This window comes from Dromiciops gliroides, chromosome 1 (assembly GCF_019393635.1).
Source record: "Dromiciops gliroides isolate mDroGli1 chromosome 1, mDroGli1.pri, whole genome shotgun sequence".
NCBI lineage: Eukaryota > Metazoa > Chordata > Mammalia > Microbiotheria > Microbiotheriidae > Dromiciops > Dromiciops gliroides.
This window is the reverse complement of record NC_057861.1, coordinates 256,818,349-256,962,527: the sequence shown is the minus strand read 5'-3', so window position 1 is coordinate 256,962,527 and position 144,179 is coordinate 256,818,349.

Here is a 144,179-nt window from a genome sequence, read left to right as displayed (position 1 = left end):
TTGTAAAAGCTTTTTATAGTCATGTGATCAAGTTTATATTTTATAAGACTCTTATTAATATTAAATTCATATTCATTTAGATTTCCCTAGTTTGAATTTCATTGTCTTTTATTATTCCACGTGTATTTTTTTCTATTTATTTATCTATCTAATTTTGAAACATGGTTTTGATTTCATAATACAATGTTAATTCTAGGAGTATTGTGCTCCCATATTCTGAGTTATTTGTTTTTCTTATTTTTTCTCAACTGATTATTTGATCAAACTCTTTAAAGCATTTCCCTAGCAAATTGTTTGCCATGGCAAGTGTAAATTGATTCTAGAAGTATTATTTTTGATAAGCATATTTCAAAAAAAAAAAAAAGAGGGGAACATTTGTAAACGTTGTCTTTGAGATTGTGTATGCTTTAACTTGTATTTAAATATGTTCAGATTTTTCAAAAAAGTAATTGTATACTAAGTTAAAAAAGGGGTATTATTTGAAATTGTTGCATAAATATATATTGTGTCAAGTCAAGATGTATTCACATTTTTTGCAATCATTTATTATCCTCAATTTTTAAATCCATATGAGACTTGGATTATGGGAACTTATCATTTAAGACATTAATTGCCTTTATTCTGAGTTATCAGATGCCAGTTGGCCAAGGTGCCATCCAATCACAAGAGGAATACATGCAAGAGCAGACACTGAACTGTCACATGAGGGGAGACATGCATGAAGTCAAGGTATGGCCGAGGGAACGGCTTTTGACAAATGTTGAGGTTGGATTCTCTTGGTTTAATATTTTATTTTATTTTTCCCCACAATATTGTACAGATGGCTGGAAGTATTGATCCCACCCATCTCACTTCTACACCTGGCTTCTATGCTCCCTCCTATATGCCTGATGCCATGGACATCTCAATCCCATGCATCTGATTAAGTCTGACTCAGTTTCCTCCAATATGTTCGGTGGCATGGACATGTATTCCATCCACCTATTTTAAGCCTGGCATACTGTATGGGCAGTACATATTGCTCAAGTGTGGGAATGCTCATATCCCATCATTTCTCTGTTCTTTTATGGTAACCCCCATAATTATCTCAGGTGTCATGATAAATAACAGTGTTGAATTTGGCCTTGACATCTGTTACTAATTATATTAGATTTTAAAATTTCTCATAATGGCATGAGGATAATTAGGCAGATGATGCAAAAAGTGATGAAACAAAGATAAAAATTATTTTTAATAATTAATATTGCAGCAATTGTCTTCTCAATTACCCTCCATAAGGGGAACTATAGTAATATTATAATTTTAAAGAATGGTTCAATTTTTGTTTTATTATATGTTTCATGTGTAACAACTAAGATTCTGAATTCCCTTAGACATGTTTTTGAGAACTTTCATTGTTTGATTTGATTATTGACAAAGCTATTTTAAAGTTGTGTTAAGCTCAATTTTGTAGGAAATTTTCCTGGCTGATTACCACCATCCACACATCAACCCCTGAAAAGACTTCCATTCCATGACTACACCTAGAGGACATCTGAGAAAAGACTTTCAGAGACTTTAAATGAACAGTTTTGATTTGTTGTTTTTGTTGTTTTTTTTCTCTTTCTGTTATAATATACACCATCTGTAACATGTATTCTCTGCAGAGGCCCTCCCTTTGCAAGACTAATGTCAAAGCGTCGGTTCATAAGGACAAAAAAAAAAATCGCCCCTCTGGACAAAACTTTCCTCTCTTCCATTTCTATATTGTTGTTCACATATTATTAGTTAGCAATAGTTATTATATTCTTTTTACTGTTCCGTCAAGGAAACATTTTGTTTCTTGAGGAACAACAGGGGGGACTGTAATGATTGGAATAACGCCACCTGCTGGATACTTACTGTAGAAGAGTTCTGCCCATGAAGGGAAGGTCTTTGAGGGCAAGACCAGGAGTCAGGAAGTGACGCGAGCTAGTGGGAGGAGGAAGGAAGAGACTGGCGCTCAGTCTCGGGCTCTTTCCTTTGGACTCTGGCTGAGAAGGGAGCTAGAAATGTGCTCTCCCTTTAATAGATAGGAATCTAGGCCTTTCTCTCTCTCTTTACCAAATTCTTATTCTCCTTAATAAATGCTTAAAAATCTAACTCTTGCTAAAGCTTATAATTTATTGGCGACCACTCATTAGATATTTTGGACAGTTTAGCTAGAATTTTAACCCTTAACATTGGGGAGAGCTCAGGCAAGTTACTACCTTTCCTCAGCCATGTTGGCTCGATCACCACCTTTCTTCATCATTAAAATGAATGGTTGAACCTGAAAGCATCTGAGATCACTTTCACCACTGGGGACACATAAAAAGCAGAAAACAGATCAAGCTCTTAATTAGATCACAGTCTGATGGGGGAGACAATATGAGAATGACTATGTACATATGTAATAGATACAGTTGTGATAATTGATTGAGAGCAGGCATTAGGATGAAGGGAGATCAGGAAAGACTTCCAGGGGAAGGTGAGATTTTACCTAGTACTTGAAGTAAGACAGGGAATTTAAGAAGTAGATATGAGGAGGGAGAACATTCCAAAATGTGATAATTCCAGTGAAAATACCTGAAACCTGGAGATTAAATTTCCTATGGAAGAAACAGTATGGAGGCTGGTGTATTTGGATAGCAGAGTGTTAGGAAGCTACCTGGGAACTGGGGAAGTAAGAAGGGAGGAAACTGGGAAGATAGGAGGGAATCACTTTGTAAAATGAATTGAATGCTAAATAGGTTTTCTATTTGATCTTGAGGTCATGAAAAGAAACTGGAGTTAATTGAATAGGGGATGGAGGAGAGGTTCATGGTCAGACCTGCCATTTAGGGAGTTTATTTTGACCGCTAAATGGAGGACAGCTAACTTTTGCTTAGAGAGACTTGAAACACAGAGACTGATGAAATGGCTATTTAATAGAATAGTCACAATGGGATAAGGGCTTACACTAGAGTTATAGCAATTTCAGAGGTGAAAGGGAGTATACAAGAGATGTTAGAAAGGTCAAATCAATAGCACTTGACAACAGATTGCATATAAGGAGTCAGCAAGACACATGGGTTGTTAGCCTAAACGGCTGACAAAACTGTAAAGTGTTGTAAAGTAATATGGAAGTTTGGAAGGTGAAAGGGTTTAAGGTTTAATTTTAGTCTTTTTTATTTCATCTCTTCTTTTTAAAATTAATCACTTTGCTTCTTTGGAGATTATTAATTTTCTGATTTTCTATTTTGATTGTGTGGATGTGTGTGCATGATAATGTTTTTGCTCAATTTAGTATCAATGTTACTTTAATTTATTCATTTTCCATTATTAATCCATGTTTGCATTTTTAAGTAAATAAGAATATTGTTTCTCTATTCTAAGTTTTTATAAATTATCAAATTCTAGAATCTTCAAATTGGATACAGAAAATAATTATATTCATATAAATATTTAAAAATTATCAAAATCTATAATATCAAAGTTTTCCAAGGCCTGCCCAGTGTAACGATTGGAATGATGACACCTGCTGGAGACTTACTGTAGAAGAGTTCCACCCATGAAGCAAAGGTCTTTGAGGGCAAGACCAGGAATCTTTTCTTTGGCATCAGGAAGTGATGTTGGCTAGTGGGAGGAAGAAGGAAGGGACTAGTGCTCTGTCTCACCCTCTTTCCTTTGGACTCTGGTGGAGAGCAGAGCTAGAAATGTGCTCTCCCTTTAATAGATAGATGAATGTAGGCCTTTCTCTCTCTCTTTACCAGATTCTTATTCTCCGTCATAAATGCTTAAAAGCCTAACTCTTGCTAAAGCTTATAATTTATTGGCGACCACTCATTAGATATTTTAGACAGTTTAGCTAGAATTTTAGCCCTAAATAGATGGCTGACCATGAAGAGGAAAGCTGAATCTCACTCTTCTGATCTTCAGGTTGGGTAAGAAATTTCCCCTACCCTGTCCCTTTAAATCTAAAGTACTGCTGAATTGCCCAGTGTTTTCCCTTTAAATTTTTTCTAATGGACCTTTTAAACTCCCTAATTACCCTATTTTTGAGTTTAGTCTGTTTAACCAGAGAAATGGGAGATAACATCATGTTAATGCTTTGTTTTTGTGGATTTTCTATTTTTATTTTTGTTGGAGGAGCCAACAAGGTGTTCATTCCCCCCTCTCCCAGCCATGCTTTTTCAGAGAAGCCTCTGGTTTCTGCAGCTTTTCCAAATTCTAATACTAATTGTTGCTCTAATTTTGCATGCCTGGAGGTTTCTCTAGAAGTTTTTAATTCCCTAGAAGCTGGGGAAGGGGAAAGCAGGCCTGAGTTTGATTTCTGGCTGTACACCATATGGGAGAGATGGTCCCCTCCCCTTCTTTAAGGACACCACCTCCTCCCCCTCCTCTCCTTGATTCTCCTGCCTGGGAAGTCCAGAGATCTGATGCACATGCGCAGCTTTCTTTACCTGCATTTTCGGCCCTACCTCAGCTGAACTGTGCTTCTGAGACAACCTTAGAAAACCCTTTAAATTCCAGATATGCTCGTTTTGTTCAGAATTTTGCTAATCTGTTTTGTCTTTAACTGGTAACCTTATAAAGCATTTGTATTATGAAAGGACTGACAGACAATATAGAGGGTTTAAAGAAGAAAAACTTAAGCTGAATAAGAATGACAATCATCAACATAGTTCAAGACTCTGCTTCTTTTGCCATGGAAGGGTATATATTTTACAGAAATGTAGAAGTAAGCAGCAAGGTATTGACATGAGTATTGGGGATTTTAGATATCAGAATCAAAAGTGTTCTAAATTCACTCAGATTATTAACATCAGTTCAGAGGTTACATAGGATTTCTATGCTATTACATATACATTTTTGAATTAATAGTATGGGTTTATTTTCATAGAGATTTTCATGCTTTTGAGATTGTGTTTTATACTTAGTTTTTTTTTAAAACAAGGAGAATATTTGTAAAAGCTTTTTATAGTCATGTGATCATGTTTATATTTTATAATACTCTTATTAATATTAAGTTCATATTCATTTAGATTTCTCTAGTTTGAATTTCATTGTCTTTTTTTTTTTTTTTTTTTAGTGAGGCAATTGGGGTTAAGTGACTTGCCCAGGATCACACAGCTAGTAAGTGTCAAGTGTCTGAGGCCAGATTTGAACTCAGGTACTCCTGAATCCAGGGCCGGTGCTTTATCCACTGCGCCACCTAGCTGCCCCCGAATTTCATTGTCTTTTATTGTTCCATGTGTATTTTCTTCTATTCATTTGTCTTTCGAATTTTGAAACATTGCAAGATGGTTTTGATTTCATAACACAATGTTAATTCTAGGAGTATTGTGCTCCCGTATTCTGAGTTGTTTGTTTTTGCTATTGTTTTTTCTTTCAAATGATTATTTGATCAAACTCTTTAAAGCATTTCCCTGGCAAATTGGTTGCCATGGCAAATGTAAATTGATTCTAGAAGTATTATTTTTGATAAGCAGCATATTCCAAAAAAAAAGGAGGTGAACATTTGTAAAAGATTTCTTTTTTGAAAAAAAAGTTTTCTTTGAGATTCTATTGTGCTTTAACTTGTATTTAAATATGTTTTGATTTTTCACAAAAGTAATTGTATACTAAGAAAAAAAGGGGTATTATTTGTAATTGTTGCATAATTATATATTATATTCTTAGTCAAACTACATTCACATTTTTCGCAATCATTTATTAACCTCAATTTTTAAATCCATATGAGACTTGGATTATGGGAATTTATCATTTAAGACATTAATTGCCTTGATTCTGAGTTATCAGATGCTAGTTGGCCAAGATGCCATCCAATCACGAGAGGAATACATGCAAGAGCAGACATTGAACTGTTATATGAGGGGAGCCATGCATGAAATCAAGGTATGTCCGAGGGAACGGCTTTTGACAAATGTTGAGGTTGGATTCTCTTGGTTTAATATTTTATTTTATTTTTCCCCACAATACTGTACAGATGGCTGGAAGTTTTGATCCCACCCATGTTATTCTTCACCTGGCTTCTATGCCCCCTCCTATATGCCTCTGTCTTGCCCTCTTTCCTTTGGACTCTGGTGGAGAGCAGAGCTAGAAATGTGCTCTCCCTTCAATAGATAGATGAATGTATGCCTTTCTCTCTCTCTTTACCAAATTCTTATTCTCCATAATAAATGCTTAAAAGTCAAACTCTTGCTAAAGCTTATAATTTATTGGCGACCACTCATTAGATATTTTAGACAGTTTAGCTAGAATTTTAGCCCTTAACACCAGGTCTATTGTATCCCCTTTGTAAAAATTTCTACTATATTTGTCAGCTTCTGAAGAAGAATATTGTGAGCCACTTTAAAATATTTGTCTTAAAATTGAGTTTCTTTTTAAATTAATTTTTTTCTTTAAAACTTTGACACTATAGTCTTTGGTGTGGGAATGGAATATTTGTTTGTAGACAGCCAGAAAGCCAGCCAGATAGATAGATAGGTTGATGATAGTGTGGTGTTCTATAAGCAAGATGCATTTCCCCTCTCTTTTTTTTTTCTTGGCATTATCTATTTTATTGTCAATACTGCTTTTTTTGGGCTTTGGATAAATCATGATATATGTATTCAAAACTCTCGTTTAAATTCTATATAGATGTTTGTTTTAAATAAATTTTTGAAGAATTTTATTGGATTATATTTTAATTAATCCAGCAGTTCTCTTTTATACTAAGATGGAATTCAGAAAATTAATTTTCAGGCACATACACACATATGTGTATTTGAGATTTACAAAGATTTAAAGAAAAAATTTGTTAATTTTTTGAGTTCTAAATCCTCTACTTCCCTCCAGCTTCTCTGCTATTTATTGAGAAGGCAAGCAATATGTTATTAGGCATGTGAAGTCATGTAAAACATTTCCACATTAACTATGTTTGCCTCCCCCCCCCCAAAAAAAAAAAAAGAAACAGGAAACATTTTAAAAAGTGAAAATAGAATGCTTCAGTCTACACTTGGAGTTCATCTGCTTTCTCTCTGGAGATGGATAAAATTTTCTCTCATGATTCTTTTTGATTTGACCTGGATCATTGTTCTGATTGGAGAAATTAAGTCTGTCATAGTTGATCATCATTACAACTTCTCTGGTATTGTGTACACTGTTCTCATTCTGCTCACTTCACTATATATGAATTCATATAAATCTTCATAGATTGTTTTTTCTCTGAAACCACTTAACTCATTATTTCTTACAGTACAATAATATTCTATCATAGTCACATTCAACTTGTTCAGCTGTTTTCCAGTTAATGGGTATCCACTCAATTTACAATTTTTTGCCACCACAAAAAGAGCTACAATAATATTGTGTATGTAATTTTTCTTTCAGAATTATTAATTTTGTCTAATAATCCACACTAAGTAATCGCAATTTGTTTTGAATGAAAAAATATGAATAAATCTTTTTTCCCATAGGCATAATTTTCTCTAAGCCCCAATAGCTGAATATTATTTTCCTATGATTTAAAATTATTGATTTTGTGGAATTTCTCATTTATTAAATTTAATGTTTCCCTCTGAGTGCCCCATGCCTATATTAATTTGCACTTTTTATTCTAGCTACTTTACTTCCAAGAAATCCTTTTGTGCATTTTTTTTCTAAGATTTTGCTAAAGTATTCAGACTTGTTTTAGTTTCATAATATTTTGAGAAAACATTTTCAAGGTGAATTTATTTCTTTTCCAAAAACTAAAAGTTATGCAAATTTTAATTACAATTTTCCTCAGGTTTTTGTTTGTTTGTTTCTCTGTGTTTTAGGTTCTATTTTCTTCTTTTTCAGACTGTCTGCTGACTTGATATCTCCAACCTTCCCTTAGGTTGGAGATTCTCTTTTGATCACTTCTATAACAGTTTAAATTTAATTGCTTATATTTCTCATTCATTCATTCATTTATTAGTTTGTTTGTTTGTTTATTTATTTACTTATTTGTTTATTTGCAGGGCAATGAGTGTTAAGTGACTTGCCCAGGGTCACACAGTTAGCAAGTGTCAAGTTTTTGAGGCCAAATTTGAACTCAGGTCCTCCTGAATCCAGGACCAGTGCTATATCCACTGTGCCACCCAGCTGCCCCCCAAATTTCAATTAAGTCTCTACTTACTGTTAACTGTGAAGGGTAAATGACCTGATTTTTGTTAACTATTTTGCTAATGTTAACTCATTATATGATTTTCAGTTATAATTAATGTTGTTTTAATTAACTCCTTCTGTTTCTTCATCATATTAGGGAGTCTATTTTATTTACTCAATTTAATTTATTTTACTGTTGCTTTCAGATATTCTTTGTAAAAATGTCTTTATTTCTTTACTTTTTTATTTAGTTCTTTTAGTTTATTTGGTATAGTTATTCATTATTTTAATATATCAAGAAAGAATTTTTTAAAAAATCTCTCCATCAGACATGGAATAAATAGTTCTTATTCAACTACATATTAATGATGATCAAACTAATGTTATTATTAAGGAGAGAAAGTTTGGACATGCTTCCTTCTCCTAGGGATAATGCTCAGAACTCAAACTTGATTTTTTCATAGTATTAATAACTGAAAATTTTTAATGTTCTCAAATAAATTTCACACTTTACTTTTTGTAATGTTTGTTTGAGGAAGAGAAAAAATATTTTTTCCTAATAACAACAGGAACCAAAATGAATTTTATTTATACAAATTTTAATTGATACATGGTCAAGTAGAAAATATCAGATAATTGAAATGGATCAAATTTTGTCAATAATAAATATGATGTTGCTTTGTGTCACCACACCTTGAAATTAACTTTGTCTTATTTTTCTAGTTTGTTTAAGAGTATAGGCCATTTAGTCCTCAATCTACAAAGGCATGAACAGACTTCCAGGAAGACTAAATGATTCACCAAGGTCACAAAACTTCTGAGGAGTTATTTGAGCCTGTCTTCAAATTCCAGAAGTAGATCCTTCTTCCTTTATAGTGTATTTGAAAAAATGTCAGCTAACTAAACATTTTATTTTTTGTACTTTTTGGACCTTAATGAAAAGAAATGCTTTAGAAATAACTGTCATAAAAATATGAAAAGAAAAAAAGTCAGAAAGCATGCTTTTATTCAAAATTATCTTTCCATTTCATATGGATCTTCCAACCTATTAATTTATCATAAACACAAAGTAAATTTTGTAGATTCTTATGATGATCTGTAGATTGGTAAATTAGCTTCTTCCTTTAAATTCAAAATGACATTTTAGAAATAATTTATTCATAAGACTCTCAAAAGATATTTGCTATTTTATCTTTTATATATGCATATATAAATGTGAATCAATATATGTTGTGAAAGAAGGAAGTGTGTATGGTTAAGACATACAAGGACAAAAGTGTCAGACAAGACTTTTTTAAAAGAATGAAAAAAATCAAATTGAGCCTGCAAATGATTCTTGACTTTTGTATGTGAAATGCCAATGGAGAATTATGGGCAAAAGTTATGTTACATTAAGTCATTGAGAAAGTTGATGGCAAATAAGGAAACAGTGAAGACATTTTTAAAATTCCACCTTGAATGGGAGAAGAGTAATGGGTTATTTTCAGGAAACCAACTTTTTTTTTCCCTTACAAAATATTTTCAGTACAAAATATTATTTTAAAACTTTTGAGTGAGACCTCTCATTCCTGTCTGTTATTTTAATATTTATCATTGAAACATTCACTATAAATTCACATTTTATAATATAAAAAGTACAAAAATCACCATAGTAAATAGGAAGACAAACAAAAAATGATTATAATAAGTCTCAGAGAAAGTATATAAGAGGATTCAAAATATTTTTCATTCATAACATTATAGTTAGGGCAGCTAAGTAAAACAGAGGATAGAAATCATGAAGATAAGAGTTCTAATCTGACCTCAAAGAATTGCTTTTTGGTAGTTTTATTGGCATGTAACTAAATAATAGATTAATTTAGATATACTTTTAATAATCTATATTGACTTGGCCTATCCATTAGCATGTAATATATTTCCAATTGTTTTGTTCTGACTTTATGTGTGTTAAGTATTTTTTATTGTCTACAGTTATTTTAAATGGAACTTCCCTTTTTATCCCTTTTTGCTTAACTCTATAATATGTGGAAATGTTAATGATTTCTGTGGGCTTATTTTGTGTCTTGCAACTTTGCTAAAGTAAATTATTTCAAATAGTTTTTTAGATGATTTCCTAAGTAAAAAATCATATCTTCTGCAAAGTTTGATAGTTTTGTTTCCTCATTGTCTATTCTAATTCCTTCAATTTCTTCTTCTCATTGCAATAGCTAGCACTTTTAGTATGATACTGAAAAAGAGTGGTGATAATGGGCAACCTTGTTTCACACATTATCTTTTCAGGAAAACTTCAAGTTTATCTCCATTACGAATAATTTTTGCACTTGGTTTTGGATAGATCCTACTTATTACTTTCAGAAATACTCTATTTATTCCTTTGCCTTCTAGTGTTTTTAATACAAATGAAAGTTGTATTTTACTAAAGGCATTTTCTGCATCTTTTGATATAATTATATGTTTTTGTTGTATATATAGCTAATTTTTCTGATTGCCTAATTTTGAACCAGCCCTGAATTCCTATATATCCCTTCTCATCATAGTGCATGATCTTTGTGGTATATTGATATAATCTCATTGATAATAATTTATTTAAATTTTTGCTTCAATAACATTTATGGGAATTGGTCTACAGTTTTATTTCTCTACTTTTTGTTTTCCTGGTTTAGTTATCAGCACCATATTTGCATCATAAAAAGAATGTGGAAGGACTCTTTTGTGTATTTTCCACATAGCTTATTGTGTTATTTAAAATTGTAAATGTGAGTTCTAATCTGTCCCCCCAGTTTTGGGGGGGAAACTGACTAAAATCACTGATAAACAAGTTTAGGTTTTTTTAAGGGTTTGTTGAAAGATAGTAAAAGAAAGAGAAAGATTGATAGCAGATTTCCCATAACCTGGCAATCCTTGCCTTCCTAAACCTCCCACTTCTGTAGTTCTCTGCCATCACAGAGATGTCTCGCACCAAAAGAGGAAGAAGACTCTCCCCAGCATCTGCTTCCTGCTTCATGTTCCCCTACCAAAAATGGGAGGTTCTTCAAGCTGATTGGCTAGTGTCATTCAAATTCATTGGTTCACTGGACTGGAAAGTGGTCTTGATGTAAAGTTCAAAGTTTTTAGCTTCTGAGAACAATTACTTTCTTAAGTACACTTAAGTACTAGTTAGATGTGCTTACAATCTAGTAAGCAATCAACAGTTAGGTGCTTTATCCAATTCAATCAGTTTAAATCAGTATCCAGGTTGGCCCCTGAGTAACTGCTAAATCTCATCTGTCATATTCCATTCCATATACATACACACACACACACTGATACATATTAATGTGTATACACAAATATATAAGGGACCTCATTCATACAGAAGTTTCCTCTAATAATACAGATATCAATGTGTGTATGTACATGTAGAGATCCCATAAAGTCAGGCTTCCTAACCATTTTTGGAGTCACTTTGGTGGTTTGCTGATGTCTTTTCAGAATATTTTTAAACATGAAATATACAAGATTAAATTTTTATCAATTATATCAAACACAGTTATCAAAATATTATTTAAATAAGTTTACTGATTCCAGGCTGAGGCCAAGAGAATAAAGCATATAAGTGGAATTTGAATGTCACTGAGATTCAACAGAGATGTTCATTAGATTACCTAGTGTTTCCACTGTGGCCCAAATTCCCATGAAATCACATTGTAAGCTCAATTTTCATGGCTGTTTTTCAGGTGGTTTTTCCATGTGTCTTAGTGGGCAGGGTCAGACAATTGACCAAGACCATAGCAGTCTTCAATACCACCTGCCTATTAGGTAGGGCCCTACTCTTATGTGATAGAGAAAGTAATCCATATCTGAAATCCCCATGTGACTTGACCCTTGCACTATATTTTCTCTATGTGCCTCTGATGTGGCTTCTCAGCCATGGTGTCCCTAGCAAAGTTTTTCCTGGAGTCTTATCTTTGCATGGCTAAATCAAGTATTTTAGCTTCTCTCTCTCTCTCTCTGTCTCTCTCTCTGTCTCTCTCTCTCTTTCTCTCTTTTGTCTCTGTCTCTGTCCTCTCTTTCTCTATCTCTATCTCTCTGTCTATATCCCTCTGTCTTTCTCTGTCTCTGTCTTTCTCATTCTCTCTCTTTATTTCTCTCTCTTTCTCTATCTCTTCCTCTTCCTCCTCCTCCTCCTTCTCTTCCTCCTCCTCCCTCAGGTCCTCAATAATGTCAGGCTGGAGCCTCAGCTTCATAGTGATCCAAAGGAATCAGGGAGGAATTTCTAAACAAAATAACATTGGAATTGGACTCAAGTTTGTAAGGATGAATAGAATTTGAAATGGTGAAAAAGAGTAGGCAGAACATTCCAAGTGTAGGGTATCTCCAAAATTGTGGGGTAGACAAAGGGTGGACTATGTTTAGGAAATAGAAATCCAGTTTGGTTGAAGAATGAAGTAGGTGGATTAGAACAACATACAATAAGCCAAAAAATGTATGGATGTTAAGGTAGTGTGAGTTCTTGAATGTCTCAAAAGGCTTAATTTTAAATTACTAGGATATATTTTTTATTATGTGTAACATGAACAGATCCATGGGAAAAAGGATTATTTTGTTCAAGAGTACAAAAATGGATTGAAAAAGGAAAAGAATAAAGAAATTAAGATTCACAGGGAAGCTTTTCCCCCTAAGTAGTCCATCTGGGTGGTATTATTGGGGTGTAGAAGAGTGCTTGCATTGGCACAACAGAGAAGTGAATATACATGAGATGTTGCTTAAAAAATCAATAGAACTTCAAAATTGAATTGACTGGAAAGGCAAAATGGAAGTAAAAGTTTAAGACAACACTGAGTTTGCAAATATAAGAAAAAGAGACTGAAATGACAGAAATAATGAAGTCAAAATTACAAGTTTAGTTGGGGGGGAAATGTAGATCAGGGCTTTCCAATTCTAATACCTATGTATATTTGGGTGCTGCCGATAGAAAAGCTTTTGTATGTATCCTATATCAAGGTGTCGATCATAAAAACAAGATCATAGATCATTTCCTTAAAGTTGGAAGAAGCTTTAAGAATTGCCTAATGCAATCTTCTCATACTATTTATTAGGAAATAAGGACATGAATTATTGACTTAATCAGGTTTAAACAACAGGTAAGTATTTAAGTCCAGTAAGTATTTTGACTCAGTTACTCCTTGAATAGAAAAATCTCTGTCCACTATTTCATAATGAGGGTCTGAAGCTCAGAAGAGAGCACACAGCTAGATATATCACTTTGGGAACATTGGAAAATGACACAGGATTTGATGATAGGTGAAGAATGGTGAATTCAAAAGGTTAAATAAAGAGATAATGGGTAATAAGCAAGTGGAAGCATCTTACACAGTACCAAATTTTAGAATACATTTTTAATTCAAAAAAGGGGAGAGATGGTGTGATAGAAAGATGGCTTAAATTTCATAGGGGAATCATTTTGTTTTTGTAGAGGGATTCAGGCATCCTTTTTAATTTGGGGATGACAAAAAATACAATATGTGATGAATATCTTTGGGTTTTTTGTTTTTTGTTTTGGTGAGGCAATTGGGGTTAAGTGACTTGCCCAGGGTCACACAGCTAGTAAGTGTTAAGTGTCTGAGGCCGGATTTGAACTCAGGTCCTCCTGAATCCAGGGCCGGTACTCTATCCACTGCACCACTTAGCTGTCCCCTGATGCATATCTTAGAGGAGAAAGGATGGAATGGTATAAAGGGCATGGGCAGAGAGTTTAGTCTTAATGAGGAGTAAAGTTCTCATATCCTTTGTGACTAGACAGACCAAGGAGAGAAGGAATGAAGATGTTGATAGAATGTAGGACTAGAAAGAAAATGAAGTAGTCAAGTTTAGGCAGCCTAATATTCTCTTTGATGTAGGAGTCTTGGCCATTTGGTATATTTGTGGGAACCAGAGATGGTGAAAGTAGGGAAGAAAAATTCTAAATAATCACTGTGGGGAATGATATAAGGAGTCCAGGGTAAAATAGGGGTGGGGGGGAATGTCAAGGCAAAAAGCTCGATTGAAATTACACAACTTGTACAAGATAAAAGTGAAATTTTGTATCTTTCTCCAGAAAAGTTTAGCAATCTATGGACTCAGTGGAGCAACGTTTAGGTGGGTGGGAGTAGAGATGGCAGAGAGAAAATTAATAAATACTCATTAAATGCCTTCTATGTGCCAGGCGTTCTCTTAAGCACTTTACAAATATTTCATTTGAATTCCATAATAATCTTGTGAAGTAGCTGCTTTTATTATTCCCATTTACAGTGGGGGAAAAAAAACTGAGGGAGACAGAATAAATTACTTGTCCAGAATCGCATAGCTAGTGAATATCTGAAGCCAAATTTAATTCAGGACTTTCTGACTTCAACTGCAGCCCTCTAAGCACTGTGCAACTGGGATGTCTGTGATCAGAATTATAAAGGGAATAGTGGTGAAAATTCATCAGAGCAAAAGAAGTAATTACTCTATTGTTAAATTGGCAGATGGAGGCTAGCTATGGAGATGATGGGATCAGAGGCAAAAAAAAAAATGCTGAAAATAATAGCATGGAGTGTGATGTATGGGAAGACCATGATCCCAGTATTAACTTCATTGATTAAGTTGGAAGATATATCTACAGGTCATTGTACCATTAATTTATAGCCAAAAGATGCCTCTGAAATAATCTAATTCAACACCCAGATTTTATAGATGAGGAAACAGAGGCCCCAAATGGTCAGCAGATTATGGAAATATGGCTGTGAAGGAAGTACAAGTAGATTACATAGGCTTCAAAAAGGGAAAATTATTAATGAATAGTGACAGAGAAATAGATATAAAATTTGTGTTGTCACTGCAATTTTCAATCTGTGTTTTAGCTCTTATTTCTGCTACATCACAAACCTTACTTCTTTCCAAATATTTTCCAGAAAGCATCTCTTAAATTATTACTTGTGTATATGTTATCATTGCTAATAGACTTTGGGATAATTATGTTCATCATATTTTCCTCCATTGCCTTCTGGTCACCCAAAATGTTAATTCTTCATAGCTGATGAGTTTTATTTCATAGCCATATAGCATCAGTAAAAGAAAGAGGCTAGACTAGTATTTCATTATTATAGGGAAAGAACAATAAGGGAAATTCCTTTACCACTATAGAGTAATACCTATTCTACAACTTAGAGTCTTCAAGAATTGCCTTAGAGAGTTTTCATAGGGACACATATTATTACTAAAATTAGCATTAACCTACATGTGTCACAGGTAGGATTTGAAAGCAGGTTTTTCTTAGGTGAGATCAGTTATCTATGTACTCCATAACTATGCCACAATCAACTATCATCATTAGTATATTACTATTAATAGAACATGGAACCAGATAATAAAATTGTTTGGAAATGTTAAAATTAATTCAAATTTCCTAAATTTAATATGTTACTTCTATTCAAGTCTGGGTCCATCTGTTTCTCTGAAATTATTTACATACATATTTACATGAACATATATATATATATAAATATATACATTTATCTATATGTACATGTATTTATGAGTATATGGATAAATTCAATGAAGTGCCCTTGAATTACTTATCATAGTTTACACAAGTGGCTCTGTTTATCCATAAAATTTTCTTATGTTCATTGTTAGCCTCTCTGAACCTGAAATTGAGGAAGCAATCAATATAGGAGAAAATAAGGTCTTTAATCAGGGTAGAGGAACTCGAGCTCATGGTATTGCAAAACAAGATGCTAGGAATACCCAAAGATGGGAACTGAGGACAGAGTTTTTATGAGGTAACACAATAAAGGGAACTTTGAGACTGCCATTGAGTTAAGTATAGAAGCTACTTTACTCTAAATAGAAATTACTTCATGTAAATGGACATTTTTACATGATAACCTAAAGTCCAGGGAGTAAAGTAGGGAATCTTTGGGAGTGGATAGTTTGTTTGGAAGAATTCCATAAGTCAATCAAGTGTCTGGAATTGACAAAGATTGGCAATCCAGTTGCCTGGGGATCAGTCATTTCTCAGTAAATTATGACCTCACATCTTTTGAGTAATTATATATCTATTTGAAGAGGTCTTATTGGGATTCCAGAAATTCATACAGGCCTAAACATTAAAAAAAAGACTTCCTACTTTCATTCCCAAATAAAGAATTAATAAAAAACTAAAAATCTATCTATCACCATAGAAATTGGATAAATATGAAGGCAACTATGGAAGGCATACAGAAATAAAGATCTGAGTGGTTGGAAAATATTGTTTTGCATAGGACAAGCTAATATAATAAACATGATATTGCTACCAAAATTAATGTATTCAATGTAATATAATTTAAACTACTAAGGCTTTTCTTTTTGTAAATCTAAGGAAAATAAAAACAAAATACATATTGAGGGGAAAATATGTCAAGAAACTCATGGAAAAAATTAACAAAAATTAAGAACAAATATGACCAGCAATAATAGATATCAAGCTATACTACAGAGAAGTAATGTTTAAAAAATTAGTACTAGTTAGAAGAAAGATTGATCTGTAGGACAGAGGAGGTATACAACCTATAGAAACAAAGCAAATAGTTCAGTTTTTGATAAGCCCAAAAACCTACATTAGCAGACTAAGAAATTTTGTGGCTATTGTTATTGTTGCTACTTTTCAGTTGTTCAATTGTGTTTGACTATTCATACATACTAGGACTTTTTGTCATTGTCTCTCAAAATCTGTCCAAGCTCATGTTCATTGCTTCCATGACACTATTTGTAAAATTTATTTTCTGCCCTCCCCTTCTCCTTTTGCCTTCAATCTTTCCCAACATTAGAGTCTTTTTGAATGAGTCCTGTATTCTCATTATGTGAAGTACTTATGCAACAGATTCAGTATTTGTCCTTCCAATGAATAATCTGAATTGATTTATTTAAATGTTGCCTTCTTTTATTTCCTTGCTATCCAAAGTATTCCTAAAAGTCTTCTCCAACACCATAATTGGAAATCATCAATTTTTTTAGCACTCAGCTTTTCTTAGGGTCCAACTCTCATGGACATATATTGCTAGTGGAAAAACAAAAACCTATCTTTGACTATTTGGACTTTTGTCAGCAAGGTGACATCACACTTTTTAATATGCTGTCCAGAATTTCCAAACCTTTCTTTTTTAAATCCAAGTGTCTTTTAATTTTTTGGTTATAGTTTCCATCTGCAGTGATCTTTGAGACCAAGAACAAAAAATATAACACTGCTTCCATTTTTTCATTCTTCATTTTCCAGGAAGTGATGAGACAAATTGCTACAACCTTAGTTTTTGTTCCTTTGTTTTCTTTATGTTATACTTCAATCCAGCTTTTATACCCTCCTCTTTCACTATCATGAAGATTTTTAATTTTACACTTTCTCCTATCAGAATGATATCATCTGCATATCTAGGACTGCTGATATTTCTCTTGGCAACCATAATTAAAGCATTTAATTTGTCCCCCCTACCATTTTGCATGATTTACTTTGCATAAATTATTATAAATAAAGGTGACAATATAAAGCATTGTCTTGCTCCTTTTTCAATCTTAAACCAAGTTCTGTTCCACCTCTTGCTTCTTAACTGCATACAAGTCCTTCTTCAGGAGACAATTACTCAAGGGAGAGATATTCCCATCACCTTGAGGATTTGTCACATATTGTGATCAAAGCAGTCCAAAGTTTTATTATAGTCAGTGAAGAAGTAGGTAGTTTTTTTTTTCCTGGAACTGCCTTGCTTTCAGTATAATCCAGCAATTATTGGCAACTGGGTTTTTCATTCCTATGCCTCTTCAAAAATTAGCCTGCTCTTATGCTAATTTTTGATTCATATTATTATTCATCTTCATAGATTTACATACAGAAATCTAACTTGAAGAATCTTAAACATAACCTTGCTCTCATGTGAAATTAGGGCAGTTGTTTCATAATTTGGACATTCTTTGGCATTGCCCTTCTTTAACTTTGGGACATAAACTTGTCTTTTCTAATCTAGTACCCACTGTTGCATTTTCAAAATTTGCTGGCATGTTTGAGTACAGTACTTTTACAACAACATCTTTTTTAAGATTTCAAATATCTCAGCTGGACTTCCATCACCTCCACTAGCCTAATTATAAGCAATTCTTCCTGAGGTCCTCTTGATTTCATTCTCCAGGATATACAATTCTTTTTTTTTTTTTTTTTTTTTTGCGGGGCAATGAGGGTTAAGTGACATGCCCAGGGTCACACAGCTAGTAAATATCAAGGATTTGAGACCAGATTTTAACTCAGGTCCTTCTGAATCTAGGACTGGTGTTTTAACCACTGTGCAACCTAGCTGCTGCCCTTCCAGGATATATAATTGTAGAAGATTAACCAAATGAGGATTATTGGTGAGGTTAATATCATTCTTGTATAATTCTATATATTCTTACCACCTCTTCATAACTGATTCTGCTGTTTTTATGACCCTAGTATTGTTGTCTTTTATCATGCCCACGTTTGCATGAAATGTTCCCTTGACATAACTAATTTTCTTGAAAAGATCTCTCTTGTCTTTCTCATTCTATTGTTTTCTTCTATTTTGTAACTGCTCATTTAATAAAATCCTATCTCTCCTTGCTCTTCTCTGGAATTCTGCATTCACGTGGGTATAGCTTTCAAATCTTTTTTTTTCCCTCTTTCCCTTTACTTTTTTTTCCTTAGCTGTTTGTATAACCTTTTCAGACAGGAGAACTTTGCTATTTGTGAAAACTTTCTAATAAATTTGGAAAAGCTGAAATGAATTGTATTTAGATCAAGCCCTCACACCAAATACTAAGGTAAGATTCAAATGTCTCTATGAATGAAATATAAAAAAGTCATATGATTACCTTTTTGGTAGAATCATTAGCTAAATAGAAATGTAAAGAAGAAAACTACCCTTCATATTAGTGTAGAGGTAAATAATTCATTACTAAACATGATCCAGAGAAGATTAAAGAAGATTGAATGGGGGTAGCTAGGTGGCACAGTAGATAGAGCACTGGCCCTGGAGTCAGGAGGACCTGAGTTCAAATCTGGCCTCAGACACTTGACATTTACTAGCTGTGGGACCCTGGGCAAGTCAATTAACCCCAATTGCCTCAATAAGAAAAAGAAGAAGAAGATTGAATGGACAATTTAAATTACATGATTTTTAATGCTTTTTAGAAAAAGCAAGCCATTACAGTTATGACTTTAAGATAGTTACCTATTAAAAAATCTTTATAGTAAGAATGTATATGAATGGATACAAAGAGAGATAAGAAGAACAATTTGTTTAATAATATCAAATAGCATATGGACATGTTTGAAAGATTTAAGCACTTTGATCAACTCAATGATCTGCCAGATTTTAGAGGACTGGTGATGAAAATTCTATACAACTCATGACACAGAGGTAGTTGAATACCAAACAGAATAAGATACACTTTTTTGAAAATACCAGTTTGGGGATTTGTTATGCTTAACTCTGCTCATTTTGTACAATACTTTTTAAAAATTTCATGGGGGAGGGGCAGCTGGGTGGCGCAGTGGATAGAGCACTGGCCTTTGAGTCAGGAGTACCTGAGTTCAATTCCGGCCTCAGACACTTAACACTTACTAGCTGTGTGACCCTGGGTAAGTCACTTAACCCCAATTAGCTCACTAAAAAAATAATTCATGGGGGGCGGGGGGTCAGCTAGCTGGTGCAGTGGATAAAGCACTGGCCATGGATTCAAGAGGACAGAAGTTCAAATCTGACCTGAGACACTTGACAGTTACCAGCTGTGTGACCCTGGGCAATTCACTTAACCCTCATTGTCCTGCAAAAAAAATTCAAAGAGTGTGATGGGAGGGTAAAAAATGATTGGTATTGGAATATATGTATGCATATCTAATAGCATATATACACATTCTATTAAAAAATAAAGAACAATGATTTACAAAGAAACTTGATAGAAATACAGAAATAATGACTAATGAAATATGATATTTTATACATTAAAATTAATTTATTTAGATAATATCAGTTATAAAGCATGTTTGATCAGTTGTACTTCTAGGTAATATTACATTTGTAGAAAATCACTCTAAAAGAATAAAAGTAATATATATTTTTTAAAAATATGAATTGTCTAAAATCATAGATATAAAAAGATATCAAAAGTTGGCTCTTATTCCCAGAAACTATCTTTATACTTACTGCCTGGGCAAGAGATTTTGACAGCGTATGATGTCATGGAACTTACTAGACCAATCTAAAAATAATATTAGTGAGTAAAAATCATGCATTTTCAAAAGGGTTTAGAAGATGGCAAGATTAGCTTTGATGAAATTTTGAGTATAGATTAAAGAGTAAGCAACAGAAAAAATCTTAGAATCTATCTAGTCTTAGTTTACCAATAGTAACATACCTAATTGTGAGTCAGAAATTAATGTTAGGTCTTATGACTCCAAATCAGTGCTCTTTCCATTTCATTTTTCTGTATTTTAGACTCAATTTTACACATTTCCATTGACTCAATATACTATTTTTGAATATGTTAGTCGTAGAAAAATTACCATGAAGAAAATGAGTAAAAGTAGATATATTCACACATATATGTACATGCATGTGTGCATACAATATATGCACATATAGATAAATATACATAAACATATATTATATATGCACATATACACACACATATATGTATAATTTGAGACATAAAATCTATGTTTATATGACCTACATCAGATAATTTGTAGAAATATGAAAAATTTGGGCAGCTAACATTCCTAAGGGAAAGATAGTTCTGAAACTATATTCATTATTTTACATCATAGGTTACCATTAAGTGAATTTAAGCAATAATATACTATATGTAACCCAAAATACCATAAAAATGCTAGTTCTTACCAAAGTGAACCAGAGATGAAGTAATAACATTTCTGCAGGATTGTAAAATCTTATCCTGGCCTTAAGCAGCTGTGCCAACAATAAAATCAGTAGCAATAACCATAATGGCAATAATAACAAACTTACATAAAGTTTATTGAGATTTCTAAAAGTTTTTCATTTTAATCATTCAGAAAAGATGGCTTAGAAGGTCAGCAGGAGGAGAGTGCTGTCCTCGGGCAGTAGTTAGAGCTCAATCCCATGGTCATGCTGACACAGATCCAGTCCCAGGCAGGCCTCGCCAGAGGAAAAGACCACTGGAGCCTCTGAATCAGCTGCAGTAGCAGTGTTGGCTGGAACTAAGCTCATGGTGTGGTGAAAAAGCTAAGTGGTTGGCCAAGGGGAGTTTACAGATGTCTCTGCTGGTACTGAGGCAGAACTTGGGTATTTTGCCCCTTCTGGGAACCAGGAAGTAGGCTTATGGGGTGGTGTCCTAGGTTGGGGAGGGGAGCAGGCTCATCAGAACTAAAAACCATAGCACACAAAGTTTTGCTGCCTGGTTAATTAGCAAGTTGGCCTGGGGTTATCTACAGACCAGAGAACAGGCCAGGTGAGTGAAGAACATGTCCCTCCTAAAATACCCCTTTAGACCTCCTGAAACTTGGGACAGTACATCCTGGAAATAGTGCTCCACATTAAGGAGTTAAAAATGAAGTAAAAGAGGGGCAAGATGAGCAGGCAGAGAAAGATGTGGACCATAGAAAGTTTCTTTAATGACAAGGAAAATCGAGGTACACCCTCAGAAGAGGACAGCAACATCAGGGATCCTACATCCAAAGCTTCCAAGAAAAATATGAATTGGTCTCAGGCCATAGAAATGCTCAGAAAGGACTTTGAAGATAAAGTACAAGAGGTAGAGGGAAAAGTAAGAGAGGTAGAGGAAAAAATGGAAAGAGAAATGAAAGTGATGAAAGAGGGTCATGAAAAAAAAAGTCAACAACTTGAAAATCCAAATTGGCCAAAAGGAAAAGAAGGTACAAAAGCTCTATGAAGAAAATCATTGCTTAAAAATTAGGAAGGTAGGGGGCAGCTAGGTGGCACAGTGGACAGAGCACTGGCCCTGGAGTCAGGAGTACCTGAGTTCAAATCCAGCCTCAGACACTTAACACTTACTAGCTGTGTGACCCTGAGCAAGTCACTTAACCCCAATTGCCTCACTAAAAAAAAAAAAAAAAAGATTAGGGAGGCAGCTAGGAGGTGCAGTGGATAAAGCTTTGGCTCTGAATTCAGGAAGACCTGCGTTCAAATCTAACCTCAGATACTTGACACTAGCTGTGTGACCTTGGGCAAGTCACTTAACCCTCATTGCCCCACAAACAAAAAAAAAACCCAAAATTAGGATTTAGCAAATAGAAGCAAATGACTATGAGAAATTAAGACAAAATACAACAAATATAAATAAATAAATAAAATAGAGGGAAATGTGAAATTGTATTCATTTAGTAATTTTAAACTCATATCAACCGTATGAGGGGGATGCTGCAGATATTATTATCCTCTTTTTTCAAGATAAGGAAATTGAGGCTCATAGTTGTTAATTGACTTGTAATATTCCCAAATCACTGAAATTAGTAATATTGTTTCATGAAATGCATGATACTAATCTGAATAGATTGAAGTTGACTGCTAAATGATAAAGAGTCAAATATTGTTAAAAGCAACAAAATGTGTGGTAAAATCACATGACAAAAAGAGGAACATATATAGGAATACATTTAAGAAAACATTTTTGCAGTAATTTCTTGGTTAAATCTAAAGTACATTTAATGTTCATCATCAAGATATATTGCTAACACAATAAATATAATGAATCACAATATTCATCCTTGAAATGAAGAAATCATGTAATATTAATTACATGAACTCTAATAGAAAGCCCCAGATTTTGATTCACTTGTGTTCAAGTTTATCTTCTTGCACACATTTGCTACACTAGCATGAGAAATTTATTTGAGTTCTCATTGCCTCAGGTAACTCAAATTACCTAAGTAATTAACTTGCCAATGTAAATTAATATTTAAGTTCTACGTTATAGAAATGTTTCTGACTCCATAGAGTTTCCTCACTGAAAAATTGCCCATATCAATGAAATCACAGACCAAGGCTTGTAGTTGTTGTGGTTGTTGTTGGTGGTGTTGCTTTTGTTTTTAATGATTTTGCTACTAATTGTTTCCCTTCATTTAGAATAAAGGGAAGTACACTTTTCTTTTTCTTTTCTTTTTTTTGGTGGGGCAATGGGGGTTAAGTGACTTGCACAGGGTCACACAGCTGGTAAGTGTCAAGTGCCTGAGGCTGGATGTTAACTCAGGTCCTCTTAAATCCAGGGTCTGTGCTTTATCCACTGTACCACCTAGCTGCCCCTGATTTTGCTACTAATTGAAGAAAGAAAGTAATATGTTTTGGCAAAAAAAAAATCCATTAGAAGGTTGAAATAGGAAAGCTTATTTTTAGTATTAAAAATCAAATAGAATGATTAATTTTCCTAATTATATAATATAACTAGCTCCATATTATCGAAAATTATTTACATCTTATTATGATGTTTTTCTGTGATGTCCAAACTGACCTGGCTTCCCCAAAGATAATGTCAGTAGAATATAAACGATGGAAGGTTTTGTCAAGCTGGAAAGGCAATGTGTAAAATAGAGGATTATATCTATCCCTCAAACACTAGCCTATTTAAGTTGGAAGAGATGTATCATCATTAAGTTGAGTGATCAGAACATAACAAACAATGAAGCAAAGGAAATAAAATGGCCTTCAACACTGTGAACAACTCTTTTATTCCTGATGGAAAGGTTGTCCAAGTGGCAGAAAAGGGAAGACTTTTAAGATGCCATAAAAGGTGGCATTTAAGAAACACTACATTGTAGACTTTCCAGAAACATTAGCTTAACTTTTGAATTAGTATGAAGTCCTTGTACAGTTATCAATAAATTGAGACCACACTGGAGAGACCAAATATGATTATCAGAATTTTCATGATCAATGAACTCAGAAACAGAAAAACAGCAGTTGGTAGTTTTAATTTTGTTGTGTGTCTAAATGCAGTGAGAAATATAATTTCATGAGATGTCTGACCATCTTCCAGTATGTCCAGTATAAAAATCACAAAAAAATTACCATGAAAATATTTCAGTTTATTTCACAACATTTATTGAAAAGAGAGGGAAGGAGAAAGGAAGAAGTATTTAATAAGTGGTTGCTATGTGCCAGACACTGTACTAAATGCTTCATTAATTGTATTTTATTCTTGCTTAACAAAAAGCCTATGAAGTAGGTATTATTGTTTTTCATTTTACAGTTAATGTAACTGAATCAAAAAGAGCTTGAATGACTTGCCTGGAGTTACACAGGTAATAAGTCTCTGAGATTAATTTGAACTCAATTCTTCCTGCCTAAACCTAACATTGTATCTACTGTGTCACCTACCTGCCATCAGTTATGGAAATGAAGAATTTTTATGAAGAATGTAAAAAAGACCCTCCAAATTAAATAATTTTATATTCTTGTAATTCTTTTTTAGTAATTTAGTTGCGTCCAACAATTTGTCTCCTGACTCTTGGCCCATGACTTTATTCATTAAGCCACCTTGCTACCTCTATATTCTGATAATCCCTAACTAATTATGACATTGCCATAAGTGAGGATGGTATAAAATATGTGAAAAAATATATTTTATGGATAAACTTTTAAAACATTTTTCCCTGTTGTTGCATTTTTGTCAGTAATAGAATCCTATTGACTTTGAAGAATTGTAGGAGTAAACCATAGGGCAAGAAAGTGCACGGTATGAGCATGCTGGAGAACAAAGTAAGATTGACTTGTCATATGTAGTGAGAATGACACATAACTAATATATAGCTTCAAGCTCTGTCTGTATTCTCACATAAGCAGGAAAATGTGAAGATCCTTAGCATGTTACATAAACCACTTAACATGACATAATAGAAATATAGTAACAAGCCTTCTACAAGATGAGAAGATACATTTTGATAGCCATTATTTTTTTTGCATGTGTGGGGCAATGGGGGTTAAGTGACTTGCCCAGGATGACACAGCTAGTAAGTGTCAAGTATCTGAGGCTGGATTTGAACTCAGGTCCTCCTGAATCCAGGGCCACTACTTTATTCACTGTGCCACCTAGCCACCCCTTGATAGCCATTATTTAAAGTAATATATGCATTTTAATATAATAGTAAAATAATTAAGTTGCTCTTCCTCACAGTTTTAATAATTGTCCTAAATATTTTTTTATAAACTCAAGGTATTGTATGTGTATAATATTAGTATCAAACTAACAGTGACAAAAAATATAGATTATTTCATAGCACATGTAGAATGTTTTCTTAATGATAATTGCTCAAAGGAGAGCTAAATAGGAATTTTCATGGTTTTCAAGTTCAATATCAATTATTGTATGATATAAAAAGTGAAAGGGTTAATTCAATAATAAATTGCATAGAGAGCCATAGACTAAAGTAAGAAAATGGTAATATCCTTGTTCTACTCTGATTTGGTTAACACAAACCTGGGCTGGGTTTAACTCTGATTATAATATTTTAAAATTGGAGAATATCCAGGGAAGGTGGGGGGTAGGGGGAAGCATTTTGGTGAGGGTACTCAGGTTCAAGTTCCTTCAAGTTTTGGAGTTAAGGAGAAACCTGTCTTCAAGGTTTTATGACACTGAACTCTTTTAGATCTCAGGGACTTTAATTAAAATTGGAATATTTAGTAGAGCATACTTCATAACAAGGAATTCTGTTGGATTGAAAGGCTGTCAACTGGGAGTCAGATTAGACTTGTTCTGATTGGTAGAGGGTAGAAATATAATGATGTGTAGTTTCTAATAATGAATGCTATGTAAAAGAAAAACATCTTGCCTTTAGAGGAAAAAGGTTTTCAGGAATTAATTGAGCTCTTTAATTGAACGGAAATGGCCAGTTGTTGGGCATGAATTAGAAATAGTTTGGTGAATTAGAAGTGAATTTTGATGATAAAGATTATACCACATGAATAGGTAAAAATTGTGTTTCTTTCTAATAAATATACACAGTGCAGTTCCTTGAGCAATTGCTGGCTATTTAAATTGTTTGTTGATTTTAATTAAGTTTTTTCAGTTGAATTGAATAAAGCAAATCAAAAAAAGGATATAGGAAATATGGATCTCAGCTTAGCACCAGGTGAGGAGTCTGGCACCCATGATTCCAGTGTAACACCAGGCAAGAAGCAAGGGCCTGCAGCCCCCAGCAAAAGCAGCTTGGGATAATGTTTCTTCTATTCCAGGAGAAGAGCTCAAGTTTAAAGTAACAAAAATAGTCAAGAAAAAAAAAAGAGGCAAAAACAAGTGCCTGACCTTGGAAAGTTATTATGATGATACAGAAGTCAAGAAACAAACTCAGAAAAGTATAACAATGTAAAAATGCATACTTACAAATCCTCAAAGAAAAATTTGAATTGGTCTTAGGCCCAAAAAGAACTCCTGAAAAAAAGCTCAAAAAGTATTTTAAAAATCAAATGAGAGAAAAATGTGAAAATAAATAGGAATGATGCAAGAAAATTGTTAAAAAGGAGTCAGCAGTTTGATAAGAAACAGACACACACACACACACACACACACACACACACACACACAAACAAACAAAACCCTGGAAAAATATGCATAGCAATTTACTGGAGAAAGCAACTGCCTAAGAAGTAGAATTAGCTAAATGGAAAAGGACATTTAAAAAGTTAATTGGGGGAATTCCGGGGCTGAGCCAAGATGGCAGAGGAAAGGCAGTGGGCTCCTGAACTCATGACATGATTGCTCCAAAAAACATCCAAATAACACCATATGAAAATGCCTGGAGCAGCAAAACTCACAGAAAAATGTGCTGAAATCATCTTCTAACCAAGAACAGCTTAGAAGGTCAGAAGGAGGTTGTTACTGTGCTGATACAGGAGTTGAACCCAACCTCACAGTCACCCTGACACAGATCCAGTCCCAGGAAGGCCTCATCGGAAAAGTAGACCCCCAGAACCTCTGAATCAGCTGAAGCGCCAGTGTTGTCTGGAACTAAGCTCACAGTCTGCTGAGTGGGCTGAGACCTGGGCAGGGGAGAGACTACAGGGGTCTATGCTGCTTCTAAGGCAGAACTTGGAATTTACACCCCTGCTGAGAACCAGGAGGTAGGCTGGAGTAGAAGTGGCCCAGGTCAGGGAGGGGCACAGGCTCATAGGAGCTGACAACCACAACACACAAAGCTGATTGATTAGCAAGTTGGTCTGGGGTCATCTAGGACCAGGAAACAGGCCTGGGGAGGGAAGAACCTGATTCTCCTTAAATCATACCACCTGGGACTTCTTAAGCTTGGAATACTGAAGCCTGGAAACAGTGTCCCACTTTAAGGAGCTAAAAGTCTAGTAAAAGAAAGGCAAGATGAGCTGACAGAGAAAGGTGAGGACCATAGAAAGTTTCTTCAGTAAAAAGGAAGACCAAGGAGCACCCTCAGAGGAAGATGTCAACATCAGGGCCCCTATATCTATAGCTTCCAAGAAAAATACGAATTTGTCTCAGGCCATAGAGGTGTTCATAAAGAGCTTTGAAGATAAAGTTAGAGAGGTAGAGGAAAAATGGAAAGAGAAATGAGGGTGATGCAGGAAAGACATGAGAAAAAAGTCAACAGCTTGAAAAGTCAAATGGAAAAGGAGGTACAAAAACTCTCTGATGAAAATAATTGCCTAAGAATTAGGATTGAACAAATGGAAGCCAGTGACTTTATGAGAAACTAAGACATAATAAAGCAAATCCAAATGAATAAAAAAAATAGAGGGCAATGTGAAATACTTTCTGGGGAAAACTGCTGACCTGGAAAATAGGTCTAGGAGAGATAATTTGAAAATTATTGGTCTACCTGAAAACCATGATCAAGGAAAGAGCTTAGACACCATCTTCCAAGGTATTCACAGGGAAAAATGCCGTGATATTCTAGAAGAAGAAGCAAAAATAGAAATTGAAAGAATTCACCGATCACCTCCAGAAAGAGATCCCAAAAAGAAAACTCCTAGGAATATTATAGCCAAATTCCAGAGCTCTCAGGTCAAGGAGAAAATATTACAAGCTGCCAAAAAGAAAGAATTCAAGTACTGTGGTGCCCCAGTCAGGATAGCACAAACTCTAGCAGCTTCTACATTAAAGGACTGGAGGCCATGTAATATGATATTCCAAAGGGCAAAGGAAATGGGATTCCAACCAGGAATCACCTACCCAGCAAAACTCAGCATTATCTTTCAGTGGAAAAAATGGGACTTTAATGAAAAAGAAGACTTTCAGATATTTGTGATGAAAAGACCTGAACTGAATGGCAAATTTGACTTTCAAATACAAGACCCTAGACAACCACAAAAACATTGGAGCTGGGGGACATACCTGGGGTCATACAATGGACGACTGTCTTGTGTCTGAGGCCAGGTTTTGGTTGGGATCCTCCTGGGTCCAGGGGTGATGATTTGTCCACTGTGTCACTTAGCTAGATGATAACATCTTTATGGTTAAATTGAGGGGTGAAGGGAATTCACTGGGGGAGGGGGAAGGGCAGAAGTGAAATCCTACATGAAAGTAACAGGAAAAGGCTTATGGAGTGGGGGAAAAGGTAGGAGAGTAGAGCAGTAAATGAATTTTACACTCATCAGAAAAGGCTCAAAGATCTTAAACTCATCTGAGCTGCCTCAAGGAGGTACTAACAGACATATCCAACTGGGTGGAGTAATCTATTTAATCTGGGCAGTAAATGAGCCTAACACTCATCAAAATTGGCTCAAAGACCTCAATCTCATCAGAATTGGCTCAAGGAGGGACTAATTTACACACTCAGTTGGGTGGAGTAATCTCTCTAATCCTGCAGGAAAATAGGAGGGGAAGGGGATAAAGAGAGAAGGGCAAAAGAAGGAAGGACAGAGTGGGGGAGGGGACAGACAGAAGTAAATCCCTTTTGAAGAGTGATAGGATGAAAGATGGATAATAGAATAAATATTGTGGGGAAGGGAATAGGATGGAAGGGAAACAGTTAACAATAGTAATCATGAAAAAGAGAAAAGGGGGGAAATTATACAAAAATATTTATAGCAACTCTTGGTGGAGGCTAAGAATTGAGAATCAAGGGAATGTCCATCAATTGAGGAATGATGGAAAAAGCTGTATTATATGATTGTAGTGGAATGGATTTGTGCTACAGAAAATGACAAACAGGATGATCCCCGAAAAACCTTGAAAGACTAATGAACATTGATGTATAGTAAAGTGAGTAGAGCTGAGAGGACATTCTGGGTAGTGACAGCAGTATTGTTCAATGTGCAATTGTGAATGACTTAACTACTCTCAGCGGTGCAATGATCCAAGACAATCCCAAGGAACTAATGAGAAAGCTTAACATGCACCCCTATAGAAAGAACTGATAAAAAGAACACTTGTGGATTATACATATATAACCTGATTGCGAACTTGTGGAGGGGGAAGGAAAGGGAGGGAGGGAGGGAGAAAAATTTGGAAATCTAAATCTTATGAAAATGAATGTTGAAAACTACCCTTACATGTAAATGGAAAATAAATAAATGTTTGTTGCTAAAAAAATAAAAATAAATAAGTGACTTGCCCAGGGTCACAAAGCTAAAAAAAGTTAATTGAAGAAAATAATACCTTAAAATTAGAATTGGTCAAGTAAAAGTTAAAGATTTCATGAGATATCAAGAATCAATCAAACAAAATTAAAAGAATGAAAATACAGGAAAAAATATGAAATATCTCATTGGAAAAATAAGTGACCTGGAAAATTTATCCAGGCAAAATAATTAAGAAATTTTGGACTAACTGAAAGCCATAATAATAAAAAAGGACCTGAGCATTATATTTCAGTAAATTATCAAAGAAAAGTTCCCTGATATCCTGGTACAAGAGGGTTAAATTGACATTGCAAGAATCCACTGATCATCTCCTGAAAGAAATCCCAAATTGAAAACTCCCAGGAATATTATAACCAAATTCCAGAACTCCCAGATCAAGTAGTAAATATTGCAAGAAGCCAAAAAAGAAACTATTTAAATATTGGGGAGCCACAGTCAGGATTACAAAGGATTTAGCAGCTATTACATTAAAGAATCAGAGGGCATGGACTATGATATTCTGAAAGGCTAAGGAGCTAGAATTACAATTAAGAATCACCTACACTATTAAAGGCCATTTAGTGAAATATAAAGTTTTCAAGGTTTCCAAATTGGGAAAAACAATAACAACAAAATACATATATGAACAACAACAAAATGATTTACAATTGCAAGAGTGATGACAAACATAGAAAAGGAGATACAGGACTAATTTTGTCATTAGTATAAATTAGAAACTACTGGGCTGAAATAAGATATAGGTTAAAATTTCAAGAAATTGATCAGAAGTCTGGAACAAAGGTATGAAAACTCTCAAGTGAAATTTTATTCTGAATCTGATTCCTCCTTAAAGAAAGGCATTCATTGTGGAGATGGAAATAATAGAACATTTTGAAATAATAACCTCACTATATCAGAATTTATTATAGGGGAGAGAAAAACCTGGTATGTCAAAATTTTAGAATTTCAATCAATAAATTAAAAACTTAGTACATAATATGAGTGAGACAATGTGCTGGGTGAAAGAAAAAAAAAACTGAGCCAAAGAATTCATGCCGTTAAAAAGTTAATGTAAGCTATGAAAATAGCATGACAAGCTGGAGTCACTTAACAAATATTTGTTGAGTTTGCATAGTTCTCCCCATAAGCCTATGAGACAGATGGTAATATTATTGCCATTTTACAGATAGAACAATCAAAGATCAAAGAGGTAATGTGTCTTACCAATATTCCTGGCATTAGAAAGTATCTGAGTCAAATTTCACTTGGTTTGGGGTCCCACATTATTTCCATTATTTCAAATTATTTCTATAAGACTGAATGTTCTGCTATCAATTTATAATCCTTGCTAGTTTTACTAATAAAAAGCCAGTAAAAATCTAATATAAGAAAGCCAGCAACAAAATTTGCTCTCCTATTTCCTTCACTGAATTCTCATATCTTCACTTGAACTGTGCTTTTATTTTCCTTTAGTTTCAAAAATGCTGCAGCCAAGTGTGTTACTATGCTTCAGATAACAATAACTAAGAATAATACCTTAAGTACTTATTTTTTTTATTTTGTCAGAAAACCATTGTTCTGATTTCAGTTTTTGTTTAATAGATAAGATGGTGAGAGTTATGCCTAATGTATCTATGTATTTATGACACAAGATACACACACACATATATATCTTTTGTAAAATATATATTTTGAATAAAACATATATGTATATATATACACATATATATTTTATTTGCATTATTAATATTTTCCCTCACTTTTTAAATCTGGGAAATCCACAAAACCATAAGTCAAGCTTTGTTTGTAGGGTTTGAAAATTTCTAAGATGTAAAAACTGATGCTCAAAATTTAATAATCAACTCTCTTGAGCCATTTGAGCTGGCTCCAGTACAACCCTGGGTTCAGCTCTGAACTCACCAAATTCCTTCTCCAATTTATACTACATGTAGTTATACTGCACATTCGTAGCTCTTTCCTCTATGTATTGTTTCCCCCTATTTAGATGTAAACTCCTTGAGGGCAGGGACTCATTTTATTTTTGTTTACCTATTTACTCAGAGTCTGGGACAGTTATGTTGTATAACAGATAGGGTGCTGGAACTTCAATCAAGAAGATTCATCTTTGTGAGCTGAAATTTGGGTTTGGATACTTCTTAGCTGTATGACCCTGGACAAGTCACTTAACCATGTTTTACCTTAGTTTTCTCATATATAAAATGGCCTGGAGAAAGAAAACACTATATCATGTTTTCCAAGATAACCCCAAATGGGGTCACTAATAGTGGGATATGACTGAAATGACTCAACAACAACAACACCCAGATTTTAGTACAAGTGATTAACATATAATAAACACTTAATAATTTTTTCATCAAATCTGCTCTCTGATCACTTATATTCAAAAGAAGCATAAAGAATTATTTTCCCCAAGCCATTTTATGAGTTGGTATTGCTTAATTCATTGTATTTCTACACAAGTGTATGCCACCATGCCGGCACATTGTGAGTACTTTATAAATATTTCTGGATTGCTTGATTAAAAAACAACAGCTCTGTGTAAGAAAAAAGTATAAGTTTTGTCAGGCTGTCTGAAAAGTCTAAATAATGACGTTGATACTAATTAATGTTAACATAGTCCTTCATGATGCTCATGATTCTTACAGTACTCCAGTAAAATGGATAGCCAAGGTACTATTACTTTAAACATAAATAAGCTGAAACTACTAAATGGCAGGAACCAAATTCAACCCTATTTCTTACTCATCAAGAAAATGAGGCTCAAAATTGTGAGGTATCCCCTGGTTAGAAAGAAAAGAGAAAGTTTATTGGAACTATGAGGAATAGTCTATTCAAAAATAAGTTTGGAAGATGGAATTTTGAATGGAGGGCCAGGAATTTAGGGATTCCAGGCATGCTACCTTTAGTCTCAGAATCATTTAAATTATTTATATACATACATATACACATGAATACATACACACATATGTATATATACATATATACACACATGTTTATATGTCTGTATCTCACTGATAAGGGTATATTATATGATATATTATAAACATAATAAATATGTAACAAATATATAGATTTATAATCAACATTATGTTTTGTTTATAGTGTATAATATTTATAATTTTATATAATAAATATTATGAAGGAAATTCCCATTTTAAAAAAAGTCCTTCTTCTAATGCAATTCAGCCCTTTCTTTCCAATGTGTTAAAATTTTGTGTGAATGTATGAGAGGTTAATTAATTAATCCAGGTCCACATGACTAGTATCTGTGAGAGGAGGACCTTATATTCAGATTTTGGTTTTGTGGCCAGATGCTTCTCAATATGTTTGATAAGAGAAAACACAAACCATTTGACAGAGAAGCAACATGATGCAGTAAAAACATCCATAATGGCTTCAGAATCATAAAAGCTTAGAATATTAGACTTGGATTGAACCTCTAAAGATACCTAAATTATGAAACTACCCTACAATGTTCACACAAATCAACAATCCATCATGTGTTCATGGTCTTCAATGATAGATAACTCTTTACTTCTTTTATTTTTAACTCTTTACTTCTTGTTAGGCCATTCTATCTTTCAAGTAATCCTAAATGTTAAGAATTATTTTTTTAATATCCTGTCTAAATCTGACTTTCTACAACTTTAATTCTGGTGTTGCCTTCTATAAGCAAGGAAAATACCTTCAAGTCTCATTGGCATGTTAAATTGAAGAAGTCTAGGCTATTTTGGTTAGAGAAAGAAAAGTATTGGGGAATATGACAACTGTCACAGCATATTTGAAGCATTTTCATTATTCAATATTTGCCACAAGAAGGCAAAATTAGAACCAAAGAGTATAACTATATCTTTATCTATATCTATATGTATATCTATACCTATATCTGTATCTATATTTATACCTATATTTATATCTTTATCTATATCACTATCTCTCTATATCTATATCTATATCTATCTATCTTTTTTGTGGGGCAATGAGGGTTAAGTGACTTGGCTCGGGTTATACAGCTTGTAAGTGTCAAGTGTCTGAGGCTGGATTTGAACTCAGGTACTCCTGAATCCAGGGCCTGTGCTTTATTTGCTGTACCACCTGGCTGCCCCTGTATTAATATATTTCAATAAGAAGTCCAATCCATCTCTGATTTCTAAAATGAATGTACTCTTTCTAATGGTGAATACTACAATCACACTTGTGTCCTTAATCCATTCAATTCTTAATGAATCCTCCTGAATTATTAGGGTACCAAATGAGTATATGTGTTCCTGTCCATCTGTTTTCTTCACTCTATATAACCAACCTTCCTTCTATTTGGGGACTCACATCTCATCAATAAAATTCTTTTCTTCTTCTTTCTGTACCTGATTCTTTGTTAATAATATGCTACAGTCTTCTTCCATCTACCATATAGTATCATATATACCTACACAGATACATATGTAAATATGTGCATATACACATGCAAACATACATGTTTCAAAATTTTGTGTTAAAAAGTGTTTTGGGTTTTTTGAGAAGCTTCTGTACATTATACCCCACAGAATTCCTTAATTTGGACATCTTAACATAAGGTAGAAAAAGAAATAATCTTTAAATTAAAGGGGCTGGACCAGATGAAGATTAAGTTACTTTCTACATACAGTCCTTAAATTTACTGAAGGTCAGTCATGCAGAAGAGTGATATTTGCACAAAGCTAATTGTTGGGTAGGATAATTGAACCCTTGGTTATGAATTAGGCAAAATATAAAACAAAACAAAAAAAACTGTGATAAATAGTAAAAGACTAGCATAGGGGACATAGTACACACTATTTATTCCTTAGAAAAGGGATAAGAACACACTGCCTCCCTATTTAGGATATACAAATTTGGTGTATTGTGTGCTTATGCACAATAGGATCAAGTCAGGGTGGCCTAATTTTAAATCAATCAAAAAAATGTATTTTTAAGAATTGGATATATCAGACAAGAGATGGATTGCGGAAGAAGTGACAGTGAAAAAAGGATATTATATTTCCTTGTGCAATATTTAAATTCATTGCTTCTTTTTATTACACACACACAAACATATAGATAGATAGATAGATAGATAGATAGATAGATAGATAGATAGATAGATAGATAGATAGATAGATGATAGATAGATATAGATAGATGAACCTTTACACCATGGAAATCAGAAAATTATACAAACCGGGGCTGGATTTATTATTTTGTTGATTGTCTACACTTAAGGAAGTGAAGGAGAAAATAATAATAGTCCATATTGAATTTAAAAGGATATCATGTGCATATCCAATACCCCAAATTTATTGCTAAACATTTATTAGTACAGACCTTGCCTCATCTCTTTTCCACATAGTAGTCATTTATTTATTGATTAGAGTGGTCAGAGTCCCTCTATTTCTTCAATCCATGCTAAATTCCCCATTTCAATTAGCCTACATAAGCAATGTCCAGCATATCACTTGACCTCATTTGGACACTGTTTTATCAATGTCATTCTTAAAATGTGGTATTCAGAACAGAACACAATTGCCAGATATGTTATGACTGTAGTGGAATATGGAAGATCTATAATCTCCTTATTACTGGTTGTTTCTCATAATATAGATCAATATTATATTACATCTTTATACTTCCAAATAATTCTACTGATTAATTTTGAGCTCATATCGTACTAAAACTCTCAGACCATTTTTTTCTTTAAGAAAAACTGCTGGGTATTCATATTTTTCCTTTACCCTTCCATCCTATACCCATTTGAAATCCCTTGGTTCCTTTGGCTAGCCCTTTTTTTGTTCAGTACCCTTGAATCACTTACTCCCATGTTCTTTTTTCATACAGGTAATGTTCATTTCTTACCCAGACACACATGTGTCAACTTTACCATATCACTGTATTTCAAGCCACTAAGTACTAAATAAGAAGTCACAAAATGGTATTAAGTGTGTCTGTTGCATATCCATTTATCATATAATCTTCTCTCTGGTCACAAAACTTAAAATGCTTTTCCCTATTATTAAGCTCAGTTTCAAAAGTCATGCAACAGGCAAAAATGTGAATAAGAAACAGGAAAGAACTCTTGCCAGAGAAAACTACTACGGTGGCAGAGAAGACCAAAGCATAAACTCAGAAGAGGATAGCAATGTTAAAATACCTACATGTGAAGCTTCAAACAGTAAGATGAATTGGTCTCAAGACCAAAAAGCCCTCCTGGAAAGGATAAAAAAGGAGTTTATAAATCAAATAAGAGAGGGAAAAGAAAAGAGAGAAATGAGAATTATGCAAGAGATTTATGAAATGCAAAATGGATCACAAAACTAGCAATCTTTGCAGATGATATATCATGATATACTAAGAGAACCCTAGTAAGAATCAACTAAAACCTACTTGAAAAAATTAACAACTTTAGAGAAGTTGCAGGATATAAAGTAAACATCCACAAATCATCAGGATTTCCATATATGACCAACTAAATCCAGGAGCAACAGATAGAAAAAGAAATTCCATTTTAAAATGACTGTAGGTGGGAACAGCTAGGTGGCATAGTGGATAAAGAAGTGTCCCTGGATTCAGGAGGACCTGAGTTCAAATTTGGCTTCAGACACTTGACATATACTAGCTGTATGGGCAAGTCACTTACTCCTCATTGTCCTGCCCCCAAAAACTGTTTCTTTAAAATGACTATAGGCAATATAAAATATTTGGTAATCTACCTGCCAAGGAAAACCCAGAAACTATATGAACACAATCACAAAACTTTTTTTTTTTTGTGACGCAATTGGGGTTAAGTGACTTGTCCAGGGTCACACAGCTATTAAGTATTAAGTGTCTGAGGCTGGATTTGAACTCAGGTCTTCCTGAATCCAGGACCAGTACTCTATCCACTGTGCCACCTAGCTGCCCCAAAACATTTTTCACACAAATAAAATCAGACCTAAAGAAATGGAAATATACATTAATTTTTCATGGGTAGGCCAAGCTAATAAGAAATAAATGACAATTCTACCTAAATTAATTTGGTTATTCAGTGCCATACCAATCAAAGTACCAAAAATTATTTTATAGAGCTAGAAAAAATAATAGCAAAATTCATCTGGAAGAACGAAACGTCAAGAATATTAAGGAAACTAATGGAAAAAATGCATGGAAAATTGGGCTAGTCATAGTTTAGGCACAAGAGACATAATAGTAAATGATTCTAGTAATGTACTGACTGATTACAGCTTCTGGGATAGGAACTCAGTATTTGACAAAAATTGCTGGGAAAACTAGAAGATAGTATGTCAGAATCTCAGTATAGAGCAACATGTTACAATGTATACCAAAATAAAGTCACGTGTAAAAATTACCCTTGGCTGCCATGAATGCCTCTTCCCCCCCCCCCCCCCCCCCGCCCCTTGCAAACCTTGTGCGCCACACCTTGGGTTCCTCTGCACAGGTGAGGCCTGAGGGATGCCAGAGTTTACTCCTCCCAGCCCCAGCTCCAGGCGCACATGGCATGAAGGCTTAGAGCCATGGCTTGGGCCCAGCCCTGGTGGCACCAGTGAATTAGTTTGGTGTGCATCGGCTTAGCAGGCCCAAGCTTTGAGGGGAGATAAGGCTTATATAGCCTAGGGTGAGAGAGACACCAGGGAGACAGTATGGAGAGAAAGGGGGCTGAGAGTGAAAGAAGAGCAAGTAGAGAAGATGTAATGAGAGAAGAGAGGCTGAGAAAGGAGAGGAAGTCCTGAGGACAATGCTATGGAGGGGGGCAGACAGTGAAAGTGAAGGAGAGCTAGCAAGAAGGTAGAGATGCTGAGAAGTTGGTGGGAGAAGAAGTGCAGGGGAGCTGGAGTGAAGGAGTAAAGAGTGAAAGGGAGAGTACTGAGAAAGTTGGAGAGGACTGAAGGTGAACTGATCTGAGCAAAGTGCAGGCAGCAGCAGCAGTGGTCAGCATACCTTCAGGTGAGAGATTTCAGGCAGCAGGAGGGAAAGTGAAAAGAGAGAATGAGTTTGTTGGCCAAGGTTTCATGTCATATACTTTGCATTTTTTTAACCTTATCTCTTACATTTATTCTCATAAATAAACCCATTTGCTTTAATTGAATAGGAGGCTGTTTAATCTTGTTTCTTGTTAATTTGGGAGAAGCAGTTGTGGGAATTTTTAAACAGCCCATACTAAATTAAAAGCAGTCAGATAGCCAGCCAGGAATCCACAGATTAGGCCAGTAGTTAAAATAATTCTTACATTGAATGGTGACTGTGGCAGGACTTATGGCCTAGATATAATTTTTCTATAGCTATAGAAAGTTATAATTTTTCAATTATGAGAAGTTAATATTATTTCACAGTCAAAATGGTTACATGATTTAGACATAAAAGGTCATACCATGGGCAAATTAATAGAAGTAATGATAGTTTACCTGTCAGATCTATGGAGGGGGAAATAATTTATAACCAAGATGGGATAGTGAACAATATGACATGCAGAATGGATCATTTTGATTACATTCAATTTTTTTTAAAAAGGTGTTTGTTGGGGCAGCTAGGTAGCACAGTGGATAAAGCAATGGCCCTGGATTCAGGAGTACCTTAGTTCAAATCCAGCCTCAGACACTTGACACTAGCTGTGTGACCCTGGGCAAGTCACTTAACCCCCTTTGCCCTGCAAAAAATAAATAAATAAATAAACAAACAAACAAATAAACAAATAAATAAATAAATGAATGAATAAAAAGATGTTTGTTTGCACAAAGAAAACCAATGTAGCCAAAATTAAAAGGAAAGAAGTAATCTTGGAAATATTTTTTTAATGTCAGTGTTTCTATTAAAGGTCTTATGTCTCAAATATAAAGAGAATTGAATCGAATTTATTAGACTAGAAATCATTCCCTAATTGAGAAATCATCAAAGGTTATGAATAGGCAGTTTTTACATGAAGAAATTAATGCTATCTATAGTCATATGAAAAAGTTCTCTAAATCACTATTGATTAGAGAAATACAAATTAAAACTTCTCTTTATTACCACCTCACACCTAACAGATTGGCTAATATGACCAAAAAAGTAAAATGATAAATGTTGGAGAAGATTTGGGAAAATTGGAACACTAATGCATTGTTGGTGGAGTTGTGAACTGAAACATCCAGTCTGGAGAGTAATTTGGAATTATAGCCAAATGACCACAAAATTGTGCATACCCTTTGAGCCAGCAATACCACTACTAGGTTTATACCCCAAAGAGATCATAAAAGGAGGAAAAAGATATAAATGTAAAAAATATTTACAGCAGTTCTTTTTATGGTGTCAAACAATTGGAAATTAAGGGGATGCCTATCAATTGGGAAATCACCTTTTTCTGATTCTTCTTTCAGAAAATGACTAAAGTGGAAATACGTTTAATGTTATTGTGATATATAACATGTCATATTACTTGCTTGCTCTGGGAAGGGGGAGAGAAGGGAGGAAGGGAGAAATATTTTGAACTCAAAATATTACAAAAACAAATTTTGAAAACTATCTTTAAATGTTATTAAAAAGATTATTAAAAAGAATAATAGAAGAGCAAAGGTGCTCTTGGAAAATAGCAATACAAGAAGATATGAACTAAGTCCAATTGAGACTGAGGAAAGTTACATGGAAGACATGACCATTGAAGCTATTTCTCAAGGGAAATTAAGGAACAGGGGAAAACTTATGAAAATCCAGAAATGTGAAGGGTGGCATAAAAATAAGAGCAGGGAGAAATGCAATTTCCTTAGAATATAGATTATACAGGGGTAGGTATATAAAATTACACTGGAAAGGTAGATTTAATCTAGATTGTGTAAAGTACTATGTTAAGGAGTTTATATTTTATCACTGAATCATTTTGGGGTCAATATATTTAGGTTTCTCCTAGCCTGAAGAAAGGAGGGAAAAACATTCCTTTTTTTTTTTTGAGGCAATTGGCATTAAGTGACTTGCCATGGGTCACACAACTAGTAAGTGTCAAGTGTCTGAAGTCTGATTTGAACTCAGGTCCTCCTGACTCCAGGGCCAGTGCTCTATCCACTTTGCCACCTAGCTGCCCCCCAAAATTTCTTTTTTGAAAGTACTATCTCCTTAAATGGTAATTATATTAAATAATGATGGTTTGTTAGATTGAGCTGGTATAATAGGCAGCAAGGGCTAGATGTTAATTCCCATTGTGAATTCCAGGACTTTTACTTTTCTCTTTGATCAAAGCTACTAAGTCAGAGTCAATAAACATTTATTAATCACCAACTATGTGATATGTATTTGGGGGCATGAATGTAATTTAAAAGTGGGCTCTTAGGCTCAAGATCAAGATAGAACCCCCACACACACACACTCCCACAGGAGGGGAGCCAAAGAAGAGACAAATTTATTTTCACCTCACAATGGGTATTAATCTCCAGATCCCTGATTTATTTTATCACCTGTAGAAAGTTTGGCAGAGACAGTGTTAAACTTTTTCTTACTCCTTCCTTCCCTGAAATACCCCACTCAATGTTTTATTAATTAATTAATTAATTAATTAATTTTTTCCACTCAATGTTTTTTAACAATTTTCTCATCTTATTCTTATACTCTTCTTCTCTTTTTTTCTTCACTGGTTTATCTTTCTACTCCATCTCCCAAATATAGGTGTCCTTAAAGTTTTCTCTTCTTTGTTTTCTCCACATTTCCCTTTTTCTTGTCTTCTTGCCTCTCACACAAATTTACTGATAGTCCAAACTTCTTTATTTCTGCAGAGAGCACAACCATCCTCCTAGTTACATATATTTGAATCAGATTCTGAATCACCTGTTATTGTTCCCACCTCACACATTCAGGGAATTAAAAACATCTGAGACTCCACATCTCCAATATATTTCTATCATCTCTTCTTCATTAAGACTACTATATTCTTGGTTCAGTTCCTCATAACTGTTCATTTCTTCTACTTTAAAAGCCTCCAAATTGGTCTCATTTCCTTTCCTCTCTTCCTTCTCTACTCTGCAATTCAAATTTGCTGCCAAAATAATTTTCTAAATTTATGTTAGATTTTGTTACCTTTGTGTCTCTTGCTTACTTTAGCATCCAGTGCAAAGTCCTTACCCTGGGAAATAACACACTCAACATCTGATTACAATTTACTCTCCCAAGCTTATTTCATACTACATGTGGCATTTTCTATGTTACATTACTGATTGATTTGTTCTTCAATAGTTACCTGCTCCCTTTCTCCTCCTGACATTCCCAAAGGATACCGCCTTGCTTGGGAAAATGTTTCTTCTTCAATACTGCCTGTATAAATCTTTCTCTATTTGAAAGGATTAACTTAAGTAACCCTTCTTTCATTTCCAGATAAATGTGATATTTCCCTCTCTTCAAATGAATATCAAACACATTGTCTGGCTCTCTACTGGAATATCTTTCACATTCTACTAGGCACATATGACATTTTTTAATAAATTCTATATATCTACTATTATGTTTTCATATTTGATGACATAAAACGTTCTTCAAGTTATTATTCCTAGGTGTGGCATGTAATGCAGCAAGCAGTAGACACTGGATAAATATTGCTTGAATTTAGTTAGTTTTCATTCTTAGTCCTATGGCTTGGATTGCTTTATGTAATGGTTCATCAAAACTATAAATAAATTTCAAATCTTCATCTGAGTTCTCAGGGAGCATTTCTTTCCCCCTCTTTTTAAAAGTTGCAAAGGATTTTCCAGATAGCTGATCTAATAGATAGAGTTCTGGGTCTGGAGTGAGGAAGACACATCTTCTAGAGTTCATATCTGACCACAGAAACTTACTAGATATGTGAACCTGTTCAAGTCACACAACCCTGTTTGCTTCAGTTTCCTCATCTGTGAAATGACTTACAGAAGTAAATGGCAAGCTATTTCAGTATCTTTGCAAAGAATACCCCAAATGAGTTCAGAAAAAGTCAGACCCAACTGAAAAATGACTGTGCACACAATTGTCTTTACTATCTCATTTGATCATCATAAGAACCCTGTGAGGTAGATGCCATTAGTACCATCTTCCTTTTACATGTGAAGAAACTGAGGCTTAGAGAGATTGAAAGACTTGCACAAAGATATATTTATGAAGTGTTTGAATTAGGATTTGAACTCAAGTCTTCCTTACTCCTAATATAGTGTTCCCAATGTGGGATTTGTTTTTTGGCAAAGATATTGAACTGGTTTACCATTTTTTTCTCTACCTCATTTTACAGATCAGAAACTAAAGGCAATAGGGTTAAGCAACTTGTCTGTGGTCACACATGTAGTAAGGATCTGAGGCCAGATTTGAACTCAGGTCTTCCTGATTCCAAGCTGGCACTTTATCCACTGCACCATCTAACTGACTTAAAATAAAATCTATCTACACACTTTCTCTCTCTCTCTCTCATCATGTATCATCTATATTATCTATCTTTCTATCTTTCTTTCTTTGTTTCTTTCTTTGTTACTTTATTTCTTCCTACTTATCCATGTGTACATATATATGTATGTATGTGTATATATACACACACACACACACACACACACACACACACACACACACACACACACATTTATCAAATCTATAACATTATAGATTTAGAACTAGAAGGAATCTTAGTGGTCATCTAGTCTAATTTATTCATTTTCCACATGAAAATTCTAAAAGGTTAAGTGTTTTGCCAAATGTCATAGAGATACTAGTGAGGCTACATGGTACAGTGGATATCAAGTACTGTCACACGTAGAGTCAGAAACACCTGAGTTCAAATCCAGCCTTAGACATGTACTAGCTATGTGACTCTGGGCAAGTAACTTGACCCTGTTTGTTACAGTTCCTCATCTGTAAATTTAGCTGTAGAAGGAAATGACAAAACCTGTCCAGTATCTTCACCAAGATACCCCAAAATGGATCATGAAAAGTCAAACACCACTGAAATGACTGAACACACATGCAAGTAAGTGAGAGTCATGATATGAACCCAAGTTTATGATCTGCAAATCTAGTGTCATTTCCTCCATAGGAAATTAAATGCAATTTTGTACATTTGGTGATGATTTTATGGAAGAGGTATTATTTGAAGGAAAGCTATGAAATACACTTAAGTAGAAGTAAGAGACACAGTTTATTCAGGAAAAGCTATGACCTGGAACATAATTGAAATGAGAATTTTGAATTTGTATTCACTATGCCAACTTCTGTATCAAGTCTAAATGTCTCCTAGGAAATACAACATTCACAATTTTTTTGGACTTTCTGATCTCCACACTATCTCTCCTACTGTAAACTCTTATATTTGTTTATATTTGTATGTATGTGTTTGTGTGCATGTATACTTGATTTCAGTTCTGAATCAAATAGCATGAATATTCAGTAGAATTAAAATATTCCAGAGATGGATTTTTCATAAGTGTTTTTGGTGACAAATGCAATCTTTAGAAGAATGTTTTAATTTACATGCTAATAAGGTGGGGTTATAGGTTAATAAAGTCACAGATTACTGCAATTCATCTAATGTACTCAAATAATTACAATGAATTCAATGAAATCTTCCAAACTAGTTAGGTAAAAGCCAGACACTAAACTGGTAATAAATAACTCTAGCAACTCTTTAGCATACTTTTATGATAGATAAACTAGAGGGTGAAAAGACTTGAGTCAGGGAGAACAATTAGGAAGTCAATGGAATAGCACAAGTGAAAAGTAATGAAGAAGTGAATCTTGATACCTGTGATTAGCAAGATGGAGGAGAGAAATATTGAAGAGGTGTAAATAACAAAATTTAAAAGCTGATTTGATATAGGAGGGAATGGACAAAATGGAACTGAGGATTATAATTGAGGTTACGAACCTAGAGAATGGTAATGCCAGTGAAACAACTAATAGAATTCTATAATTAGGCTTTTTTTTGGGGGGGAATAACATTTGAGGAATGAACTACACATAACTCCCATTGATCTTAAGCATGTGCACTTTGCCCACATACTAGTTTCAAGCATTGCAAAAAAACCAATAATTGAATGAATAACACTATTGTTTTCAAGCTTTGACTGTGGTTGCTTCTACATGGTATCCCTATGAAAATGACAACCTAAATTTGGCCACAATCCATGACAGGTATAAAGTGCTGATTCTGATGACAAATAAAAACAACTTTGTGGTGAGAATTGTGTTTCCAAGGAAGAAACTCTTTGTATTTCTTGGGAAATGTACATCCATGCATATGTATGTAAATAGGTATATATATAATGAATATTTAAAATATATATTTAGATATTAATCTATCTATCAACCTATCATCACCTATAATTTCTTAATCCTCAATCCCCAGAAGAATTCGTCAAGAAAGGGAGGTAGGTAGTATTACCATTCTTGTGGGAGAATTGAAGGTTAATATTTAACACAAAGACATTATTTGTTTGAAGGAATTGACTGACATCAAGTCAAAAGAAATATTAGGAAACAGTGACAAATGGAGTTGAAGGTTAAGGTCAACATTTTCAGTAAATACAATAGGAGACCTAAGGAGGGACAGTATCATGGTCTAATCAGTCAGTCTTGCTTTTAACAATTGCCATGTCATAAGCATGTGCATATGGTTCTCTCTGCTGCTGAAGATGAATCATTCATGGATTTCAAAAGAATATTAATAAATATATGTGCATAATATACACTCATACACACTTAGACTTGTGTTCTGAGAAATGATAAATTTGAGAAGCAAAATAAGCCCTCTAATTTGTAATTACAACATATGGTTTCGATAATGCTATTAACCTTGGTAGATGATCTGAAAATTTATTTTAATACTACCTAATTACATTCATTAGTGTTTATGGTGTTTGAACATTTACTGTAAGCTACAATTTCTGGTAAATGCTATTAAATTTATGATTTCTTATTTCTTAAACTTTTTATTGATATTTATAATAATTTGTGAAGAGTATAAAGAATATTTGAAGTATTTTAAGAAAAATAAAGGAAATCAGTCAGCCCATTTGTAGGTATATTTAAAATAATTAATAAGTTATTGCTTTATAATAATAATAGACCATGTACTTATATGTTATAGAAAAATCTTTGAAACTTTTATTGGAATAATACCAAAGGGGGAACAGTATTTACTGCTTAATATTATGATCTACAATTGTCATTTAAAACACATTAAAAGCTATGAAATATATGGAATTTTTTATTTTAGGCATTCATGAAAATTCATGAGAATTTCAGATTCTTATTCACAAATATTAATTTTTTGTAAATTTGGAATTTCCAAGAGAGGGAAAAAGAGAACTAGGATCCTATCTACAGAGGAAGAAGTTGGTAGAAGTTGGTAGAAGTTACAGAAGGAATGGGCCAAGCTAGAACACCCTCCCTCATTCCAAATGTGAAAAGAATTTTAAAAATATGACATGATCTTCAATGACCAACATGAAATAATAAATGTATATATATTGTATTATATGTTTAATTATAGAGAAATTTTGAAGGGGCATGTGTGTTTGTGCTTATTTGTATGTGTATGCATACACACTGTAGAAACAAGTAGTGCAAAAAGTTAAGAAGTATGGCTGAGTAAATACAAGGGATAAAAGTAAAACTTTGAAGTAAAAAGGACAAAATAGAAAAGGTCCATTTACTCAAAGATAAAAATAAGTCAATGGGAAGATTGTTCTCTATAGACTTTAGTGGATAATGAGGATGTATTGTAGAAAAATATCTTAACAAAATAAATGAATAAATGTCAGTCTTTAAAGGAGAGGAAATGATAAAGAGAGCATGACAACTTATTTGTAGATACCTCAAAGATAATTGAAAACAGGTAGGAAATTCCATAATACTACAATAGAAATGCAATTTTATAAAGAGTAATTTAGATTTTACATTAGATGAGAAATCAGATCTTTAAAAATTAGAGCAAAACTGGGAGGCTACGTGGTGCAGTGGATAAAACACTGTCCCTGGATTTAGGAGTACCTGAGTTCAAATCTGGCCTCAGATACTTGACATTTACTAACTGTGTGACCCTGGGCAAGTCACTTAACCCCCATTGCCCTGCTAAAAAAACTAGAGCAAAAGGGATGGATGAGTTATTAAACATAATGAAAAATTTCATCAAAACTGTAGAAGTTGTCAATGAGCATACAGATTTAATACTCAAAAATCTAGAAGTATTTGTTTTTCTGGAGCAACAAAAAATAATTTTGAAAGAACACATAAATTCTGTATAACTAAAATAGACCTTGAAGAGAGAATGCATAGAAATTAATTAATGGCATAAACATTGTGCCTCAGGAAATGAAACAAAAAAGTCATCTAGAAGTCTTGAAAAGAGGTGATAAAATACTGATTGATAGAGCTCACAAGCTGATTAAACAAAGGGAGAAAATCACAGAATATTACATTTAACCTTCAAGATATAGTTGTTAAATTTCAGAATTTTAGAGCACATTAAAAAATTTATTTTATTACTCACTTCTCTGCAAAGGTCTTTAGCTCTTGAAGAAAAAAATTGAAACAGGCTAGAGCAATCCTCATATATGAGAAATCAAAGGAAACAATGGGATATGATTCAGCAAAAAACTAAAGAACTGGATCCATCATCCAAATAACACATCTTTTATACTTGAGTTTAATCATGCTTCAGAAAAACAACTACCACCACCACCAACAACAAAACAGTAACAGCAACAGCAATATGCACCTTAAAAAGAGCATGGGCAATTTTCTTTAAAGGAAAACTACATCCCATCTACAAATGAATTAATAATTTCTGTTTGTTTGTGGGATGGAGTATATTGAAGAATGGGGGGGGTGCTTAAAGATTTTAAAATGGTTTCAAACAACATCATCAGGCAGGTACTCTGCTAAGCCTTTTAGAAATCATTATTTCATTTTATCCCCAACTCAATTCTGCAAGGGAGATGCTGATATTATCCCCATTTTGTAGCTGAGGAAACTGAGGTAATAAAAGAGGTTAAGTGACTTGCTTAGGGTCACAAAGCTAAAAAGTATCTAAGGTCAGATTTGAAATCAATTTGTTCTGACTCCAGATCCAATGCCCTGTTCACAATGAAGAAATGATTAAATAAAACCTAAGTTTGCAAAACAAACAAATACAAAACAAGAATCAATGTTTAAAATAGCCTAGACTTATGAGGGCCACTTTTTAAAAGTATTTTTTTTTTACATTTGAGGTTTGACCGGTTTCCGAACCCCATATTAGAGAATGCCAACATTATATTATATGATATTATGCTATGTGACACAATGTGACATGATGTGACATGACATTACATGCATACTTCCATATATCATTTCTTTTTCTGGAGGTAGATAGTATTTTCCTGAATAAATCCTTTGTAGTTTTTGAATGATCATATTGCTCAGAATAGTTAAATCATTTGAAGGTATTCTTCAAACAATATTGCTCTGATATATAAAATATTATCTTCATTATCCTTAATTTACTCTGCACTGTTTTATGAAAGTTTTTCCAGTGTTTTTTTCTAAAACATGGTGGGTCATTTTTTTATAATAGAAAGTATTCATGTACAACTATCTATCTCTACACAAATGCACACACACCCTCACCCCAAAAAGTAGGCAGAAAAGATAATGTTTAAGAGATTTCTTTTTGGTGGGGCAATGAGGGTTAAGTGACTTCTCCAGGTTCATACAGCTAGTAAGTGTCAAGTGTCTGAGGCCACATTTGAACTCAGGTCCTCCTGAATCCAGGGCTAGTACTTTATCTACTGCACCGCCTAGCTGCACCCTAGTTGATTATTCCAAATAATAACAAATAAAAGCTAGGAGGTAAAGTGGCTTATTTTAAACTTGACTAGTAAATTGGTAAAGCAGAGAAATAGATAGTATAATGATAGATAGTATAATGAGCTCTAAAGTGATATGTAGTATAAAGGTAATAGGACAAATCATTAAGAGAGAATGAAATTACCTTTATAAACTACCAAAGGATCACTTCTTGACTAGAGGTTAAGGATGATCACAAAGAGATAATTACATTTTAATCAATAAATCCTACCCACTACTACCCTCACTACATCCTTCTCTTGTTTTGTTATTCTAATATACAATAATCTTACTGAAAAAAAAATATGTGGGCTCTAAATACACATGCCAAGATATCTAGTCTTGAGGCAGCTAGGTGGCACAGTGGCTAGAGCACCGTCCCTGGGGTCAGGAGGACCTGAGTTCAAAGCCGGCCTCAGACACTTAACACTTACCAGCTATGTGACCCTGGGCAAGTCATTTAACCACAGTTGCCTCACCCCCCCCCAAAAAAAAAGATATCTAGTCTTTTAGTGCTACATTATAATATCCCTTTATTATTAGAGTGCTTAAATGTATCATGGAATGAACATACATCTAGTTTATTTTGCTTTTCATATTGTCCTGTGACACGAATAAATGTATATTATTAGAATAAATTCAAAAATGTTCTTATCTGTGTGGTTCAATGTAGGTCTAAGGTATTATTTGTTAATCTTGCCATGATGTTTAATGATCACTACATTTATTGTGAAAATTACAGCATGACTTAAATATCACAGGCATGCAGATTTAAGGGGAATAAGCACTGGGACTAAAGTTAGAAAACCTGGAATGGAGTATTATAGTGACTCCAAGGCTTACTAACTGTATTGTTTTTAACTTTATAGAAACCCTTTAACCTCTCTGCCTCAACATCCTCAATTATAAAATAGGAAAGATAATATTAGTGCTACCTAATTCACAGGGACATTGTCCTGCTTGTAGAATATATAAAGTATTTTATAGCCACTAAGCACTATATAAATTCCCACTGTACTTTTAACACTGTTAAATATTGTGCATAGAACCAAAGGTAGGGTACTGTGACCTACCTTGGCTTACAAAAGGGTAATATACATTTGTACAATGTCATTAATATAGTAGTTGTTCAAAATATAGATATATAATTGGAAAAAAAGTGAAATATAACCCTTTATATAAATCAAGGGTCTTTTGTGAGTATTGAGCTTCCTTTCTTTAAACTAATTATTGATATTTCTACTTGAAAGCTTTTCTCCTTTAGTTTATATCTTATTAATTACATATCAACAGTCTATTATTCCAGTACTTTCTTTTATCTATTTCTAAAAAATAAAAATTGCAATAATGTGATAATTTTTGACTGCTACTAGCTTCTTCCTGAAGCTATTGTTTCAAATATAAAGTAAGTTCTATCTCAATGATTTTGTTTTCCAGGAGAAATTAAATTAACAAAGAAACAAACATTAGTAGTCCCCTGAAAGCTTAATACATATTGTTTAGGGCTAAAAAACTTGAAAAAAGATGCATAATTTCAAAGTTGGGTCTAATTTCTGGTTAGTTTACCTAAGAATATATTTTTTTATAAAATGTCTGAGCATTAAAATAACCCATGAAACCATTTTTCACAAATCAGTATTAAAATATTCATGATATGTATTCACCCATAAAAGGGAAGAGGAAAAGTAATGTAAAACTAATATACTTTTCTCATATTAAAAATCAATGGTGGGGCAGCTAGGTGGTGCAGTAGCAGAGCACCGGCCCTGGAGTCAGGAGTACCTGAGTTCAAATCTGGCCTCAGACACTTAACACTTACTAGCTGTGTGACCCTGTGCAAGTCACTTAACCCCAGTTGCCTCACACACAAAAAAACAAAAAAACAAACAAACAAAAAAATCAATGGTGAAAAATAATCACTAATTAATTGTTAACATTTTGTCCTAAGTGCCTTTTTCAATAAAATTAAATAATCATACTGATGAAAGTGGACCAACATAAACATGTTCTTACTTAGAGTCAAAGAATAAATTTTGTTTGGTAAATAAAAATTCATCTCAATATCATAACTGACTTTATAGTTTTGATGCCTTGAAGAGAGAAAGTAATCTGCAAATAATTGTTTTAGTAAGTATATATGTCATGATTACATACTACTTATATTGTTCTATGGAATAGATATAGTATTATGAAATTGGATTCAAAATAAGTGATGAAACTATTTTTTCTTTTGAAATTATGAAAAATATTCTCATTGAATAAAGGTATAATATCACTGTATAAGTATACAGTTAAATTATGAATAAATTCTCTATGAATATTAAAAACACTTCAGAATGGATTTCTTCATGGTAGACACCAAAGAAAAGAAAATGAAAGCCCTTCTGTGCCTAATTATGAATGTAAAACAAAAACTTATATAATGAATTTGTAATATGAAATATGTATATAATTAATTCCATTAATTTAATAAATGAAGTTTTTCTAGCAATGCTTAGAAACCTATAACAGAAAGGTCACATTGGAACATAGTGGAAGGGATCCTAGGGAACATCTAGTCCAACCCATTTTTATATAAGAAATTGTATAACACTAAAATGAAATATTTCTCTATAGTATTACCTCTCTGTTAATTACTTAGAAAATATTTTATAATATATTTTAAATAATAAAAATAAATAAAGTAATTCAGGATTTGGAGGCAGAGAAGTAGATTAGGAAGTTAGATTTATTACCAATATCTGTAAGGAGACCATGGATTTCTTTCATACTCAGATAACTTGCACCCAGTGTATTAAAATAGAGAAAACTTAACTTCTGATTTGCTTTCTAAGTTGGTGTATTACTGATTATGCTTCTTTCACAAAGCTATACATATGGGAAGAAACAGTATGAGGTCAAGTTGAGAAATTTACTCATGGCAAAGTAGTTTAACTGCAGAGAATCCATTTACTTTGGTTTTTCTTTTGTGTTTCCTTGTGTTCTCTTCTGTTAGATGTTTCTATGTGGAAAGGGTGTACTTCAGATAATGGTGAAAGCTACCCAGAATCTTAATCACTTAGAACACCAAAAGACTGTAAAACAGAATCTCTTCAATGATCAATGCTAGCTCTGTTCTTGACTGTATTTTAGTTTTTCTGCAATAAGATGTGTAAAAACAATTTTTTTGGTATTTGTATTTTAAATTCTGAGTTCCAAATTTTCTTCCCCCTACCTCTGCCCTCCTTGAAAAGGCAATCAATTTGATATAGGATATGCATGTGCAGTCACATAAAATATATTTCCCTATGAGTCAACTCATGAAAGAGAACACAGAACTCCCCCCCCAAAAAAAGAATGTAAAAATAAAAAGTATGTTTTAATCAGCTTTATGAGTTCTTCCTTTCTTTCTCTGGAGATGGATAGCATTTTTCATCAAAAGTCCTTTGGAATTCTCTTGGATGCTTTTATTACTGAGAATAGCCAATCATTCACAGTAGTTTATTATACAATGACTTAACTTCAGTTCATACAGTTCTTTCCGGGGTTTATGCTGAAAGCATCCTACTTGTCATTTCTTAGAGCACAATAGGATTCCATCAAAATCATATACCACATCTTTCTCAGCTATTCCCCAATTGATGGACATCCCCTTGATTTCCAATTCCTTGCCACAAGCAAAAAAACTGCTATAAATATTTATGTACACATAACCCCTTTTCCTTTTTAAAATCTCCTTGGGATACAGACCTGAGATATAGTAGTATATTTTAGGGTTAAAGAATATGCACAGTTTCATATTCCTTTGTGCATAGTTCCAAATTGCTTTGCTGAATGGTTAGATCAATTTACAACTCTATCAATAGTTCTTTAATGTCCCAATTTTCCCACATCTTCTCTAACACTTGTCATTTCCCTTTTCTATCATATTGGCCTGTATGATAGGCAAGAGGTAGTTTCTCAGAGTTGCTTTAATTTCTACTTGTCTAATCATTAGTTATTTAGAGCATTTTTTCTATATGACTATAGATAGCTTTGAATTCTTTTTTATCTTAAATTTTCATTTTATTTAGAACTTTCCTCAATTTACACATAAAAATATAAAAAACAAATTTTTTTTCACATTGATTTTTTTTTAGTGAGGCAATTGGGGTTAGGTGACTTGCCCAGGGTCACACAGCTAGTAAGTATTAAGGGGCTGAGGCTGTTTTTGAACTCAGGTACTCCTGACTCCAGGGCCGGTGCTCTATCCACTGTGCTACCTAGCTGCCCCCACATTGATTTTTAAAAACTTTGCCTTCTAAATTTTCTTCCTCCCTCCCTCCTCAACCCTTCTTATGAAATCACATAATTCAATATGTCAAACATGTGCAGTTTTGCAAAACATCTTCAAATCAGTCAGGTTGTGAAAGAAAATAGACAAAATAACTTTAGAAAGTAGAGCTAACAAATAAAATTATACTTCAGTCTGTATTCAGATAGCATCACTTGTTCTTCTGTTGATGGTTTGCATTTTCCATACGTCCTTCTGATATCATTCTGCTCATCATTTTTTTCACAGTTACTATTGCTAACTGTATTACCCTCCATCTTCACCCTATCCCTCCTCGAAAGTGTTTTGCTTTTTACTTCCCCCTCCCCACATCTGCCCTCCCTTCCTTCACCTCCCCCCCTTTATCTCCTTCCCCTCTCTCCCTCAGGTCAAAATATATTACTATATACACTTGAGTGTATATGTCATTCCCTCCTTGAGGTAATTCTGGTGAGAATAAGGTTCACTCACTCCCCTACTCCTTTCCCATCTTCCCTGCCACTCCATAAGATAGCTTTGACTTCTTTTTTTTTTTAATTAATAAAGTATTTTATTTTTTTCTGTTACATGTAAAGATAGTTCTCAACTTTTGTTTATACAAGCTTTACAATTTCAGATTTTTCTCCCTCCCTCCCCTCCCTCCCCCCTCCCCTAGACAGCAGGTAATCTAATATAGGTTATGTATATATACACATAATAACATTAATCCTATTTCTGCATTAGTCATGTTACAAGAGAAAAAATCAGAACAATGATGAAAAACCTCAAAATAGAAAAAAACAACAGTATCAAAAACAAAAGAAATAGTATGGTTCATTCAGCATCTATACTCCATAGTTGGTTTTTTTTTCTTGGATTTGGAGATCCTCTTCTATCACGAGTTCCCTGGAACTCTTCTGTACCATTGCATTGGTGAGAAGAATATAGTCCATCACAGTAGATCAACACTCAATGTTGATGATACTGTGTACAGTGTTCTTCTGGTTCTGTTCATCTCACTCATCATCAGCTCACGCAAGACCCTCCAGGTTTCTTTGAACTCCTCCTGCTCATCATTTCTTACAGCACAATAGTATTCCATTGTATGCATATACCACAACTTGTCCAGCCATTCCCCAATTGAGGGGCACCCCCTCAACTTCCAATTCCTTGCCACCACGTAAAGAGCAGGTATAAATATTTTTGTACATGTGGGTCCCTTTCCCCCTTCCATGATCTCTTTGGGAAAAAGACCCAAAAGTGGTATTGCTGGGCCAAAGGGTATGCATAGCTTTATTGCCCTTTGGGCATAATTCCAAATTGCTCTCCAGAATGGTTGGATCAGTTCACAGTTCCAAAAACAATGCATTAGTGTTCCAATTTTCCCACAGCTTCTCCAACATTTATTATATTCCTTTTTTGTCATTTTAGCCAATCTGATAGGTGTCAGGTGGTACCTCAGAGTTGTTTTAATTTGCATCTCTCTAATCATTAGAGATTTAGAGCATTTTTTCATATGGGAATAGATAGCTTTGGTTTCTTCATCAGAAAACTGCCTGTTCATATCCTTTGACCATTTCTCAATTGGGGAATGACTTGGTTTCTTATAAATTTGATTTAGTTCCCTATATATTTTAGAGATGAGGCCTTTATCAGAGGTACTGGCCACAAAAATTGTTTCCCAGATTTCTGCCTCCCTTCTAATATTGGATGCATTGCTTCTGTTTGTACAAAATTTTTTAATTTAATGTAATCAAAATCATCCATTTTGCATTTTATAATATACTCTATCTCTTGTTTGGTCATAAACTGTTTTCCTTTCCAAAGATCTGATAGGTAGACTATTCCTTTCTCTCCTAAATTACCTATGGTATCACCTCTTATGTCTAAATCATGTATCCATTTTGACCTTATTTTAGTATAAGGTGTCAGATGTTGGTCTATGCCTAATTTCTGCCCTACTATCTTCCAGTTGTCCCAGCAGTTTTTGTCAAATTCTTAGTTCCTATCCCAGAAGCTGGAGTCTTTGGGTTTATCAAACACTACATTACTAGTGTCATTTACTACTGCATTTCCTGTGCCTAGCCTATTCCATTGATGTACCACTCTATTTTTTAGCCAGTATCAGATAGATTTGATGACTGCCGCTTTATAGTAAAGCTCCAGGTTTGGTACCACTAACCCACCTTCCTGTGAATTTTTCTTCATTATTTCCCTGGATATTCTTGATTTTTTGTTTTTCCAGATGAATTTTGTTATAATTTTTTCTAGCTCTATAAAATAATTTTTAGGTAGTCTGATTGGTATGGCACTGAATAAATAAATTAATTTAGGCAGTATTGTCATTTTTAGTATATTAGCTCTGCCTATCCATGAGCAACTGATATCTTTTCAATTATTTAGATCTGATTTGATTTGTGTGAAGAGTGTTTGGTAGTTGTCGTCATAGAGTTCCTGGGTTTGTCTTGCCAAGAAGACTCCCAAGTATTTTATATTATCTACTGTTACTTTAAATGGAATTTCTCTTTCTATCTCTTGCTGCTGGACTTTGTTGGTCATGTATAGAAATGCTGATGATTTATGTGAATTTATTTTATATCCTGCTACTTTGCTAAAGTTGTTAATTGTTTCAAGTAATTTTTGAGTTGATTCTCTAGGATTCCTTAAGTATACCATCATATCATCTGCAAAGAGTGATAGTTTTGTTTCCTCCTTGCCTATTCTAATTCCTTTAATTCCTTTCTCTTCTCTGATTGCTAGAGCTAAAATTTCAAGTACAATATTAAATAATAGGGGTGATAATGGACATCCCTGTTTCACCCCTGATGTTATTGGGAAGGCCTCCAATTTATCTCCATTGCATATAATATTTGCTGATGGCTTTAGGTAGATACTGTTTATTGTTTGTTTGTTTGTTTGTTTGTTTTTTTAGTGAGGCAATTGGGGTTAAGTGACTTGCCCAGGGTCACACAGCTAGTAAGTGTTAAGTGTCTGAGGCAGGATTTGAACTCAGGTACTCCTGACTCCAGGGCCAGTGCTCTATCCACTGCGCCATCTAGCTGCCCCTACTGTTTATTATTTTAAGGAAATCTCCCCATATTCCTAAACTCTCCAGTGTTTTTACTAGGAATGGGTATTGTATTTTGTCAAAAGTTTTCTCTGCATCTATTGAGATAATCATATGATTTTAGCTGGTTTTCTTATTGATGTGGTTGATTATGTTAATAGTTTTCCTAATGTTGAACCAGCCCTGCATTCCTGGTATAAATCCCACCTGTTCATAGTGTATTATCCTGGTGATCACTTGCTGTAATCTCCTTGCTAATATCTTATTTAAGATTTTAGCATCAATATTCATTAGCGAAATTGGTCTATAATTTTCTTTCTCCGTTTTTGCTTTGCCTGGTTTTGGTATCACCACCATATTTGTGTCATAAAACGAATTTGGTAGAACTCCTTCTTCACCTATTTTTCCAAATAATTTGTATAATATTGGAAATAATTGTTCTTTAAATGTTTGGTAAAATTCACCCATGAACCTATCTGGCCCTGGGGATTTTTAATTAGGGAGTTTATTAATGGCTTGTTCAATTTCTTTTTCTAATATGGGTTTATTTAAGGATTTTATTTCTTCTTTAGTTAACCTGGGCAGTTTGTATTTTTGTAAATATTCATCCATTTCATTTAGATTGTCAAATTTATTGGCATACAATTGGGCAAAATAATTCCTAATTATTGCTTTAATTTCCACTTCATTGGTGGTAACATCCCCTTTTTCGTTTTTGATACCGGTAATTTGGTTTTCTTCTTTCTTATTTTTAATCAAATTAACCAATATTTTATCTATTTTATTGGTTTTTTCATAAAACCAGCTCTTAGTTTTATTGATTAATTCTATAGTTTTTTTGCTTTCAATCTTATTAATTTCTCCTTTGATTGTTAGGATCTCTAATTTAGTATCTAATTGGGGATTTCTGATTTGTTCTTTTTCTAGTTTTTTAAGTTGCATGCCCAATTCATTAATCTCCTCTTTCTCTTTTTTATTCATGTAAGCATTTAGACCTGTAAATTTTCCCCTAAGCACTGCTTTGGCTGCATCCTATAGATTTTGGTATGTTGTCGCATTATTGTCATTCTCTTGGATATAGTTATTGATTGTTTCTATGATTTCTTGTTTGGCCCATTCATTCTTTAGAATGAAATTATTTAGTTTCCAATTGATTTTCATTCTACTTTTCCCTGGCTCTTTCTTAGATTTAATTTTTATTGCATCATGATCTGATTTACTATTTCTGCCTTTCTACATTTAACTATGATGTTTTTGTGCCCTAATACATGCTCAATTTTTGAAAATGTGCCATGTACTGCTGAGAAAAAGGTATATTCCTTTCTATCCCCATTCAATTTTCTCCAGACATCTATCATGTCTAACTTTTCTAGTAATCTATTCACCTCAATCACTTCTTTCTTATTTATTTTTTGGCTAGATTTATCTAATTCTGAGAGGGGGAGATTCAGATTCCCCACTAGTATATTACTGTCTAATTCCTCTTGTAACTCATTTAACTTCTCCTCTAAGAACTTGGATTCTATACCACTTGACACATACATATTCAATATTGATATTACTTCATTATCTATAGTACCTTTAAGCAAGATGTAACTTCCTTCCTTATCTCTTTTATTGAGATCTATTTTTGCCTGCACTTTGTCTGAGATAAGGATTGCTACTCCTGATTTTTTTGCTTTAGCTGAAGCAAAATATATTCTGCTCCAGCCATTTACCTTTTCTCCGTGTGTATCTCTCTGCTTCAAATGTGTCTCTTGTAAACAGCATAGTGTAGGATTCTATTTTTTAATCCACTCTGCAATTTGCTTCCATTTTATAGCAGAGTTCATCCCATTCACATTCACAGTTATTATTACTGACTGTCTATTCCCCTCCATTATATTACCCCCTTTGTACTTTTCCCCCCTTCTTTCACCCTATTCCTGCTCACCGACGTTTTACTTCTTACCCCTGCCTCCCCCAATCTGCCCTCCCTTTTTGTCACCCCCTCTCTTTTCTTTACCCTTTTCTCCCTTGCATTTGTCATCCCTTCTATCAGTCCCCCTCTTTCCCTTCCCCTTTTGCTTCCCTAAAGAATGAGTTAAGTTTCTTTATCTGAATGAACGTATATGTTATTCCCTCTTTGAATCAAATCTAATGAGAATAGGGTTGAAACAATGTTCACCCCTCCTTTCTTTCCCTCTATTGTAATAGGTTTTTTTTTCACCTCTTCATATGATATAATTCATCCCCTTCCACCTCCCCTTTCCTCTCCTCCCCAAAGACTCCATTTTTAACCTCTTAATTTTTTTTGTATCATCACATTAAAGACAATTTATATTTATACCCTCTGTGTACACTCCTTCTCTCTGCCCAAATACATTTACAGTTCTTAAGACTTATGAGTGTTATCTTCCCATGTAGGGATATAAACAGTTTAACCTAATAGGGTATCCTTATTTTCCCCCCTCTGTTTACCTTTTTAAACTTCTCTTGAGTCTTGTATGTTTAGATTGAATTTTCTATTCAGTTCTGGTCTTTTCACCAGGAAAGATTGAAAGTCCTCAATGTCATTAAATGTCCATCTTTTCCCCTGAAAGAAAATGCACATTTTTGCTGGGTAATAGATTCTTTGCTGCAATCCAAGCTCCTTTGCCTTCTGGAATATCATATTCCAAGCCTTGATGTCCTTTAATGTTGAAGCTGCCTGGTCCTGAGCAATCCTGACTGTGGCTCCATGATATTTAAATTGCTTCTTTCTGGCTACTTGGAGTTTTTTCTCCTTCACCTGATAATTCTGGAATTTGGCTACAACATTCCTTGGAGTTTTCCTTTTGGGGTCTCTTTCAGGAGGTGATTGGTGGATTCTTTCAATGATGATTTTATCCTCTGATTCTATGATATCAGGGCAGTTCTCCTTAATAATTTCCTGGAATATGGTGTCTAGATTCTTTTTCTGGTCATGGTTTTCAGGCAGTCCAATGATTCTCAAATTGTCTCTCCTTGATCTGTTTTCCAGATCAGTTGTCTTTCCAATGAGTTATTTCACATTTTCTTCTATTTTTTCATTCTTTTGATTCTGCTTGACTGATTCCTGGTGTCTCATGGATTCCTTATCTTCCAAGTGTCCAATTTTAATTTTTAAGGAATTGTTTTCTTCAGTAAGATTATGTACCTTTTTTTTCATTTGGCCAAGTGAATTTTTTAAGGCATTGTTTTCTTCAATGAGATTATGCACCTTTTTTTCCATTTCGCCAAATGAATTTTTTAAGGCATAGTTTTCTTCAGTGAAATTATGCACTTTTTTTTCCATTTGGCCATATGAATTTTTTAAGGAATTGTTTTCTGCAGTCAATCTTTGTGCTTCCTTTTCCAAGCTGCTGATTCTTTTTTCATAGTTTTCTTGTTTTGCTTCCATTTCTCTCACCATTTTTTCTCCTATCTCTCTCAATTGATTTTTAAAATCCTTTTTGAGCTCTTCTGGGAAGGATTTTGTTCTTGAGACCAATTCACCTTCCCTTTTGAGGCTTCACGTGTAGGCAATTTGAGGGTATTGTCCTCATCTGAGTTTGCGTTGGCTTCTTCCCTATTGATACAGAAGCTCTCAATGGAGAGCTCTTTTTTGCTTCATACTCATTATTGCAGCTTATTTATTTATTTTTTAAGTTGAGTTGAGGTCTGCTCTGGGGGCACCAGGGTCCCTGTTTTGGGGTTCTTGTGCAGGGGTATAGGTGCTGTGTGACTGGGTTTTTACTCTGAGGCCTTTATATGGTGTGCAGTTCACCCCCCTGCACTTCCTGTCTGCGTGCGTTCAGTCAGGCTCCTGATCCCAGCGCTCCATCCTGCCTGAGCCGTTAGTGGCCCTCCTGACCAGTGCAGGTTGGTTTTTCCACTGTCCTTCTTGGCCAACAGATTTTTGAGCCAGGTTCCAGGGGCCTCAGTTGTTTGGCTGTGGCCCACAGCTCCTGCTGACTTGCCTCGATCCCCTGGGCGCTGGGCTGCTGTCCTGTGCTGGGCCTCCCTTTTGCCTGAGTCAGACCGACCTTTTCCTGAAGTCTTCTAAATTATCTTTGGTTGGAAGACTGTGTCTCACTGTCTCTTTGCAGGTTCTGTAGTTTCAGAATCCATCCAGAGGCTTGATTTATGTTCTTTTTGAGGGAACAGAAGGAGAGCTCAGGCAGCTTGCTGCTTCCTCTCCGCCATCTTGGCTCCGCCCTCTAGCTTTGACTTCTATATGAAAATTTCATATTCATTTCTCTTGTCCATTTATCAATTGAAGAATGATTTGCATTCTTATAAATTTGAATCCGTTCATATATATATATATATATACATATACATATACATATACATATACATACATACATACATATATATATATATATATATATAGTAAAGAAATTCACTAGGTTAATCAATTCCTGGTTGACTCGTGAAACACTGTGGGGACCAATTTTTAATTAGGGAGTGCTAGCTAAGCGGCTCACCGCAATACTGGGGCAAGAAAGGAGACTGGCAGCCTGCCTGAAAAGAGAACACATTTTATTTTAACAAGAATGAACGTAAAAAAAAAAAAAAAACACAAACAGGATCAGTAGGATCAAGGGAAAGGAAATAAAATGGGGAAAGGGAAATTATAATACCTGAAAAAATACCACTGCCCAGGAACCAGCTGAAAATATGCAGCAGAATGCCTGTTGCTTTCCACCTTCCACCTAGAATGCCCAATTCTTCTCCCCCAAACCTGGAAAAACCCCACACAGCCCCAGCCAATGGGATGGCCACTCTGACAGTCACATGACTGCCCTCAATAGGCTTCCAATCATTATAATTTTTCCAGGCCCATGTAGGTGTTGGTGAATGGTGATGACTTGAGGTGCCAGAGCCCTGGCAACGGCTACAACCAGTGAGTGAAGCAAGTACCTTGCAGTTTGCAGAGCCCCAGGCCAGTGTGCACCGCCGAGGCATAAAAACCTCAAATAGCTAATTCTTTACAATATATATGTATATATGTTTTTACTATATATATATATATATATATATGAGCCCTTTATCAGAGAAACTTCGTCAATTTTTCACAATTATGATTACAGTGTATTTCTGTTTCTTCTTATTCTTGTTCTTCTTGTTCTTGTTCTTGTTCTTCTTCTTCTTCTTCTTCTTCTCGTTCTTCTTCTTCTTGTTCTTCTTCATCATCATCATCATTTTCCTCTTTCACCTTGTCCCTTCTAAAAAGTATTTTATTTCTGACCATTACCTCCCCCAGTCTTACCTTTGTTCTATCACCCCTCTCCTTTATCTTACTCTTCCATTCCTTCTATTCTGTAGGGTAAGATTGATCCACATTGAGTGTGTATTTAAGACCTCTTTGAGTCAATTAAAATGAAAGTAAGTGTAGGCATTGTCCTTCATAACATTCCATATTTTCCTCTCCTTTATAAAAGCTCTTTTGCACCTATTTTATGTGATATAATGTGTCCCATTTTACCTCTCCCTTCCCTTGACAGGTTTTTTCTCCCTTACCTCTCTCCCATCTTTACCTTTCTCTTCTCACACAGGATCCCTCTTTCTGAATGTTTCTAAACATCATTTCCTCATAATTATCTGTCCTTCTCACCCCTTCATTTTATTTTAAATGACATTCCAACATTCCAACATTGTTATCTTACAGGTCTGCCCTCTTTGCATACCATTTCTAACTGCCTTAATTATGATAAAGTTATTAATATGACAAATGTCATTGTCTCATGTAGTGATGTAAAAAGTTTAACCTTACTGAATCCCTTTTGATTTCTGTTTCTTGGTTGGCTTTTTATGCTTCTCTCAAGGCTTGTATTTTAACATCAAATTTTCTATTCGGGGCAACTAGGTGGCACAATGGATAGAGTACTGGCCCTGGAGTCAGGAGCACCTTAGTTCAATTCTGACCTCAGACACTTAACACTAGCTGTGTGAACCTAGCCAAGTAACTTAACCCTAATTGCCTCACAAAAAAAAAAAATTCTATTTAGCTCTAGTCTTTTTGTAAGGAATGCATTAAAGTCCTCTATTTCATTAAATATCCACTTTCCTTTGAAAGGTTATATGCAGTTTTCCTAGGTAGGCTATTTTTGCTTCTTGACACTCCAGAATATCATATTCTGATCTCAACAGTCCTATAATATGGAACTTGTTAAATGTTTTGTGATCCTGACTGCGGGTGCATGACATTTTACTTGTTCCCTTCTGGCTGTTTTCAATATTTTTTTTACCTTGATCGAGGACCTCTGAAATTTGGCTATAATTTTCCTGAGGTTTTTCATTCTGGGATCTCTTTCAGGAGTTCATCAGTATATTCTTCTAATTTCTGCTTTCCCTTCTGAATCTAGGACATCAGAGCAATTTTCCTTGATAATTTCTTGAAATACGATATCAAAGTTCTTTTTTTGTGATTATGGCTTTTCAGGAGACCAATAATTCTTAAATTGTCTCTCTTTAATTTCAGGCCAGCTTTTTTCTGATGAGATATTTCACATTTTCTTCTATTTTAACAATAATTTATTTTTTCTTGATGTATTATGGAATATAACAAAAAGAAAAAAAGGAAAAAAAAGTCTTAATTTTTGGGGCAGCTAGGTGGTGCAATGGATAAAGCACTGGCGCTGGATTTAGGAGAACCTGAGTTTAAATCCAGCCTCAGACACTTGACACTTATTAGCTGTATGACCTTGGGCAAGTCACTTAACCCTCATTGCCCTGCCCCCCCCCAAATGTATTATGGAATATAAGAAGTCACTTGTCAAATTCTAATTTTAAGGAATTATTTAACTCAAAGAGCTTTTGTTTCTCCTTTTCCATTTGACAAATTTTACTTTTTTGTTCTTTTTTCTATTTAAGATTTTATATAGAATATTACATATAAATTTAATTTAAAGATCATTTAAAAATAAATTGAGATCCATATTCTCTTCCACTTTCCCTGCCCTTCCCCCACATCAAGAAAACAAGCAACTGGGTTAAGGTTACATATGTGAAGTCATGTAAAACGTATTTCTTCATGGTTTTTTGTTGTTTAAGAAAACATAGACCAGGAAAAAAAAAAGTAAAAAGTAAAAAACAAAATAAAACATTATGCTTTGATTGGATTTCATCTATTCTTTCTTTGGAAGTAGATAGCATTTTCATTATAGCTCCTTAAGAATTTTCTTGGATCTTTATATTTCTGAGAATAGCTAAATCATTTACAATTGACAATTGCACAATATTGCTGTACTGTATAAAATGTTTTCCTGCTTCTGCTCACTTCACTCAGTATCAGTTCATATGAGTCTTTCCAAGTTTTTTTTTTTTCTCAAAGCATTATAGTCATGATTTATTATAGCACAATAGTATTCCATAACATTTGTATACCACAACTTGTTTAGCCATTCCCAATTGATAATCATTCCCTCAATTCCCAGTTCTTTGCCATCACAAAAAGAACTGCTATAGATATTGTTTTAAACATAGACTCATTTCCTTTTTATGGATCTCTTTGGGATACAGACCTAGTATTAGTTTTGTTGGGTCAAAGAGTATGAAAATTTGTACAGGCTTTTTTGCATAGTTCAGAATCATTATTCATATTGTTCAGATTAGTTCACATTCCCACAAACAATACACCAGTTGTGATTTGTCTAGCATCACATAGCTAAATATGTTCCTGAATCAGATTTTGAACTCAGGTCTTCCTGACTCCAATTCTATCCACTATAACACCTATGTGCCTAGTTAAATATTTGTCAGTATTTTTATTTTGAAAAACAAAACCAAATAACTCATCAATTTATTTATATAGCTTTTAAAATTATTTATTTTTTAAATTTTTTTTACAAATTTCAGTCCCAAATTATCTTGCTCCCTCCCTCTCGGGTTCTTACTCACCCCACCCACTGAGGAGGCAAGAAATGTGATATCAATTACACATGTAAAAACTTGTAAAAATATTTCCATATTAGCCATGTTGCAAAAATAAGGACAAAGAAACTGAAGAAAACATGTTTCACTCTTCATTCAAACTCCATCAATTCTCTCTCTGTAGATGGGTAGCATTTTTTATTATGTCTTTAATAATTGTCTTGGATCATAGCATTGATCAGAATAGCTAAGTCATGCACATTGATCATTTTGCAATATTGATGTCTCTATATAAAATGTTCTCTTAGTTCAACTCACTTCACTTTGCATCAGTTTATATCTTACCAGCTTCTGAAATCAACCTGATCATCATTTATTGTAGCACAATATATTGCATCAAAATCATAGAGCATAACTTGTTCAGCCACTTCCCAATTGATATTTGTTCCTTCAATTTCCAATTCTTTGCCACCACAAAAAAGAGCTATTATATGTATTTATTTTTTACTTACAGTACTTTTTCCTTTTTCTTTGATCTCTTTGTGATACTGACCTGGTAGTTGTATGTATGGATCAAATCATACACACAGTTTGATAGCCCTTTGGACATAGCTGCAAATTCTTGTATAAAATGGTAAGACTAATTCTCCACTCCACCAAAAGTGCAATAGTGTTCCAATTTTTCCACATCCTCTCCAAAATTTATCATATTTCTTTTTTTGTTTGTTTGTTTTGGTGAGGCAATTGGGGTTATGTGACTTGCTCAGGGTCACACAGCTAGTAAGTGTTAAGCGTCTGAGGCCAGATTTGAATTCAGGTCCTCCTGAATCCAGGGCTGGTGCTCTATCCACTGTGCCACCTAGCTGCCCCTATCACATTCCTTTTATATCACCTTAGCCAAATTTCAATGGAGATAGAGATCACTTCATCACCATCTTCAATATGCCCCTCATCATTTTTGAAGAACCCTTTTTGTTTACTCTTGAGACATCTATTTACTATGGAAACATAGGAAACATCATGATACAATGGAAATATAATTGACTTTGGAGTTAGGGTATCAATGAAAACTCTATTTTTCACACTAAATGACCTTTTTTGTGTCTCAGTTTCTCCCTCTTTTAAAAGTGCTCAACTATGTTCCATTTAGCATTCTTTCCAGCTCTCCATCTGAGATTCTATTCCATCCATCACCAAATCCCATATATATATGTATATGTATGTGTGTATATGTATATATGTATGTATATATGTGTATATATATGTATGTATGTATATATTGTGATAAAAATTATTGGAGTTTAACTGACTCATGTGGGAGGGGTCACACCTGGCCTGAAGTTACATATGCTACTGAGGTCAGAAGGTGAAACCTCTCCATAGGCAGTTTTTGAAGGAGGAGTTTTTGGGGGAGGAAGATTGAACACTCACTGAGGGGAGGCTGAGTCATTTCTGGAATACAAGCTTCTCTTCTCTCTCCTCTGCCTTCCTGGTGGCATGAGCAACTAGGAGACTTCCCAGGTGTGGTGAGTGAACACAATAGTCCTGCATTCCTTTGAATTAGCTTAATTGTAAATGAGCTAGGGATTATATAGTTTTAGGTTAGAGCTAGGAGAATTTATCCGTATCTCTTTTTCCCTACTTCCTTATCTTTGATTTTTATTAATTTCACCTTTGTTGTTTAACTAATTCCCAAGTAATAAAATCTGATCCTTTTCTGGAAAAGAAGCTGTAAGGTTCCTTTCTTATTGGCCTGGGAAAAATATCTAAAAGGGCAGTTTGGAGGAAAGGGAGCTTTGAATCTAGAGGTCCCTCATTATTTCCTGGACCCCAATATTTCAGCAAGTCACCCAATTAACTCTCCATATATTAAATTTGACCCCTACATTATATATATGTGTGTGTGTGTGTATACATGTATGTATATATATACATATATATACATATATATATACATATATACATACATACATATATATATATATATATATATATATATATATATATATATATATATATATATATATATATATATATATATATATATATATATATATATACACATACACACACACATATATTGCCTCCCTCACTAGGAAAAAAAGATCTTTGAGAGTAGTGTTGTTACTGTTTTTTTTGTTTTTGGCATCTCTTTTGCTTACCACAGTACCTGGCACATAAGTGCTGAAGAAATTCTTGTTGACTGACAGACTAGGTAAATATCATTATACTTTTTTATAGTCCCAATGGTTTAACAATGAGAGATTTAAAAAGAAGTTTCCTTAAAACAGCTTTGTGAAATATGTAGTGGAAGTATCATTATCACCATTTTAGAGAAAATTAATACTTAAATCAAGTGACTAATCCATACAATAGTGCATACACAGTAGTAAGTGGAAATGTAATTTTAGTTCAAATTGTCTAAGTACAGCTCTACATACACACATAACTTTTAAATAAAACAAACATCTTTGTGTGTGTGTATATATATATTTGTATACATATGTGTGTATATACATATGTATATTCATATTTCTAATGAATATACTTACATTGGATAGATCTCATCATCACTTATGAGCCATATAACTAAACTGGATCACCAGAAACAAAATTTCAGAATAATTAATCTACCCTTTACAATATTGCATATATTTTAAAGCATATACTAGATTTCCAAGTAAATGTAGACCAGTTTCAAAAATACAGTTCATCACATATCATCAGTTACCTTTTAATTAAAATAGTGTTATAAGTTTAGATACATACACCTATATACATACATGAGTATATGTGTGTATGTATACTTATGTATATATTCATATCTAAATCTATATCTATATCTATTTCTATATCTACATCTACACCTACATCTTTCCAAAAGGTGCTTTAAATATTCACATTATTTTCCACATTATACACTTTTTAATAATAGAAATTTAGCAATTTAATGAAGGCCTTGATATTTTGGTGAATAGATCCATTTTATTTTCATTTGCTGGCATGCATTTAACTTGACAGTATTTGTTCTGCCATAGCAGAGCTCAGCAGGGGCTGTTTGTCAGTAGCCACTATGCCCTTGTCAACAGAACCACCCACTGTGGCAGTTAGGGGGAAAAATTCATAGCCATTGCCAGACTTTCCATCTGCATCAATTATCTATACCAAGAATTACACAACTTGCTAGTCTCTGTTCTTAATTTATAAAAATTACTAGCATGTTTGTCACTTTGGTGTTTTTTTTCAGACATCACTAGGAAAAGAATATTTCATTTTTGGCTCCTGCACCTTGGAGGAACAGAAATATGACTTGGTCTTTCTCTTTTTGAATGGTGCTAGCAGTAAATGAATATGTGAAAATTTGTGGTAAAAACTGTGTTGTCTTTCTCAGGTTTTTAGACACAAATGATTTTAGTTGGAAATATTTGGAAGCACCATCCATTCCCCCAAACTTGTTGGGGCCTGCCCTCTTTGATATTATTTCATTTACATATGAAATATTTTCTTGTCATTGTAGATATTCATCTCATAGTCTTTCTTTATTCTGCCTCTCACTTAGATTGTCAGTACGTTGAAGGCAGGAGTTGTTTTTTAAATTTTTTTTGTCCTTGTATTCTTGGCATGTAGAACAAAGTTTCAAATAAAATATGTACTTAAAGATTCATGTCAAATGATTAATAGAGTTGTGGCAGCTAGGTGGTACAGTGGATGAAGCACTGGCCCTTGATTCAGGAGGACCTGAGTTCAAATCCGACTTCAGACACTTACCACTTACTAGCTGTGTGACCCTGGGCAAGTCACTTAACTCCAATTGCCTCTCCAAAAACAAACAAACAAAATATGATTAATAGAGATATGGATAGGGAAATATAGGTTATTAGAGAAAATGAATAGAAAAATTGTAAATGGTATTTTCGATTGAAAATCCCATATGAAAATTATATTTTAAGGTGATATCTTCCAACTTCCCAATATAAAAAAGATAGGATTTTATTTGCTTTCTTAAAATAAGCAGTTAGGAAAGTTGGAAATGTATTCCTTTAATGATATAATGTTGCTGTGCCTCCATGTGTTATCATATGCCAAAATAAACAAACAGCAAAAAGAGTTCATATTCAGGCTTGTTTGGGGGAATTACTATAAATTTAAAAAAATTTTTAAATGAATAAATAAATAATGAATGAACCAACAAATAAATCAAAGGAAAATATATAGATGATAGATAGATAGATAGATAGATAGATAAGATAGATAAGTGTGCAAGCAAGTGAGAAGATAAACAGATGGGCAAAAAATAAATGCATGAATGAATGAATAAATGCATAAATAAATGAGCAGTCAAGTAAATAAATAATTAGGTGAATAGCTGGAGAAATCAATAAATAAATGGAGAGCAGATGAATGAATGAAGGAAGGAAGGAAGGAAGGAAGGAATGAATGGATTGAATGAATTAATGACTAAATAAATAAATGAGTGCATTAATTAATGAATAAATAAGTGAATAAACAAATAAATGAACAAATGAATGTATATTTATAGTCATTATATATCATATATATGTAATTTCTATAACAAACATTTAGTCAAGAAAAATACATTTTTTCATATTTTTCTAATTCTGCACTCAGCTTTTAACTTCTCTATCAAGAGGTGAGGAAGACTCTTTTATCATTGGTTCTATGGAATTGTGGAAACCTGGGAATAACTGGACTTACAAAAAAATTATCCTGATCATTATATTCATCAAAGTTCATAAGTCTTTCAAATATGTCTGTTTCTATATCATTCTTGTCAATGGATAATTTGTACTGTATTTTTTTAACTTAACTCTATTTTAAGTTACTTAGGCCTCCCCAAGGAGTAAAAAAAAATCCTCTGAAACAATCCCTTTTATTTTTTTTTCATGGCTTAATAATATCATATCACACTCATAAAATGTAACTTGTTCAGCCATTACCTAATTTATGGGCATCCTCTAATATCCCAAATCTATGCTACTTCAAAAATAATTATTTAAAAAATATTTATAGTTTGTTTTGCTTAGGAATAATCTTTTTACTTAAACTACTTTTTCCTTTCAATTTCTCCTTGCTTCCTTTCCTCTTATTTCCCTATTGATTGGAATGCATTTTTCCATCCAATTCTCTTTACTCTGAGCTTTCAAGAAAACTAAGTATTCTGGCTTTCAGGCTTCACAGGTTAGATAAGATTTTACCTGCACAAGAGAATTATTGAGGAAAAGCAGATATAATTTAGAAATAACAATTCAGACTTATGCTTTTTCCTACATTGTTTTTTGAATATCAATATAAAGCCGCAATTTTAGCTCCCTAACAATGGATTTATTACAACCATGTGAGTAGCTACAGATGTTTCCCTACTATTCTAAACTATGGAATTAGAAGGTTATAGAGAGGTTAGTTGCTTTAAAAGGTCAATAAATACATCCCACAAAGTGATTCTGGTAATTAATAGTATGAGTCCTTCAAAAGATGGCTTCCTTTTATGGTAGGAAAAGCAAACAAAAAAGGGAGCATATACAATAACATTCCTACTCACAGTTCATTCCAAAACTCTTCGCTGTAAAGGGAACAATTGGGAGAAGAAAGTTTTAGAAAAGAATGCAGCAATCTGTCCTATTATAAAAAAAAATCTTTGCATCTTTCCTATTATACAAATAATGTGAAATTAAGCAGATAATTAGTGAAGCTTGTAGGTAAATGGGAAAACTGAAGCAGAGTTAGGATCATTAGCTATAGTATAGGCCCAGAAATGGAATCAACCCAGATGCAAATAGGGGCCTGAAATCAAGTGAAAATTTAGAAGTGAAGGTTCACCAAAGAAGCAGAAATAAGAATCAGTTCAGAATGATTCAGAGAAGCTAGAGTCAGGGCATACACAAATTGCAAAGGTCAGAACAATCACTCAGTTAGACATTAGATGGTCAGACACACAGGAAAGAAGATGACACTAGTATTTGACTGAAAAGCAAGGCAGGTGACCAAAGACTAGGGAAGAAATAAAGAAAATCAAACAAAGCTGAACTACCAGGACAAAACAAACCAATGATCTGATTCAAGGCACCAGTGACAAAACAAACATTGGTAGAGAAAACAACTTCATGACTCATGCTCAGGGCTTGAATATTCTTCCAATTTGGGTAAAAAACAAAAACAAAAACAAAACACTAATTGCTTTCATCAGGTGTGAACAGCGAATGAAATTAAAAATTCATTTATTTATTCACAAACTATTAAGCAAATACTATATCCAACTAACTCTGCTAGGATACAATATATAACAAAGATAAAAAAAAACAAAACAGGATGCGACTGTGAAGAATGTGTGACTTATGGGTTGTTCCTATCATGAAGATACAAACAATGAACTTGTTTTTCTTATTGTTTTTCAATATAATTCCAAGTTTACATACCCACACATATACAAAATGAGCTCTTTCATATATGGAGTAAAATATATATAAAAATAATTGTATATGAACCTCTATGAATGTCCATTTTATATAATTTGCTTTCCCCCCTTTAAATTATATTTTGTGTCAGTGATATTGTTTTGATTATGACCCTTTACTTCCTGATATTTTACTTCCTTCTTAATACCATTTCTTTCCCTAGTCCCACCCAACTGCTTGTGATGATTGATGAATTTCTACACCAAAGTCTTTCTTTATATAAGTGCTATGTGTGTGAGTGAGTGTTTTTATGTGAAAATGATCATCCATCATTTATAACATTCATATAAAGGTGAAGGTCATTTGAAAGCCACTTCACACATTCCTCCTTTTTCATTTGTACACTCTCCAGATACTACAATTATAAGAAATAATAGATTCAATTCTCTTTTTTCTCTTTTCTATGATGGTGTTTTCCTTTTATCCCTCCTTTTCTTTGCAGTTTTAAAATCTTCAGAACAGAACTGATTCATCACCATAATCATTTGTTTATCTTAACTCCTTCAGCAACCTTTGAAGACATTTGCTCCTTTACACCATTGTTCTAAGACATCAAAAACCCTAATGAGGTAAAAATGTAATAAGGTAACATACCCACACTAAGCAACTCCTCCCTGACTATCCACCTTTATAGTATGATTGCATAAACTCATGCATAGTCTTTTTTTTGTTTTTTGTTTTTTGTTTTGTTTTGTTTTTTGTTTTAGTGAGGCAATTGGGGTTAAGTGACTTGCCCAGGGTCACACAGCTAGTAAGTGGTAAGTGTCTGAGGCTGGATTTGAACTCAGGTACTCCTGACTCCAGGGCCGGTACTCTATCCACTATGCCACCTAGCTGCCCCAACTCATGCATAGTCTTACAAACCCAACTCCATTCTAACAACCTGCCTCCCTTCTCCCAGTGGTGTTGTGAGAAATAGGGGGCCCTGCCACCTGCTGAGAAAGAATTCGACCTTGCTAAGGTCAAATTGGCATCCTGGAAGTTCATGGGCTGCCTTTAAGTCATGTCAATCAATGGACTTGAATGCTACCAGCCAATTGGCTTGGAACTGTGTGTGCGGACCTCCATGCTTCCTTTTCCAAAGAGAGCTTCTGATAAAACTGGGGCTCTTTCTCTTGGATAGCGTGATGACCCAGGTGAAGGGGGCTCTCTCTCTGTCTCTCTGTCTCTCACTTGTAGATGTGAGCTATGTTTCTTCTATTCTTTCAGAGACATGGGCACTCTATCTCTTTACTAACTTCTAATATACTTTAATAGATGATTAAAACCTAAGCTGTTGCTGAATTTATAAGTAAATCCTAGCTAGTTTCCCCCCACACTGGGGGTGGGAGTGGGGCGGAGGCAGGTAAGGACACAAACATTAGATGTTAAATGGCACATTATCTAGGGAAAAGATAACAAGCAACAACTAAAGAGTGCATGTTTTCTTCTGGTATACATACCAACGAAGAAAAAACATTATGATTTTGTTTTATTGTATTTTATTTACTTTATTAAATATTTCCCAATTATATTTTAATCTTTTTAGGCTGCATTTGGAAGTGCTGTGAGCCACATTTCTTGTGATCAAAACATGATCTTGTTTTTCATTTTTTTCTTTTATTTTCAAGGGTCTATTGTAGGCTGTTCCTTTATCTCTCTTGGAAGATTATAATCCACCAATGAATCCTACTTTAAGTAATTTTTTCTGAAGCCAGGATGGCATAGAAGCCAAAATGTTGCCTGTATTCTACCAAATTTCCCTTAGAAATATTCAATCAAGCCTCTAAATGGATTCTGAAGCTACAGAACTGACAAAAAGACCAAATGAAACAATCTACCAGCTTAAGATAAATTAGAAGAACTTCAAAAAATGTTTGTCTCATTTTGGTAAAAGGGGAACAAAGGATGTCTAGGAAAGCCAGTAAGAGACTCTTAGAGTAGAATTCATCAGGTGAGGTTCCTTGGTTCTGACTCAATAGGCTAGTGGCAAATTAGGTCAGTTGTCAGGTCCCTAGCCCCAATATATAAGGCAATCTTCCAGCTGGGGTATCCACTACACAATAGGCTTAACTAGGCCAGACCACCCCAGTGCAATGAGCAAGCCTCAAGCCCCTAAGACCTCATAGCAGAAGGCCAGTGATCACACCTCTGGCCCCCAATAAAAAAAAAGCTTGGAACAGTGCTCCCTGTGCCCCAGGAGCAGCATTCAACTTCAAAAGTCACAATCTAGGCTAAAACATGAGTAAGAAACAGAAAAGATCCCTCACCATAGGAAACAAGTATGGTGACAGGAAAAAGAAAATAGAAACTCAGAATAGGACAATATTGTCAAAATAACTATATATAAAATCTCAAAAGGGAAGATGAATTGGTCTAAAGACCAAAAAGCATTATTGGAAGAGCTCAAAAATATTTTGATAAATCAAATAAAAGAAGTAGAGGAAAATTTTTACTCTCTCATGCAAAAGAGAGTCAATAGCTTAGGAAAAGTAAAAGAAAAATTGACTGAGGAAAATAATTCCTTTTTTTTTTGGTGAGGAAAGGGAGGTTAAGTGACTTGCCTGGGGTCACACAGCTAGTAAGTGTCAATTGTCTGAAACTGGATTTGATCTCAGGTCCTCCTGAATCCAGGGCTGGTGCTTTATCCATTGCACCACCTAACTGTCCCCAGGAAAGTAATTCCTTAAAAAAAATTGGTGAAATGGAAAAGGAGGTGTAAAAACTGTTTGAATAAAACATTCCCTAAAATCAGAATTAGGCAGATGGAAGTTAAAGACTCTATGAGACATCAGGATTCAGTCAGACAGAATCAAAAGAATCTAAAAGTAGAAGAAAATATAAAATATCTCATGGGAAAAAGAACAGATTTGGAAAAGAGATCGAGGAGGGACAATTTAGGAATTATTGTACTACCTGAAAACTATGATAAAAAAGCCTGAACAGCATATTTCATGAAATTATGAAGAACTTCGCCAATATCCTAGAACCAGAGGGTAGAACAGTCTTTGAAAGAATCCACTGATCACCTCCTGAAAGAGATCTCAAAATGAAAACTCCCAGGAATATTGTAAACAAATTTCAGGATTATCAGAAGGAGAAATTACTGCAAGCAGACAGAAATAAATAATTAGAATATCAAGGAACCATTGCGAGGATTACATTGAACCTGGCAGCTTTAATAATAAAGGATCAGGAGGCTTGTGAAATGAAATTCTGGATGGCAAAGGAGCTTGATTTGAAACCAAGAATCAACTACTTGGCAAAATTTAGCATGATCGGCTGATTCTGGAGCTGAATAGCCTACACATTGAGTGAAAAAAATCTTCTGGCTTAACATAACCCAGTAGGTCTTCAGGAAAGGTCTGTCTCACCTGGGTAAAGAGGGAGCACAACTCAGCACAGAGGAGTTCTGGACAAGCCAGAAAAAGGCTCTTAGCCAGAGCACAGTTCAGCAAATGAGGACTTTTGGTCCTAGATCAGCAAGCTACTGGCACAGAAGTCAAGTTATGAGGCCCCCAGCCCCAATACAGAAGGAAATCTGCTAGCTGTGATATCTCCTTCCCAACAGGCCCAACTAGTCTCAGCCTATCTATAAACCATTCGAAAAAAATGTTCTCAATCCCTACTGATTACAGAAATGCAAATTAAAACTACTCTGAACTACCATTTCTCACTTATCCAATTGGGTAATATGACAAAAAAGGATTATGATAAATGTTGAAGAAGATGTGGGGAAATTAGAACACCAATGCATTATTAGTGGAGTTATGAACTGATCCAACCATTCTGGAGAGCAATTTAGAACTATGATCAAAGGGCTATTATAGTGTGCATACCCTTTTACCCAGCAATACCACTACTAGGTCTATATCCCAAAGAGATAATAAAAAAGGGAAAAGAACTCATTTGTACAAAATATTTGTAGCTGCTCTTTTTGTGGTGGCAACAAGTTGGAGGTTGTGGTATATGAATGTAATGGAATACTATTGTGCTGTAAAAATGATGCGCAGGAAGATTTCAGAAAAACCTGGAAAGAATTACCTGTACTCATGCTAAGTGAAGTGAGCAGAACCAGGAGAATATTGTTCACAGTAACAACAATATTATGTCATGATTAACTTTGATGTACTTAGCTCCTCAACTATAAAATGACCAAGACAATTACAAAAGACTCATGTTGTAAAATATTCTCTCCATCCAGAAAAAGAACAATGGTTTCTGTATGAAGACTGAAGCATACTATTTTCCCTTTTGTTGTTGTTGTTATTGTTGTTGTTTTGGTTCTTTTTTTTCCTTTTGTTCTAATTCTTCTCTCACAACATGACTAATGTGGAAATATGTCTAATGTGATAATAATATGAAAACTATATCAGATTGTTTTCTGGCTTCAGGAGGGCAAAGAGAAGAGTGGGAGAAAAATGTGGAACTCAAAGTCTTATAAAAATGAATTTTGAAATCTATCTACATATAAATGGGGAAAATTTAAATTAAAATCTATTAAAAAGAAGAAAAAATAAGTTATTTTATCTTTGCTATATTTCACCATAAACTAACTTCTAATATTCTGATGGAAACCAATCATCTTTGAGATACCTAGGCTCACAGTCTTAGAGGTATGCTGGAATCAACTTGCTCACTCAATTTGAATATTAAATCAGTTGTCAAATCTTATTGATTTTAAATGCACAATCTCAAACCCATCTAATTATCTCCTTTCACATGAGAAGCACTTTAGTTCAGGCTGTCATCACCTTGTGCCTTGACTAAAATGACAGAATTTTTATTGGCATTTTTTTCTTTTTCCATTTTCTCCTATTTCTCCACATAGTTGCTAAAATGATATTTTTAAGACCCAAATCTGATCATGTCACTTGTCTTCTCACAGCTCATCATTGGCTCCATATGAATTAACATTCTTTATCCACTTTAGATATGTACCTTTCAACCAAACTCTGCTAAATGTCTTTCCTTATATATGACATTCAATTTCTTGCTTTTTTGCCCTTGCTCAGATGATGCCCCAATGCCTAGAATTCATGCCTTCCTCATTTCTGCATTTTAGACTCCCTCAGTAATTTCCTTGAACCATTCTCTATATGAACAGATTTATTTTCTTCATTTTCTTTATTTATTTTTCTCTCTCAAATTTCCCTTTTATATACTGAGTATGTACTTTTCTGTATACATTTTGTATCACCTCATTTAAAAGCAAAATACTTGAGGGTAAACACTTTCATTATTCTATTTGCATTTTGATCATTTAACATAGAGCCTGGCAGAAAATATTAGCTTAATAAAGGTTTGCTGAATAAAATGAGTGGAATTGTTTCTTGCTTCTCACTCATTGGTAGAACAGAAATGATTAGCTCAAAGACCAATGCATGACCAATTCCTTTTACTTTTACTATGATCATTTAAGTGAATCATCACTTAGATTCCTCCATACTGTTTCTAAACTTCTTTACTACTTTACAATAGGGAAATGCCATAATACTATAAGAAGTACTAAGAGAATCCTTGCCTGCAGTAAAAAAGAAATATGTTTTCTTTCTAAGAGATCTTAAAATGACTTATGACCTTTAATACTGGGCAAATACTGACATTCTTTTTTTTTTTCTTTTCTTTTTTTTTGTGAGGCAATTGGAGTTAAGTGATTTGCCCAGGGTCACACAGCTAGTAAATGTTGAGTGTCTGAGGCTGGATTTGAACCCAGGTACTCCTGACTCCAGGGCCACTGCTGTATCCACTGCGCCACCTAGGTGCCCCAAAGGTTGACATTCTTAATCATCATTAATTAAAGAAATAACAAGTTTCATGTTTGCCTTTTGTATTATAAATCCCAATAAAAAATACAAAAACTACACCCACAGTGAATTAAAAGGTTAGAGCATCTGTATTATATTTAGAGAAATTAGTATATTTCTACCTACTTGTAGCTTTGAAAACAGCTAAAGAGAGATTTTTTTAAATGAGCAAACTTTGCCTTTTTATATTGTGTTTGAATGATATTTGACAGTTGTATAAACTGAGCATATTGGGTTGTTGGCTAACATATTTGTTCTTTCTTTATGGAGAGAAGGAGAAGACATAGGGGAAAAAAGTATGTAAATTCCACCTTTCTCTTAGCAAAAAATACATATGCACACAGAAAAATGCATATACATACATATATACACACATACATATATACACTGCCTGAGTTGTTTCAGGCATGTTGGACTTCTTATGGTATTATTTGGGGTTTTCTTATTAAAGCTTCTGGAAGGGTTTGCCATTTCCTTCTCCAGCTCCTTTTACAGATAAGGAAACTGAGGTAAGATTAAGTGACTTGCCCACAGTCACAAAGCTATACTGTGTCTGATGCCAGGTTTTGACACATGAAGAGGAGTCTTCCTGGATCCAGGAGCAGCAATCTATGGACTATGTCACCTGGCTGCCCCTGTATTCATGAATAGACTGATTTAGTAGAGCTTACTTAGAGAAGTTAGTTATAATAATCACCATATAAAGCAAATAAATGTTATTTTCATAGGCTTTCTGACCCTGTTTTCTCATCTAGGAAATTGGATTAAAATGTAGGGGGCAGCTAGGTGGCACAGTGGATAAAGCACCAGCCCTGGATTCAGGAGTACCTGAGTGCAAATCCGGCCTCAGACACTTGACACTTACTAGTTGTGTGACCCTGGGCAAGTCACTTAACCCCTATTGCCCCGCAAAAAAAAAAAAAAAAGGAAAAAGAAAAAGAAAAAAAAATAAAATGTATACACTATGTATGTCATAAAACTGTTTGGAGGAAAGTGTTTTTGAAATAGTATATAAATATGAAGTATTAATATAATTATGAATATTATTAATTTTAAGATTTCAAATTCTGAATATGACCAATAACAATTTTCTTTGAAACAATATAAGGGTGTATTATATACTCAAGCCTGGTTCAGCAAAGCTTCAATAACTTAAGGTGTGTAGGCTGCATGTACTTCCATTCCATTTCTACCTCTGAATCACTGATCAGCTGTTCTTTTAGCTAGAAGCAGCCCATTCCATGGCAAATTTTTAGTTTTAAAGATTCTTTTCCCCTTAAATTTGTATTCCCTAAATTAGCTTTCTGCATCTTTTACTGATTCCTATTAGTTATGGCCTCTGGGGCCCAAACAAAGGAAATAAAATTCTTTTTCCCTCTATTACTCTTATAAATATGTGAATGACCACTATTAAGTTCCTCTTATGTCTTCATAAATAAAACATCTTCATTTTTTGAACAAATACTGACAAAGCTTGATTTGAAATATCCACGAAATGTTGATACTTAATTACTTAAATGGCTTTATTATCTCACCAATGTTGATATGACTTCCACCAATGCAAATTGCACCTCCTCTACTCCTGTTTATTGTGTGACCCTTTGAGCATATTTCATATTAAATCTTCCTCAAGGGGTAATATGGTAGGGACAGTCTTCAAAATCACCTAAAATTTCATGGTTACCAACAGATCATATGCTGGTTCAATGGTTAGCAGTTGCTTTTACAACACAACTGATTCATCATCTTTTTCTGCTCAGATTATTTTAATTATTTCTTTTCCTTATGCTTTTCTAGCCACATTTTTTTACTGTTAACATGGTGCAGCATTCTAATTCTCACCATATACCTTCTGTTGGCCATTGATATATATAGACATGATCACAGATATTTTATAGAGACTGAAAAAAATGTGGCACAGAACCCAGTCCCTAGGTATTTTGTTGTATAGCATAATGGTTTTCAACCCCCTTTCAATCATTTTATATTATATTTCTTTTGTTTCAGGTATCTTGAGAGTTTATTTTCTTAGTGAAATTAGAATTAAGTAGCATTTGGCAGAGGCAAATAGATACATACTCAACTTGATCTAACTGATTTCTTTTTGTCTCATTTTGTTTTAATTACTGTCATTTCTACTTTATTTTGCAGGGCACATTGACATTGATGATAGGGTTCAAGTATGGTAGCTACACTGTCATGGCTCTTAAAACTATTTTTTAACATTAAAACTTGTTAATTATTCTTCATTATTATTTTCTTTTACAATTTTGAGTTCAAAATTATCTCCCTCCTTCCCAAATCTTCTCACGCTCACTGAAAAATCAAGAATTTGTAATCAATTATACATGTGAATTCATGAAAAAGGTTAGATGCATTTTCTTTTCTTTTTTTTTTAAATGAGGCAATTGGGATTAAGTGACTTGCCCAGGGTAACACAGCTAGTAAGTGTCAAGTGTCTGAGTCTGGATTTGAACTCAGGTCCTCCTGAATCCAGGGCCAGTGCTCTATCCACTGCACCACCTAGCTGCCTGGTTAGCTGTATTTTCAAAAAAAAAAATTGCGAGAAAATTATACTTTAATTTTTACCCAGTTCATGAGTTCTCTCTCTGGATGAGAATAGCATTTTTTTCCATCATGAGGACTTTACTATTATCTTAGATCTTTGTATTGATCAGAGTAACAAAGTCTTTCACAGTTAATAATCATTACAGTATTGCTGTATCTGTGCAAAATCATCTCCTGGTTTTTCTCACTTTGTTTTGCATTAATTCATATAGGTCTTACTACTTTTTCTTCCTGAAAACAACTGCCTTGTAATTTCTAATAGCACAATAATACTTCATCACAATTGTATGCTAAAACTTGGTCAGTTGTTTCTTTTCCCAGACATCCTAAATTATGCTAGCAGAGGGAACAGAAGTGAGAGCCATTTTATATTTATCTCTCTTTAGTGATGAACATTGATCAAAGAATTAATCAGCTAGTAGAGATTGTACTTACTAATATTTTATAAGTTCCTAAGCTGTTCTTTAGAAATTTTTGACATTATGCCCCAATTAATATAGCTAAATATAACATTTCAGGGGGTAGACAAACAGAAGTATGGTAAAAAGTTGTAACATACATACACAGATACAAACAGATATACACATACTTACACACCCAAACCCCATATATGAAAAGCAGGTAGCCATGCATGTATGAACTCATGCATGTAAGAACATATATTCATATATACATGCATGTGTATATGTTTTGCATATACTTATATGTCTATTCCTGTGCATATGCATGTATACACATGAGGTGCATAAGTATGTGCATATGCATGTACATATTTGTGAATAAAAAGCCTTGCACAACCTGAAAGGCACAACCAAAAATAGATCACATCATGTTAAAGGAAAATTTCCCAGATCTCTTCAAACAAGATTTTCCCATTTCTCTTCAACCAAATGTTAAAATAGAAATGATCTTTTTATTATATCTTTTGAAAAAAATGCAAAAAATGAAAATTCCAAAAGATATTAAAGCAAAAATTCAGAGTTTTAGCGCAAATAAAATCTATTATAATCTACCTGAAAGAATTCATGTACTGAAGAGCTGCAGTCTGTACCACACATGACTTTGGTGCCAAGACTAAAAAAGCTCAGAGAGGTTGAAATATCATTTTCCAGAAGGCAGAGGATATGGGGTTAGAGCCAAGAATAACTTAGGAAAACTAAGTATAATCCTGAAGAGGAAAAATAGAATATTAATGAAATAGACGATTTCATAGCTTTACTAATGAAAAGAACAGAACTACTTTGAAAATTTGAAATTCAAACCCAAGACTAAAAAAGGATAAAAAGGTCAAGAAAAGGAAGAATTATAAGAAACCAAATAGAAATGGATGTTGACATTTAATATGGGAAGATAATAGATTTGCCCCCTCCAAATTTGGATCATTGATTATAAAGGGATTCTAATTAGAGAGAATTCCTCAAGTATTCCTGTTATGTCATAATAATCATCTTAAAAGATAAATAAAAAGAGCAGGTTGAGTAAGGGAAGGGAAAGATAGATTAGGGAAAATTATTTCACTTTTGGGATGCCAAGTTGATATCTATACCACCAAAGGTGGTCTGGGAATGGCACTTCAATTTGGAAATAAGAGGAAGGAATAAATACACCTCCATCTCTCTCACTCATATACACCTGGTGGAAGAGAATATAGATTTCATTCAAATGAAGAATAGAAGCAAAATATGAGAAGAGAAAAAGGGGAATGAGAGGGATTAGTCCTAAAAAAAATCAAACTCTGAGCAAAGAGATGAAAAAATATTTCTAGCTCTTTTCAAGATGGAAAAGTATTAGTATTGGGGGGTGTATAAATCATTTAATAAATGTTTATTGATTGATTAATTAGACTGACTAAATTATATAAATATGATAAAGTACTATTGTACCACAAGAAATTGTAAAGAAATGGTTTCAGGGAAAAAAATGGAAATACTTGTGTAAAGTGATGCTGAATGAAGTGAAAGGAAACAAAAAAAAAGTATATGCCATAAAAAATATGATCAAGGCAAACTATTTTGACAAATTCATCAAAATAATGACCAACTACAAATTCTGAGGACTGATGATAAAACATAACATCCACCCATATAGAACTCAGAGAGATATAGATCTAAGAGTACAGGATGGGATCTAAAATTTTTTTTATGGGGAGTGGACATAGTAAATGTGTATATTTATTTTTCTTTTCTTTTTTAATAAACATTTTTATTTATAGTTGTGGCTTCCAAATTTTATCCATCTTTCCTCTTTCCCCTCCCATTAACCTAAGGCAACAAACAATCAGATATGGGTTATACATGTATGACCATGTAAAACATTATCATATGTGTAATTTTGTACAAGAAAATGATTAAAAGAAAATAAACGAAAGATATTTCCTTTAGTTGGCTATCCATGTAACAAATGTTTTCTTTTTCCTTTAATCTAAACTTGGCAGGGACTAAGAGGTGTTATCACGGGAGAGATGAGAAGATACCAATTTAATGAATGAAAAATATTATTTAATAATGTTAACCTTATTTTCAAACTTTTATTTTTAATTTATTTAGAATTTTATTTTCCCCAATTATATGGAAACAAGTTTTAATATCATTTAAAGAAACTTTGTGCTCCAAATTCTTTTCTTCCCCCCTGCCCAAGCAGGAAAGCTATTCAATATAAATTATACATGTGTAGTCATATAAAACATTTCCATATAAGTGAGCTTGTGAAAGAAAACAGACAAAAAAACTCAACAAAAATAAACTAAAATAAAATACTTCAAACTGTATTCAGACACCATCAGTTCTTTCTCTGAGGATGGATTGCATTTTTCATTATAAGTCCTTCAGAATTGTCACGGATCATTGTATTGCTGAGAATAGCAAAGTCATTCACAGCTGATCATCTTCAATATTGCTGTTACTTTGTATACAGTACATTTGACTTTGTATAATCTCATATAAGCCTTTCCAGGTTTCTCCTGATCATCATTAATTATATCAGAATAGTGTTCCATCATAATCACATGCCACATTTGTTCAGTTATTTCCCAATTGGTGGTCATCCCCTCAATTTTGAATTATTTGCACCAGAAAAAAAGCTGCCACAAATATTTTCTGTACATAAAGATCCTTTAACTTTTGTTTTAATCTCTTTTTGCATACCACCCTAGTCATGCTATCACGAGGTCAAAAGGCATGCATGGTTTTATGACCCTTTGCCCACAGTACCAAACTGCTCTACAGGTTTGAATCAGTTTACAACTCCACCAACAGTGCATTAATGTCTCATTTTCCCCATAAGCCCTACAACATATGTCATTTTCCGCTAGTGTCCTATTGTCCAATCCAGTAAGGATGAGATAAAATTACCTTGATTTGCATCTTTCTAATCAAAAGAGCATTTTACCCATATGGCTACAGATAACTTTAATAATTTAATTTGAATACTCTTCAAATCTGTTGATCATCTATCAATTGGGGAATGGCTCTTATTTTACTAAATTTGACTCAGTTCTCTATGTGATTGAGAAATGAGGCCTTTATCAGACAAACTTGATTCAAATTTTTTTTCACAGTTACTATTGCTAAATGTATTTCTCCCCATCCTATTCCCTCTCCATGACATTTACCTATATTCTTTATCTCCATTCACTCTGTCTCTTCTCAAAACTGTTTTCCTTATGACTGCTCCCTCCCCCAATCTGTCCTCAATTCTATCCCAGGCACCCCATATCCCTTTACCCTCCTACTTTCCTGCAGGATAAGATAGATTCCCTAAACTCAATAGAGTGTCAATGTTATTCTCTCTTTGAAACAATTTTGATGAGAGTAAGATTCACTTACTACCTGGTACCTCCCCCATCTTCACCTTCACCATATAAATGTTTGCTTGCTTCTTTTATGTGAGAAACTTTAGCACATTCCACCTCTCCCTTTCCCTTTCTCCCAGTGCATTTTTCTTTTACCACTAAATTAATTAATTAACTAATTTGTTTTTTATTTATCTATTTAAATATCTATCTATCTATCTATTTTATTATTTATTTTTGGTGGGGAAATGAAGTTTAAGTGACTTGTCCAGGGTCACACAGCTAGTAAGTGTCAAGTGTCTGAGGCTGGATTTGAACTCAGGTCCTCCTTAATCTAGAGCTGGTGATTTATCCACTGAGCAACTTAACTGGATCCCATCATATTTAACTGATACCTGTTCCCTCTATCTAATATACTACATTCAGCTGCCTGAATAATGAGAAAGTTCTTGAGTTACAAATATCATCTATTCATGTAGGAATGTAAACATTTAAACTTTTTTTAAATTTCCTCTTAACTTTTTTTTCATAAAAGTATTTTATTATTTTCCATTTACATGTAGAGATAGTTTTCAACATTTGTTTTTATAAGATTTTTAGTTTCAATTTTTCTCCCTCCCTGCTTTGCCCCTCCCCAAGACAGCAAGCAATCTGATATAGGTTATATATGTACAATCACAATTAAACAGGTTTCTGCATTAGTCATGCTGTGAAAAAAGAATCAGAAGAAAAAGGGAAAACTTCAAAAAAGAAAATCAACAACAAAAAGCAATAGAAATAGTATGGTTTGATCTGCATCTATATTCCACAGTCCTTTTTTTTTCTGGATTTGGAAAGTATTTTCTATCATGAGTATTTTGGAACTATCTTGGACCATTGTATTGCTGAGAACAATTAAGTCTATCATAGTTGATCAACACATAATGTTATTGAAACTGAAGACAATGTTCTCTTGATTCTGCTCATCTCACTGAGCATCAGTTCATGTAAATCCTTCCAGGTTTCTCTGAAATCTGCCTGTTTGTTATGGCACAATAGTATTGCATTTGTATTTTTGTAAAAGTTTATTCATTTCATTTAGATTGTCAAATTTATTCGCATAGAGTTGGACAAAATAGTTCCTAATTATTGCTTTAATTTCTGCTACATTAGTGGTGAAATCACCTTTTTTCCTTTGTGATACTGGTAATTTGGTTTTCTTCTTTTTTTTAATCAAAGTAACCAAAGATTTATTTATTTTATTGTTTATTTTTCATAAAACCAGCTCCAAACTTTATTGATTAATTCTATAGTTTTCTTGCTTTCCATTTTACTAATTTCTCCTTTGATTTTCAGGATTTCTAATTTAGTATTTAATTGGAGATTTTTAATTTGTTCTTTTTCAAGCTTTTTTAGTTGCATGCCCAATTCATTGATCTACTCTTTCTCTCTTTTATTAATGTAAGCTGTTAGAAATATAAAATTTTCCCTAAGCACTGTTTGGCTGTATCCCATAAGTTTTGGTATATTGTCTCATTATTGTTATTCTTGTGGATGAAGTTATTAATTGTTTCTATTTGTTGTTTGACCCACTTATTGTTTAGGATGAGATTGTTTAGTTTCCAATTAATTTTCAATCTATCTTTCCATGGCTCTTTATTAAATCTAATTTTTATTGCATCATGATCTGAAAAGGATGCATTTACTATTTCTGCCTTTCTACATTTGACTATGAGGTTTTTGTGCCCTAATACATGGTCAATTTTTGAATATTTGCCATGTAGCACTGAGAAAAAGGTATATTCCTTTATATCCCTAATCAATTTTCTCCAGACATCTTTCATATCTAACTTTTCTAACATTCTATTCAAATTTTTAACTTCTTTCTTATTTATTTTGCGGGTAGATTTTTCTAATTATGACGGGGGAAGATTCAGTCCCTCTCTCCATAGTATAGTTTTGCTGTCTATTTACTCTTAGAATTCATTTAACTTCTCTGAGAATTTGGATACTATACCACTTGATGCATCCATGTTTAGTATTGATATTACTTCATAATCTATAGTACCATTTAGCAAGATGTAGTTTCCTTCCTTGTCTTTTAATTAGATCTATTTTGGCCTTTGTTTTTCCAAGATATGGATTGCTACTTCTGCTTTTTTTTACTCCAGCTGAAGCATAATATAATCCACTCCAAACATTTACCTTTACTCCATGTGTACCTCTCTGCTTCAGATATGTTTCTTGTACAGAGCATATTGTAGGATTCTGTTATTTAATCCACTCTGCTATTCACTTCCATTCATCCCATTCACATTCACAGTTATTATTACTGTCTATTTCCTTCCATTCTATTTACCCATTTTGTACATTTTCCCCCTTCTTTCACCCTATTTGTCCTCAGCAGTGTTTTAGTTTTTACCCCTGCCTCCCCCAATCTGCCCTTCCTTTTATCAGTCCCCCTCCCTTTTGTTTATCCTTTTCTCCTCTGCTTCTACCCTCCCTTCTAATAGTGCCCCTCTTTTCCCCTTACCATTTTATTTCCCTAAAGAATAAGCTAAATTTCTTTATCCAAATGAACATATATGTTATTCCCTCTTTGAACCAAATCTGATGAGAGTAACGCTGAAACTGTAAGGAATTAATTGTGATTTTGAGTTTTTATAACCCCATCTTTGCTTAATAATGGTCAGACATTAAAGAGGCAAGCTTTAAAAGTCTAAGAGAAGATGGGTCTGTACTTTAAGAAATTATGGAACAAAAAATACAAAGAACATTTATTGAATCAAAGTATCAAACTAAAGTACCTAAGTCCCACTTAGGAGTTCCCCCATACCCACATGGGCCTGGCCAATTTATAATGGGGCAGCCCAGGGGGTATGTTAAACCAATTAGAGACTCAGCATTGCTATGGAACCACCCTTCTTGTAAGAGTGGCAGGAGGGGGGAGAGAGACTCTCAGAAAGAGATGGTGAAGTAAGAGTGAGAGAGGAGTTGGTAGTGTTTGACCTTTAGATGAAACCAGGTGAGGGACTGCATAGCTGATTCTCCTTGGAACTATAGATCTCAGGGTGTGGTGGATTTGCATTCCTTCCAGCAAGGCTGGTTTGTTAAACCAGCTGAGCTGGAAACAAGTTTAGTGTTTGAGTTAGTTTTTGCCAGGCCCAAGCTGTTCTGAGTAGCTTATTCAAGGTACCTGGAGCCTTTTTTTACCCTAGAGATACGGATTCTATTTCTATACCCTTTCTCATGGTCTCTAGGTTTTTAACTTCACTTGTGTTGTAAATTTGTTCCCATTAATAAAACCAGATTGGTTTATGAAAAAAAGGCTGTTAATCTCCTTTTTTATTAGTCTGGGAGACATAACTGGAAAAGAGGCTGTTTGGAGAGGGAGAAACTCTGGACCTAGAGGTCCCCATTATTTTCTGAACCCCAATATTACAGCAAGCCACCCAATTAACTCTCTATACTAAATTTGACCCAGACAAAACAATGTTTACCTCTCCCTTATTTCCCTCTATTGTAATAGGTTTCTTGCACCTCTTCATATGATGTAATTAAGCCTATTCTGCTTCCCCTTTCCTTTTCTCCCCATAAACTCCTTTTTTTGACCCCTTAGTTTTCTTTGTATCATTACATCAAAGACAATTTATATTTAAACCCTCTGTGTATATTCATTTTCTCTGCCCAAATAGATATACTGTTCTCAAGAGTTATAAGTATTATCTTCCCAGGTAGGGATGTAAACAGTTTAACCTTCTTTAATAACATTATTCCCCCCGTTTACCTTTTTATACTTCTCTTGAGTCTTGTGTGTTAAAATTGAATTTTCTTTTCAGTTCTGGTCCTTTCATCAGGAAACCTTGAACTTCCCCTATTTCATTGAATGGCCATCTTTTGCCCTGAAAGAGAATGATCAGTTTTGCTGGGTAGTTCATTATTGGTTGCAAGCAAAGCTCTTTTGCCTTCTTTAATATCATGTTCCAAGCCTTGTGTGGTAAAAATTATTTGGAATAAAGATTACTATCTGAAGTTTTAGCTAAATCATTTGAGAGGTTGAGCATGCTATTGAAGTGACTTTTGAAGGACCTCCTTTTTGGGGGAGGAGAACACAAGGAACTTCTGGTATGCAGATTTAAAAGTGAGCGCAGGAACGGAAGTTCTCTCTCTCTCTGGCAATGGAGCGGGATTGAAAGGAGAAATACATGGTTGGTGTTTGACTTTGGGTGTGCTGGTTTTCAGCCTGGTGGACAGTTTGGGATTTGGTGAGTTTTATAAAGAAATAGACTAAGTTTAAATCTAAGGTCATTCATCTGTATTTCTACTTCCCTATTTCCCTAATTGGCATTACCTTTTGTTGTATAATTAATTCCCAAGCAATAAAAACTAATCCCTCACAGATTGAAGCTCAGAGGGTTCTTTTTCCTAGTGGTCTAGGTTATATATATATATGGGAAAAGTTAAAAGGGGGAGTTTAATGCTCCATATATCCAATTTTGAATCTTACACTTGTGATCCTTTAATATTGAAGCTGCCAGGTCCTATGCAATCCTTTGTTTTTTGTTTTTTGGGTTTTTTGGTGAGGCAATTGAGGTTAAGTGACTTGCCCCAGGGTCACACAGCTAGTAATTGTCAAGGGTCTGAGGCCAGATTTGAACTCAGGTCCTCCTGAATCCAGGCCGGTGCTCTATCCACTGCACCACATAGCTGCCCCCCCCCTTTTTTTTTGGGTGAGGCAATTGGGGTTAAGTGACTTGCCTAAGGTCACACAACTCTTAAGTGTTAAGTGTCTGAGGCCAGATTTGAACTCAGGTCCTCCTGACTCCAGGGCCAGTGCTCTATCCACTGCACCACCTAGCTGCATCCTGTGCAATACTGACTGTGCACAGCTCCATGATATTTAAATTGCTTCTTTTTGGCTGCTTGGAGTATTTTCTCCTTCATCTGATAATTCTGCAATTTGGCTACAATATTCTATGGAGTTTTCCTTTTGGGGTTTCTTTCAGGAGGTGATCAGTGGATTCTTTCAATGATTATTTTATCCTCTGATTCTATAATATTGGGGCAGTTCTCCTTGATGATTTCCTAAAATATTGTGTCTAAACTCTTTTTCTGATCATGGCTTTCAGGTAGTACAGTAATTCTCAAATTGTCTCTCCTGGATCTTTTTTCCAGGTCATTTGTCTTTCTTATGAGGTATTTCACATTTTCTTCTATTTTTTAATTCTTTTGATTTTGTTTGACTGATTCCTGGTGTCTGACAGAGTTATTAGCTTCCATCTAAGCAATTCAAATTTTTAAGGCATTATGTTTTTCAGTAAGCTTTTGCATGTCCTTTTCCATTCTGCCATATGAAATTTTTAAGGAATGTGCTTCCTTTTCCAGGTTGCTAATTATTTTTTTTATAATTTTCTTTTGTTGCTTTCATTTCTCTCCCCATTTTTCTTCTCCCTCTCTCAATTGATTTTTTAAATTTTTTTAAGCTCTTCCAAGAAGGCTTTTTTGTCTTGAGACCAATTCATTCCCCATCTTGAGACTTCACATGTAGGTGATTTGAGAGTATTGTCCTCATCTGAGTTTCTGTTTTGCTTTTCCCTGACCACACAGAAACTCTCAATGGTAAGAGCCCTCTTCTGTTTCCTACTCATATTGTAACTTGTTTTTTTAAAGTTGAGGTCTCCTCCTGGGGCACAAGGGTCACTGTTTCAAGCTTCTTGTCCTGGGGGATAGGAGGTATGTCACTGGCTTTCTACTCTGAGGCCTCTATGGCTTGTGGATTTCTCAATTCCCTGGGCTTGCAAGCTCCTTGTGCTTAGTACAGGAGCTGTGATGGCCAGGCCTGGTTGTACCTATACCTTGGGTGGACCTCCAGCTGGTAGTCTGTCCTCTCAGCTGGTGGTGGTGAATCTCACAACTGTATTGCTGTGCCACCAGCTTGCTGAGTCAGGATCAAGGCGACTCAGTTGTTCTGCTGTGGCCAAGGGCTTCCTGCTGATTTTCTCAGACCCCCTCCATGGTGTGCTGTGCTGTGAGCTGTGCTGCACTCCCCTTTTGCATGTGTGAGACAAACTTTATCTGAAGTCTTCTAAATTATCTCAAGTTGGAAGATTGTGTCTCTCTGTCTTTTTGTAGGTTCTGTAGTTTCAGAATCTATTTAGAGGCCTGATTTAATGTTGCTTTTCAGGGAAACTTTAGAAAACTCAGGCAACTATCTGGCTTCTCTCTGCCATCTTGGCTCCACCCCAACAGTTTAACTTTTTAATATTCCTTATGATTTCTTTTTTTCCTATTTATCTTTTTATGCTTCTCTTGAGTCTTCTTTTAAAAGTTAATTTTTTTATACTCAGCTCTGATCTTTGCATCAAGAATGTCTGAAAGTCCTCTCTTTCATTGAATTCCTATTTTTCTGCCTAAAGAAATGAACTTGGTTTTACTGGTTAGGTGATTCTTGGTTGTAACCCGAGTTTCTTTTCCCTCTGCAATATCATATTCTGAGCCCTCCAATTCTTCAATGTAGAAGTTGCTAAATCTTGTGTGGTGCCACAGTACTTGATTTTTTTTTTCTTTCTGGCTGCTTGCAATATTTTCTCCTTGACCTGGGAAGCTTTGGAATTTGGTTATAATGTTCCTGCGAGTTTTCATTTTGGCATCTCTTTCAGGAGGTAATCTGTGGATTCTTTCCATTTCTATTTAACCTTTGGGTTCTAGAATATCAGGGTAATTTTACCTTACAATTTCTTGGAAGATGATGTCTAGGCTCTTTTTTTATAATAGCTTTCAGGTAGTCCAATAATTTTCAAATTATCTCTCTTTGATCTATTTCCGGGCCAGTTGTTTTTCCAGTGAGATATTACACATTGTCTTCTATTAGTTTTTCATTTATTTGATTTTGATGTACTGGGTTTTTTTTTATTTCTCATAAAGTCATTAGCTTCCATTTGTTCAATCCTAATTTTTATGGAGTTATTTTCTTTGGAGATCTTTTGTATCTCCTTTTCCATTCAGCTAATCTGACTTTTCAAGACATTCTTTTTTGTCATTGTCTTTTTGCACATCTTTTACCATTTGGCCTAGTCTGTTTTTTAAAGTGTTATTTTCTTCAGTATTTTTTGTGTCTCCTTTACCAAGCTATTGTAGAGGGCTATTGTTAGGATCAAATGAGATAACATATAGAAAGTACCTTATAAATCTTAAATTTCTATAAAATGCTATTTTGTCATCATTATTATATTTTATTATTAAAGTAATAAGTATATGAGACAAAACATGATATAATAAAGTTTGTATTTTGCATATAGCACAATTGGAGTAGTTCCCAAGTTTCAAGTTGCAATACTGATGAAGGGAAGGTTGTAGGTTTTTTTTTGTTTGCTTGTTTGTTGTTAATGTGGAATATGGGCTCTGATATTGAAAAATATTGTTTCAGAATGGGCACATTACATACTGCCAAAAGTGGATTGGAATTCTTCTTAGGAGAAAAGAATGAGTTTTATTGGAAATAGAATGTCTGATTTCATAGTAGTGTAGTAGGGAAAATATATAATTACTGCTGAAATAGCATGAGATTTCAAGTTGGATCATTTGCAAATTGAGGGCTGTTACAACAATCTAATTCGAAGTATTGTTGTGAGGATAATAAAAGCAATTACAATATATTCTACAAAATACAACATACCATATAAAACCAGGAAACAATAATATAATTTAAGATTTGAGATTATTATCATTAAGAGGACACTCAAGCAATCTTTATTTTCATTTATTAATGTGTCATACAATTATATACTCAAATATATGCTAAGAAAATAACACACATTCTTCCTTAAATAATTCCACAATTGATCATTAATGCAGTTTCTTGCCCTAATATAGACATAACACTTCTATAGTACATAGTCTTATGGAATAGCTCAAAGTTTAGACCCCAGTACATGACTTGCCTATGGTAATATGCATTTAAAAAAGTGGAATTTGAAGTCACATCTTGTAAATTAGAAGTTTAACACTTTCCTCACTCTTCAAATATGTGGCTTAACAGAATAAATGTTGACAAGTATTTATGGTTAATTATCAAAAGATGGACTATATGTACTCTCACATGTTTGTCCTTTTGTAATTTGATGGAGCATCTAATTAAACTTTATGGCAAGAGTTCTAATATCAGTTAATGGTAGACAGATCTGAAGTACCAAGAGATACTTTCCTACTTATTCTTTTTTTTTTTTAATTTTTTTTTTTTTTTTTAGTGAGGCAATTGGGGTTAAGTGACTTGCCCAGGGTCACACAGCTAGTAAGTGTTAAGTGTCTGAGGTCGGATTTGAACTCAGGTACTCCTGAATCCAGGGCCGGTGCTCTATCCACTGCGCCACCTAGCTGCCCCTTTTCCTACTTATTCTTGAGCTCATCTACACTCAGATTGTCAGATTTCCAAGGAAATGAAACAATGAATCCAAGCAAATTAACATAGTCATTTCAAAACTCAAAATAATTTTAAAGAAAATTTTAATAAAACAACAAAGACACTGGTGGGTTTTAGTGAGAATTAAATAGAGTTAAATACACGAGTAACAATCATCATAATGAATATAATTTGGAAGAATGCATACATAAAACTGAATAGGACTAGAGATTGATTAGAATAGAAATTCCAATAATAAATCCCTTATAAAAATACATTTGAAACAAAGATGAACCCTTTGTCATTTATGAAAATTTTATAAATTATTACAAATTTTTTGTCACTAATGCAAAGATAAAATAAGAGGCTGAAATAAAATCTGTAATGTGTCAGATGAAATTAACAAAAAACAGATAATAGTCATAATCTCAGAAAAGCAAAGAATCAGAAAAGAGACATGATAAAGAGAGATGAAGAAGGAAAATATATGAGGCTGAAAGGTATCATAGAAAAACAATTAATATCAATTCTCACTATATATGCAAACATAGATTATAGGGACAAGTAGACAGTAAAATTATAGTAATGAAATATCTAAATGTAATTATTTTATATCTACATAAACATAATCAAGAGAAAGACATAAATGACACAAATAGGATTTTTTTAAAAAGTTACATATGATAGACCTCTGACAATTATTAAAAGAGAATAGAAAAATAATACATATTTATCAGATTTGCATAATAGGGGTGGAGCCAAGGTGGTGGAGTAGAGGCTAAGATTCCCACAAGCTCCAGATAAACCCATCGACTCACTTCCTTTTCCATTTGGCATTTCAAACTGTTGACTTTTTTCTCATGACTCTCCGACATTGCTCTCATTTCTCTTTCCATTCTTTCCTCCCTCTCTCTATATCTTCCTTCTATCTCTAATACTTTCTCTTCAAAGTCCCTTTTCAGAGCTTCCATGGCCTGAGACCAGTTCATATTTTTCTTGGAAGCTTTGGATGTCAGGGCCCTGAGGTTGATTTCATATTCTGAGAGTGTACCTTGATCTTCCTTGTTACTGAAGAAACTTTCTATTATTCTGAACTTTCTTTGCTTGCTCATCTTTTACTTGACTTTTAGTTCCCCACTGGGGTTCCTGCTTCTTGGCTACACTACTGTACCCAGGTTCAGAGGGTCCCTGGTGTTTTGGTTTGAGGAATGGAAGGTTTTTCTCTCACCTGGCTTGTTCTCTGGTCTGAAGATAACCTCAAGCCAACTTGTTGTTAACCAGCCAGGAGAGCACTGTGGTGGTTTTTAGCTTTGATGAGCCTGTGCCCCTCTCTACCTGGGCATCCCACTGCTCAGGATTTCTTCCTGGTTCCGCAAGGGTGTGGGACAGTGAATTCATCCCTAGGTCCCATTGATACCCCTGCACTTTCCCCCCCGTCCCCCGCCTGGGCGAGCTGTTCAGCCCTCTCCCCCTACCACAAGCTCTGTTCCTGAAGATGCTGATGCTGCAGTTGATTCAGAGGCTCGGGGTTAAGTTTTTCTGGTACAGTGTGCCTGGGGTCTCTGTTGGTGCAATCTTGGGGTTGGATTTTACTCAGAGACCAGCACAGCTCTCTTTAATCTATCTATAGCTGGAAAACAATCTTAGCCCATATTTTTGTGGGTTTTTCTGCTCCAGGGGCTCTTTTATTGCTGTTTTGGGGGGTAATTGCATCAAGTGCTCTGTGCATTTGATGTCTTTCCTGCTCCATCTTGGCTCTGCCTCCTGTCCACTCACTTCCAAATAATGATATTAAAACACACACACACACACACACACACAGAAGCCTAATGTACAAAAGAATAGACTGAGACTATTTTTGAGCAAAAGATGGCAATTGCAATCTGCTGATCAGGCTGAGCAGCTCAGTACCCATTCTGGACCTAGCCAGGAACAGATAGTGTTTCCAGCTTAGCTGAGTCTTCAGTGCCAGTGGCTTCTTCTGAAGCTCAGCTCTCAGACTGGTGAGGGGGTTTGGTGGTATGCCAGGGTGATGTGGAGGCAGTCTCTGCTGGAATTGAAGCAACGTTCCCTGGTTCTGAACCAGTGTTCTGAATCAGGTGGTGGTGGCCCAGTGGAGGAGGTGCACAGGCACCCCAAGCTTCTGACCATAGAGAATCATATTTCAATCAGACTTCTGTGTCCAGGTCAAAGAGAAACCAGCCAGGGTTACTCACAGGTCAGACAAGCTGAGAAGAAGCCCAATCACCCCCTGGGCCACACTGTAGTTTGGAACAGTGTGTCCTGGAAGCTGTACTACACTTTAAGAAGGAGTTAAAAGCCAAGAAATAGGTGGCCAAGATGAGTAGGCAGAGAAAGCAGCAGAAAACTTCTTTGGGGGAAAGGAAGACCAGAAAACAACCTCAGAAAAAGAAGATAATAACAAAGTCAAAGCTCCAACATACAAAGCTTCCAAGAAAAATATGAACTGGTCTCAGGTCATGGAGGAAATCAAAAGGGACTTTAAAGAGAAAGTAGGAGAGATATAAGGAAGATTTAGGGAGATGGAGGAAAGAAGGGAAAGAGAAACTAGAGCAATGCAGGAAAATCATGAAAAAAAAGTCAACAGTTGGAAAAGCCAAATGGGAAAGGAGATAGAAAAACTCTCTGAAGAAAATAAATGCCTAATAATTAGGATTAAAAAAATGGAAGCTAGTGACTTTATGAGAAAATAAGACAAAGTAAAGCCAATACAACTCAATAAAAAATATACAGGGCAATATGATATAACTCCTTGGAAAAAACAGCTGACCTAGAAAATAGATCCAGGAGAGAGAATGTGAAAATCATTGGACTACCTGAAAACCATGACCAAAATAAGAGCTTAGACAATATCTTCCAAGAGATTGTCAGGGAAAATGCTCTGATATTATAGAAGCAAAAGGTAAAATGGAAATTGAAAAAATCCACTGATCACCTCCTGAAAGAGATCCCAAAAGGAAAACCTCCAGTAATATAATAGCCAAATTTCAGAGATCCAAGGTAAAGGAGAAAATATTGCAGGTAGCTAGAAAAAAGTAATTCAAATACTGTGGAACTACAGTATTTGATAAAATAAGAGCTAGCAGCATGTACATTAAAGGACTGAAAGACATGGAAGATGATATTCCAGAGGGCAAAGGAACTGGAATTACAGCAAAGAATCACCTACCCTACAAAATTTTTATAATCTTTCAGGGGAAAAAATGGGACTTCAATGAAAAAGAGGACTATCGGGCATTTGTGATGAAAAGACCTGAACTGAATAGAAAATTTGAATTTCAAATACAAGACCCTAGAGAAACATAAAAAGGTAAACAACAAAAAGAAATCATGAGGGATATTAAAAGATTAAACTGTTTTCATTCCTACATGGGAAGATAATTCTCCTAACTCATGAGGTCATTCTCAGTATTAGGGCAGCTGTAAGGAATATACTTAGAGGGCACAGTTGTGAATTGAATATCAAGGGATGATATCTGTAAAGCATTTATTTTTTGTTTATCCTTGTTTTTTGTGGAGCAGACAGGGTGGGGTGGCTTATGTCTAGGTCCAGATGTGGGCTCAGGGCCTCCTGGGTACAGAACTGGTGCTTTGTGCACTGTGTCACCTAGTTGACCCATGATGATATCTTCAAAATAAAGCTATGGGGTAAGAGGAATTCACTGGAAAAAAGGGGAATGAGAGAGGAGAATTGTGGAAAAGTAGTTCATATAATAGAACCAAGAAAAAGCTTGTGGAGTAGAGGGGAAGATGGGGAAGGATCAGGAAATGAGTGAGCCTAACTTTCATCAGAATTGGCTCAAATAAGGAATAACATACACTCAAGAAGGTATAGTAATATATCTTGACCTGTGCGAAAGTGGGAGGGGAAAGGGATAAGGGAGGGGGAAGAGGCAATGGAAGGAAGAACAGATTGGGGGAGAGTGGCAGTAAGAAGCAAAACACTTTCAAGGAGGGATAGGGTGACTGAAGATAGATAATAGAGTAAACATCAAGGGGAGGGATTAAGATGGAGGGTAATACACTTAACAATAATAACTGTGAAAGAAATGATGAGCAGGATGCCATCAGAAGGATGTATGAAAAATGCAAACCATCAACAGAGGTAGAACTATTGGTATCTGCATACAGATTGAAGTATAATTTTATTTGTTAGCTCCTCTTTCTAAAAGTATTTTGTCTACTTTCTTTTACAATCTGACTAATGAAAAGATGTTTTGAATAACTGCACATGTATGATTTATATTGAATTGCTAGATTTCATAGGGAAGGATGATGAGGGAAGAAAGAAGAAAATTTAGAACGCAAAGTTTTAAAAAATCATTATGAAAAGCAATGATGATGAGGAGGAGTTCAGAGAAACTAGGAAGGACTTACATGAACTGATGCTGACTGAGAAGAGTAGAACTAGGAGAACATTGTATACAGTAACAGCAACATTTGGTGATGAACAATGGTGATAGTCTTGGCTGTTTTTACCAATGCAATAGTCCAAAACAATTTCAAAGAAATTCATGATGGAAAATATTCTCAACATCCAGAAAAAAAGAATTGTGGTTTATAAATGTAGATTCAATCATACAGTTTCTACTTTTGGGCTGTTTTTCCCTTCTTTTTTGATGTTTTTCCCTTGTGCTCTGATCCTTCAGTCACAATATGAATAATGCAGAAATATGTTTAAAGTGATTGCACATATATAACCTATATTAGATAGCTTTCTGTCTTAGGGAGGAGGGACGGAAGAGAAGGTGAGAGAAAGGTTTGGAACTGAACATCCTATAAAAACAAATGTTGAAAACTATCTTTATATGTAACTGGAAAGTAATAAAATACATAACTAGAAATGGACAAAGAAAAAAAACCTATGTCTGATAGCTTTTCAAATGTTGATGATATTTTAGGGCATAAAACCTCAAAAATAAATGCAGAAAAGCAGAAACATTAAAAATGTTTTTTGCTTCCCTGAATATTTAAGATCAATTAATTGATATGATCAATACATGATCAAATGGTAGACTAAATAACTTAATCCTAAAAATGGGTGGATTAAATAATGTATCATAGGGAAAAAAGATAATTTCGCTTAACATAATGACAACAATGAGATAGAAGGCCAAAATCTTTGGGATGCAGGTATTCCCATTTTTAGATGAAAAAATATTAAGATATTCATTGCCAAAAATTAAAAAAATAAAATACCTACTAATTGAGCAAGGAAAGAAAACCCTAGAAAACCAATGCATATTTACAAAACCAAATACCAAAATAGAAATTGTTAGTCAAAAAAATTCAAAATTGAAAGCAACCAAAATATTTTTATTAAGTAGGAGTTGCTTTTATTTGTAAAAATAAATATTTAAAGCATTATATAACTTTATTATTTGAAAAGAGTTGAACCAAGTAGTCAATAACAAAAAAAAAATGAAAAAGGCAGTAACACAAAGAGCTAAAATAAAAAATAGAAACTATTTCACCCAAGCATATGTAAATAAAGCTTCCAGATTAATTTAAATGAGTTAATATTACAAAAATACAAAATGCTTATTTTAGCAGAATAATAATTTGAGGACTTATATTTCTTTAAAAAAAAACTTATGGGGCAGCTAGTTGGTGCAGTGGATAGAGCACTGGCCCTGGAGTCAGGAGGAACTGAGTTCAAATCCAGTCTCAGACTCTTAATACTTACTAGCTGTGTGACCCTGGGCAATTCACTTAACCCCAATTGCTTCACAAACAAACAAACAAAATAAATTAGAAAACATAAATTGAATGAGCCGTTTATGAGCTTCCAATTGTGGAGAGAAGGAAACCTGGTACTAGATGGTTTTCCAAGTATATCCTATTGTAACAGGGGCTTGGCCCATTCCCAGGTACCCTAACATAGAGTTTTAATACACTCCTTCACTCGTATCATGTGGGGCAGAGTAGGCTACTTAAGTCTTGGTCACTTTCTTGCTACAATGGGAGAGATAGGTTGACTCACAACTTATCCACAGTGAGGATGCCATGAAATGAACTGGAAAGAGTACATTTTTCCCCTTCTTCTCCCCCTTTAGGTCCAGTGGTTTAATGAATTTCTATTCCTGTTTTGTTTCATTTGTTTTTTCTCAGTTTCTTGTACAGTTAGTTATCTCCAATGGAAAGTTCAATCCATGGGACTCTTGAAGCTAGGATACTATGAATGATGTTGCAGCCAAACAGGATATTTTAAGAACCCTGAAAGCCAAGGTGTTTCAGAAGAGCCAGAGGAGGGTTTTGGACTTGGAATTGGGATTATTTCATATCATAACTGAGCTAAAATCTTAACCTAGGACCCTTATTCTCCTGAGATACAGAGAAAATAGAGACGGGGGAAGGGTAGATTGTTCTTCCAAAGGTTTAATAATATTGTTGTTTATTTGTATATAAAACCTCTTTATAAATACCTCCCAAGTACTATTCCTTGGTAAAAAAAAAAAAAAACCTTACTCTATTGGTGGTTAAATATAACTGCACCACCTCCACTTGAGATAACCCAATTGGTGCAGATTAGATCTAATGTCAGAGAGCCTAGACACCACAGATTTCCTTATGAGTGCAGGCAGAGGGAGGTGTGAAATGAGCCATCACTGGACTTCAGGCACTTAGGGCCAAGATGGTAAAAAATGACACTCTCAAACATTTAAGGAACAATTAATTCAATATCATATTAAGTGTTTGAAAATAAAAAGGGAAAAGAAGAGATCCTACCAAATTACTTCAATTAAATTTATATACCAGTCTTCAGGTATGGAATTAGCTGAGGCTGGAAATAAATGTTAAGGCAACAACAATAAATGTCATGTCAGTAATTGTTAAAAGAACAGGGAGGACAGGAGAGGTGCTGCAAGATTAAAGAAGAGCAATTATCTTTTTTTTTCCAAAAGAGAATAGAATCTTGTAATTATAAGCTCGTGTCCTTGACCTTAATTACTAACAAAATTCTAGAATGAATTATTAAAGCAGTGATTATTGAGCATTTAGAAAGAAAGTAGAAATTTCAAAGATCTCACATAGCTTAAACTAAAACAGGTCATGAGAGAATGACCTTACTGTTGTTTCCTTGTTGCTCAGGCTTGCCAGAATCATGGATCAGGGGAATAATATGCCATTCATTTACCAAGATTTTATAAAATAATTATATGCTATCTTTAACAATGTGATTTTGAACAAGATGAAGTAATTTGAGCTAAATAACCATTAGTTAAAACCATTCAGAAATGGTTGAATGGATAGACAAAGAAAGTAGTCATTAACAGCTCTATGATAAATCGGAAAGCATTCTCCAGAGGTGTGTCATGGAAATATATAATTTGCTCTGTCCTATTTACCTCTGTTAATAGTGTCAAATGTACCATGACATAGTTAATAGAAAACAAACTTTGAAGTCCAGTATCCCTGGGTTTGAGACCTACCTCTTCCACAAACTATTTGTGCAATGCAGGACATTTAACATACTCTCGCAGTATCCCAAACAACTCTCTAAACTTTAAGTTGCAGAGGAATTGACAATTTGAATTAGTAGAGATGTATCTAAATGGCAACACCCAACACCATTGAAATCACAATTTGGGAGAAAAACAATGACTTCAATAAAGGCATTCTTATCTTATTTTCAGATGGCACAAAGCTTGGTTTGAAAGCTAATTTGTTGAATGACAGTCATAAACAAAAAGGATCCTGTGACAGTTTTGAAAATAATTTAAGATAAAATTTAATTAAGGAGCTAGGTGGCACAGTGGATAAAGCACCAATCCTGGAGTCAGGAAGACCCACCTTCATTAATTCAAATCTGGCCCCAGAGATTTACTAGCTATGTGAGTCTGTACAAGTCACTTAATGCTATTTATCTCAGTTCCTCAACTATGAAAGGAGCTGGAGTTGAAAATGGCAAACCATTTGAATAACTTTGCCAAGAAAAACAAATATAGGGTCAAAAAGAGTCAAATGACTGAACAACACATAGGACTTCCTATAAATTAAATTAAAATATTAATAATTTTCAAAGTCCTAGATTGGAGAGTTGTGGCTAGATAATAATCTGAAAAAAAATCTATGGGCATTCATGGATTACAAGATCAATAAAAGCCAGGATTATGATATGGCAATTTAAATAGCCAATGCAATCTTAAGCTATAGCACAACAGGAAAAATGTCCAGAACCAATCAGGTAAAGTATTGTTTATTATGTACCAGGCAATGTGACAAAGGTTAGGAATACAAAGAAAGAAAAAACATCATGTCTGCCCTCAAGGAGAATATTTTCTAGTGGAAAAGAGAATGTAAAAGAAAAAAAAACTATGTACATACAAAATGGTCAATTTAAAACTATCTATGAATTAAGCTCTTAACAGTGGAAGGTTGAAGGGGGAGGGGGGGGAATTGGAAAAGGATTCCTAAGGAAGATTTGAGCTCAGTTTTGAAAGAAACCAAGGTAACCAGGAGTCAGAGGTGAGAGGGGATTTGAAGCATGAGAGATAGCCAATTAAACGGGGTAATCAGGAAATGGAGTGTTGTATTTGAGAGATTACGAGAAGAGCCCACACATCCCAAGTGTCCCTGGGTCATACTGTACTGAGAGGGGAGGGAGAAGAAGACTAGCAAGGTAGGACGGGACCACATTGTGAAGGGCTTTAAAAGGGGATTTCTAAAAAATATATGATCCAGGGTATTTTAGAAAATCACTGGAATTTGCTGACTATGGGAGTAACATGGTCATACCTGTGAATTTAGAAAAATCCCTTTCACCACTGAGTGGTGAATGAGCTGGAATGTGGAAAGACTAGAGTTTGGTAAGTAAACCAAATGTGGTTACAATACTTCAAGCATGAAGTTCTGAAGACCTGAATGTAATAGCCCCTCTTCCAAGGTCAGACCATGTTTAGAGTGTATTTTGTTCAGTTCTAGGTACTATATATTAGGAAGGACATTCACAAAGCTGGAGAACTTGAAAGTATGGTGACTGAGATATTGAAGCATATCACTATTTTTGCATAAGAGGACTTAATTAGGAATCTGGGAATGTTCATGCTGGAGAACTTATTTAGTGGACTGAGTTGTCTTCAAGGATTTGTAGGGTTTTCATTTGTAAGGTTTTCATTTTCATTTGAAGGAACTAGAAAGACTGGTAAAAGTTAAAGATAGAGGTAAAAGCAGACAATATAAAAAACAACAACTTTTCAACTATTAGCAAATTGGAAAAAAATGAATAGGCTGTCAGAAAAAGTATTGGATTCCCTCTCAATGGGGGTTATTAAGCAAAGGTTAGATGGCTACTTGTCAAATATGTTGTTGAGAGGTTATTCTCTTGATATCTCTGTGATTCAATGATTTATCTCTCCCCTCTCTCCTCTTCCTTCAAAAAAGGATATCACCCCATACTGAAAGTAGAAAGCAAACAAGAAACATCCCTTCTCTCAAGGGATATTGGTCTCTTCAGTCGTGGTTTCAAATATTCTGACCATTTCTTCACCTCCTTCTTACTTAACTTGCACATTGACCACTGTAATGTGTGGAAGCAAAGATGGATTCATCACATGACAAAAGCAAGTGATGATGGATGGACAGCCAGAATGCTTCATTGGTACCCTTGAAATCACAGTAAAAAATGAAGATGCTCTCTAACACATTGGATGAAGTTCTTCTGGCAAATATACAGAAGGATAAGGACAAGTGTTTCCCATAATAGACAGACATGGATAGTTTGGTATCTGTGGTATTGGAGAGAATTTATGAATTGATAAGATCATAGTTGAATTTGAGAGTTTGGAAAAAAATGCTGATATTTATGACATTTTAGAGGTAACATACTAAGGTATAATGGACTCCAACTCACTTTTCTAGGTCACTTGTAAAATTGTATATAATTCTTTAAGTTTTTCTTGGGCTATAATATTCTCAGATTCTGGGAACACTGACTACATATTCATCATAATTTTGCACCTTAAAAACAATGTAAAAATAACAAAGCAGTGATTCCTGGATTAAATTCTTACCTTTTCTAAATGACAATGCCTAAAATGGGCCACTTAAAATAATTTTCCTTCTGGTGTATCAAGAGTCTTTGATGAAGGTACTTTCCTGAAAATTACTTTACTCACAATGTGTTTGTTCCTGTTCATTAATTACACAATACCGTGATTCCTATCTACCCTCTGTGAGACATAGCCCTACTCAATACAATTTCATAAACTGTAGCATTGAGGATGATTAAAAATTACAAATAAAAGAATCAGCTTCAATGAATACCAAAACATGGCAAATCTGATATTATGAAAATTATACTCTTTTCAATTTAGCTTTGCCAAACCAGATAGATGCAGATAATGCATATAGGACCTTGGAATCCTAAAACCAGTAAATGTTAACCTGAGAAATCATGTAGTTTGACCTCCTAATTTTACATAAAGGGAGTCTGAGACTAAGAGAACAAAACAGAATTTTTATGAACAGCTAAAGTAGGGCATGCTGGGAGGGAAGAATCAGACACCATTGTATCTCTCAGAAGAGCAGGATCAGCCTGGCATACAACCATGAGTAATGGATGGTAGGAGGTAAGACTTCAGGAGGGGCTTTCTCTGAGTAAAGGCTCTCAGCCAATTGTCAATCTAAGAGGCAAAATCACAAATAACTGAAGACTCTACAAAGAGGTGGGGGCTGTAAATCAAAGATCATTCTTCAAGCCTGCATGCTATAAAAAGAAGTGACCAGCCCACATCATTCCTTTCAGTTACACCCCCTCCAACAGAGAGCAATTTCTGTCAGTTGCACCATCTGTCATATCTGAAGGGCATCAATATATTACAGCAAATGTTCTCAAAGCATGGACAAATACCCACTATTGTTACTTGATTTGGTGTCCGGAGGAGTGATTCCACCTAATTCAGCAATAACACTAAAATGAGGTCACATCTTCATCCTAATGTCTCAGAGGCAGTCCATTACTAATGAATTACTTAGAAAGAGAAGCTGTCTCAGAAAACATAATTATGAGAGATCTATCTATAGAATGCAAACTTTATTTAGATGTAATAGTAGCCAATCTTATAATTCCAAGTTGGGGAACAGATGTTAAAGCCTGTTTTCTTTCTCTACAATGACTAAGTGATGGTTTGTTCTCATCCTCTTTGTATTTTGCTGATGATGCCTATGGTCCTTGACCCAGTTTCCAACACAATCTTTCTAGTTATTTGTGAATCTACATTGGTTACTCTGTTGTTGATAACTCCTTTTAAAAAATATTTATTTTGATATCTCAAAACTCCTTCAGTTTCCAGCTACAGGTTGTAGATAGGATTTGGTTTGCAGTTAGACTATGAAGCGAAGGAAATAAACATTTATTAAGGACTAGTCCTCTACAAATATTATTTCATATGATCATTCCATGTAGGGAGTTAGGACTGTGAAGGTGTTCAAAAGGAATATGGCTGGAAATTAGGATAGTTGGGTTCTTACCCTGGCACTGTCACTCATTGAATCAATTAATAAACATTTATTAAGCACCTACTATATTTTAGGTACTGCACTAAGCACTGGAAAAAACAATCATTAGTATTGTTATTGTCATTAAGTAACTAAATCATCTTATTCTATCATTTTCTCATGAAGCAAATCAAGAGATTGGACTTAATGGAGTCTTGATCCCTATTAGTCATAACCTGCTTTTTAGTAGAACATGCTAAGTTATGAGTTGCTTGGCTTCCAATTTCTTCAATTATGCCTTTGCACAATAACTAGAGTTGAATTTTCCCCCAAAATGTAATCCATCATTTTCCCTAGTACTTAACGGAGTATTCTGCTTTTGTGTACTTTCCAACCATGAGGTCATACAGAAGTCAACTATTCCAACTTGACAACTTTCTTTAATAAATTTGCAGACCTATCCTATGGAACTGATACATTTCTTGATTATCTTCTTTATGTCTCAGTTTCCCTATAGATGAAATTAATCTAAAAATCCTGTTTTATGGGGAAAATGAGGACAAATGAAATATGATGCTCAAAGTTGATTAAGCTTCCTAAAGGGGAAAAATATTCACTGTCCTCCTACTTTGAAATATCACCTTGTGTTGGTAAAAAAAGTACAATAAGTTGTCATTATTGTATATTATGTCCTTTCTGGAATTACGAAAATGTTTTATACTAATTAGTCTTGATTCTGCATATGAGTCAGAAACACAGTGCTTATATTTTGAGAAGTATAGCCAATCCATCAGACAACTGCTGTACTAATGGGTAAATTTCTGTTTTAGAGCACTGAATTCCCAAAGAATGAATATACCTCCTGAGAGAAATCATTATTAATAAACGATATCTTGAGTGACCCAGTGATATGCCCTTTCTTAAGTTCTTTCTCCCTTCTTTCTTCTTTAGAGATTCCATCAAAACTCTCCATCTTGGTTAGGACCAAGCCAAGCTCATAACAAATCTTGGGTGGAGATATGTTGGTTTATATAGATATCCAAAGGTTTCTCTGTTGTTGTAACTCAGGGGGAATCCCATTGAAAAGGAGGACATTCTTTGAATTGAAAGCCTAAGACTGGAAATAATCTTTCTGTACAGGGTTCAATTCTTGGCCCCATTTACCAGATACTCTTTCAAGGGTATATGTTTTCTGTCCCAACATTTGGGATCTTTGATCTGAGAGAGATAGCCATAGACCTCATTTTATTAATACTCTGCCAGACATATTAATAAAATGATAAAAATTACCCAGAATCTATCTCTCATATTTTTAATCTTCACAGTCCTGAATAAAACACTGTCTAGTTGGATCATAGCATGGCTTATCACTTGTTTGCCCAAACAAACTTCTTATAATAGCCTGAGTATGGAGGGATTTATTTAGTGCTTCATTAGTAATATCCAACTACTTTAGATACCATATATAGAAAATAGTAATCTGGCGCTCTGTCGCATGATACCAAATCACCTTATGATGAAGTGATGGGCTTCCTGGACTTCAAAAGAAATTCAAAGATAGCATACGGGGCTTAGATAAAAGCATGGTGATCAGTCAGTTTTAAAATTCAGAGAGACAATCTGGGTGAAAGGTGCAATGAAACTAAGACACACACACATATAATACATACACACATGCATGCATACATATACATATACACATATGCACATAAATGCATGTAGATATATGTGCACATGTGCATTATGTACTTGTTTGCATGTATGTGTACATGTATATATTTATTGATTGCTCTGAGTTAACCATTTCCAAACTTTTGTAAGATATTGGCAGTACTCGTCTCTTTACACCTTCCCAGAAGTTGTGTATGGTATATGTGTGCTATTAAAAATAAATTTAGGGGCAGCTAGGTGGCACAGTGGATAGAGCACTGGCCCTGGAGTCAGGAGGACCTGAGTTCAAATCCGGCCTCAGACACTTAACACTTACTAGCTGTGTGACCCTGGGCAAGTCACTTAACCCCAATTGCCTCACTAAAAAAACCAAAAAAAAACCCAACAAAAATAAATAAATAAATAAATAAATAAATTTAGCAGGGTACAGAACCAAGATGGTGGAGGAAAGACATGAAATGCCCAGAGCTCCTAATACAATTACTCCAAAAAAAGCCATAAGACAGCACCTGGAGCAGCAAAACCTACAAAAAGACAGGCTGAGATTATTTTCCAGCCAAAGACAGCTTAGAATCTTGACAGGAGGAAGCCCCTGTGTTGACCTTGGAATGGCATACAATCCAGTAAATATGCCAACACAGACCCAGCCCCAGGCAGGCTACACCAGAAAAACTTATCCCCAAGCCTCTGAATCAGCTGCAGCAACAATGTCTTCTGGAACTAAGCTTACAGTCAGGTGAAAGAGATGAATGGTTGGCATGGGTGAGGGGGAAATACAGGGTGTCTATTGGACTTAAGGAGGAATTTGGGGGTCCCACACCAGCTGGGAACCAGGAAGAACTCTTGAGTAGTGGGAGGCACAGGTGAGGGAGGAGCACAGGCTTGTCAGAGCTAACAACCACAGCACACAAAGTTTTTCACAAAGTCTGGTTAATTATCAAGTTTGATTTATGTTACCTTTGAACAAGAGAACAGGCCAGGGAAGTGAAAAACCTGCCTTTCCTTAAACCCAAACACCTGGGATCATCTGAAGCCTGGGACAGTGTAGCTTGGAAGTAGGGCCCCACTGTATGAGGGAGTTAAAAGTCAAGTAAAACACAGGCAAGATGAGGAAGCAGAGAAAGTTAAGAACCATAGAAAGTTTCTTCAGTGACAAAGAAGATTGAAGTGCACATTCAGAAGAGGATATCAACATCAGGAGCCCTACATCCAAAGCTTCCAAGAAAAAATGTGAATTGGTCTTAGGCCATAGAGGCACACAAAAACGTCTTTGAAGACAAAATAAGAGATGTAGAGAAAAAATGGAAAGAGAAATGAGAGTGATGCAGGAAAGTCATGAGAAAAAAGTCAGCAGCTTGAAAAAACAAATGGAAAAGGAGATACAAAAGCTCTCAGAAGAAAATAATTTCCTGAGAATTAGAATTGAAAAAATGGAAGCTAGTGACTTTATGAGAAACCAAGATACAATTTGCTTTATTAAGCAAATCCAAATGAATTTTAAAAAATAGAGGGTAATGTAAAATATCTTCTTGGGAAAACTGCTGACTTGGAAAATAGATCCAGGAAAGATAATTTGAAAAGTATTGGACTACCTGAAAACCATGGTCAAAATAAGAGTTTAGAGATCATCTTTCAAGAGAATGTCAGGGAAAATTGCCCTGATATTCTAGAAGCAGAAGGTAAAATAGAAATTAAAAGAATCCACTTATCATCTCCTGAAAGAGATCCCAAAATGAAAACTTCCAGGAATATTATAGCTAAATTCAAGAGCTGCCAGGTAAAGGAGAAAATAGTGTAAGAAACCAGAAAGAAGGAATTCAAATACTTTGGAGCCATGGTAAGGACAGCACAGGATCTAGCAGCTTCTACATTAAAGGATCACAGGGCTTGGAATATTATATTCCAGAGGGCAAAGAAATTGGGATTATAACCAAGAATCACCTATCCAGCAAAAGAGAGTATAATCTTTCAGGGGGGAAAATGGGAATTCAATGAACGAGAGGACTTTTAGGCACTTGTGATGAAAAGACCTAAGCTGAATGGAAAATTTAACTTTGAATTACAAGACCCTAGAGTAGTATAAACATGTTTTAAAAAAAGAAATCAAAAGGGATATAAAAAGTTAAACTGTTTACATTCCTACATGGGAAGATGATATGTCTAAACCACAAGAGCTTTCTGAGTATTAGGGCAGATGATAGGAATAAATTTAGATAGAGGGCACAACAAGGAATTGATTATGAAGGGATGATATCTGTAAAGCATTTATTTTTTGTTTATTTTGGGAGGGGCAGTCAGTATTGGTGAATGGCTTGTTTCTGAGACCAGATTTGGGTTCAGGTCTTCTTGGGTTTATTGTGTCAACTAGTTTCCCCATAATGACATGGTAAAATTGAGGGGAGAGAGGAATACAATAGGGGAGGGGAAAAGGTTGAGGTAGAACGGGGTGATATCTCACACAAAAGAAGCAGGATAGGGTTTATGGAATGAGGATAAAGATAAGGGAGGAGTGGGGAAGTGAATGAGCCTTATACTCAACAGAATTATCTCAAAGATCCTCATCTCATCAGAGTTGGTTCAAGGATGGAATAACATATGCATTCAATTGGGTGGAATAATCTATCCAACCCTGAAGGAAACTAGGAGGGGAAAGGGATGGGGGGCATAAAAGAAGGGAAGGGAGACCGGGTGAGGGGGCAGTCAGAGGCAAAACAATTTTGAGGAGGGATGGGTTAAAAGAAGATAGAAAATAGAGTAAATATCAAGGGAAGGGAATAGGATGGAGGGAAACAGTTAAGAATCGTAATTGTGAAAAAAAATTTTAATGGGTAGGTAGGAGCAATGTAGGATGATGATGAAGGATTGATGGATGGATGGATTGATTGGAGAAAGATGAGGATTGATGAGGAGGATTGAAAGAAGGAGGATTGACTGACAATGATAAGGATTGACTGAGGATTATGAGAATTGATTGATGATGCTTGATTGGTTATTTATTGATGATGTGATGATGATGATGGCAAATGTATGGTGCTTATTTTGCTGGGCTTTTGTGAAGAAAATTTTTTGTTAAGTTTAAGGTATTATATAAACTTCATCCATTGCTGTTCTTTCAGTGATCAACTTTATGGGCTCATTGTAGGGAAATCTCCCTTTAAAGTAGTATGTGAATGTAGTTTACTATGAGAAAAATAATGAGCAGGATAATATCAGAGAGACCTGGAGGGAACTGCATGAGCTGATGCAGAGTGGAATGTACCGTATACAAAATAACAGTAATATTGTGTTATGCTGTGAATGACTCATTGGTTTTCAGCAGTTCAACGATCGAAGACAACTTTGAAGGTCTTGTGAAAGCTACGGTCCATCTATGGAGAGAGAACTGAGGGTATTTGAATGTAGATTGATACCATTATTATTATTACTGGGGGGCCTGGCAATTGGGGTTAAGTGACTTGCCCAGGGTTACACAGATAGAAAGTGTCAAGTGTCTGAGGCCAAATTTGAACTCAGGTCCTCCTGAATCCAAGGCTGGTGCTCTATCTACTGTGTCACCTAGCTGCCCCAAAACAATTATTTTTGTTAATTATTTAATTGGAAACAAGAAAAAAAAAAGGGGGCAGCTAGATGGCACAGTGGATAAAGCACTGGCTGTGGATTCAGGAGTACCTGAGTCCAAATCCAGCTTCAGACACTTAATACTTACTAGCTGTGTGACCCTGGGAAAGTCACTTAACCACAAATGCCTCACAAAAAAAAAAAAGAAGAAGAAAGAAAAAAAAGATGCGTAGGATATAATCAGAAAAACCTGTAAGAACTTTCATGAACTGATACAGAGTGAAATGTAAAGTATACAAAATAACAGCAATAATGTAAGATGATCTGCTCTGAATGACTTGGTTATTTTCAGCAATACAAAGATCCAAGATAACTCTGAAAGATTTAGGAAAATCACAATCCATCTACAGAGCAATAAGTGATGGTATATGAAAACAGATTGAAGCATATTTTTTTTTGATAGTTTCTTATTCTGAAGTTTTGTTTTTGTCTGTTTTCTTCACAACCTGGCTGGTGTGGGGTCGTTTTGCATGACTGCTCATGTGTAGGTTGTATTGAATTACTTTAATTCTTGGGGGGGGGGCGTGGGGAGGGAGGGAGGAGGAGAGATTGGAACACAAAGATTTTAAAAATTGATGTCAAAGTTTGTTTTTGAATGTAATTTGGAAAAAATAAAATTCCATGGAGTTAAAATAAGTAAATAAATAAATAAATAAATTTAGTTCCTTCCTTAAGATGTAAGCCATTTTTTGCATCCCTGGAAGTTAGGACAGTGCAATGAATACAGTAATTACCTAATAAATGTTTGCAGACTGACTTCTCTGAAAATTTCAAAAAATATGTTTATGACACTTGATAAAAATAACTGGAAATATCCATGGTTGTCATCAAACCACAGTATATATTTGTGGATAGAAAAAGACGTGCTTATGCATGTATACACATATACACACATCTGTTTATGTACATTATATATTTGCACATATACACATATACATTTTTTACATATATAAAATAAATACACAATTCCTTGTATGTTTGCAGGCCACAGTAATTGTGTGTTTTGTTGTTGTTTTTTGCAACAAACATTTATTTTATTTTTTCCAGTTACATGTAAAAGTAGTTTTCAACATTCATTTTCATAAGATTTAGAATTCCAAATTTTTCTTCCTCCCTCCCTTTTGTCCCCCCTCCACAAGACAGGAACTAATCAGATATAGGTTATATATGTACAATCCACAAGTGCTCTTTTTTTTCATTTTTTTAGTCTGAATTCAATAAATATCATTACTTCTTCTGGGAGTGGATAGTATGCTTCATCATAAGTCCCTTAGTATTGTCTTAGAACATTGTATTCCTGAGAGTAGTTAAATCATTCACAATTGCTCATAGAACAATATTGCTGTCACTGTGCACAATGTGCTCCCAGTTCTGCACACTTGACAATACATCAGTTCATATGAGCTTTTCTAGGATTTTTCTGAAATCATCCTGATTGTCATTTCTTATAGCACAATAAAATTCCATTACAATCATATAGCACAGCTTCTTCAGTCATTCCCCAATTGATGGACATCCCTTTGATTTTCAATTCTTAACCACCACAAAGAGTTGCTAGAAATATTTTTCGTACAATTTTACCACTTTTCTCTTTTTCACAATTACTATTGTTAACTGTTTCTCTCTATCCTACTCGCTTCCCCATGATATTTATTCTATTATCTATTTTCTTTCACCTTATACCTCTTCAAAAGATATTTGCTTCTTACTGACCCCTCCCCAATCAGCCCTCCTTTCTTTTGCCCCTCCCTCTTTATGCCTTTCCCCTCCTATTTTCCTGCAAGGTTAGATAGATTACTCCACCAGAATGATTGTGTATGTTATTCCCTTCTTGAGCCAATTCTAATGAGATTGAGGTCTTTGAGCCAATTCTGCTGAGTATTAGGCTCATTTACTGCCCATCATAAATAGATTACTCCTCCCAATTGGGTGTGTGTGTTAATCTCTCACTGAGCCAACTCTGATCAGATTAAGGGTTTTGAGCCTATTCTGATGAGTGTAAAGGTCATTTATTACCCTGGTCCTCCCCCCATCTCTTCCCCCACATCATAAGCCATTTCCATTTCTTTCATGTGGGATTTCTCCCCCTTGATACCTCTGCCCTTCCCCCTCCCCTGGTGCATTCCTCTCACCCCTCAATTTTACCATAAAGATGTCATCATGGGGCAGTTAGGTAACACAGTAGACAAAGCATCCACTGTGGACCCAGGAGGACCTCAACCCCAATCCGGGCTCAGACACAAGACACTCACCTACTACATGACCCCAGGCATATCACCTAACTCCAACTTTTTATGGTAATCTAGGGTCTTGTTTTTGAATGTCCAATTTGCCATTCAGTTCAGATCTTTTCATCATCAATACCTGAAAGTCCTCTTTTTCATTGAAGTCCCATTTTTTCCTCTGAAAGATTATAAACTGTTTGGCTGGACAGGTGATTCTTGGTTATAATCCCAATTGCTTTGCCCTCTAGAATATCTTATTCCATGCTCTCCAGTCCTTTAATGTAGAAGCCGCTAGATCTTGTGCTATCCTGACTGGGGCTCCACAGTACCTGAATTCTTTCTTTTTGGCAGCTTGCAATTTTTTCTTCTTGACCTAGGAACTCTAGAATTTGGCTATAATATTAGTGGGATAGGGAGCAGTGTTGCTGGGTTAAGGACTGTACAGCATTTTAAAGTGATATTTTCATGTCCTAGCAGGGTTACTTCATACTTAGCCAGTCTTTGATCTGAAAAGCCTTGTGTTCTATGGCATAGTAAGAAGGCCTTTATTTCATGGGGACATTGTATTGTAAGAAGATTACCTAGGACCAAATCAGAGGCTTTTTCTACCAAAAGTGCTGTAGCTGCCACTGCCCTGAGGCAGGGTGGCACCCCAGAGGCCACAGAATGAATCTAGGTGGCTGGAATAATAAGCTATTGGATGCTGGACAAGTCCTAATGATTGAGTCAGGACCCCAGGAGCCACTCCCTTCTGTTCATGCACAAAAAGAGTAAAAGACTTACTGTAATCTGGGAGTCCTAGTGCAAGTGCTGATAAAAATGCCTGCTTCAATTCTGTTATAGCTGAGAGATGCTGTTAATGTTCTGGGAGAGAATTTTTGGTTAGAGTTATAAGAGGCTTAGTAATTTCACCAAAAGAGGGTATCCATTGTCTGCAATCCCCAGCTGCTCCCAGAATGGCCCTGAACTGTTTCTTAGTAGAGGGAGAAGCGAGTTGTTGAATAGCCTGGACTTGCTTAGGAGAGACAGAGTGAGTTCTAGCAGCCAGAATGAAGCCCAAATATTCTATCTGAGGTAAGCACCATTGCAACTTTGACTTAGAGACCTTGTGGCCTCTCTCGTATAGTTCTAATAATAAATGGCGGCTGTCTTCCTGACAGGTATCAGCATCAGGATAGGCTAAAAGTAAATCATCAGGGGCGGCTAGGTGGCACAGTGGATAAAGCACCGGCCCTGGATTCAGGAGTTCTTGAATTCAAATCCGGCCTCAGACCCTTGACACTTACTGGCTGTGTGATCCTGGGCAAGTCAGTTAACCCCCATTGCCCTGCAAAAAAAAAAAAAAAGTAAATCATCAACATACTGCACAAAAGTGGAACTTTAAAAAGTAAAAGAGGCCAAGTCCTGTTTGAAAATTGGAGAAAATAATGTAGGATTGTCTACAAATCCCTGTGGGAGTCAAGTCCAGGTCCACTGTGTATTTTTCCAGGTAAAGGCAAATAAATACTGGAAGTCCTCATGCATTGGTATAGAGAAAAAGGCAGAGCAGAGGTCTACCACTGTGAAGCATGTAGCCTCACGTGGGATTGAAGACACTATGGGGGAAGGATTAGGGACTATAGCATGTCTAGGAATAACATAATTGTTAATCGCTCTAAGATCTTGTACAAAATGATAAACAGGTTTGCCATCTGGGCCAGGCTCAGGTTTTTTAACTGGCAAAATGGGAGTATTACATGGAGAATTATGGCATGGGATAATAATACCCTGACTTCTCAGAGCCTTAATTATAGGGGTGATCCGTTCTATAGCTTCTTTAGACAATGGATACTGTAGAATGGATGGAGGTGGTCCCCCTTTAACTTTAATAGTAACAGGCCTAGCAGATTTAAGGAGTCACACTTCAGTAGAGGATGAGGCCCATAGGGACTCAGGAATGTCAGAGGGGATTTCTGATGTATCCCCTACTGCTCCTTGAGCATCTGCAATCAAAATTGGTAATAAATGAACAGTATCCTCTGGCAACCACAGAGAAACAGCCCCATCTGAAGCAGAACATATGGTTGCTCTAAGTTTACAAAGGAGATCACAACCTAATAAATTTAAAGGGGCATTGGGCATAAGTAAAAAAGAATGTTCTACAGTTAAAGGTCCCATAGATACCAAGCAAGGGGTTAATTCTGCCACTCTTTGGGCTTTACCTGAGACTCCTACCATATTTAAAGATCTAATAGCATTGCATCCAGGGTCTGGTTTATGCACTAAGACTGATTTAGAGGCTCGTGTATCTAACAGACAATTATAATACATGTCCCCAACTGTGAGGGTCACATGGGGTTCATTACTCTGGGGAGGGGAATGGATTGGTACAAGGGGGTTCAAAAATTCAGGATCTGGAAAAGTAAAGCTTTCTGTATTTATTTTCTACTCCTCCGCTGGACACCATCAGTTCTGTGTCTCCCTCTAAGGGATTCTAGAGTTACCCCAATTCTGATTCTGTCCTTCTGTACCTTCCTGATAGGGTCTACCATTATACTGATTCTGGTTGTAATAAGGCCTGTAATTATCTTGGTTGTTTCCTTTCTGCTAAAAATTTCCATAATTATTCTGGTTTCTCCTGAAAAAATATTCCAGACCTTCAGTTACTGCCCACCTGAGTTCTTGCTTTCTAATTCTACATTCTCTCAATGAGTGTCCTTGTTTTTCACAGTACTGATACACCTTAGGGGTTTTGTCCTGATCTTTAAATGCCTGACCTGAAAGTGCTGGAGCCAGAATGCTTTGCTTAGCTGTATTGTCTTCATTCACCTCAAAGATATAGGTGGCAATTTCTTTAAGCCTTTCTACAGCCATATCTTTCCAGCCTGAACACTGTGTCTTAAAAAATTTATGGATTTCTGTCAAGGATTGATATACAAATGTATTACATACAAAATAGGAGTCTTTTGAGTCTCGTGGGTCCAGTATTGTAAATTGCCTAGCAGCTTCACAAAGTCTACCATAAAATCTATTAGGTTGTTCATTAGGCTCCTGAGCGAGTTTTAAAAATTTTTGCTAGTTGTCAGATTTCGTAGAACAGGATTCCATTTCTTTCAGTAGCATTTCCCTAGCATTTTTTAATTCTTGGAATTGCTGTGGATTGTTATAATCTCAGTGGCTTCTGGAAAGGCCATTCTGTTGAAGCTTCTAAGCTACTAAGGAATTTCCTGCTGTGACAATATCTGCAATTTTACTTGTGGATAGTATAATTTCCATAAGACAAGTGACATCAGCCCAAGTGGGTTGATGTGTATTAAATATAGACCTTAACTGCAAAATTACTGACTTCGGATTCTGATCAAACCTAGGTATAAGTTTCTTCCATTCACTCAAATCCTTTGGACTGAATGGGCTATATGTTTTACCCTGTGCTCCTCTGAGGGTATGGTCTGTAACATCTTGCAGGTGGAGCAGTTTCCGTTGATCTGATTTTAAAGACTGGTCTAAATCTGTTGCTGAACTCAGGTCATCTCCAATAGAGGGAGCTGTTCTGGTATCCCTCTGAACACGTTGTCTATTATGGTCATATCCCTTCCTCTCTTTACAACTTTTTTAGAAAAAATACCACATTGCAATAATGACAATAACGAGAATAAAATTTATAGCCATTTGTGCTATAATTATAGCAGTATAGTAAAGTTCAAATTTAGTTGTAATGCTTCCAGTAATATTAAATATGTGCTCAGTGGGAAAGATAAACTCTCCCATACCATTGTTCCAAAGATTTTTTACTGTGTATGTGAGGAGGAAACCAGCAATGCCATGAATAAGTATTGAGCAGGCCAATAGCTTAAATCAGGACAATAAGGTATCCCAAAATCTGCCAATTAGAATGTACAAGGCAGGGAGCAGCTAGGTGGCGCAGTGGAAAGAGCACCTGCTCTGGAGTCAGAAGTACCTGAGTTCAAATCCAGCCTCAGACACTTAACACTTACTAGCTGTGTGACCCTGGGCAAGTCACTTAACACCAATTGCCTCACTAAAAATATATATATATATATATATATATATATATATATATATATATATATATATAGAGAGAGAGAGAGAGAGAGAGAGAGAGAGAGAGAGAGAGAGAGAGAGAGAGAGAGAGAGAGAGAGAGAGAGAGAGAGAGAGAGAGAGAGAGACAAGTAGGGAGCAAAATATTCAATCATGGTGCAGTTCAAAATGGACTGGCTTTTCTCTGACCAGCAAGATAAACGCTAAGGTTTTTTAAGAGCAAGGGAGATTGCCTAAGGAGGCAGTGGGGGGGGGAGGGGGAACAAGAAGGTCCACCACGTTAGTTGGCTGGTGACCAAATAAGGGGGAGTGGGGGTGGGCCAAAGAAATTCACTTGGTTAATCAACTCCTGGTTAACTCACCAAAACTGTGGGGACCAATTTTTAATTGGGGAGTGTTAGCTAAGTGGCTTGCCACAATATTGGGGCAAGGAAGGAGACCAGCAGCCTCCCTCAAAACAGAGCAGGATTTATTTAACAAGAGTGAACTTAAAAAAACCCACACACACAAACAGGATCAGTAGGATCAAGGGAAAGGAAATAAAGTGGGGAAAGGGAAATCATAATACCTGAACAATGCAACTGCCCAGGAATCAGCCGAGAATACACAGCAACATCCTGTCGCCTTCCAGCTTCCAGCTAGAATGGTGAATCTCCTCCCTCCTTCCCAGCAGACCACAGGCTGATCACACACAGCCCTCAGCCAATTGGCTGGCCACGCTGACAGTCACATGACTGCCCTCACTAGGCTTCCAATCATTATAATTTTGCCAGGCCAGGCCCATGGAGGCATCAGCGAGTGGTGATGATGTGAGGTGCCAGAGCCATGGTGACAGGTATAACCAGTGGTTGGAGCATCATGCAGTTTGCAGAGCCCCAGAGTCCAGTGTATACACCAAGATTTAAAAAAAATAATTCTATCCAAAAGATGGGGTCATAAAAACCTCAAATAACAATGAATTCTTTACATTTTGGAGTTGGGTTCCACTCCGGTTTTGGTACAGCAGGTCCTTCCTTCTGACCTTCTAAGCCATCTTTGGTTGGAAAATGATCTCAACACATGCTTCTGCAGATTTTGCTGTTCCAGGAATCATCCTATTGTATTATTTGGTGGCTTTTTGGAGTGATCATGCCATGAGTTTGAGGTAACTGCCTTTCCTCTGCCATCTTGGCTCTACTCCAGATTTTGGCCATGGTAATTGTAACTAAATTAATATAGAATTTTAAGATTTTCAAAGTGCTTTATATACATAATGTCATTTGATTTGTAGAGCAAAATGCATGAGTAATTGCTATAGATATCATCAGCCCCATTATACAGAACAAACTGAGCCTAAGAAAGGTTAAATGAATTGGTCATTGTTACATAGTAAAGTTGTAAGGGGAACTTGAATTCATACCTTTCTTAAACCATTTTCAGCATCCTTTCAACTACACTGTGTTAGATTCTTTAAAATAAAACTTCACAATTTTAGTTGCTTTTGAGAGAGCTTAAGCAAAAGGGAGTGAAGGAATATTAGATGTTGATTATTGAAATCAGCTCTTTTTCACAAGCTAAAAAACATGAAGACATTTTATTATCATGCTTCCTTTCACTCTCAAAATACCTCTTATATACTTCTTCTTTACCACCCTAGTCCAGGGCTCATCATCTCCTGCTTCAACTTTTTCAAAAGTCTCCTGATTTGTTTTCTACTCCCATTCTCTTCCTCCACCAAAATATCTCCCACAGAACTTTCAAAATTTTCATCCTAATGTTCTAATTATTTTACTTTCTTCCTCAACCATGGCCTCTAGGGTACCTTTGGCTTCTGGAACAAACACAAACTCTTTAGCATGGAATTTAAATCCCTTCAAAATCCAGCTTCTCATTTTAATATCTCATTTCATATTACACACCTTCATTCATATTAAATTCCATTTTGATTGGACTACTTGCTGTTTCCAATGTACATAATTCTAATTGTCACCACCATACCTTTGAAAAACCTGACTCTGACATCTTGTGACCAATGTATATTAGAAACTATATCTTCATTTCAAATGAAATTCAGGTACTATTTCCTACATAAAACCTTTCCTTTATTAGAACTCTCTCTCTCTCTCTGCCACTCCTTCTGTCTTTCTCTCTGTCCTTTTAATTACTTTGCATATATTTAGATTCTATGTGCTATATTACCTCCATAGAAATGGTTTATTAAATGCAAGGGTTATTTCATTTTGATTTTTCCATTACCTGGGATATGACACAGTATGCATCTTAAATACTTAATTTTTAATAATTTTAAATTGAAGTAAATTAAGACATTTCTTTTGTAAGTGAGGAAAACTTGGTCCAGAAAAGTTGAGATATTTGCACAAAGTTAACCAGGAAGTCAGGGATCTCTATACCTTAAGGTTATCCAAATTCTTCCTTAAAATTACCCTCCCCTCAGGATTACAAACTTTCGGCTTAAATATTTTTGCCTGTATATGAAAATGGATCATGATGTACTTAACTCATAAGAAAACTCTCAGGTTCTTCTTTAATGTCTGATGAAAAAGGATCAATTCATGGACCTGATTCTGCAGCCTTTACTTGTACATAATTCATAATGAGTTTAATAATAATGTGACTATATATTTTCTAGTGTTTTATAAACATTAAATTAAAAAAAAATCCTCACAAAACTCCTGTGAAGAAGGTCAGGCCTGTTAATTTTGTTCTGCCAGGTCGCCAAAATGTGGCATTGGGAAATATAATGACTTGTTTGAAGTCTCACAGGAAGACAGAGAAAAATGAGAATAGAAAGGTCATTTCATCCCTTAGGCTTCTGCCAACTGAAACCTTTGTTTATATAGTGCTTCTCACTGAGGAGCTCAAAACTCATTCCCATTCATCTTCACTCTTTAATCATTTTCAGTTTTACATGGAGAAAATGGAAACCCAGTAGAGGTAAGGGACTTGTCAATGTCACATAGCACATCAGTGAAAGATAGGGGTATATATAAAAAATATGTTATCCTGCCTCCCTCCCCCCAGATTTTGTTTGCTAGACCAATGAGTCCCAAAATATTTGATGGTACATCCCTAACAGTAAATATTTTAATATACATACTCCCAGTATATATTGATTCACATATTAAAATATATTTATACACATTGTTAAACTCACACATAAAATGGCCTTTAAAAGATAACGATGAAATAAATGATATTTTTAAATATTTTGTTTTATTTAGGTGATAAAAAACCTTTTTTTTTTCAGAGCAGAGAACTTATGAGATAGGAATAATGGGGGAGATAAGATAAGGACTCAAATTGTTAGTGAATATGTATTTGCTAGAGAGAAACTTGAGATGCTCCAGTGTAGCCTGCCATGTCAATATAGGAAGGAAGCAGGTTCAAGAAGCCTGAATAGGTGAGTTGCTGTAGTCAGTGCTATTATTTACTTTCTGTATTCCTATGCATTTTTATGGAAGGTATGAAAACACTACGAGAAGCTAGGAGAAAGGAATCAATGTCTTCCTTGTGTTCTCTCATTGAAGAAAGTCTCCCTTTATAAATTGGAAGATAGCATATGTCTTTCCAGTATTCTTTCAAATTATCCTATTCATAATTTATTTTGGTATAATTATCTTCCATTGTAGTCATATATTAGTAATTAAGTCAATTAGCATTAATCACATACCTATCTGCTAAGTACTGCTTTACTAAGGGGCAAGTTAAAAAATATTCTTTGTTTTCAGGGAGCTTATAATATATTGTGGGTGACAACAGGAAAACAATGATTTGTAAGTGATGTACATTCATGCATATATTTACACATATGTATATAACACACATATATGCATGAATAGGCACATATGTTTAACACAAGCATATGTATGAATGCATACATGTGTGTATGTGCACACATGCATATGTGTATGCATGTGCATATGTATATGTGTATATGCATTTGTGTATGTATATGATATATACTAAAGGCTCTTAATTATGCCCATATGTGTATACATAAGTATGTATATATACACATATATACATATAAGCATATATATATATACACATATAGACTTATAGACATAATCAAGAGTTGGTAGTTAGATGGATGAGTCTAGAAATTAGGAGAAAGGTTATGGCTGATTAATTTTAGGTGAAAATCATCAATGTAGTGATGATCATTAAATCTATGGGGGAAAGGAAGAGAAGCAAGAGGAATACACATTATACAGCTTTTATATAGTACCTACTATGTGCCAGATATTGTCCTAAGCACTTTCTAAATATTATCTGCTTTGGTCAACTCCATGACTGATAATTCAGTTACTATAAAATAATACTAATGTTACTACTACTACAACTGCTACTACTACTAATATTACAACTAATTATTATTATATATAGGAAGAAAAGGATAGGGTGAAGGACAAAGCTCTGGTAAACACCAATCATTAATGGGAGTGACCTCCAAGAAGATTCCACAAAGGAAGCTGAGGAAGCACAATAGGAAGGGATGATAATCAGATGGAGTGATATCATTGAAATTTAAAAGAAAGGGAGAATCAATGAGAAGAAAGTAATTAATAGTACCAAAGCCTACAAAAAGATCCAAAAGGAAAAAGGTTTGAGAAAAAGGAATTAGATTTGGTGATTAAAAAAACATTTTTAACAAGGAAGAGTCCAGTTTCAGGTGGGTAATAAGTTTGGAAATAAGACAGTAAAAAGCTTGGAAGAGATTGAGAAGAAAGGAAAGAGAGTATTTGGTGAGGATTTTTAGAGAACAAGAAAAACATTTTGGTAGGCAGTATGGAAAAACTCATATTGAGATCAAAGATAGAGACTGAGGATGAAAGAAGGGGCAATTGACCAGAGGAGATGGTATGGAACGGAAATATTTGTGCATAAGAAGGGGTTGTCTATGGCAAGAAGGGTCACTCCATCTGAGACAGGGGTTAAGGAGGAAACGTTGGCATAAGGGATCTGAGTGATGTGAAATGGAGAGGAAGACTGAATAAGGAGCTGTTAACATAAGTTCTCAGATGAGAGGGTAAGAGGGTGATAAAACCATGAAGAAGGCTGAAAAGGTTGGGAAAGCCACCATGTGAGTAGCACAGTATATAAGTTAGAGTTATAAAATAATTACTTTGCTGCAATGAGGGCCAAATTCAGATTATGTCATTTAAATTTCTAGTGGACCCAATCAGTACAGTTTTGTGATTTTCTTTTTTTATTTCTTCCAATAACAGGTAAGTAGAAGCAAAGGGAAAAATGTTGAGATGATTTCTAAGTTAGTGCATGGAAAAGCATGATCAAGGGACTCTTAAGAAGAAGAAAATAAAGTTAAACTTTTGCACCAAATGGTCAAGATGAGGAAGGGAGGAGAGTGTAGTAAGTGTAGAGTTAATGGCCTGGGAAAGAACTGTGGAGTCTGAAGACTGGAGAACACAATAAGGACAGCATAGAGGGAGTGATGGAATTCAACAGATTGTGAAGAAACTTCAGAATTTAAGAAAATGGAAGTGTTTCATTATAAGAGGAAAGCAAAATCAAGGGTATTGTCACTGCTTTGAATAGCTGAGACTGAATGTAATAGTAAATCATGTTAAATGAGCAAGTTGAACATCTTGGAGTTGAGGATGTGGTTAAGATAATATCAATGGCTATGTTGAAGTCCCCTATTATGAAGATAGTTGAAGATAAAGGAAGTACTGTGAACCAGGGTTTTTATTTATGTAGGAAAGAAATGGAAATATATTGGATATATCTACATGATAAAAATTTTATTTGGTTAGTAGATGAGCATTGATTAATCCTCAAAGGAGGAGAGTTTTCTGAATGATGAGAGTATAAGGAGAGCCCAGAAGTGGCAATGGGATATATAACATTGGAATTCCAAATCCCCCATATTGAACACTGAGTGGAGGAGAATGAGTAAAAGTATACTAAGAACTGGCAAGGGAGGTCAGGGAGGTTGTGTTAACAGGAGAAAGCCTAGTCTTACTGAAACAAAGAGGTAGTGGTAACAAAAAAGAGATTAAAGATACAAACAAGTTTGTTACCTGCAGAGCAATCAATGCAGAGCACAGTGGAAGTGGTGGTTGATCTTAGTGTGGAGCATTGCAGTGGGAAACATTTGGATTAAAGGGAATGGGAAAAGGTATTGGACTATGGGCAGTGGCAATGAAATGATGACAGAATTATTGGGATGAGGAGGGTATGACTTGTAGAAATTGGTTAATCATTCAGGAAAGAGCTCGCATAGGTTATCAACAAGTATGGACTTGTTTTTATGGCCAGGAAATGAGGGTTAAGTGACTTGCCCAGGGTCACACAGATAGAAAGTGTCAAGTGTCTGAGGTCAGATTTGAACTCAGGTCCTCCTGAATCCAAGGCTGGTGCTTTATCCACTATGCCACCTAGCTGCCACTAACTGTTTTTTTTTTTAATCAAGAAGAGGGTTGTGGAAGAGGAATATTTTCTGTTCTAATGAGGTTTTTTTGTTTTTAATTAATTTATTTTAATTTTTCTCAATTACATGTAAAGAGATTTTTTTGAGTTCCAAATTTGTCTCCCACCGTTCCTTTCCCTCCCTCCTCCCAAAGCCAATAAGCAATTTGATATAGGTTATATATTTTATAATCATGTTAAACATATTTCCACATTAATCAGAACAAAAGAAAAAACACAAGAAAAAATAAACAAGAGCAATAACAAAAAAGCAACAACAAAAGTGAAAATAACATGCTTCGGTCTGCATTTAGATTCCATAGTTCTCTTTCTGAATGTGGAGAGCATTTTCCACCATAAGTCTTTTGGCATTGTCTTCAATCATCGCATTACTAAGAAGAGCCAATCCATCAGAGTTGATCATCATAAACTGTTATTGTTAATGTGTACAATGTTCTCTTCATTCTGGTCATTTCACTCAGCATCAATTCATATAACTCATTCCAGGTTTTTCTGAAATCCTTCTGTTTATTATTTCTTATAGCAGAATAGGGTTCCATTATATTCATATACCAGAACTTCTTAAGCCATTCTCCAATTGATGGGCATCCCTTCAATTTTTAATTACTTGCTATCACAAAAAGGGCATTGATAATTATTTTTGTACATCTGGGTCCTTTTCCCCTTTTTTAGGATCTCTTTTGAATACATAACTAGTAATGGTATTGGCAGGCCAAAAGGTATGCACACTTTTCAAGACTTTTGTGCATGATTCCAAATTGCTCACCAGAATATTTGAATAGTTTCACAGCTCCACCAACAGTGCATTAGTGTCCCAATTTTCCCACATCTTCTCCAACATTTTTCATATTCCTTTTCTTGTCATATTAACCTATTGGATAGGTAATATGGCACCTCAGAGTAGTTTTAATTTGCATTTCTCTATTCAGTAGTGATTGAGAACATTTTTTTCGTATGACTGCAGATGATTTTAATTTCATCATCTGAAAACTGCCTGTTAATATCCTTTGAACATTTCTCAATTGGGGAATAACTTGTATTTTTACATATCCAATTCAGTTCTCTATGTATTTTGGATATGAGACCTTTATCTGAAAATCTGCCTATAAAAATTGCTTAGTACCTTTTTACTTTCCTTCTAATCTTGTTTGCATTTGGTTTTGTTTTTGCAAAACCTTTTTAATTTAATATAGTCAAAATGATACACTCTTCATTTCATAATGTTCTCTATGTCATCTTTGGTCATAAATTTTTCTCCTCTCCACAGTTTTGACAAGTAAACTATTCCTTCCTTTTTTAATTTATGTAAGTATCACCCTTTATATCTAGACCTTGTACTTATTTTGACTTTGGTGTATGGTATAAGATGTTGGCCTATGCTTAGTTTCTCCCATACTATTTTCCAGTTTTCCCAGCATTTTTGTCACATACTGAGTTCTTATCCTGGAGGCTAGAATCTTTGGGTTTATAAAACAGGAGATTGTTATATTCATTTACCACTGTGTTTTGTGTGCCTAACCTATTCCACTGATCTGCCTCTCTATTCCTTAGGCAGTAACAAATAGTTTTGATGATTGCTGCTTTATAATATAGTTTTAAATCTCATATAGCTAGGCCACCTTTCTTTCTATTTTGTTTTTCATTAATTCTCTTGATATTCTTTATCTTTTGTTCTTCTCTATGAATTTTTCTATTGTTTTTTCTTGCTCTTTCAAATACATTTTTGGTAATTTGATTGGCATGGCATTGAATAAGTAAATTAATTTTTACTATATTAGCACATCCTATACCTGAGCAATTTATATTTTTCTATTTGTTTAGATCTTATTGTATTTGTGTGAAAAGTGTTTTGTAATTGTGTTCATATAGTTCCTGGGTTTGCTTTGGCAGGTAGACTCACAAGTATTTTATATTGTCTACAATTATTTTAAATGAAATTTCTCTATTTCTTACTGCTGGACTTTGTTGGTCGTATAGAAATGCTGATGATTTATGTGGGTTTATTTTATATCCTGCAACTTTGCTAAAGTTGTTATTTGTTTGAAGTAGTTTTTTAGTTGATTCTTTAGAATTTAGAATTTAGAATAGAGGGCAGCTAGGTGGTGCAGTGGATAGAGCACTGGCCTTGGATTCAGGAGGACCTGAGTTCAAATCTAGCCTCAGGCACTTGACACTTACTAGCTGTGTGACCCTGGGCAAGTCACTTAACCCTCATTGCCCTGCAAAAAAAACAAAAAAAGAATTCTCTACTCAACTCATATCATCTGAAAGAGTGATAGTTTTGTTTCCTCCTTGCCTATTCTAATTCATTCAATTTATGTTTCTTCTCTTATTGCTAAGTCTAAGATTTCTAGTAAAACATTGAATAGCAATGTTGATAATGGACATCCTTGTTTCTCCCCTGATCTTATTGGGAATGCCTCTAATTTATCCCCATTAAATATAATGCATACTGATGGTTTAAGATAGATACTGTTTATCATCTTAAGGGAAGTTCCATTTATTCCTATGCTCTCTAGTGTTATTTTTTAATAGGAAAGGGTGCTGTATTTTGTCTAAAGCTTCCTCTGCATCTATTGTGATAATCATATGATTTTTTTTTTAGTTTTGCTAGTTATTTATTTTGATTAGTTATTGATGTGGTTAAGTATGTTTATAGTTTTCCTAATATTGAACCAGCCCTGAAATCCTTGTATAAATTGCACCTGGTCACAGTGTATTATCCTGTTTATAAATTGCTGTAATCTCTTTGCTAATATTCTACTTAGAACTTTTGCAACAATATTTATTAGGGAGATTGGCCTATGATTTTCTTTCTCTGTCTTTGTTCTTCCTGGTTTAGGTACCAGCATCATATTTAGTCACAGAGCAAATTTGGTAGGATTCCTTCTTTACCTATTTTACCAAATAGTTTGTGTAGTATAGAAATTAATTGTTCCTTAAATGTTTGGTAGAATTCACTTTTAAACCCACCTGGCCCTGGAAATGGCCATATCTGATTTTTATACCATAATACATGATCATTTTTTTTGTATGTGCCATGTACTACTGGGAAAAATTATATTCATTTCTATCTCCATTCAATTTTCTCCAGCTGTTAATCATATCTAAATTTTCTAAAAATCTATTCACCTCCTTAACTTCTTTCTTATGAATTTTGTGGTTTCATTCATCTAGTTCTGAGAGGGGGTAGTTTTGTTTTCTATTTCTTCCCATAATTCACTTAACTTCTTTTCTAAGAATCTGGATTCTCTATCACTTGGTATATACATGTTTGGTATTGATATTACCTCATTGTCTATGGTAACTTTTAGAAAGATGAAATTTCCTTCCTTATCTCTCTTAATTAGGTCAATCTTTGCTTTTTCTTTCTTTGTCTAAGATAAGGATTGCTACCCCTACTTTTTCTTTTTTACCTCAGCTGAAGCATATTCTCCTTCAGCCTTTTACGTTTACTCTGTGTGTATCTCTCTGCTTCAAATGTCTTTCTTGTAAACAACATATTGTAGGATTCCAGTTTTTATTCTGCTCAACTATCTGTTTCTGTTTTGTAGGAGAGTTCATACCATTCATATTCACCGCTTTGAATACTAACTGTAATTCCCTGCATCCTATTTTTTCCCTTGTTTTTATTTTTCTCTTTCCTTTTCCCCTGTCCCTTCTCATTAGTGTTTTGTTTCTGGTTACCTCAGTCTACCCTCCCTTCTATCAGCACCCCACCTTTTTCTTTCTCCTTTCCCCTTTTACTTCCCTATAGGGTAAGATAGAATTTCCATGTATGGATGCAAACATTTTAACCTTATTAACATGCCCCCCCCCTTTTTACATTTTCATGTCTCTCTTGAGTCTTGTATTTGTAGAATGAACTTTCTATTTAGCTCTGGACTTTTCATTAGGGAAGTTTTAAAGTCTCCTATTTAATTGAATATCCATCTTTTCCCATGAAAGATTATGATTGATTTTCCTGGGTAGTACATTTTTGGTTGTAATCCTAGTTCCTTTGCCTTCCAGAATATTATATTCCTATTATATATCCTTTAATATTGAAGATGCCAGATCCTGTGTAATTCTGAATAGTTTTCCTTGATATTTAAATTGTTTCTTTCTAGCTGCTTGAAGTATTTTCTCCTTTACTTGATAATTTTGAAATTTAGCTATGATATTCATTTGAGTTTTCCTTTTGGGAACTCTTTCATGAGGTGATCAGTGGATTTTTTCAATTACTAAATTTTTTGTCTGTTTGTAAGACATTGGTGCAGTTCTTCTTGATAATGTCATGATATGTGCTGTCTAGCCTCTTTTTCTTTTCTTTTATCCTGGTCCTTAGGCAATCCAATGACATGCAGGTTGTCCCTCCTGGATCCATTTTCCAGTTCAGTAGTTTTTCTGAAGAGGTATTTTACATTTTATTCTACATTTATATTATTTTGATTCTGCTTTACTTCTTCCTGCTGTCTCATGGACTCATTAGCTTCTATCTGCTCAATTATGATTCTTAGGGAATTATTCTCCTTTTACAATTTTCCAATTGTATTTTTTGAGGCAATCTTGTTTTTTTATCCCTTTTATTGACTCTTCTCTTACAACATGAATAATTCAAAATATATTTAAAATGATTGTACTGTATATATTATATTAGATTCCTAGCTGGCTTCAGGAAGAGGAAGAGAAGGAAGGGTGTGAGAAAAATTTGCTACTCAAAATCTTAGAAAAGTGAGGGCTAAAATTATCTTTCCATGTAAATTGAAAAAAATAAAGATCTGATAAAATGAAAAAATAAAGAATAAAAATATGGTCCTTGAATTGAATCATCATATAAAATTTTAAGCCCAAATGAGATGAAGGCAAAAAGGATTTCTTGTTTCACAGTTTCATGTGCCACTCCTAATCTAACCTATACTCTTCCATTTATAATTCTTGCTGGAAAGAGATATTGCCAGTTTATATCCTTATATATCTTGGATTTAGCAAATTGCCATAGTACAAGTACACCATATACTTAAGTTAATTGAATTACTTCTTCTATTGCAATTTGGTTTGCTTATTGACTTAAAGGGATTGAATTATTCTTTAGCTTTGGTGCTTAGAACCCATCTAGTCTAACATATTAATATCCATAAATCATAATGATCCACCACCACCATATCCATGAAGATAATAGTACTAATATATCTATTATTTTTCTTTTCACCATGATTGTTATACTCTTCCAATTATACTCACGTTATCTTATGTAGCCATTTGTTTTTTACAGTTTTCTCAGGACTATTATGTATTTACTTCAAATAAGTTTAGTATTAGAAACTTTAGGCTAAAATAAAATGATTTCCAGAATTATCCATTTTGGAAACCTTTCTTTTATTTATAATGATATGAGTGGACAAAGTCATCAGTGATAGTATGAGAATGATTTCTTCAATGGGAAGGAAGGAAGGAAAGAAGGGAGGAAGCTTAGGTATATTCTACTACTGAAGATTTATTTGTAAAATGAAAAAGTCATTATTTGTAAACCAAAGTTAATGTGTAATAAGCTCAAAAAGAAGATAAACACAACAGCTGCCAATTTATTAATTGGTTTAGTCCCTCTATAATTTTCTCTTAATCATGTTTCTATGTTAATTCCCTAGTGTTTCTCTCTCTGTGTGAATGTAATTTCTGAGCAGAAATAAAACAAGAATGATTTGGATACAGGAATTTTGAAAACATAAAGCTTTAGGAGAAAAGAGAAGGACTTTAAAAACCCGCTTTTTTAAAAATAATAAGATAGTTTCAAGAGATAGTTATTTTTATATGGCAGTAATCCAAGACTTTAGTGAATATTACCATGCATTTTATATGGATAGATAGATGATAGATAGATAAATAGATAGGTAGATAGATAGATAAAAATTATAAAGAGATGATGTATTAAGTGCCAGGCACTGCACTAACAACTGGGAATATAAATATAAATAATAAAGGTAGTCCAAATGCAGAAGAAGCTTATATTCTGCTTAGGTTAGATAGCATATAAAAAGGTTCCAAGGGAAAGTTTTCTGGGGAAGAGCTGGAAAATTTCAGACAAGATTCTGTAGTCTGGATCACATCCTACCTATGGCTTTTGAAGGATCTTAGAAATATGCTAAGACTTAAAAAAAAAAATGCCATTTTCTGACCAGCCTTCTATTGGGCTCTTAACAGAGCTGGACTGATCTAAATTACAAAAGACTTTTCTTTAATTGTGTTCACTCTAGAAATCATTGAAAACCCCTATAAAATTAGAGGTCCAGGGTTCAGTAACCCTCATCTGTAAAATGAGCTGGCAAAAGAAATGGAAAACCACTCCAAGATCTTTGCCAAAACTAACCCAGATCAAATCAGAAATAGTTGGACATTACTAAAACTCCTGGAGAGTAAATACATTTTTCAGTCATTCCCCCAAGCAATGTTAATCCTCTGTATTATCAACTTTTTGGACCTTACCAGAAGTCAGGAAGACTTGAGTTTAAATCCAGCTTCAGACACTTAATAGCAGTATGCAAATCACATAACTTCTATTTGGCTCAGTTTCTTCAACTGTCAAATGGAGTTAATAACAGTATCTATCTCCCAGGAATGACATAGGATCCAATGAAATACCATTTGTAAAGCATTTGGTTTAGCACATAATAGGAACTTAATCAATGCATGCTTCCTCCTTTCCTCCATTCCTTCCTTTGCTATCATAGACCAAAACACAAACAAGGTCTACTATGAATATTTTGGTATCTGCTTGGCATTCAAAGTCATTCATAATATATCTTTCCTCATGCTTTTTCAGTCTTGCCATGCATTACTCACCTTCACATACTCTTTGTTCTAATAACCCTAACCTCCTTGCTGTTACACAAACCAGACACTCCATATCCAGGCTCCAGGTATTTCTCTTATTGTGCCTCATTTCTGAAATTTTCTCTTTTTTCATAACTTCCTACTGACTTTCCTGGATTATGTAAATCCCTACCAAATACTATCTTCTCCAAGAAGACTTTCCTAATACCTGTTGAATTCAAGTGCCTCCCCTTTATTAATTATTGCCTATTTATTCTGTCTACAACTTGTTTGTACTGGTTTATTTGCTTATTGTCCCCCAATTAGATTAAGAGCTCTTTGAGAGAAGGGAGTGACCCTTGCCACTTTTTGTATTCCCAATGTTTAGCACAAGTGCTTGGCATATTGTCGGTACTTTATAAATGTTTATTGAATGACTATTTACTACACTTTCTTTCTCTTTTTGATATGGTGCATGGGGCTCCACATGTGACAGAGATGTGCAGAATACTTGCAAGAGGCAAACACAGTCACCAAAAGTTATAAGAACTGCTCATGAAAGGATTAAATTAGCAGAATTACATCTTACCACAAATGGTCCTATAAGTCAAGTGCCTATGAATCTGAGAGAAGACAAAGAGAGAGCTGATCTCATCATTCAGGGCAAATCCTTTCCTATACCAGTAATGTAAACTGGGTTAGTTAAGATTGACTGGGATATAGAATGGCTTTAAGCAAACCTATAACAAGATTAAATTCCATCAAGATAAAAAACCCAGAATAATACCATCAATGAACATGTATCATGAAAATAGTATGTTTAAATCAATTTCCTAAGAATTGGAGAAACACAGAACTTCAATACAGCATGACTTCTTTGCTTTAAGAGGCTTAAAGCTTTATGGGGGGGGGGGGGCTAGGTGGTACAATGGATAGAGCACCAGCCCTGGATTCAGGAGGACCTGAGTTCAAATCTGACCTCAGACACTCGACACTTAACTAGCTGTGTGACCTTGGGCAAGTCACTTAACCCCAATTGCCTCAAAAAAAAAGTTTTATAGGGGGATAAGGAAAAGGGCAAAAAAGCATAGGCAGCTGTAATATATAATGAATGCTACAAAATGATGGGTTATGTGATTTTTTTGTACAGTATTTTATTATTTTTCAGTTACATATAAGTAAAGTTTTCAACATTTGTTTTCATAGGATTTTTAGTTCTAAATTTTTCTCCCACACTCCCTCCTCTCCAAGACAGAAAGCTATCTAATATAGGTTATATATGTGCAATCATATTAAATCTATTTAGTAATTGTGAAAGAAGAATAAAAGCACAAAGGGAAAAAACTCAAAAAAGAAGGAAAAAAACAGCCCCAAATTAAAAACAGCATAGTTAAATGTGCATTCATAAACAACAGTTATTTTTTTCTGTATGTTGAGAACATTTTCTATTATGAAGTTTTTGAAATTGTTTTAGACCCTTGCATAATTAAAAAGAGCCAAGTCTATCACCATTTCTTATCACACAATGTTTCTCTCAGTCAGTATCAGTTCATGTAAGTTCTCTGAGGTTTCTCTGAACTCCTCCTGCACATCATTACTTTTTATTTTTAATTCCACATAAATATTTTATTTTCCAGTTACATTTAAAGATAATTTACAACATTTGTTTTCATAAGATTTCTAGTTTCAATTTTTTCTCCATCCCTCCCCTCCTCGGCTCCTCCCCAAGACAGCAAGTAATCTGATACAAGTTATATATGTACAATCACATTAAAAATATTTCTGCATTAGTCATCTAAGGAGAGAAGAATCAGAGCAAAAAGGAAAAACCTCAAAAAAGAAAAACAACCACAACAAAAATAATAGAAATAGTATGGTTCAATCTGCATCCAGATTTAACAATTCTTTTTTTTTTCTGGATTTGGAGAGTATTTCCATCATGAGTCCCCTGGACTCAACCATTGTATTACTGAGAAGAATCAAATCTATCACAGTTGATCAACACACAATCTTGTTAATACTATATACAATGGTCTCCTGGTTATGCTTATCTCACTCATCATCAGTCCATGCAATTCCTAACCAGTTTCTCTGAAATCCACCTGCTCATCTTTTCTTACAGCGCAATAGCATTCCATCACATTCATATATCACAACTTGTTTAGATATTCCCCAATTGATGGGCATCCCCTAAATTTCCAATTCCCTGCCACCACAAAAAGAGCAGCTAATAAATATTTTTGTACATGTGGGTCCTTTTCTCTTTTCTATGATCTCTTTGGGAAAAAGTCCTAATAGTGGTATGGCTGGGTCAAAGGGCATAATTCCAAATTGCTCTCCAGAATGATTGGATCAGTTCAAAGCTCCACCAACAATGCATTAGTGTTCCAATTTTTCCACAGTTTCTCCAACATTTATTATTTTCCTTTTTTGTCATATTAGCCAATCTGATAGGTGTCAGGTGGTACCTCAGAGTTGTTTTAATCTGCATCTCTAATCAATAGTGATTTAGAGCATTTTTTCATATGGCAGTAGATAGCTTTGATTTCTTCATCAGAAAACTGCCTGTTCATATCCTTTGAACATTTCTCAATTGGGGAATGACTTGGATTCTTATAAATTTGATTTAGTTCTCAATATATTTTAGAAATGAGGCATTTATCAGAAGTACTGGCTAAAAAAAATGTTTCCCAGTTTTCTGTCTCCCTTCTAATGTTGGATGCATTGCTTCTGTTTGTGTAAAAACTTTTTAATTTAATGTAATCAAAATCATCTGTTTTTCATTTCATACTATTCTCTATCTCTTATTTGGTCATAAACTCTTCTCCTTTCCAAAGATCTGAGAGGTAAACTATTCCTTCCTCTCCTAATTTACCTATGGTATCACCTTTTATGTCTAAATCATGTACCCATTTTGACCTTATTTTAGTATAAGGTGTAAGATGTTGGTTTATGCCTAGTTTTTGTCATACTCTCTTCTTGTTTTCCCAGCAGTTTTTGTCAAATACTGAATTCCAATCCCAGAAGCTAGAGTTTTTGGGTTTATCAAATAGTACATTACTAAAGTCCTTTATTACTATTGTGTCTCCTGTGCCTAAACTATTCCATTGATCCTCCATTCTATTTCTTAGCCAGTACCAGATAGTTTTGATTTCTGCTGCTTTATAGTAGTATAGTACCACAGCTAGCCCACCTTGCTGTGCATTTTTTTCATTATTTCCCTTGATATTCTTGAACTTTTGTTTTTCCAGATGAATTTTCTTATCATTTTTCTAGCTCTATGAAATAAATTTTAGGTAGTCTGATTTCTATGGCACTGAATAAGTAAATTAATTTAGGTAGAATTGTCATTTGTATTATATTAGCTTGGTTTATACATGAACAATTAATATTTTTCCAATTATTCAGATCTGATTTGATTTGTGTGAAAAGTGTTTTGTAATTGTGTTCATAAAGTTCCTAGATTTGTCTTGGAAAATATACTCTCAAGTATTTTATATTTTGTACCATTACTTTAAATGGAATTTCTCTTCTATCTCTTGCTGATGGACTTTCTTGGTCACGTATAGAAATGCTGATGATTTATGTGGATTTATTTTATATCCTGCTACTTTGCTAAAGCTTTTGTTTCAAATAGTTTTTAGTTGCTTTTCTAGGATTCTCTAAGCATGCCATCATATCATTTGCAAAGAGTGATAGTTTTGTTTCCTCTTTGCCTATTCTAATTCCTTTTTCTTCTTTGATTGCTAAAGCTAACATTTCTAGTACAATATTGAATAATAGAGGTGATAATGGACATCCCTGTTTTACCCCTGATCTTATTGGGAATACCTATACCTTATCTGATTACATGTTTGCTGATGGTTTTAGGTAGATATTGCTTATTATTTTAGGGTAAGCACCACCTATTCCTAAGCTCTCTAGTGTTTTTATTAGGAATGGGTGCTTTAAAAAAAGGCAGCTAGGTGGCACAGTGGATAGAGTACCATCCCCTGGAGTCAGAAGCACCTGAATTCAAATCTAGCCTCCGACACTTAACACTTACTAGCTGTGTGACCCTAGGCAAGTCACTTCACCCCAATTGCCTAACTAAAAAAAACAAAAACAAAAACAAAGGGATGGGCGCTGCATTTTGTTAAAAGTTTTCTTATTGATGTGGTTGATCATGTTAATAGTTTTCCTAAGGTTGAACCAGCCCTGTATTCCTGGTATAAATCCCACCTGGTCATAGTGTATTATCCTAGTGATCACTTGCTGTAATCTCCTTGCTAATATCTTATTTAAGATTTTTGCATCAGTATTCATTAGGGAAATGGGTCTCTAATTTTCTTTCTCTTTTTTGGCTCTTCCTGGTTTGGGTATCAACACCATATTTGCATCATAAAAGGAATTTTGTAGAATTCCTTCACCTATTTTTCTAAATAATTTGAATAATATTGGAATTAATTGTTCTTTAAATGTTTGGTAGAATTCACTTGTAAACCCATCTAACCCTGGAGATTTTTCTTAGGGAGTTCATTAATGTCATTTTTAATTTCTTTTTTCTGATATGGGCTTATTTATGGATTTTATTTCCTCTTTAGTTAACCTGGGCAGTTTGTATTTTTGTAAATATTTATCCATTTCATTTAGATTGTCAAATTTATTGGCATACAGTTGGGCAAATTAGTTCCTGATTATTGCTTTAATTTCCACTTCATTGGTTTTGAAATCACCCCTTTCATTTTTGATACTGTTAATTTTGTTTTCTTCTTTCTTTTTTTTAAATCAAATTAACCAATGGTTTATCTATTTTATTGTTTTTTCATAAAACCACCTCTTAGTTTTATTGATTAATTCTATAGTGTTTTTGCTTTCAATTTTATTAATTTCTTCTTTAGTTTTCAGGATTTCTAATTTAGTATTTTTTTTCTTCTTTTTTTTTTTGCAGGCAATGGGGGTTAAGTGACTTGCCCAGGGTCACACAGCTAGTAAGGGTCAAGTGTCTGAAGCCGGATTTGAACTCAGGTACTCCAGAATTCTGGGCCAGTGCTTTAACCACTGCGCCATCTAGCTGCCCCCCAAATTTAATATTTATTTGAGGATTTTTAACTTGTTCTTTTTCTAGCTTTTTAAGTTGCATGATCAATTCATTTATCTCCTCTTTCTCTTTTTATTGATGTAAGCATTTAGAGATATAAAATTTCCCCTAAGCACTGCTTTGGATGCATCCCATAGATTTTGGTATGTTGTCTCATTATTGTCATTGTCTTAGATGAAGTTATTGATCACTCATTCTCTAGAATGAAATTATTTGGTTTCCAATTAAGTTTCAGTCTACCTTTCCATGGCTCTTTATTACATGTAATTTTTATAACATCATGATCTGAGAAGGATGTATTTACTATTTCTGCCTTTCTACATTTAACTGTGAAGTTTTTGTGCCCTAATAGATGGTCAATTTTTGAAAATGTGCCATGTACTGCTGAGAAAAAGGAATATTCCTTTCTATCCCCATTCAATTTTCTCCAGAAATCTATCATATCTAACTTTTCTAACATTCTATCCACATCTTTAACTTCTTTCTTATTTATTTTGTGTTCTATTTCTTTAAAAATGCAATTTCACCAAAATGTAATATCAAAAAAGGAACTTAAAAACACCTTCAGATAATCACCTGAACCTTATTGAATGAATTAATGAAATAATTTAAAGAAACATTGTACAAAGGGCTTCCCAGACAAGCAGGAAAGCAGAAACAAGAAGCAGCTCCCTGTTTCAGTATAACTTTTTCTCCCCTAAAAGGGAGACTAGGTCCCCACTTCATCCAAAGTCCCTAACTATTGCAGAAAATGCATCAATTCTCATGAAGGTGAAAAACGAATGTGGATATTGTAATTTTCTGGGATTTAAGATCATGTCCCATTTTTTTTCAGATAATAAATGCATTCTTATTTTGTTATTACTATTTAGTCCATTTGGTCATGGATAACTATTTGCAAGCCCTTTGGGGGGTTTTCTTTGCAAAGATAATACACTCAGGGTGGATTTTTGGAATCATTGTTTTTCCTCATTCTCTAACATAGCTTTCATTTTGTTTTTCCTCCATAATGCCACTATGTTCTTAACCCTTGAATATGGTTCTCAAACGTATCTCCTTTGGCTTTTTCTATTCTCTATGTATGCTCATTTATCAGTCTCGTTTACTCCGATTTTTTCAACTAATACAATTAAACAGGTGTCTGCCATATATATATATATATATATGTATATGTATATGTATATATATGTATATATACATATATATATATACACACACACATATGTACATACACACACATGTATGACTAATACTAAGGCCATTTCTGAGCACCAGTTATACATCTGCAAATGACTCAGTGATTTCACTGAGATCAAATATTATGTCTTAGATTTACTGGATTCTATGGTGTATGATAAACAGAGATTTTTTTTAAAAAATGTTATTTGCATCTCTCTGAAGACCTACTTTACATTATAATGGTGGAAAATAAGTTTGTATATGTTTGTATGTATATATGTTCATACACACATATGGTACATGTACATATATATAGACATATATCATATACACATACATGTGTATATGGACATTTTTAGAAATGTACAAATAAATGTAAATTGTAGAATATGACATATATTGTTACAGAAAAAGAATAAATTTTGTCATCAAGGAAAGGCTATAGAAGATGGAGGTGAGATGGGAGCAGATTCTAGGCATTGAGATTGGCTAGTGCAAAGGAGTAGAGTAAGTATATTGATTCTATATGTGATGAACAGAGAGAAGACCAGTTGGTTAGCCTGATGAGCATGGGATATAGTGCATTATAGAGTAGGGGTGTATATATATGTTTTAGTCTGGTTGGTACAGGTTTAAAAAAGCTAAATGGAGGAGCTTATATTTAATCTCAGAAAAATAATGTAACACTTGGGGTTTATTTAGTAAAGGGTTTGATGTGGTCATACTTGTGCCTTAAAATACTTTGAACACAGAATGTGGAATTCATGTGGAAAAACTTTAGTAGAACAATTATAAAGATTTAATAGGTGAGATATAAGGAAATCACTTGAATTAAGTTAGTAGCTGTATAGGCAGAGAAAGGGGGTCATATGTGATGCAAAATTTAGCAGCTGAAATCAAGTGATATGTACATTGATTAAAAATGTAGAGTCATGGAGAGTAAGGAATAAAGCATAAAGACAATGTTACATATCTATATGATTAGAAAAATGGCATTGAGTTCAACAGAAATGGGGAATTTAGTAAGAGAGATGGTGTGGGGACAAAGGAATTTGGTTTTGTACATATTAAGCTTGAGATGATTCAAGGACACTCACTTGAAATGTTCAATAGGCAGTTCAGGGGAACTGGAGGTCAAGGGTGATACTGCATTGAGTTATAGATATCTGCATGCCATCTGCAGAGGTACAATAATTAAATCCATGGAAGCTAACAAGTTTTCCAAGGGAAAGAATGTGGAGAGAGAAGAAAATCTGTGACGGAGCTTTGTTTTACTGCTATGCTGTGTGTTGTGTATGATGAGGAAGCCAAGAAGACTAAGTTGAAGTCATACACATAGATGAACGAGGAGAGAATAGTTTCATCAAAATTGAGATCAGAGAAAAATCTAGGAATAGAAGCTGCTCAAAGAGAGTGAAATTACCATAAAGATTTAAAATGGATGAAGATTGAAAAAGACCATTGGACCTGACACCTAAGTCTTAGAGAACAATTTCAGTTGAATGATGGAGGTGAAAGTCAGATTGCTAAAGATGGCAAAGTTAGTGAGATAAAAGAAAATAGTGGCAGTTTGACTGAGGGAGGAGACATAGAAAGATAGTTTGTGAAAATGCAATGTCTAGTAAAGTGTATTTGTGTTAGTTTATGCATGTGTGTGTGGTAAGTAAATGGAATTTTAAAACTTTCCACACAATCAAAACCAATGCAATCAATATTAAAATGAAAGCAGGAAATAAGGCGGGGAATTTATGGCAAGTTTCTCAAATCAAAGACTCTTTTTTCTTATAATATAGAGGAAACTAAGCCAAATTTATATAAATAGGAGATATTCTGCAACTTATGAGTGGTCAAAGACATGGAGAGATATTTTGCAGAAGAAATCAAAGTTATCAATATTCACATGGAAAATACTCTAAATCACTATTGGAGAAATGTAAATTAAAGAACTGAGATGATACTTCTCATCTATCAGATTTTTTAACAAGACAGAAAAGGTAAATGATATATGTTGGTGGGGATATGGAAAAAATAGTAGTATAAATGTCATGCTGATAGAGATATTAACAAGTCTATCCATTCTGGAAAACAATTTGTTATTTTGTCAAATAGGCTATAGGAAAAGGGCAAAAATATTCATAGCAGATTTTTTATGGTGTCAGAAATCAGAAATTGGGGGATGTTCATTGATTAGAGAATGCATAAACAAGTCATGGCATATGATTTTGAAGGAGTACTGTTTTGCTATGTGAATTGATGAGGAAATGATTTCAGAAAAACCTGGGAAGATTGATAGGAACTGATGCAAAGTGAAGTGAGTAGAACTAGAAGAACATTGTAATCATTAACAGTGATCTTTTACAGTTGATCATTGGTGAAAAACTTAAATACTCTGATCTAGACAAAGATCCAAGGCAATACCAAAGGAGGCATTAAGTAAAGCACAATCTACCAACAGAGAACTATCAAATGAATTCTAAGTGTAGACTAAAGTATACCTTTGTCACTTCCCCTATTTTTCTTGCTTTTTGTTTTTGCAACATGGGTAATATGAAAATACATTTCATGACTTCATGTGTACAATTAATATTATATTGCTTACTGTGACAATTGGAGTGATACCCCCTGCTGGAGAGATTCTGTAGGAAAGCTCCTCCATGAGGAAAAGGCATCTGAGGGCAAGCCATGTGTCTTGGAAGGTCAGTTCCTTGGTGTTAGGAAGTGACATTTGCTTGTGGGTACTGTCTATCAAAGCTACCAGGCAATTAGCTTGGAGCTGTATGTGCATGTGGATGGAATGTTTCTGGTTTTCACAGGAGGCTTCTGGGAGGAAGAAGGAGTGAGGCTCTTCTCTTTCTCTCTTTCATCAGGACCTTGTGGGGGGTGGAGCTAGAAATACTGATTCCCTGAGATAGATAGATATAGGCATCTAGGCCTCTTTCTCTCTTTTCACCAAATTCTTATGCTCCTTAATAAATGCTTAAAAATCTAAATTCTTTCTAAAGCATCTAATTTATTGGCAACCACTCAGATTTTTAGACAGTATAACTAGAATTTTAGCCCCTCTCATTGCCTTCTCATTGGTTGGGGTGAAACTGGAGAGGAGAAAATTTAGAACTCTTTTAAAATAATGAATATTAAATGCAAATAAAATAAATTAATATAAAATGAATGACATGGTGAAAAGAGTAGTGGTTATGAGTATAGTGTAGTTAATAGTTTAGGTTATGAGTATAGTGTAAGTAATAAACACAGGATTTGTCCTCTTCTCTTATTTCTCTCAAGCCAGTTATGTGATTGTGCTAATGTTTTTTAATCCACTATAGACATACTTGAGCAAGGGAAAATATCTCACACAATATTTTTCAGGATGAAATGGTCCCTAATCTTTCACAGTTATTACTTTCAAACCCTTTTCTGATTTCTGTGCTTCAGTGCTTACTCCTCTCTAGGCTTCACTTTAATCCTTCTCTATGATGCCCCACTTCATGCTGAAACTTCATTTCAGCCCTGGAATTCACACAAGGGAAATGATATTCTCTTTTGCATCATCTCTATGTGACTAGATGATTAATTCCAGAGACCCCATTTAACTTGAGTACCCAGGAATTTCCATGAGGTAGAGTCAAGATGGAAGGAGCACTCAGTTGAGCTCTCCCAAAATTTCCTTCCAGTTAAACTTGAAAAAAATTTCTCAAATCAAATTCTGAAGTAGGAGAGCCAACAGAAGGTCGGAGTGTGATATTCTTCCAGTTGAAGCCAACATAAGAGGACAAAAAGAGAGATCTTTGACATGAGGGAGGGGATTGATTTTATTTGGTTTATTTCATTTTTGTTTTATTTTGCAACATGACCAATATGGGGGGAAATGTTTTTCCTGACTACACATGTATGGTATAATCAATATCAAATTGCTTACCTTCTCAAGGAGGGTGGTAGGGATAGGAGAGAGGGAGAGAATTTGGGAATCAAAACTTTATATATATATATACATATATATATATATATATATATATATATATATATATATATATATATATATATATATATATATAAAGATATATATGTGTGTGTGTGTGCATATAAGTATATATATGTATATATGTATATATGTATGCATGCATGTATTTGTGCGTACATACTTATAGGGATGTCTAGTACAACCATGTCTCATTTCTATCTAAGTTCTACTCTAAGCTTCCTTTATCATGTCCCTGTACCTTTTTTTCTCTTCCTTTTTGTATATAATTATTGTATAAGCTCCTTGAAGGGAGAGACTGTCTTTATTTGTCCTTATTTTCATACCCCAAGGACTTTATACAGTGCCTTGCACATCATAAATACTTAATAAATGTTTGTTGATTTGTCTACTGATTTTTCAGTATACCTTGATAGGCAAGATATGCCAAGGGTCATACATAGCAGAAAGAAAAATAAATATAAACACAGAGATATGAGTAGTTGCAATGTTCCACTGTGAAGAATTCTCACATAGTTCTCTATCCTGTATACAAGGAAATCCAATTCTGCAATAGCAATGTTACAGGCCAGCCTAATGTGTTTTCTGTATGTACTTACTGTAATAATCACAGGTAGAAGGCTGAATCCCACTTTTAATAGTAAGTAGCTGCTTGCTCCCCACTTCTATGAATCATTTGTCCTACATTTTTGTTTTGGTAACAAGCTATCCCTGAATTGACACCATGGATGAGGTGGCCTATGGGTACCTGAGAAAGGGTAGGATAAAAAAGATAGTAAAGGAATGAGATATATCTTTAAAGTATCTTTTAGGTCTAATGGTTATATTAAGATGAAATCAGAAGTAAGAACAGTGGGGATATATTGACAGTTCTTGCAACATCCAGCAATTGCTAGACAATATTTCATACATGAGGGATACTTATAAACAGGACATTGGTGAATGGGGAAATACTTGCATAGTGGCATAAACTTAAATTTGAATTTTCAATAAATAATACAACCATAAATTGCCCTTCGTGACTGGAATCATCTCTGAGGCGAGGTAAGCTTAGGCTTGGTATGCTTTTTAGTACACACACACAGAACTAGTCATTAGTAATTGAGTTTGGTTGCCAGTAGCACAGATGCAATATGCATCCATGCATTATTCTTCTCTCTTTAAGGAAAACCTGATAACAAAAGGATTTCAGCATCCTGATGCAGAGGCTAAGAGCTTGATGCACACAGAATCTACATCCAATGAATTTGTTCATTGAATAATCTTACTGAACTAAGAATTGATTTAATCTGTGCTTGTGTTTTGGTCTACTCACAAAATAATACATAAAAGTATCTCATCTAAAACTTTTTTCCATCTTATTTCTATTACTTTCCCCCACAATTTCCTCTAAACTTTGTGAATTCATTTCTCATACTTACCTCTGAACAAACTCCTCTAATGGTCTTGAATCTATTTGCATGCTCCCTCTGATAATTTTGTGGCTATATCCTAGAAAATAGGTAATGTTGGAAAATAAAAGTAAATAGAAGAATTCAGAATAATACCCCCCATTTTATGTATGTAACTGTCAATGCTCCCCAGACCAGATATTCCAGATTATTGAGAGTCAGCATCCATTCAAAGTCATACTGTGTGATAAACTACCGATGCATGGAGTTTTGTAAGAAAACAGAATTCCCAAATTGAAAACAATAATTTCTAAATTTAGAAAAAAAAAGTAATAAAATATCAGTAAAATGTCCCCTTTGCATAAAAGAATATAGCCTTCTAAAAGGATTTTGTTTGTTAGTTTATTCATTTTCTGCCACCAGTAGCATAGTTCATACATTCAAAGAACACATGTTGTCAGTAAACATAAATGGAGGAACAACAATTTAGATAACAAACATGTTGTCAGAGAGAACAGAGGTAAAGGGGCACACATGTAGAGAATATATGTGTTCATAGTCTAAACATGGAGTTCATATTCATGAAAAATCAATTTACATCCATATTGTTTAAAATCATTCACTGCCAACTGGCAATACAATCTTGGTACGGGATGTTTAGTGCATGTCTGATCTCTTTATTAGACATCCCCTTTGTCTCCTTGTCTCTAGCAGACTTGCTGGTTTTCAGATATCCAGGTCTTTGTTAGACAAGTTGCTACTCTGTGCTTGTGAGCTTTTAGTAAGCTTTCCCCATGAAAGGGTAGGTTAAGCCTCATAGAGATCCAAGTTAGGAGCTATAAGATTGAATGAAGGCAGGGGTATGGTAAAGCAAAAGAACAGAAACTCTTGGTTTAAATTTTAGTACTGAGTTTAAATTTTGCCTCAGACATTTACTTTGTGACCTTGGGCAAATAACAACCTCTGTTTGCTTCAGTTTCCTCACCTCTAAAATAGGGATAATAAAGCCCCTACCCCAAAGGATTGTTTTGAGGATCTATTAAGATAATATTTGAAAAGGGCTTAACACAGTGCCTGTCACATAATAGGTGATATAAAAACATTTGATATTTTATCAGTATTATTCATATGTTGTTAATTTGAATAACAATGATATTTTAATAATGAAAAAATATTTGTTTGGCTATTCTTGAAATTGTTGGCAAAAGCTTAAAATTTAATTTCTAGTTTTAAAGCCCTTATTAGAATCTTTAAATCTTTCATGTCTTTATTTTTCCCTTTCTTTTCTTTCTTTCTTTTTTCTTTTGCTGAGCAATGAGGTTTAAGTGACTTGCCCAGGGTCAGACAGTCAGTAAGTGTCAAGTGTCTGCAGCCAGATTTGAACTCAGGTCCTCCTGAATCCAGAGATGGCGCTTTATCCACTGTGCCACATAGCTGCCCCCTTGATTTAATTTTTATGTCATTTTTCAGCATATATTTTTGGGGAAATTGTTCTGAGTATTTTCCCTACTTCTCTTATATTGCTGCCCAAATCAGTGAAAAGGCAAGAAATGTTATATTAACTATACAAGTGAAGTCATGCAAAACACTTCTACATTAACCATATTTAAAAAAAAAACAGGACAAAGTGAAAAAAATATGTGGTTAATTTTTACTTGGATATTACTGGTTCTTTCTCTTGAGGTAGATAGCATTTCTTTTCATCAAAAGTCCTTGAAATTATCTTGGTTCATTGCATTGATCAGAATAGCCAAGTCATTCAGTTCATCATTATATGAAATAGCTTTTATTCTGTACAATTTTAAACTAGTTCTTCTTAGCCTACTCAATAGCAGTTCATAAGTCTTCTTAGTATTTTCTGAAACCATCCTCTTCAGGCTCGACTATTTCTTAAGATAGTTTCTGAATCAAAGAAGGGAGAATTTAGAAAAGACTTGAGAAATCAAAGAAAGGACATGTACTTACAATATTATGATTCTTTCCTTTGAGGGTTGTAGAATAAATTAAGTGAAGCTACAATGGGAACATTAGCATTTACAGTCCAAGTATCCCCAAAATAATTTTGCCCCAGGTTAGGAAAAAAACAAAGAAGAAAAGACATTACGTTTTAAAGTTTGCATTAAACAGCTTATGTTGAACTCAATTCTAATGTAATAAAAGCTACTGCCATGAATAGAGTAATAAAATAACTATGGCTAGTTGGATTTTCTGTGTTCTTTTACCAGAATTTTTCTTAAATGTTAAAAGGATATTTATTTTAATGGATTAATGATTTCAGTAATATGGTTTCTCTCTCCACTAATGCAGATTGCTACGTTGTCATGTCAGCCTGTTTTTTGCAATTCTTGTCCATGTTCTCCCCAAAATTCTCCCATAAGTTTCACAGAATGTACTAGGGATTTCCTTCTCAATCAATCATCTCCAAATTTATATTCACCTTTGTACCCTTGTGAATCATTCACCCTTGTCAGCAAAGTGATTTTTGAGCACATGCCTCATATATATATATATATATATATATATGTATGTATGTATGTATGTATGTGTGTGTATATATATATATATATATATATATATATATATATATATATATATATATGGGAGATGGAGGGATTATCTGCCACTTCCTGCCATTGTGGTCCAGAACATGCTTCTCTTGTCATAGAAGTATTGAGTCTGTGCAGGAAAGGAAGTGAGGGATTTAACACTTCCATAGCTGCTGGACATGATTAGGTTAAACTTTTCCTAAGGGACCTATGTGAAGGAAAGCCACAGGTGAAGCCACTTGAATTGAGTATAGGGGAGGGGAAAAGCATTTAGGGAGATGCTGTATTGAAGACAAGGCCACAGTTGACTATAGGGGAAAGGATAATATATGTCTCACATTGTTACTTTCTGATTGGTTAATGTCATAACAGTTGGAGTGAACCTACAGTCTCCTTGGGTATGTTAAATGGTGCTTCAGAAACTTCTAACTGCCACTAAGGAGACAAGTGCTGTCTATAAGAGGAGTCAAACTTAAAATCACAATTTATAAACAAAACTTCTGGAAGAAGATTAAAATATAATTGGGATATGTTTATCAAAATAAATAAATAAGACACAACACAGATAATGTTAATTTGTGGTTTTCTAATTCAGTATTGTGCCATAATTATCCCTTCATATTTGAACTTGATGACCACAATGTTCTAGATCACTTGATATTGTATGGTGAACAATGAAACAAAGTCCATTGGTATTGTTACATTATAAGCCACACTGTTCTCTTTGGAAGACTAACTTGTTTCATCAACTTGGTAGCACCTTGTAATATTTTTTAACCTCTTAATAGCTGATAAAATTGAAATATTATAAAAATTGTAATTCATTATCCCTAATATGATACCTGTTCTATTAGTAGAACTCTCAATTGATATTTAATTTTTGTTATTTAAACCATCTACTTTCTACAAGGTCCACGAACAGAAAAATTCTCGCTATTTCTCTAGCAATGGATGACTAAATTGTTTTTTTTTTTACTGTGTGTGTGTGTGTGTGTGTGTGCAGGGCAATGAGAGTTAAGTGTCTTGTCCAGGGTCTCATGTCTAGCAAGTGTTAAGTGTTTGAGGCCAAATTTCAACTCAGGTCTTCCTGAATCCAGGGCCAGTGCTTTATCCACTGTGCAACCTACCTGCCAATTGGAATGACTAAATTGTAAGCATATTGGCATATAGTATTCCTTTTTAAACTTTTCTATGACTCATTTTGCTAATTTCACTTCATAATTGAAAGACTGATTCTATTTCAGGTATTATATTACAGAAAGGAAGCCATTCCTTTTGAGAGCAACCTTGAGGAAATAGTATATTCAATAAAAGTGTTATTGGAAAACAAGTCATAACTGGAAAGAAATTGAATAATAACATTATAATGACATGTCCTTGTATCATTGATACCTGAGTTCCATTAAAATTATGGTGAATAATAATAATAGCAATTATAATTATAATAATTCAATAATAGTCCAGCAGTTATCAATCATCTGTAGTCTGTATCATGTGTTTGAGAATGGCAGATCACGGGAATAAGCAATATAGTAATGTACAGTGTCTATCTGTGTCTTAAGACCATGAGAGTAACTGTGAAAACATCACAGGAACATTGACATTTATTAAACAAGTGGCCTATTATGGACAGTCTAATATAACTACTCCTATGAGCTGGAATCAGCTTTGACCAGCTTGTGGGAGCCCATTATTAAATTTTCAGTATGAATACTTAGCTCTCAAATCAGCAATTCCTATAAATCAGGGCTTTATTTTTTTAAATTTTTCTATATTTCTCTCTATATATTTTCTATATTGCTATATATAACATGTTAATAATGCATATTAAACCTAAAAATGTTATATGTATACATTTCTTTTTCCAGAGAAATATTATTAAACATTTATTGGCACACCCCAATTTTTCTCTTCAAAACACTCCTTCAACTTGACAGAGAATCAGTAGAAGGCTCAGTAGATTCAGGGATTCAATAGAAGGAATAAAGTCATCATCAAACTGGAGACCTACTAAATGTAGACTTATAATAATAACAATAACTGGCATTTTAAAAGTTCTTTAAGGTTTGTGAAATGTTTTACATCCATTAACTAATTTGAGTCTCATGATAGACTGGCTGTAATGATCATCTTTCACCAGAAGACACAGGAAGGAGAGATGCTATTTCAGGCAACTTCAAAGGAAGAGGAATTGAAGAATTTTCTTAGTTTTTGGTAACTAAATAGAGTATTGGAATAATACTTTTTAGTAGCTAATTGGAGAAAGAAACCATGTATTTCATTCTTTCCCCACATGATTTTATTTTTTCTCCTGAGGCTGTTTATTGTATGTAGTTCAAAGTATATGAGCATTCAATATGGCAATTTCTAATTCATATTATACTTATTTTTATGAATATTATGCTTAAGTGGCTGTGTGTGTGTGTGTGTGTGTGTGTGTGTGTGTGTGTGTGTGTGAGAGAGAGAGAGAGAGAGAGAGAGAGAGAGAGAGAGAGAGAGAGAGAGAGAGAGAAAACATTTACTGTTTATTATGTGCCTGACACTGTGATGGGGATCTGATCAGATACAAATTCAAGCAAAGGAGACAATCCCTAACCTCAAGGAATTTACATTCCAATGAGAAGGCAGAGGAGGGGAGAATAGGAGGACAACACATGGAAAGAGGCTGGAAAAGTTATTTCTCTAATGATTCTCCAGTTTCAGTACAATTTTTTAGTTGAATTCTTAAAGATATTTGGGGTGTATATTTGCACAAAGAAATAGGATACCTTCATCTCTATATAAAGTAGTGACCTTCTGGTATATAATTCCATATACCTGATATCATCTTTCTAGGCATCTAGTAAATTCAATTTTTTTTGAAACCTGTATTAATCTGTTACACAGTTCTTGTTCTTCTTGTTCTTCTTGTTCTTGTTCTTCTCCTCATCCTCCTCCTCCTCCTCCCCCTCCTCTTGCTTCTTCTCCTCCTCCTTCTTCTCCTGCTCCTTCTCCCTCTTCCTCCTCTTTCTTCTCCTTTTCTTTCTCCTCCTCCTTCTCTTTCTGTTCCTTCTCCCTCTTCCTCCTCCTCCTCCTCTTCTTATTCTCCTTTTCTTTCTCTTCCTCCTTCTCCTTCTGCTCCTTCTCCCTCTTCCTCCTCCTCCTCCTCCTCTTCCTCTTCTTCTTCTTCTCTTCTCCTTCTCCTTCTCCTTCCCCTTCTCCTCCTCCTTCTCCTCCTCCTCCTCCCCCTCCTCTTCCTCATCATCATCATCTCATTCTTTTCATCTTGCTTGATGGAGTTCCAATTGAAATGATCTTGAAAAAAGTTATATTTCTTTTTACTATTTTTCTTATGTATTAATTCTTTTAGGCATTTCAAAAGTAAATGAAATAACTGCCTTTAATTGTTGAATAAAAGTACTATATTACATACCATCTTCTGTAGGCTCACCAAAAGCATCACTAGTACCATTCTGGTAGAAGATAATATGACAGAAACACTGTATTATTTGTCCTATTTTCACATGATTTTCATTTTTTCAGTAAGATGTCCATTTTGAAATTCTTTTTTTGTAGTTACACATAGCATGAAAATTATGAGATTTTTTAAAATATGGGGATAGCTATTAATTATTTTTCCTTAAAATTTATAATCCAATGCTACTTCTGAGTGACTGTGGCCAACAGTTGATCTGTGAGAATGTTTCAGTTGAGTTTTCAAGGATATTTTCAGGTTAGTATTTGTAATTAGGGGATTTGTCATCTGTATGTCTGGGAAATATAGCAAGTTTTCAGTCTATAGGTCTAGTAATCAGGTCATTTTTGTGCATTCAGTGATGCATTTCAATTTCCTTATGTAATACTGGACATCAGCATTTTTCCTTCAATCGTTACTACCCTTCTTTTCTCTGGCTACAACAGATCCCATTGGAGTATGAATGAAGCTGAGGTGAGGTCTCTTGGCTACATTCAAAAATAGTTCAGAAGGAGAAGAAATATGATGTAACAAAAGGGAGCAGGCACTTCAGTCTCCAGAGAAGGGGGGAGAGAAATCTGGATTAAAAAGAAATGACCATTTAGCATTTCAATGGGTAAATAGAACATG